Here is a 144,179-nt window from a genome sequence, read left to right on the forward strand (position 1 = left end):
GAGCCACACCTCATACTATTCAACCTATGAGAACCAAAACCTTGTTGATATTGTTCTCCACAGTTCCTCAAATCATGTATGAACTTGGAGTCAAATTCTCTCACATCTACTTTTCCTTTACTGCCTCCTTTCTGTGTTGTGAGGAGATAGGGCATCATAGCCTAAATTATTTCTGCATCATAGCCTAAATTATTTCTGCCATCTTCTCTATCCCCTGTTGTTTTTAATTTTTAAAAAAAATCTCAAATTCTTTATTTTTGTAAAAATTTCTGTATTTCACTTAAATTTGGGCAGGGACTTACATCTATAAATATCCTACTGAGTATTGCCTGAACTTCATCTCTTAAGATTTGATGTTCCATTTTTATTATTGCTCATTTCTACTTATTTCCTGATTTTCCTTGTGATTGTTTAGGAGCATGTTTCTTCATTTTCACATATTTGTAAATTTTGCAGATTTTTTTCTATCATGGATCCATAGTTTCATTCCATTATGGTTGGAACAAATACCTAATATAATGAAAATCTCTCTAAATTTACTGAGACTTGTTTTTAGGGCTAATGTATATTCAGTCCTAGAAAATGTCACATATGCACTTGAGAATATTAGATTTGGGATGTATTTGTGTGGACTGTTCTAGTTTGTTTGCCTAGTTTGGTCATAGTGTTGGTAGGAGTCATCTCTTTCTTTACTAATCTTCTGTATAGGTGTTCTATCCATTATTGAAAGTGGTGTATTGAAGTCTCCAACTATTATTATAGAATTATCTATCTTTCCCATGGATTCTATCAATACTTGCTTCATGTATGTTTGGGTTGTATTGTTTGTTACACATTGTCTGATAAAAAAAATTCTGACAGAGCTGGGTGAAGCCAGCCCCATAGTCACTGCTGTCAATGCTATTGGGAAAAAAGATACATCTATCTGGAATTCAAGAGAAGAAGAGACAAAAGTCAGAGTTTGAAAGTCCTAAGCAAGGTCTTTTGAAAATTTGAAACTGGTACCAATTTGCTATACTTTAGTGCAGATTAGGTTGTTGTTACCTCTCATAGGTCTATTTTCCTCTCTGAGTTTCAGCCACCTCAAAGCAAAATGTAACTTATATTTAGTTACAGGAATCTTGGGCATTAACCAATTGAAATATTACAGCCACCTCTCCCCACATTAAGTACAAACCTAAAATCATATCTGGAAACTCCACTTAATTGCATGACCTTTGACTAATTCTTTAATTCATTAGAAACTCAGTTTTATCTATAATAAATTAGAAATAAACTTTATCACAAAATTGGTGTACTGAGAAAATATGGGCTTATTGCCTCATACCTAGTTGCCCATTAATGATCAATGTTAGTCCCCTACTAAACGTAGTGACTTGTCTATCTTTGTTTTCTGTTCTGAAAAACACCTACCTTTATAGGATCAAGGTAATGGTTAAATGAAAATATATGAAAACACTTTACATAACTTATACAAGTTATTATTTTATTATCCACTGTTCCTTAAAGTCATACTAAGTATATCTCTGCTACTAGGCTTTCTACACACAGGACAATTTCTACCTTAGTTGATTCAATATAGTAGCTAATTGTAGATGAGAAAGTAATGAATAGCTGTTTAAAAAGACAAAACCATCTTTGGGGGCAGATAATATGTCAGGCTGTATGCAAAGCACTGTTGCTGTAAAACCTTTTAAAAAATACAGTAGGGTGTGTAACTGATGTGATTCTGCAATCTGTATACAGGGTAAAAACAGGAGTTCATAACCCACTTGAATCAAAGTGCGAAATATGATATATCAAGAACTATGTAATGTTTTGAACAACCAACAATAAAAATTAGAACCACAAAAAAAAAATACAGTAGGGTATATCTTATTATTCACCCTATCCAGATGAGAAATTCAGTTAAAGGAACATAAATAAATACACTTCCCTGGAATATGCGGCTAATAGAAAAGGAGACAAAATTCCAAGCTCTTAACCAGTACGCAGGCTTTTAATGATGTTAATAAAAAATGGGAAGGATAGAGGGAAGATTTGATAATGGGGACAAGAGATAAGGCCCAATGAGTTGGGACATGCCAATGTTATACCAGTCAAAAAGCTACAGTGGTATTTTTCATAAGCAACAGGCAGGTGGAGAATGTTATCTGAACAAGTGGATGTTCCTCTCTCAACTTTAAGTGTGTATAGATAGCCTCAAATCTACTTGGTATGGCTTTGAACCAAATAATAATTTTTATGGGAACCTATCTCTAAACAAGGCTTTTATTGAGAGAAAGAGAAACTGGTGGAGAGAAAAAAAGGGAAGGAGAGAGAGGAAAGGGGAAAAACTGATACAGTATCTGGAAACAAGGCCATTTCTTAATCTTTCAGGAAAAAGACCCTGAATCCAGGGGCCTAATCATGGTTATGGGGCTTCAAGTGGTGGTCATGGTTACAGACAGTGATTCTCCATCTCATACCTGGCCCATTTCTATAAGTTCTGGGGTAGTATATAATTTCAGGCAGATGGAGCATGACATCAAACTTGTGCATAGAGAGCATCAAATTAGATGAGGCCAGGCCTGTCTTCCAGGGCTAGACACTGAGATTCCAGCCTTAGAGGGGTTAGAATTGGGTTTTAAGACTAAAAGTCAAAAAGTGTAAACCTATAAGTACAGCTTATGTGAGTCAATGTCAAGGATGTGATGCAGATAATATATTCTCTGAAATCATCACTTGATAATCTTCCCTATTTTGAAATTTTCTGTGAGAATGAAAACTCTCACTGCTTGCCAAAAGGTCTGAATAACATACACAAAAATACATTTAGAAAATCACTGGTAGAAAAATAGCCTCAATTTCCAACTCACTTTCAAAGCTTCAGATATAAGATTTTTCAAATATAACATTCCCATGTTGATCTCAAAATTGGGACTCATGAATCTGATTCTTAAACCAGACTGGTTATTGAACCCTTTGCATACAGTCTCTGCTCTACTTTGAGCCTAAAAATACATGACATTATGTAAAATTTCTCTAAACTCTATGCTTATTAAAAATCACATAATAATTTTGTATCTTCTTTTATTTGGTGAGAAACTCAAATTCTGTTTGAATTTCTCCCCTACAAGAGTAATTGAATCAACCTAGCTTTGTGTGACCACAGGTATGTTCCTGGTGGGGACTAGTTGATGATGGATCAAGAGAATTAGAAAGGAGTGAAAAGTGAAGGGAGAGACTGGTGGTATAGGTTAACTGTGGTCCATAAGACAACAGGACCCTGAAAATGAGCACATAGGACACAACGAAAAGAAAGCACAAAAGGGGCCAGAAGAAAGGTTAAGAGACAGGTAGTCTTTTAAGGAAGTGATAGTGCAATTCTGGTTCACATGACTGTTTGGTAGAATTCTACAGAGCTATGAGAAGTGGAAGAGATTTTTTATCTAAGAATGTAAATGATGGATAAAGGATGGTAAAGTCAGAGTATCCACAAGAGGAAAGAATGGTCTTAAAAATATAAAGTTTATTATACTCACAGATTCTAGAGAGGAAGTCATTACATGTCATACAGAGTCATAGGAATCACCAGTGTTGGTCAGGATGAAGAAAACAGTCTAGTCCACAGTGTTTATTGGAGTTTCCATAGAAAATGAAGGCAGAGCAGACAACATGGATTGGGACTGACTAGCTTGAATAATACCAATGAGCTGTGGGCTATCACAGTGGTCTCTAGTTTCCTGGAACCTGGACCTGGGATGATTTAGGGAAGGGTAAATATTGTCTTGATGTATGAAAGTTAGATAAAGGGGTGACTGTGACTACAGGCATAAAATCAGTTTATTTGTATATGAAAGACATAATTCCAGCCAATCTCTTTAAATCTTCAAGAAAGAGCTAACTTGGGAGATGCAGTCTTTCTCCAAGTCTATAAGAACCCCCAAATATAAGACCATCAAGAATACATAAAATAATCTGGGGGTGTAGCTCAGTGGTAGAGCACATGCTTAGCATACATGAGATCCTGGGTTCCTTCACCAGAAATACACACACATACACACAAGTATGTGTGTATGTGTGTAAGAATCAGGAAATAAGAAATATTATGATTGGCTTTGTGATGAATGGGTACCAACTAGATAAATACATCATCTAAGAAAATACAGAAGAGGGTCTAACAGCTCCCTTATAGACTGTATCTACTTGCTAGAGCTGCCATAACAAAATACAAGTACTGGTAGGCTTAAAAAAATAATTATTATATTTTCAATATTCTATAGGCAAAAAGTCTGAGATCAAGGTGTCCACAGGGTTCCCCTTAAGACTTTCCTCTTCTCTTGTAGATGTCCATCTCTCCTTGTGTCTTCACATGGTTTTCCTCTGTCTGTGTCCTAAATCTCCTCTTCTTCTAAGGACACCAGTAATATTAGATTGGGACCAACCCTAATGACCTCATTTTAATTTAATCACCTCTAAAAACCCTATCTCCCCATCCAATCACATTCTGAAGTACTGAGGTTAATGAATTTTGAGGCTGATGAATCACACATGCAGAGTTGTACCCTGTGCACCCACAAACCAGAGTTTCTGTGGAAAGATAATCCAAAGTGGGTGCTATGCAGCAGAAGAAATGAGAATCACAAGCCTGTGGAATAAATGTCAGTGCTTTCTTTTCTCAAACTCACAGAAGCAAAAAGCAGAATGGTGGTTACCAGGAGGTAGAAGAGAAAGGGATTTGGGAGATGTTGGTAAAAGAATGGAAATTTTCAGGTGTTCTGGTAGAATCAGTTTCAGAAATCTATTGTACAATATGTTGATTATACCTAATAGCAATACATTATATACTTAAAATTGATGAGAGTATATTATAAATGTTCTCATCACAAGTTAGTATGTGAGGTAATGGATATATTAAATGGCTGGCTTTAATTATCTAATAATGTATACATATATCAATACATCATGTTGTACACCATAAATATATTTTATTAGTCAATTAAAAACTCACAAAGAACTTTTAAAAATAGTGTCAGACCCTGTACATCTAAAGAGAAAGGAAGAATTAAGCAGAGGATCCTTTAAATTTAGTGGGGTAGGATTTTACTATACTTTGGCATTATAATGTGCCTCAGACATACTTAAACCTTGGTTTTAGAAAAGACTTTTGATCCTAAGGTATCAAAGGAGGACCTGGGGGGAAGTTCCACTAGCTCAGTCTTCCTTGGTAATGAAATCATTTTGGAAATTAACCTAAATAGTGGTTTTCAGAGTGTTTTCTTCAGATTATCAGCCTCAAAATCATCTGGAAACTTTTGAGAAATGCACTTCAGGCTCTATTCCTAGAACTACTGAATCATAAATTCTGATGTAGGTCCAGCAATCCATGTTTACATAAATCCTCCAGGGGATTCTAATGCAATCTATAGTTTGAGAACCATGACTGTAAGCCCTTTGTCTGATTCTGAAATTCACTTGTAAGTGCTACAAGCACTCATGTGTAGAGAAGTCCCCTTTAACAGATAAGCATTTGCTACCAGTTTTCTAAGCATGTGATAAATTATATTAAATAACTTGATTTTTTATTTGTTCTCTTTAGATATACATGACTGTAGATTGTATTTTGGGATATTATACATTCATGGAATATAACTTATTCTAATTAGGATCTCATTCTTGTGGTCGCACATGATGTGGAGTTTCACTGGTAGTGTATTCATATATGAACATAGTTTTTTTACTACAAGTTACCCTTATGACCAAAATTTGGGGCTGGGTTAGGGAGGCAATGTGAGGCTCTGATACAAAAGGACACTCACCAGCAACACCCCCCTCCAATAAAGAGCCAAACAATGCCAGTCCTGTTGACTTCTTCCACACCTCCCTAATCCCATTCCCACCAACCTACTTAAACAATGATGGCACCTCATTCAAACCAGTTCATGCACCAAATCACAATCTGGAGGTTAGGTGTGATTTTTTTGGAGTGGGATAAGAGGAATTGTTAATAAAAACTCCTCTCCTCCAACCAAGAACATATATGATTTTTTTTTTTCCCTGAGGTTTGCTTTTGTGAAGCAGCCACACATCATTTAGGAGATGGTGATTTCAGCACCATGAAAAAGTGTATTCCTGTAAGTTCCCAAAGTAAAACTATCCCTAAGTGAATACTAGTGTGACTCAGTTACAGCAGTGCTCCCAGGGAGGCTCAGGACCTACTTCACTTTGCAGGGAAGGAGACCTGTCTTTTCATTATGAGATAGTACTTTCAAAACTATCATCTGTATTTAAACAAGCTTTTTGTTCCAATAAATTGTAATTTTTCAGTTCTATAAACTGAGCATCGATAAGTTGTCATTCTGCCCTTTGTACAGCATCACCTTCAGTTTGAGAACAAGAATAGCTCTTCCATGCTCTCCTGAAATGATTCAAATATAATTTATCAGTTACTGGCCTCTGATCACCCAAGTAGCAGTCTATTTTAGCAGGACATTATGTATGCAGTTACTCACTTCATGCTTACTAGAGGCTTGCATCTGAAAATCATCTTCATGTTTAGCTACATTTTTAGATGGGTTATCATTGTGTTCCCAGGCTGGCTTCAAACTCCTGAGCTCAAACAATCCTCCCTCCTCTGCCTCTCTAGTAGCTGGGATTACATGAGTGCACCACCATGCCCAGCTTTAGCTACATTTAAAACAAACTGTTCAAGTTGCCAGATTTTATTCTCAACTATCCTGGCCTCCTGTTCCTAATCCATACCTTGTGCTAACCAGTTATGTATTTATTTATAATCTCTAGATGTTAGAGGTTTCAACATTTGTATTATTGCAAATAATTGCTGAGTCTGTAATGCAGCTTAATATAGCATTTGTATGGCATCTTGCATGTATGTATCTCCCATCCCCTTTTCAAAGTGTCTTATTTATGCTACAGAAGGCAGGGGGATGTCATAAGCACCAAGTTTTCCATATTTCAAAGAGAAAAATACACAGTTGAGACAAAATAATTTACCACAATATATATTATAAATCATTGGCTAAGACAGAAACCGAACGCAAGGCACTTCATCCAAAACTATTCAATCTTCTTCCTTTATTCTCAAAGGTCAAAACTTACCTCAATCTCCACACAAGACAGTCCTTTGAGTAATGCTAGCCATGTGAAAATCTCCACTTTTCCTTATTCTTTGCTTAGATTAAGAATGCACCTAAAGCAGTGCTCACTGGGTTTACTTCCTTTCACAAGAGTAAGCCATCCCCTGTCAAGCTACTTCTTCTAGACCCAAGACCTACTCTCAGCTCTTTTCCAAATCAGTCAATACTAACAAGTTGACTTTAACTCCAATGTGAATATATTATCATTAAAGATTTCACAGGTAGAATTTTAAAAATTAATTACATTTAAATTAAATAAAAATGATTTCCTACTAGAAAACGATTCAATGCAAACTATATTGTTTCCACATAGAGGCAAGGATCACTACCACCTGAAACAAAGACAATGCACTTTAACCTTTGTCAATAGATGATTTGCAATCAAGACATCTGATAACGGAATAATAGCTGTGGTCACATGAACTAATGAAGGATCGATCCCAGGCTAATTATTTCAATGTTTCTTTGGAGAATGAAGCTGTATTGATATGACAGATACCCTGGGAGGTGCATTTTCTCTGTCAAGTGACACAGTGTCAGCTTCTAAGTCCGTATGTCAACATCAGCACCATGAGGCACAGTAGCCTCTGACAAATGCATTCCAGTTTATTAAAATCACCAGAAAGGTAAAGTTTGTACAGTCACACAGAAAAAAAAATGGTTAACCAAGAACCAGGCAAATTGTCTATAAATAAAGGCCAGTATCACTGATTTAGACAAAAAAATAAAGAAAAAAATTACTGAGTAGCTAAGACATTCTATGAACACTGAATGTCAAAATGAGTGAAATCCCAATCATGAGGAGCACACAATGGGAATCTTTAAAAAGACAAGAAAATTCCCTAGACTCAAGATTATCTGTTGTCCCTACTGGCTTAAGCTTTGGGCCTGGGCCTCCCTAATGGGCTAGTACTACTTTTCTAAGACCTTTGCTTCAAAGAGCAAATATCCAGGACAAGACTCCATTAAATTTCCATCCCCAGGTTCTGTGTGTTTGTTGGTTTGTCAGATTGATATTTCTAGTACAAGGAAAAACATGAGAAGAATATGGTGGTGAGAGAAAATTTTTCTTAAAAAAATAAAGATGAGGAGTTGAGACATGGTTAGAAACAGAGAGATTAAAACTCTAAAAATAATATTCAAGGATCACAAACAATGTGGACAAACTGATTCTACTTGAGACAGAATTGCATCAGACACCATAGGACTTCTGTTTCTTAGTCTGATTTTTATGAATATGACTGAACAAACTTTCCTTCTGTGACTCTAATATGTACAGGTGAAAGTATTACACTGGCTTCAAAGTATAAGTTAATGGCAAAATAATGATTTGCCTTCATCTACCTTATAATTAATTACACATATACATGTTTATCCAACCGGGCAAATTTTACAACTATCTGGTTTTCCTTCAATGCCACAGAATGGGACTGAAGGGAGGTAAAGATTGCAGCCATGGTGAGTCTACGGCAGAAGATAGGACTCAGGCAAAGTATGCATGGCAAAAGACAGCTACAGCTAGCAGGATGATGCCGTTGATGTTCACTACTGTCCTCCACAAAGGCTTCTCAGAGGTGTCTGTCAGCTTCATCTTCATAGCTGCCTCTTCTTCCTTGGTCATCTTGGGTCCCTTCTGGTCCAGCCCACAGAACAGGTCATAGGCCCGCCTGAAGCACCCTTTTCTCTCCTCAGGTACTTCTGTATCAAGGGAAAGGCATAAAATAATTATTGGACATAGAAGCAGGAGAGATGAGAAGGGGCTTCCAGGAAGATGCTATACCATGAAGCATCTACATTCTGAAGAAATTTCCCAATTTTCTTGTTTTCAGGAATAAGAGTAGCATATGATTTTCAAATGAACTTATGTACAAGACGATGTTACTGAGTGGATTTTACATCATCACAATCAACTAGCCTGAACTGTATCTCTATCAGACAAATGAAATGTATTTTGATTTAGATCAAGTGATAGTTTATGAGAGAGAAATGTTAACAATTGGCTGGTAAACTGTGGTGTGAAGAACATGGAAAACCCATCTGTGAAATACATAAACTCATAGCTCTCTGCTGTGTTACTGGAAAGCAACAAGGCTGGCATGACAGGAGTGAATTGGCTACATCTGTGAATTCTAAGCTTCCACATCAGATCCACCTGGATGGCAAAGAAAGGTCTGAACTGTTCCTGATGCAAAGTAGCAGTGATCAATACTTCTGGGCCTTAAGATCTGATATTTCATATCAATACTGATGAACCAAACTATCCAACTGGCCCTTACACCCAAAGTGGATGCCTACCAAGGGAACTGATTCCCTTCTGAGCTCAGGTGTAGCACCAGAAGTAGACGGACCCAGTTTACAATCTCTCTCTTCCACTCACTAATATGATATCAAACACACTATATTTTTGGCACCATCTTCAGGGAACACCCTTTTGCACTTTCCCATTTTTATAAGTCACAGATATTTTAAAAAGAGGTACAGAATTTTAGAACTGGAAACATCTTTAGTGATCCAGTGCATAAATGTATCACAATTGGTACCAAGTCCAGTCTTGTGGCCTTTTTGTTAATTCACTTCTTTATCTTTTGGGTATCTGTAAAAGTGGATAAATACTGGCTTCTTTGCTGTATTAATGAAAATTTAATGAGATATTTAATCTAATTATTTAATTAGAGGAAACCCATTACATAGTACATCTTAATAAGTAAAAAGCTCCTCTCACTCTCTCTTTTCTCTCTATATGAGACATGCCCTTTTGTACCTCTCCCATTTGTTTCATCCCAGTTAGATGGGCTAGCTCATGTGCCAAATAAATACATGGTTATCTGAGTTAATATAAAGTTGAGTGGTCTTGGGAAAGTCTCTACATCTTATTTTTCTCATCTATAAAATTAGAAGAAGTATACTTGCATTATCTGCCTTAAATTATGATATGGATACAAAATGTATCATTAAATGAGTAAGTTATTTATAATTAAATGTTATAATCATGTCATTATCAGTCATATGATAATGGTGGTGGTGATGCATTAGATAAGGGGATGATAATGCAATTTCCAGTCTTCCTCATAATGCTGTTTCTCAGAGAATGGTCATTGTGACACTCATGGTCCATCAAGAGAGCTTAATTTACTATGCTTTAGTATGGTAGAGTGTTTCATATTATTTCACCATAATTTATCAAAGAAAAACAATTCAAGTGCTGCCATGAATCTCAGATGTTGCCAAGCTAATTGTTTTCCCATTGAGAGAGTCTCCTCTATAATATCCCTGAGAAAAAAATATCTGAAACTCATTCCTTTCCAGATCAACTCACTTAGAAAACTCTTCCTTAAAATCAATCATATGGTGATAATTATAGTCAATTCTTAAAATATCCAAAATCCAAAAATATCCTATTTCTAATATCACTATGAAGTGTGGGGCATGAGTTAGAATACTCAAAGCTAAGGAACAGGAACTTTTAAAAATTAATTAACTTGCCCAAGGTAATGAAAAATAGAATTCATGATTCAATATCAGTTCCACCTCATTATAAAAACTCCCCCTACCCTCTCTCTCAATAGGGATTGATTAGAGGGGCATTCTATAACTCAATCATAGGCCCAGTCCTTTTTATTTTCTATTTTGAGACAGCGTCTTATTTAGTTGCCCACACTGGTCTCATATTTGCAATCCTCTTGCCTCAGCCTCTTGAATCACTGTGATTACATGTATGCATCACCAAACCCAGACCCATAACCTAGATGTGCAATAGTCTACATTCTTACTCTGAGTTAAAATTAGATGGATCCTTGGGTTCATCAGTTTCATATCTCTTCTCTCATGCAAAAATTATCTCTTCTTCCATATTAAAACTTCTTGATACTCAAGGCTCCTTATCTATGTCCTTCTAAAATCTGATACTGTCACTCAGTGTGGAAACACTTTTTAAAGGAGAAAAGGAAGGGGGAATGTTCACAGGGCTAAGGTGTAGTTTTGTTGTACAGCAATGGTCTAATAGGTGCAAGTCCTTGTTTTAATTCCAAGTACCACACAAAGGAAGAGAAAAGAAAAAGAATATGGGGGCATGTCCATGCCTGGCTGCTCCAGGAAAGCAGGAAGGAACTGCCTGTTGTCAGCATCATGGACAGCTGCCTGTGGCTCCATGTTCCTCCAGTACCCACAGAGATGCTGGTTTCAGAACTAAAACGTTCTTAGAGATTAAGGGCATATTGTTTCAGGGCCAAGACCATTAACAGTCTCTCCCTCTCAGTGCTTCAATTTGTGTCTGTAAAGTGAGATAATAAGATCATAGGACCTTTATGGCCCTTTCCAGAGCTAGAATCCTATGACATTCTTAATGGCCAGATTCAAAATTTGCTCTGCTTCATCTGGTGCTCTACTTTACATGGAGTGATGAGCGCTCCAGTCCAGTACCAGCAAAAGCATCGGATCTTGAGCTCCCCTACTTCTGCACACCACACACATCCATTCTTCATGTGTGTATCTTACCCATATGGTAAGGAAAACTTCCAACATTGAAGCTAAAGAACACATTAATTTAAAGGGAAAGCTTCTAGGCACTAACTAAGCATCATCTCAGGCTTCCAGAAAAATTTGATTTTTTAAGTCAGGTATGGTAAGACATAAGATCCCAATAGTCTCTATTTTTTTTATTCTCTTTATGTTACTAGAATCAAACAAAGCTTCCTCCCCCATCTGTTCTGTTTCCAAACTATGTCAGAAGAGCCTGACCCTTCTCTTACCTATGACTATGCCCCCAAAGCATGGTCAAGTCAAGGTGGCAAATTTCTCATGCACTGATTCACTGAGCACTGTAAATTTGAGGGGTAAGGCAGCTGAAATGGCCCTGTACCTCCCTCCCTGACTTCAACCAAGCCTCATAGTAAACTTTCCAAAATACACTTATCCATCTCATCTTTCCGCATTCCTCCTAGGGAAGGGATCTGAGCTCTGATGAAGGCATTTAGTGAAAGCTTTACACAGTCTTGCTGTTGTAAGAGTATTTTTTTTTTGGTACCAGGGATTGAACTCAGGGGCACTCGACCACTAAGCCATGTCCTCATCCCTGCTTTGTATTTTATTTAGAGACAGGGTCTCACTGAGTTGCTTAGTGCCTTGCTTTTGCTGTAGCTAGCTTTGAACTCATGATTCTCCTGCCTCAGTTTCCGGAACTGCTGGGATTACAGGTGCATGCCACCACACCCAGCAAGAGTAAGTTTTTATGGCTTGGAAATCAGTTTTGACTCATAAATCACCTATTTCAATGGTATCCTTCGGTGCTTCTTGGAGGTCCTCCTCTTCTGCATCCAGGTCAATACGTTCCTCTGTGCTGTTGCGCAGACTCCAACAGAGACGATAGAGCTGTGGGAAAACAGAGAAAAAGTTAACATAAAAATCCAGTGTCTTCAGCCAAGCAGTAGGAGAGCAAAGAGATAACCATCAAGAAAGGAAAAGGAATGTGGACTCTTAGTACCAACAAAGAACATAGATTACATTTCTCACCCACAGCATAATCTCTCAATATGTTGGAAACTTAGATGTAAATCATACCCAAGTATACATGATATATGGATATTCAGAAGTTAAAGAGACTGCCTCAAGTAAAGAAATGTTTGTACAGTGATTGTTTTTACACATGATAAATGAATTGCTCCTTTTGGCACTGATACTAGAAAGCAAGACTAGACAAAACAACCATTTGTCCAGATCAGCAGTGTGAGGTCATAATTTTATACTATGTCATATTATGAGGATAAGAATATGCAGAGCGATACATCAAGTTGGTAGAATAGAGATAACCAGCACAGTTTCCTCCTCCATGGGATGGAAATAAAGAAAAACAGTGTGTAACTGCTCACGGAAGTGAGGGACTATGAGTGAACACTGGAAATTGATGGCACAGAAAATTAAACCTGGTGAATTACACAGACAACAGAGACTAGCAAAGCAAAAAGGGTAGAATACCTCAGCTCCTGGTGCCTGACACCCTGGTCAGGGGAAGGCACTGATTCCTGCAAGAAGGTAAAGTCTACATGAAGGGTCATGGCATGGCATAGAAGGATGCACCCTGCAGACTAACAGCTTAAATAAACAGATGACCTGGAGTCTGCTTAGCAAGCTAGCTTTAAAGAAGGAACTCAGCTGCATCTCTAAGCAAACCCTCAGAGTGCTATGGCCAAGATTCATCTTGAGTAGGGTCCTATTGTTAGGGACTAAACTGCTCTGGGGTCAGAAAAGAGTCCTATTAACATTCCTGTGCACTGACTGGGTAGGCAGTGGCCAAATGAGCTAGTATGACTTGGAAGAGTGTCCCTAACAAAATTTTGCTGAGAAATTTATGCAAGTGTTTATTTATGATTTATTTATTTATGATTTATTTATGCAGGGAACATAGACTGCAATATATACGAGAATGGAGGGAAGAGTAATTCAGCAGTTCTCCCTTCTGTTATTTGAAGTGACCCCAGAAGTATATTGTTTTGTGTGGGAGCCAGGTCTGAAGTCATGAGGATGGAGACTGGCAAATTGTTTTGTTCCCACAATCAAAAGTACAGAACAAAGAATATTAAATGCTACAATAGAGCAGTGCAAACTCACATGCAAACCTATCAGAACAAAAGCAGATTTCTCAGTGGAAAATATTATCACCAGGAGGATATGGACTGATGTATTTCAAATACTGAAAGAAAGTAATGCCAATCTATATTAGTATACCCAGCAAAGTTATTCTTCACATTTGAATGATAAATAAGGTCCTTCCATGATAATCACAAAGGGAGTTTATGACCATGAAGCCAGCACTGCAGAAGATACTTAAGGGACTTTTATACCTATAAGAGGAAGAATGATAACTACAATCATGAGAACACAAGAAAGAATAAATCTCACTAAAAGGGTTGATAAGCAAATGAAAATTAGGAAAAAAACAAACTAATGTGTAAAACTATCAATCTTCTAAGATTAATAAGAAAAACAAACATAGAATATCCAAAACTACCAGAAGCTAAACTAACAAAATTATATAAACCTATACACACCTTTCAACAATAATCCTAAATGTAAATAGTCTGAATCCTCCAATTAAAAAATACATACTGGCCAACTGGGTTAAAAAACAAAATGTAACAATTTGCTGCATACAAGAAACTCATGTCATCATCAAGGGCATGAACAGACTTAAAGTGAAAGTATGAAGAATGATATTTCAAGCAAATGAAATATAAAAGCAAATAGCAGTACCTGTCCGCATATCTGACATAACTGACTTTTAGCCAAAATTTGTCAGAAGAGACAAGGAAGATCACTACAGATTGATAAAGGGAACAATTCATCAAGAAGATATAATGATTATAAATATATATGCACCAAATGTCAGGGTACCTAGTTTTGTAAGACAAATACTATTGAATATAAATGGAGAGATAAGCCCCAATACAATAATAGTAGGCAACTTCAATAACACACCCTCAGCAAGTGATAGATCATCCAGACAATAAACCTTCAAAGAAACATCATAGTTAAATTATACTATAGATCAGATGGACTTAATATACAACCACAGAAATTTCACTCCAAAACTGTACAACACGTATTTTCACAAGTACATGGAAGATTTTCCAAAATAGATCACATATTAGGCCATAAATCAAGTCTTAAAAATACCAAAAAAATTGAAACAATTTCTTACATCTAATCAGATCATAATGGAGTGAAACTAGAATTAAGAGGAAGAGGAACTACAGAAATTATACAAACACATGGAGATTGAACAATATATATATATTGTTTGGTGGTATGGGGTTACTCTACCACTGAACTACATCCCCAGCTCTCTCTTTAATTTTATTTTGAGACAGGATCTTACTAAGTTGCCCAGGGTAACCTCAAACTTGTGATCCTCCATGACAAGTATCTGGGATTATAAGGTGTTCACCACCACACCAAGCTGACAATACACTTTTGAATGAACAGTGAGTCATTGAAGAAATCTTGAAAGATATTTAAAAATTTCTAGAATCAAATGAAAATGGAAATCTAACATACCATAATTTGTGGGATACAATGAAAACAGTATGGAGATGAAAATTTAGAGCTATGAGTGTTTGTATTAAAAACAACCAAAAAACCCCCACAGAGATCATATCATAAATAAATAACCTAGGCATTGCAAGAACTTAGAATGACAAAAACAAACTAAACCTCAAGTCAGTAGAAGGACAGAAATAATAAAGATTAGGGTATAAATAAATAAAGTAGAGACTAAATGAACAATACAAAAGATTGATGAAACAAAGAGTTGGTTCTTTGAAAAGATAAAATTCACAAGTCCTTGACTAAACTTACCAAAAGGAAGAGAAATAAGACCCAAATAATTAGAAAGAGATAAGAAGGGGAATATACAATAGATACCATTGAAATTCATAGGATGATTTGGGAGTATTTAAAAAAACTATATGTAAAACAAATTGGAAAATATCACAGAGATGGACAAATTTTTGGACACATATAACATTCCAAACTGAACCAAAATAGAAAATAAAATTAAAATAAAAAGCCTAAATAGATCAATAACAAGAAATGAGATTGAAATAGTCATAAAAGGTTTTCTAACAAAGAAAAGCTCAGAACAAACAGATTAACTGCTGAATTTTGCCAGACTTTTAAAGAAGAAATAATGCCAAATACCAAAGCTCCTCAAAATATTCCATAAATTAGAAAGGGAAGGTACCTTTTAAACCCATTCTACAAAGCCAGTATCACCCTACTATCATAACATGATAAGGATACAACACACATACACATAAGAAACTATAGATCAATATCCCTAATGTCATAGTCCAAAAATTCTCAAATACTTGCAACTTGAATTCAACAGCACATTAAAAAGATCATACACCATGAGAAAGTTAGTTTCATTTCAATGATGTAAGAATGGTTCCACACACACACACAAATCAATAAATGCAATACAGCACACAAATAGAACCAAAGACAAACGTCACATGGTCATCTCAATAGATTCAGAAAGAGCCTTTGATAAATTGTGTATCTCTTCATGATAAAAATTCTGATTATAATTAGATATGATAGGAAAATCAGAATTTTGTTGAACTTCCTTATACTTGTTTAGAATATAGTATTGTTTTTAGTCTGAATTACATAATGCTTTAATTAATTAGGACCATAAAATTCTTATTCTAGCCCTGTCTGTTGAGAAGGCATGTTGGAAAGTGAAAAAAAAAAAAACTGATTACATTAGGGATAGAAGTATCATATGTCAACACAGTAAAGGCTCTATATCACAAGCCCATAGCTGACATCATTCTGAATGGGAAGAATAAAAGGATTTCCTCTAAAAATCAGGAAAATATGAGAATGTCCACTCTCATCACTCTTATTCAATATATAAAATTTCATCTGGAGCAATCAGGCAAGAAAAAACAAATAAAAGAGATACAAAGAAAAAATGAGGAAGTCAAATTTCCCCTGGTAGCAGATAGTACAACTTTATACTTAGAAAGCCTTAAAGACTATACACATACACACACACACACACACACACACACACACACACACAAACCTTTTAGAACTGATAAACAAATTCAACAAAATAGCAGAATATAAAACCAAACATATAAAATCAATAACTTTTTAATACACCAAAAATGAACTTCCTGAGAAAGAAATTAGAAAAAAAAACTATTCAGAATAAGTGAAAAAAACACAAATAAATAAAATATTCAGGAATAATCTTGACCAAAAAGATGAAAAAAATTCTACAATAAAAATTTTAAAGCACTGAAGAAAGAAACTGAAGAAGACACTAGAAGGTGGAAAGAACACCAGTGGGAGAACGAATATGTTTAAATGAATACACCACCAAAAGTGATCTACAGATTCAATATAATCCTCATCAAAATACCAATGACATTCTTCACAGAACTAGGAAAAACAATACTAAAATTCATATGAAAGCACAAAAGACCCATAACAGCCAAAGTAATCCTGGGCAAAAAGAGCAACACTGTGGGGATGATAATTCCTAGTTTCAAAATATACTAAGAGCAATAATAATAAAAACAGAATTGTATTTAAATAGAATAGAGGACTCAGAAATAAATTCATGCATCTATAGCTAACTGATTCTCAACAAAAGTTCCAAATACATATGTTGGAGAAAAGACAACCTCTTTAACAAATTATGTTGGGAAAACTGAATACCCATTCGGAAAAGATTGAAACTAGGCCCCCTGTACAAAAATCAACTCTCACCCTGTACAAAAATCAACTCAAATAAATAAATAAATAAACTCAAAATGAATCAAAGATATTAATGTAAGACCTGAAGCTTTTAAATGACTAGAAGAAAGCATAGATATTGCTACAGGCAACAATTTCCTGAATAGGATTCCAATAGCCAAGGAAACAAAATAATTGAAAAACAGGATCACATCAAATTAAAAAGCTTCTGCACAGCAAGAGAAATAATCATCAGAGTAAAAAGAAAAACAACCTACAATATAGGAGAAAAAAATCTTTGCTAGCTATTCATTTGACAAAGGATTAATATCTAGAATATATAAATATTTTTTAAAAGTTAACAATAAAACAATCTAATCAAGAAATGAGCAAATGATGTGAACAGATACTTCTCAAGAGAAGAGTATGAATAGCCGATAAATATGTTTTTAAATGATGAATTTTTATTCATCAGGCAAATGCAAATCAAAACTATACTGAGATTTCATCTGACTGGGAAGTAGTCAGAATGGCTATTATAAAAATTAATAAATAAATTACAAACACAAGTAAGGATGTGGAGAAAAAAGAACCCTTATATAATCTTGGTAGGAATGTAAATTAGTTTAGTCACTATAGAAATCAATATGGAGTTTCCTCAAAAATCTAAAAATAGAACTATCATACAATCCAGCTATATCAATCCTGGGTATATATCCAAAAGAAATAAGTCAGCATAGCAAAAAGGTAACTGCACACCCATGTTTATTACAGCACTATTCAGAATTGTAAAGATACTGAATCAGCATAGGTGCTCATTAACAGATGAACAGACTTTAAAATGGTATGTATACACTATAGATATCATTCAGTCATAACAAATAATGAAATCATGTCATTTTCAGGAAAATTGATGGAATTGGAGGACGTTAAGTGAAATCAGCCATACAAAGAATAAGTGTGGCATGTTTTCTCATGCCCATTGGTACTTGCTTTCTCTACTTTAAAATGAAACAGAGAGCTAAATGTGTTTGGGGCTGCAAGACTAAGCATGGGGAAGCAGGTGATAGCTTTATCAAAGAAAAACCTGTGACAGATAGTCAATTAACATCATGGTGATTCTGCAGTTACAAAATCAGTTTTTATTTGACATACAGGTTTGTCACATCTTTTGAAAATTTGGCAATGAGGTTGAAGGTCTCTTAATAATTCTATAGATCCTTGTATTCATGTATGCATGAATAAAGTATTAATAAAAACTTTTCTCTTTTTTCTATGGGTATATATGATCTTGGGTTAGCTTTCTACCTCTGTTCCCTTGGAAAACTGAAAAAGGTGGAATACCAATTGGATTGGTTTTGCAGATTTATATTGCTTATAGTCCCATAATTACTAATTTTTCTACATTTGGAAGGATACAAGTGAACCCTAAATCAATGGAAGAATCTAGATTTAAGAAGAATGCTTTTCATTTATGAAGTCTTAAATCAATTGGACCTTGATATTATGCTATGGTTTGAATATCAGCTCCAAAACTTATTTTGAAATTTAACTGCCAATGTGACAGTATTAACAGGTGTCAGCATCCTACAGTGATACAGGAACATCACTGTTTATAGCAGTGCAATTCACAATAGTCAAGTTAAGGAACAATCCCAGGTGCCCATTAACAGATGAATCAATAAAGAAAATGAGTCATGTATACACAACAGACTTTTACTCAGCTATAAAGGAGAATGGAATAATGCCATTTGTGGTAAATGGATGTAATTAAAGAACATCAGGCTAAGTGAAATAAGTTAGATTCACAAAATCAAAGGTCAACTGTTTTCTTATACAAGCAGAAATTAGAAACAAGGGGGAAACAGGGTTGGGGAATTCCACAAAAACAGAAGAAAGATCAGTAAATTACAGAAAAGGGATTAAGGATGATAGAGGATAGATGGGAAAAGGGAGGAACTGCAGAACTGAATTGATCAAGTTATGCTATGTACATATATGAGTATACCACACTGAATTCCACCTCCATGTATATCTACAAAACACCAATTAAAAACAATGAATAAACAGAAGTAAGTTCAGTAGAGTAGAGGAAGAAAACTGGGACAGGAAGGACAGAAGAAAATATGCAACTACTGGGGATTGAAATGGACCAGATTATATTCCATATATGTATGAATATGTCAAAATGAACCCCACTATTATTTATAACCATAATGCACTAATAAGAACTTTTTTAAAAAAAAAATGGATAATTAGATCATGAGGACTCTGTCCTGATGAGTGGATTAAATCCACTATTGTGAGAGCACTTTTCTGATAAAAAGATGAAGCTTGGCCTCCATTAATTCATATCCCTCTCTCATTCTTTCTTGCCACATAATGCCTTCCATGAGATTATGATGTGGCAAGAGGGTCCTTACCAGGTGCACCCCTCAATCTTAGACTTACCAGCCTCAAGGACAGAAAATGAAATAAATTTTAGTATTTATAACCTATCCAATCTGTGGCATTCTGTTATAGCAGCAGTAAACAGACTAAGCTATATTGTTAGAAATATCTTGAATTTTATAAACAACTCTTTGGCAGCGTAAGTGGAAAAATATCAAAAGGTAAAACATACTACAGATTTCCCTGAGTTTAGAAATTTTTGTAACCAGGCCTCAGAAGCTTCAACTATGGGAAAGTTACAGGAAACACCAGTTCCTATTTTGAACATGGGTTTCTGAGCCATGGTAGCCCCATGCTTGCTCATGTGATCTAATTTCCCTTGCACATGAACTATCACTCAGGGAGCAGGATCTACAGAATACCCACTGGACTGAAGTGTGTACTGTCAAGACTCCCATTGAAAATGCATTCTCAAAACTGCTCAGCTGGCATACCATGTTTCCTGTGTCCTTCTACACAAAACTAAGGGCAAGTACAAACCACTTTATTCATGCAGGTGGGAGATGTTTCTCGTTGATCTGAGGTCAACCAAGAGTGCTGCAACATGAATGTGAAACAAGGACAGAAGAGGTCTTCTGAATGGATACTCACATGCACATCCGGAATGGGCTTGGTGAAGAGGGAGATGACCACAATGGTGATGACAGAAATGACAAAGAGGATAATGGCAAAATACAAGTAGTGGACCCCACAGATAATGGTGGGACAGTTGCTGGGCTCCATGCAGCTCCCAGTTCCATAGGCAAACTCAGTAATCATACGGGAAATCCCAATCAGAAATCCTAGGATGAGTCCCCAAAAGGCTCCCTGTGAAAGAAAACCTTGAATTAATGAGTGCTGAACCCACAAAATAGGTGGGAATTCTAACATTCCAAGAGATGGGCAGAGGCAAAGGAATAAAGCTGAGAGAAACGGTAGCTCTAGACCATCTGAAGGCAGACCATTATGGTGCAGGACAGGGCTGGGACTGTTAAGTCAGGCTTCCAGGGGGTCTCTCTATCTTGTTTCAGCAGCATGATTTCACCTGCATCATTAAACAAGGACTTATAATATAATGAGGTAAAGTGACCAATAACTCATATAGAATTTTAATCTCCCCTAAATTCCAAAAATTCCTTTTAACTTAAAAAATATTTGAACTCTCCACCTCACCTATTGTCACCACCTGCCTCCAGATTTACACCCATTCAGATATAAAGTAACTACTTGTAAAATATTTTGTCTTCCTTGAAGACACTGAAAAAAAAATTGGTATTTGTGGGGTAGAGAAAGTAAATTTTCCATATATAAATAATCCTTCCTTCTTTAGTCCCCTTTACAAATAAAAACTCACTCTTTTTAGTTTAATAACATAATATTATATAATGCATTTTATATAATATCAAATTTGGGGTTTGCATATGAGATACACAGAAACTTTCCAGAGACTAAAAGAGTTAGGGGACTATTTTTCAGAGAATTTTTTAGACTCTTCTTTCTTCTTCCCTCCCTTTCTTCCCTATCTTTTCTTTGCTTTCTTTCTCTTCTTTCTTTACCTTCCTTCACCTTTCTTTCTTTGCTTCCTCCTTTGCTTGCTTTTTTGCCTTTTGGTCTGCACTCACTTAAGGTCCATATCTATTTTTGAAAGCTACATATTAAGTGATCAAGTGGCAAATGATAATGTGCAGTTAGAACAGTAGCCAAAATGAATCTTCATGATTTTGTCAAGGGTTGATCAGTCCCTTAGCTAGCCACAGTTATTCCTACACTATAATCCAAGTGTGTTAAATTAACAGCTATTCTTTAAGTATGCCATGTATGTTTATGTCCTTTGTTCAGGTCATTCTTTCTATCTAGGAGACTTGGGATAGTTCTCTTCCTGGTAAATTTATCCTATCTTAAATACAATAAAATAGAGAGAACTGGGTGGGTTCACTCTCCTTGCTGTGGCCATAACACTGTGAACACACCTCCATGCCAGCCCAACTCTCCTGCCATGCAATCACTCATTCAATTCTCTGCCTCCTCATTTGAACTGGGAGTTTTCCCAGAAAAGGAACCAAGTTTCATTCACTTAATGTAGCTAGTGCCTGGCACCATGCCTGGTATCTGAAATTGTCTATTAAATTAATAAATGAGTAAGAAAAAGGTTTTCCATTCATCCTCCATAATGTATTCCTTCAAAAAACATTTTTTTTAATTTTAGTTAGTATGAATAATTCTGATAAAACTTACCAAGAATTTTTTCTTTTTTGGCAATTAACTTCTATTCCTTCATCATTACTCTCAAGTGGCTCTTAAAACAATTAATAGCCTTTCATATTTTCTTGTGCATTTTAGGATATCCCTGACAACTAACTGTTGGGAGTCACCCTGGCTCCAAAGACTAACTTCCCCATCCCCCAAGAAGAGCTGTCCAATGGTGAGCCCTGCTGGCTCACATGATCCTGCCATCCAATGGTGAACCCTGCTGGCTCACATGACCCTGCCATACAATGGTGAGCACTGCTGACTCATATGATCCTTACCCACCAATCAGACTAGCCCTGCTGGCTCACTTGATCCTTACCCACCAATCAGAAAGCACCCCATGCCAACTGTCAAACCACCCCCGGTTCTATAAATATGCAGAGCTGTTCCTCAATAAAGGGGCATTTTTCTCTGATGGCAAGCCTTGATGGTTCTTTCACTAACCACTAGGTATATGCAGGGTTCTCAGAAGCAAAACTATCAAAATGTTTCCAGACATTGACAAAGTCCCCCTTGAAGAGGGTGAAAAAATACTTCCAATGGAGAATAAATATGGTCTATCTCAATTCTTATCTTTATTTTTGAAAACACTGGTTTATTGCCGAATTAGATATTCTTGTGGCCTGATGTAGTACCCACCTGGGCTCTTAGACACAAGTTGACAATTTGTATTTTAGAAATATTCCAGGGAACCAGCTTTCTGCTAATCACTACTGAAATTTGTCCAAAGATATGCATCTATGTCTCTAACCTGTTGAGATTACTTTCTTGTTTAATTCTGATTTCTCCAAGGTGTCTGGAATAACTGGATTATCTTTCTCATAGCAAATGTGGAAAGAAGAGATATACCTGTTGTATTTTGTGTACCTCAAAACTGAGTTGTTCCACTGAGGTACTTCCCTGATGCAGTACATATCTGTTTCTGTCCTTTTGAGAGTGAGGAAATGTTTCCAATCAAAACTATGTTATCAATTTTATTTTATTCTTTCAGATAGTAAGCCCATGGTCAGCACTGCTGCTCTTTCTCAGTCCTTCCCAGGTAGACAGATGGTTGGAAATAGAGACAGCTGAGCCACACCCCAGACATACAACATATCCAAATGCATCTTTCTCATTGTGTTTTAAAAACAGTAATGGCATCCCACTGTTGGCTTAAATTCTTTAACCTGGCTTTCAAAGTGATCATTCCTATTCTATCTTTGACCTTCTTTTCCAGCTGCATCTTCCATTATTCACAAACTCTCTCTCCAGCCAGGTAAGATTCCTTGCAAGTCCCTTGTCTTCCCCTTATCCTTTCTTTTCCACATTGGGAAAATCTCTTCTCTCTGCTTAAATTCCTTCTCTTTCTTTTTCAATTTTTAAATCCCTCCAGACCCACTTTTCCAAGATATCTTCTCAAATGATTTCAGCACATGTTGATTGGTACAGCCTTTCCTGAATCTCTTCCTACTTACATTTTGAATCAAACTTTTAAAAATGCCTCAATTCTTATCTATCTTACATTGTTTTTCAGATAAAATGTTTGAGCAACAGGACCTTTTTCTTCACGGGTCCTGAATAGTGCTGGCTGAAAAACCAAGTTCATACCATAGCCTCTGGAAGTAATTATGCTAGGATTTCCTGTGGAGTTGCTCACCCAGAGACTACAAACTTCATAGGAGGCTCCATGAGGTCAGGTCAGAATCACCAAGGTTGGATAGAAAATGTACAATATGAGTTGGGACCCTGTACCAAGAAGAACAGGGTACTTATAGAGAAAGCAGACCCAGTATTAACTCCTGAGGAGTTTATTCCAACTCTTAGAGAGTTCCCATGGTCCATAGAGACTTTCTCATATAAACCTTTAGAGGTACATCCATTTCTTATTAAGATCTCTGGGAAACAGAATCCCTTCCACAGAGAATATACCCATAGAAAATTCTGTGGCAGACTGGCTTTTCTGAATATGTCAAAGCAATACCTACAGGTTCAGTGATTCTCTTCCAGAAAACAGCAAGCAGGAAGACAGCTGCAATGGGTGGTCCCAAGTAACTGGTAATGGACTGGATATAATCGAAGAGCTGCCCACTTTGTGCTGACTGCACAATGGGCACCCAGGCAATACTGATGGCAATCAGAAAGAGAATGAACAACCTGAAATCAAATTCCCCATGACAGAATGTTAATAAATAATCCTACATAAATGTATATATATATATATATATATATATATATATATATATATATATATATTACTGTGTGTCCCACACATATATACACATGTCACTTTCAAACATATATATATATATATATATATATATATATATATATATATATATATATATATACACACACACACACACACACACACACACACATATGTGTCTGTTCAAATACATACATAATATGACCACAGAAAGGAAAAGTAATAAGCAAATTCATTCTTGAGTCTTTTTTCCTCCCTATTCATCTGTGGCTATGGGTAAGTGAAACACACTTGGTTTTCGATAGTCATTTAGGCTAAATCATTCCCACATAAAAATCCCACTTTGGGAGGCAGAAGTGTACAGGGACAAGGCTATATACTTAGGAGCAAAACAGTTCTGAATTAAATTTCTTTCTATCTTTGTGTGATACAGGACACATTGTTTAGCCTCTCCCTGAATCTCAAATTCTCCAACTCTAAACAGAGAAATATATGACTGACCAAAAAAAAAAACCAACAACAAACTGAAATAAGCATTAGTGAGATTAAAATGCCTCACAAACAGTAGGAATTCAATAAATAGTAAAAACACTATTGTTTTATTTAAAAATCTATTGTTATTATTTTCTTCTCCTTCTTCATAATAAAATTTAAAACAAGCCAATGAAAGTTTATAAAGGAACAGTCTAGATAGGAAGGGACACAATTAGGTATTTCCAGTTCTCTCCCTCTTGAGCTTTACCATGTCCTAAAAAGATTGGTGAGTCTCACACAAGTTCTTATTACTTGGCTCTTGATTTAACTATAAATTAAGGGGATCCTTGTGAAAATAGAAGAAAGAACAGCAGAATAGAGGAATGGGATTGAGGAGAGGGAGGAGGGATGGAAAAGGGGAGGAACAGCAGAATGAAATTAACCAAATTATGAATATATCACAATGAATTTCATTTTTTTATATAACTATAATGCTCCTCTTTAAAAATAAAAACCAACAGGGGCTATAGTTGTAACTCAGTGGTAGAGCATTTGCCTGTCATGTATGGGGCCCTGGGTTTGATCCTCAGTATCACATGTATATAAATAAGGGAATAAAATAAAAGATCCATTGCAACAAAAAAAATACATTTTAAACAACAACAACAAATGAATGCAAGGAAGAGCACTAGAATAGAAGAGAATCAGGAAGAGGGAGAAGAGGAGGGAAAGGGGAAGAACTGGGGATTTAAATGCAGCAAATTATGTTATATGCCTCCAAGAATATGTACCACTATTAAAACTATAATACACTAATGGAAGCACTTAAAAAAGGCTTTGATTCACTTACTTCACATGTATTTAAGGCAAAAGAGTCTTAAACTGACCTTCTTAAAGATGTGTTTTTAAATATTTCTCACTCTGAAATTCCCTCCCACTGCCCCCCATTTACCCAAATTCTACGTACCACTTTGAACGCAGTTAAGGTTCTTCCTCCTCCAGGACCCTTTCCCAAGTATGCCACACTACGCTCACCTCTCCCTTATCTGAGTCCCTAATTGCCCTTACAATCCACATAGCAGAGTTTGAAACTGTTTCACCTCACTCTGAGCTTTTATAGGAGACTGAGATAAGCCACAAGATAAGTAGTTATGGTATGTAAGGAAGTGTGAGACCCAACACAATTTTAGGATTAGGGAATCCAGACCTGTCCAAAGCAACAAAGTAGTCTTCTTTCCCATTTTGTACTTGAGTCTTAAAAATAACAAGGAGAGTTAGTAAGTGCCTTTTTAAGGTAAAGCCAGTCAAGGTAGTAATACTATTTTCTATGATACAAAGTAGTAGATTCTGGGCTGGTCAGATCTCCCTTGGCTGCCTTTCTTTATCCCAAAGACCTGTGGATTGGCAGCCCATATTCCTCCTGAACTCATTGGGAATCTTTTCTTTAACTAACATCCCAGGGTTTGTTCCACCTGACCTGAGAAGAGTGCTTTAGCCCCCTGAAGAGACATATCAGCAGTCAGACACACACTATAAACCCAGTAACTCAAGAAGTTGATTTAAGAGAATCGCATTTGAGGCCAGCCTGGACAATAGAGCAAGACACTGTCTCAAAATTTAAAAAAATTAAAGGGTTGAGATTGCAAGTCACTGGTAGAGTATCCCTTGGTCACATTCCCAGTACCAGGGAGATCGAGGAGAGAGGGAGGTGGGGAGAAAGAGAGAAGAGACACATAAGCATATCTATCAATCCTGTATCCAGGGCACCTGTTTAATGGCTAATGATGATAATGAGCACACCTGATCCATTTGACAATGTTTTGATATTTTCAGAATTCTGTTGATAAATTCATTTATGACAGTCAAAAATGTCGAGCATTGATGACTTCCAATTCTCCAGTTTAAAGTTAAACATTACTGAAGGGTAAATATAACAAACCACCAATGTCACTCTACCAGCACTGTCCAATCTTGCCTAGCTGATCATTTTCTGATCATTCAAGTTTTTGCATGATAGATAACTGTATTTACCTTCCTGCAATCATGAGCTCTTTCTCAGATGCTTGCTTCCGGATCTTTGTGTAGATGTCCATGGTGAAGAGGGTGCTGGCACTGTTGAAGATGGAAGTTAGGGAGCTCATGAGAGAAGCCATCATAACCGACAGCATCAGGCCTCGCAATCCTGGAAGACAAGGAAGTTCTGAGTGGCACATCTAGTACTTTAGCAGGACTCAACTTTTGTTTGCTTCTGAAACTGTGCCATCTTCTCTAGTTTTTCCAGATAAAATAAATGTTTTAATTTGGGCATAGTGGTGCACACCTGTAATCCCACTGGATCAGGAGGCTGAAGCAAGAGGATCACAAGTTCAAAGCCAGTCTCAGAAATTTAGCAAGGCCCTAAGCAACCTAGTGAGATCCTGTCTCTAAATAAAATATTTTTTTAAAAGGGGTGGGTTGTGGCTTATTGGTTAAACAGCCCTGGATTAAACCTGCTACCAAAAGCAAAATAAACAAAAAATAAATAAATGTTTTAAGGAATGGGCCATGGCTTTAAATTATAATTCCATGACAACCAACAAAGCTCTAGATAAAAAAAAAAAACATATATGAGGTAAATATTTCACAATTGAATTATAATGATGATGATGGTGGTGGTGGTGGTGATGTTTCCAGTTGAGGGATTTTTTATATGATCTTTCACTCAAAAGATTCATGATATAGCTCAAAGATATTTAAATGTGGGTTCAAAAAATAAGATTATCAAGAAAATAAAAAGACAGCTATAGAATGGGAATAAAGGTGTACAATTCATATATCTGGTAAGGACTTACTATACAGACCATATAAAGAACTATCATACCTCAATAATAAAAATACAAATAACCCAATTAAAATGGCAGATGATCTGAATAGTCATTTCTCCAAAGACATACAAATGGTCAATAATGACATGAAAAGATGCTTGACATCAAGAAAATTCAAACCAAAGTCACAATAATTATTATTTCACACCAATTAGGATGGTATTTGAAACATATAACAAAAAGAGAAATGTGGGCTTTCTATTGCTGGTAGAATTGTAAAATGGCAAAGTTACTATGCAAAATTGGAAGTTCAGCAATCAGTTAAACATAGTTACCATATGATTCATCAGTTTCACTCCTAAGTGTCTACTCAAGGGAAATAAAAACATACATCCACACAAACATATAAGCATAAATGTTCATGGCGCCATTATTTATAACATCTGAATAATAAAAACAACTCAAATGTCCATCAAGTGATCAAAGGTTAAAGAAAGTAAACAATTGATAAATGGATTATCATGCAATGGAATATTATCCATTAATAAAAAGAAATAAAGTGCAAATACATGCCACAACACAGATCAACCTTGAAAACATACTCTGTTAAAGTAGACAGTCACAAAGGACCATATATTATTATATTATTCCTTTTATATGAAAGATCTGGAACAGGCAAATATATAGAGACAGAAAGTGTATCTCTGGTTATTTAGGACTGAGAGTTTGGGTTGAAACAAGGAAGGGCTGCTAATTTCTTTAACAGGTGCAGAATTTCTTTATTAGGTGAATAAAAATTTTCTAAAATGGATTAGGCACTACTCTATGAACACACTAAAAATCATTGAGTTGGACACCTTGAATAGGCAAATTATATGGAATGTCAGTTAAAGCTCAATGAAGTTTTTATTGAAAGAAGACAAAGCTCTATTTCAAACTCTGACCTAAGCAAGTTATGAAAAATTGTAGGCCTCATTTCTTGAGGCCTAATATGACATCCACTCATGTCAGAATAAGAGGTGTTGTTTTAAAAGTTTTCCCAATCACAGCAAGCATGGTTGGCTATAAATCTCTGTCATTCTTTCAATACCTCTGTGGGCACACAATTGCACCTGCTGAGGCCAGAAGGCCAGGGCAAGCTGAAGGCCCACCATCACTGCACAGATTTACAGTCTCAGTAGCAAAGTGACTTTAAGGATCACCTAGGCTTAATATCTACTTGCTACAATGGGTCCCTTCCACAACTCTTGGTATGCCCAAACCCTCAGTAATAGGAAATCTGCTACACCACAGGAAGCCTATTCCCTCTTGGACAGTTCTGACCAGGCTAAAATATGCCTCTTTATAGCTTCAGTCCTTATGCAACTCAGTGGGAGAGATCTTACCTTTCCCTTCTTTACCTCTTTCATAGGTTTAAAGATAACTTGTGATGGGAGGGGAGGGGAGAGGATGTGGGGATAGGAAAGATGGTAGAATGAAACAGACATTATTACTATATGTCTATATGTGACTGCATGACCAATATGACTCTGCGACATGTATACTCAAAAAATAAGAAATTATATCCCATCTATGTATGATATATCAAAGTGCATAAATGCATTCTACTGTCATGTATAATTAATTTTAAAAAAGTATAAAAAAGATAACTCATGTCTCCTTGAGTTCTGTATTCTCTAAGCTAAATATCTTCAGTTTCTTTCAATATTCCTACATAATTTAGGAATCCAACTATATAGAACTTGACTCCTATTTCCATTAACTTCAATAGATTTATTGAGTCAACATTCATGCCTGTTATGATTTGGATCTGAAATGTTCCCAAAAGGCTCATGTGTTGAAGGCTCAGTCCCTAATGCACCTTTGTTCAGATGTGGGGCTTTTGGGAAGTGATTGGATCATTAAGGCTCAAACCTCATTAGTGGATTCATCCATTGATGGATGCATAATTTGATAGCACTATTGGGAAGTGGTAGAAACTATAGGAGGTGGGTCCTCATTAAAGAGAGTGGGTCCTTGAGGCAATGCCCTTATGTACTTAAGTTCCTGTTGTCTGTCTCCTTGTCTGTCTGTGAGTACACACTCACCACAAGAATTAAGTAATTCATACTTCTCTCTCCTTCTGGCTGTATGAGGTAACTTTCCTCTGCCACACCTTCCCCACCATTAAGTTCTGCCTCACCAAGGCCTAGAATCAAATGGAATGAAACCTCTAGTGACTAGAATCTCTGAAACCATAAGCCAAAACAAATCTTTCCTCCCTTAGGTTGATTTTTTTCTCAGGTGTTAGGCCACAGACACAAAGCTAATAAACACAACGTAGCAGTTGTCTTACTCATGCTTTAAATATAGCCTGCACTGCTCTGCAATTGTGACTTATTTTTAAATGGACATGTTTTTTCTCTTCTCCCCATGCCTAATCTCTCCACTTTTCTAATCTTGGGGGAAACAGGATTACCCTTCTTCCCCCATACTAAGCCTAGTTGTCTGTCTGTGAGTATACACTCACCACAGGAATGAAGTAATTCATACTTCAGAGATGGTACCATATCTTAGAAATCTTACAAATGAGCAAATGAATTCTGACCCCCATCAGGGCACACCTGGAATGTAGCCTTTCAGAGCTCTCTGTTCTTCCTGATAGGCAGAATCATAGACTCTGGTGTAGTGTCACCCCCTCCTCAACAGAAAATCTTAATTAAGCTTCTCCAGATATCCTCACCATAACTGATCTTAAAATATCAGCAAAAGAATCTCTGCAAAACAGTTCACTATAGTTAAGCTTCCTATTTCCTGTTGCTCTATCTTACAATAACTAAAATTGGCCACGGCCTGAAGGAGATCAGCACTCCAGGAGGCTGATTCATAGTGGAATAGGGAGCGTGAGCATGGGAGGAATAGAGGAACTCTATTCCTAGATAGGGCAGAGGGGTTGGAGGGGAAGGGAGGGGGCATGGGGTTATTAATGATGGTGGAATGTTATGGACATGATTATACAAAGAACAGGCATGAAGACACGAATTGGTGTGAATATACTATGTATATAACCAGAGATATGAAAAATTGTACTCTATATGTGTAATAAGAATTGTAATGCATTCCACTGACATATATAAATTTAAAAAAATTAAAATAAAAATAAATAATATTGTCTAGTAATAACAAATTTCAAATTCTGAAAAACCTCTTTCCTGAGGGCCCAAACTGACATGCTCTGTCAATAATTAAGTCATCACTCAGTGTAGCATATATAAACACAGACTTCCCCTTGGCCATTGGCTTATTTTCCATCAGGAAAGTTGGTCCACCAGATGCATGATTTCATTACTGAATAAAGGCTGTGCTGATCCATGAAGCTTGCACCCAGCTCAGTCATTTTGTGCTAACACTCCTAATCTAACCAGCTTTTCAGCCCTTGAACCATAATTAAGAGATTTTTTTTCTCCAACGTGAAACATGAATTACAAATTCACAGGTCAGTCCCAAAACTCTAGTTATTCTAAACTCAGGATTCAGTCTTCTAGGATAACATATTCTTTCTTTCTTTCTTTCTTTCTTTTTTTTTTTTTTTTTTTTTTGGTACTGGGGATTAAACTCTTGGGGATGCCTAACTACTTATCCACATCACAAGCTCTTTTTAATTCTTTTCATATTGAGATAGGGTCTCATTAATTTGCATAGGGCCTTACCAAATTGCTAAGGCTGGCCTTAAACTTGTGATCCTCCTGCCTCAGCCTCCCCTCCAGACTTGCTGGGATTTCAGGCATGTGCCACCATGCCTAGAAGGGTGGGGTTCACCTATAATTCCAGCAATTTGGGATAACATACCTTGTATGGTAAGAAGCCACACTGAATTTTATTCTTCTACAACTTATCTACAACTTCAAACTCCTTCCTTCTAGAACTAAAATCTGTACTTTTTCCTCCATATATGTCCATGAAATTATCTAAAAGTTAATTCATTCTCCAGGTAACTAGGAGGCTTAGTTCAAGCCTTCATATTAATTTGTTGGAATGTTTTATTTATTTTTAATGGATAGAAAAATTGTTTATATTTATCATGTACACCATGACATTTTGAAATATGTATAGATTGTGGAATGGCTAAATCTAGCTAATTAACATATCGATGACCTCACATACTTATTGTTTTTTGTGGTAATCTGCTCTCAGCAATTTTCAAGCACATACACTATATTGTTAATGGCCATAGTCACCACATTGTACAATAGATCTCTTGAACTTATTCCTCCTATCTGAAATTTTGTATTCTTTTACCAATATTTCTCCAAATCATGCCACCCTTTGTCTCACTCCCAGGTAATCACCATTCTCTCTATTGCTATAATCTTGACTTTTTACATTCTGTGTTTATCATGCAGTATTCATCTTCCTGAGTCTGGCTTAATTCACTTAATATAATGTCCTCCAAGCTCATCCAAGCTGTCATAATGACAGAATTTCCTTCTCTTTTAAGGTGAAACAATATTCCTTTGTGTATATATTCCATTTTTCTTTATCCATTCAAATATTGAGTTCATGGATTGATTTCATATCTTGACTGTTGTGAACCATGTTGCAATGAACATGGGGGTGCTGCTATCTCTTCAACATACTGATTTCATTTCCTTCAGATATATATACCCAATAATGAGATTATTAGGTCATATCGTAGTTCTGTCTTTTTTTCAGGAACCTCCATAGTGTCTTCCACAATGATTATACTAATTTGTATTGCCTGTGTTGAAGATCTTCTAAAGATTTTCTAGATGATCATGGAAGAGCCATGGTTTTCCCTAATAAGTTTTTAGATCATTTATTTTCCAAGCCTGACTGATGGACAAGTCCCAGGACTCAGAGAGCCTAACCAAGTCATATTCTTACAGACATGTGCAAAACCTGAAAATACTTAGAATGAAACTTCCCTTATTGACCCACGAGATTCATAAACTTTTTAGTTTCAGAAGGCACCCAGGAATTTAGAGGGAGTCTAAACCCAATCAGCCTCTCAAGAAAGACTCACCATCAGGCATGAGCTCCACCACCAAGGTGGGGTAGGCGATATTGGTACAGCCAACTGGGGTGCCACAATATTTTTTACATTCTGAAGGAAGGACACAGGCAATTTTTTCTGGGGAGAGACAAAGAATCATATCAGCAAACACACATTGGGGGAATACTTCTAAAATTCACCTTCTTAAAACAAGGTGTCAAATATAACGTTTCTGCCCAGGGCCCTGAAATGGTTCCACATGAGTATAGATTGCAGTGAGCATCTCCATCCCATGCCCCTACACATTTTGTCCTGATACACCCCCAACCTCTGACTAGGGAGGAAGGATGGCTCCTAAATAGAGGAAGATGGGGAAAAAAGATATGCTTAAGGTGAGATGGTGGGGAACACTTTCTTTAGACTTTAGCTAACTACTCTTCAGCTCAACAGTGATAATTACCTTGTTTTCTCCTGAAAAAGCACAGTGGTCTGTGGTTCCTAACCACAAAGATATGCATAAGTTATGCAAATTCTAGACCATGTTATATAAGGCACATGAGCACCTGCAGAGTTTTGTCCTCCAGATTTATTTTAAGCAGCTCTTAGAAGTAGAGTCACATGTCTAAATAACAGGAGATTTCCTCCGTGACAGGATTGTTGGATACCACCTCCGAGATATGGGAAATCTGAGATTAAAAAGTAAATAGCCTCACAGGGAAACGAACATGGTCTAGAGTCTTAGAGAGAATTCTAGAAATGTGTATAGGATTCAGATCAACAAATATTTGTTCAACACTTGCTACAAGAATATCTCATTTAGTGCTGCCCTATATTCAACCATAGCATATTTGTAAACAAGTATGTATAACATGCATTAGAATATAAACCATTCAGTTAGTTATACAGTCTTCCCTCAGTGTCCTTGGAGGGAATTGGTTCCAGGACACTACCGGACACCCAGTGGATACAAAACTCTGCAGGTGCTCAACTAACTTGTATAATATAGAATTTATAGTATTCTATATTATATATAGTATAGAATTTGCATAACATATGTATATATTTCTGCATACTTTAAATCATCTCTAGATTATTTATAATACCTAATATAATATAAATGCTATGTAAACATTTGTTGTACCATGTTGAACAATAACAAGGCAAAAAAGTCTATACATGCTCAGTATAGATAAAATTTTTTCTGTATATTTTCGATCCATCCATAGTTGGTTGAAAACATGGACATGCAAATCATGAATATAAAAGACCGACTGAATTTTTTTTTTCATGACAGACAAGCCTGGGGTGGGTGTAGGAGCTATAATTGAACACATATTATTAAATGGAAGAGGTAAATTGGATGCATATTGTGACTTTAGAAGATTTGAAAAATAAAATGAGAAAACAATTGCCAGTGTAAGAAAATCCAGGGAAGACAACCCCAAACGTCTTTGCCCTCAAGTTGCTCATTGTTGATCAGAGGGGAAAATGATGCTTGGGAATCATGGCAAGAAGAGGGCAGACTACACGCAGCAGGAAGTTAGGGATTTTAGAAGTGATCCAGAGGTAGAGAAATGAGTATGGTCTGTGAGTCTACCAGAAGGTATTACCTGTGTAGAGAATGCGACTGATCATCCCTGGCATCACCATGAGGAACATGGGCAGCAGCTTCATGTACCCACACAGGGTACAACCAGCCTTCACATGAGACATATTCTTGGCTGAGAGGCAGCGCTGCACAATCACCTGCCATGGAAAGCCCAGTGAGAGAGGGGTGCAGCCCTGAGATCCCATGATATCCGACAGGTAGGTTCCCCATCCTGAGTCCTTGGCCTAAGACTCAAGACCATGTGAGGCCTCCCCTATGTTTCCCAGCCCCACAAGCCACAGGTAGGCAGGAATCTCTGCAGTGCCCTGGGGATATTTTATTTACCCTGCCTATCCAGCTTGAGTACCTGATCTGTGCACCAGTACCAGAAGGCGAGGATGGCCAGCCCAAAGATGAGCCCAGGCCATGGGAGGTCTCCCTTCAGGGGATCTCGGAAGATGTGGAAGGAGTCTTCCCTTGGGGTGTAGCATTCTTCCTTGATGGTGGTGTTTCCATCAGAAATTAAGGTTGGAATGGCTTTCATATACTTTTCCATGAAGGCTTCATACCCTCCCACTTCACTGAAAGCTGGAAAACATTGGTACAAAAACAGTCTGAAATTTCCAACTCTTCATAGAGATTTCATCTCTGGGGCCTGAGAATTTGAGAGGACACCACCACCAGAGACAGCCCTTACTGTGTGGTCTTGGGCAAGTTATTTTCCCATTCTGTGCGTCAGCTTTCTCAACCGTAGAATGGAATTACTAACCCTGCCCAGCCCCCTTGGGGGCTACTATGAGGATCCAAAGCAAAAACTGTGAGAGTGTTCTAAACACAAACTTCTTTACAAAATGGAAGGTATCTCAGTGATTTAAAGGAAGTTCTTTGTATGGAATCACATGCAAAGACTTCTTTCCTCACTCCCTATTGTCAGCCATGGTCTTTGGAACTCAAATCACAGGCTTAGAGACCCTCAGTGACCAGTAAGAACCTGGACAGAAACCTACCACCTCTGGTCCTAGCAGTGGAATTTGATAACCAAGAAGATGAAGAATCTGGAACCCTGCTACCTCTCAGGTATGGGCCCTTGACAAGTCGTTTCTTGTTGACCCACAGGGCTTACTAGGGAGCTTTCATACCAAATGAAAGTTCTTGGAAAACTGAACACTACGGAGAACATAAGAAACCTTCCAGGACAGATAGAAGTTCTTGTGCACCTAAAAATGAAGTGCATTTTACATCCTCTCTTAACAACTATCCCTAGACATAGCTTTTCAATGTTGTCTTTTTTTCTGTCTGTTTTTTTATTTTTTTCTCATTTGTTATATATGACAGCAGAATGCATTACAATTCATATTACACATACAGAGCACAATTTTTCATATCTCTGGTTTTATACAAAGTATATTCACACCATTCGTGTCTTCATACATGTACTTTGGATAATGATGTCCATCTCATTCCATCATGATTTCTAACCTCATGCCCCTTCCCTTTCCCTCCCACCCCTTTGCCCTATCTAGACTTTGTGTATTCCTCCCATGCTCCCCCTCTCTACCCCACTATGAATCAGCCTCCTTATATCAGAGAAAACATTTGGCATTTGGTTTTGGGGGATTGGCTAACTTCACTTAGCATTATCTTCTCCAACTCCATCCATTTACCTGCAGATTCCATAATTTTATTCTCTTTCCTTCTTGAGTAATATTTAATTGTGTATATATACTACTTTTTTAATCCATTCATCTACTGAAGGACATCTAGGTTGGTTCCACAATTTAGCAATTGTGAATTGTGCTGCTATAAATATTGATGTGGCTGTGTCCCTGAAATATGCTAGACCGAGGAGAGGAATAGATGGGTCAAATGGTGGTTCCATTCCCAGTTTTCCAAGGAATCTCCATACTGCTTTCTATATTGGCTGCACCAATTTGCAGTGCCACCAGCAATGTATGAATGTGCCTTTTTCCCCACATCCTCGCCAACACTTATTGTTTGTCTTCGTAATAGCTGCCATTCTGACTGGAGTGAGATGAAATCTTAGTTTTGATTTGCATTTCTCTAATTGCTAGAGATGATGAACATTTTTTTCATATATTTGTTGATTGATTGTACATCATATTCTTAGAAGTGTCTGTTCAGAGCCTTTGCTGATTTATTGATTGGGTTATTTGTTTTTTTGGTATTTAGCTTTCTGAGTTCTTTACATACCCTAGTGATTAGTGCTCTATCTGATGTGTGAGAGGTAAAGATTTGCTCCCAAAATGTAGGCTCTCTATTCACCTCACAGATTGTTTCTTTTTCTGAGAAGAAACTTTAGTTTCAATCCATCCCATTTATTGATTCTTGATTTTAATTCTTATACTATAGGAGTCTTATTAAGAAAGTTGGAGCCTAAACCTACGTGATGGAGATTAGGGCCTACTTTTTCTTCTATTAGATGCAGAGTCTCTGGTTGTATTCCTAGGTTATTGATCCACTTTGAATTGAGTTTTGTACATGGTGAGAGATAGGGGTTTAATTTCATTTTGCTGCATATGGATTTCCAGTTTTCCTAAGAAGAGTGAAGCAGGTGGCATCAACTATACCAGACCTTAAACTATACTACAGCGCAAGAGTATCAAAAACATCATGGTATTGGCAACAAAATAGACCAGTAGACCAATGGTACAGAATAGAGGACACAGAGACTAACCCACAAAATAACAATTATTTTATATTAGACAAAGGTGCCAAAAACATACAATGGAGAAAAGATAGACTCTCCAATGTTGTCTTTAGGATTTTCTAGGCAAGTAAAACTTCAAGAAATGAGGGGGTGGGAGGCAACATTAAGTGGCCAATTTAATTTTTTTCAAAGAAGGACATTGAAAGGAAAATTATGACATACTGTCAATAACTCATGAGTGTGGACATTTAACTTCAAAATGTAAGGATATATTTAGCTTTAATGGTTATTGAGCCTCATCTATCACCTTTTTCCCCCTCAATTTCTCCACAGACAGAGAGGCCCACACTGGGGTCAACTGACTGAAGCTATCAAGGGAGAACAGGAGCCCCAACCTGAGTCCTCCCAAGATGAGGAAGCTGCCTCTGCCCCCAGGGTAATGGCCAAAGTGGGTTGGACCACTGCCCTTCAATGTACACAGACTGCCCAAGTTCACAGCCTGGCAGGAAGCAAGGAGAGAAGCCAAACTTTCTTTGCCTGGCTCTGTACATCTTCCCCCACCCCCTCCTCAGCCTGCCCTTCCTCCACTTACCAAACCCAGTCAGGATAAAAGACCCCACCAGCATAATTGCTGTCTGCAAGGTGTCCGTGTAGATCACAGCTGCCAGGCCCCCTAAGCAGGCAAGAAGACAACATAGGTGACCTCATGTGGAAGACTGCCTCCTATTACCCATCCCAACCTCTACTTCTTGTACACAAATCTGAGAAACCTCCCCATCCCCGGTCACCAACCTGCCTTTCCTCCTCACCCTTTACAGTATTCTGCTATTTAAAAGTGTGTTCTCAACCTCCGCTTTTCACAGAAATATTCTCAAGGCCTTAGGGAAAGGAGAATGTTTCTGAAGAATCTGATTTGACCATGTTAAGCCAAGGGATGGGTCAAAGGAGATGGCTGCTCTATAGTAAGAGAAAGTAGCTTCCAAATGAAGGCAAAGAAGAGCAAAGAGCTGACTAGGGAGATGCCTGGGAACATTACCAAATTGCCACATTTCAGAGGGCCACTTCTATGTCCATTCACTGTTTCTCAGACTATCTGAGTAACTTTAGTCCTCAAAGATATGGAGCCCCAATTCAGCTGTAAGTTTCATTGCTGGTCTTGACTTTCCCAAACTAGGCAAAGTGACACCTCTGCATCCCTTTCTCCCTCCTACAGTAGCTCCCAGTCCCCATGATATCAAATCCAAGGCCTCTGTACCTCATTTGAATTATCAAGCCTATGGCCCACACTCGCTCCCATTACTCCTCAGTGGCCACTCTCCTTCAGCCAAGTGCATCCTCTTGCTTACCTTGCCTCCACCTCATGGCCTACCATTCCTACCTCCATTCTCAGTTCTCACATTCTTGCACCTGAAACTCCTCTGATCTTCCCAATTTAGTCACATTGTTTCTACAGTCTGCAGGGTCAAGCTCTCCCTGAGGTCCTGGAAGAAGTTGCCCTATCCTTGCCACTACTGGAGATTTCTGAGACCACTCAGGTAACTACTAGTAGATACCCAGAAAATGCCCATTCTCAAACTGTTTCCTGGGAAATGCCTAATACTGGGCTGAACTTGAGATGCTGGTTCACTTGAACAGACTCACCTGTGATTGTGTAAAGCCCAGTGATTGCTAATAAGAGAAAAATGGCCAGGTATATATCCAGGCCCAAAGCCAGATTGATGAATATGGCTCCAGAGAAGATGTCTGCCTGGAAGAAAAGGAGAGGCAGGTTAGAAGTGGCAGAAGCCTGTTAGCCACAGGGTGCATATTGTATTCTCAAGCTTTATTCAGGAGGATAATTTGTATCCAGAAAAAGGATTTCATGGTTAAAAAGGTGGAAAATGCTAAATTTAAAATTTAAGGCATTTTTTTTGCCACACACCTTCTCTGAACCTTTAGTATACGTCATTTTCTGTGAATCCATAGAAGGGAAACATGAGCACAGTATACAACTTCACCAACTTATTTAACTTTTGCCAAGGAGTAACTATTAACTATTGATGTTCCTCCTAACTCACCTGTAGACTGCTGCTCTTGGCTATTATCCATAATTTACACCTCAATGTACACAAGTCTGTCAGATCTATTCCCAAACACAAGTTTTTGTGCCAAAGAATCCATGAGTGGGGATCCCAACCCCAACTGAAGAATGGAGAGAACTTTAGAAAGATTATAATTTCATCTTCCTGACCCAGAAGGAGTTCATCTTGACTCAAACTTTCAGGGAAATTGTTCCATTTATTTCTCCTGAACTCAATATATTCTTGGTGAAGTTCTTCCATGACCTCTTTCTCCTTGTGTCTCTCAGCCCTCTCATAATTAGCCTTCTACCTGGCTGGATGATGTAGTTGCTAATATACAACAGCAGAGGGCGTAAGGATCAACAAAAATCAATTTTCATGTCATCTCCAAAATACTGCACTACCAGGAAAGATTAATATTAAGGAATGATCATGGTGAATCTTTTCAAACATTTAGACAAAGAATAAGGTTGTCTTCCCCTAGATGGAGATGACTGAGATGTTTTATTGCACAGAATCATTTCAGGGCATGCAAAAATTGCCGAGCCAGAGTCCTGGGGAACAGGTCAATAGAGTTGGACTCACCCTCTCTCAGTCTCATCTCCTCTCTCCCCCTCTACTGCAGCTCCTCAGTTCTCCCTAGTGGCTGAGATGCCCCACAACACCCTCCTGTCCTGCTGCTAGATTTGAATGTGTCCTCCAAATGTTCACTTGTTGAAAACTTAACCCCCAAATCCTTATGTTGATGATATTTAAAGATGGGACATTTGAGAGGTAATTAGGATTAGAAAACACCACAAGGACAGGAGCTCCATAATAGTGTTGACTTTATAAGGACAAGAAGAGAGACTGTACTTTCCAGGCTCCTTATCACCCTGTGATCCACATGTTAGGAACAGCAAGGAAGCCCTCACCAGATGCCAGTGCTGTGCCCTTGAACTTCCCAGTTTCCAAAACTATAAGAAATTGATCTTTATAAATTATGCAATCTCAGGTATCCTGTTATAGTAACTTAAAACATACTAAGACACCCTCCCAATGGAATCTCCTCACTACTGTCTCTCTTATTTGCCTCTATTATTTGGTATAATGTAATTTCATACTTATGTGCTAATGTTTGAGCCTGGGAGAATGAATCAACCCCCCACTCCCAAGATGGGCTTCTGAGGAACCCATGACTTAGTTCCAGTCATCCAGATCTTCCCTGAAGATTCTCATTCAAGAGACTTAATGCTATCATCATTCTTGGTGAAGGAGGATAGGCAGAGCTAGGAGGTGGGAAGAGAGAGGATGATTTAGAAATTCACCCTCTCACTGGAAGCTGGTGGTCAGAGGACCTGAGTTTTAGGTACATCACTGAGTAACCCTAGGCAAAACATTTTGCTTCTCTACTTCTCAGTGCCTTTAAAGCAGGAAGTCTTGCCTCCAGATGGTTGTCTCAGTGGCTGGAAATGGGAAAGGACTGCAGCCAAGGAAAACATTCCCCAACAAGATCCTGGATGGATGCATCCTGCCCTCTGTAGCAGCCCGAGAGGAGGAAAGAACCCCTGCTCTACTCTTTGCTTGCTAAATGTAAATAACCACTTTTTTCTCATTGCACATTTGAAATTGTGATGAATACTCATAATACCAGTTCCTCCCATCCCATGCCTCCAAACAGTTACATGAAATTATGTAAATTAAAGGGGTCCTATTCAAGATTACAGCAGGATGCTGTCAAATTCACACACTTTTGATTTGGTGGATTAGCTAACACAAATGAGCTATAAAAAGAGGCTGCTACTATTGCCTTAGAAATGCCCACAATTGGCTTATTTTCCATGGAAGGTAATTTTTAGTGCTTTAGGATAATATATCATTGTAGACTGTGATTCTCTCATTAATATTTGCCTTACCATCATTAGTCTCAGACAAGTATTACACAACCCCAAGATAATTCTATAAATGAAGTTTATAAAGACTTCTTGAAGTGTTGAACTCATAGAAATATTGTTCTATGACATTCTATTTCCATCTAGTAAAGATAAAGAATTCTAAGAAATCTTCCCTGGTGAATAAATTCTTTCTCCCATGAGTCATTCCCAACTCCAAAATAGTTTCTGCCCTTGAAACCCCAAATATCAGCAGAAACACCTGGGGTTATGATAGCTGAGTTTATGAAAGTGACTGTATTTGAGTGAACTCACTTTAGCCTGGGGTTTCTGGCATTAGTCTTTGGGTGCCTCTTGATGCCCTAATTTCATGCTTCACTACTAGGTTTCCCCCCCCCTACTTTTCCAGAGAATTTTATAGTTTACTAAGATGCCCATGTTATTTTGATCCTCAAAACAACATTGAAAAGAGGGAATCACTTTTCTGTGATATTTTCTGTAAAGTCATTTTAACCATTTTTTTAAATTGACTTTTAAAATAAAATAAAATTTTAAATAAAATAATGTGTGTGATTTTAAAACAAACAGCATGGGAAGTTATATATTGAAAAGTAAAATATTAAATGCTGAAAAATCATCACTCTGCCCAAAGGTGAACACTGTTGAGAGCTTTTTGTCTACCAGTTATTTTTAAATAGTTTGCTGAAATTTAGATATTAACAGTTATGTTCTCCATACCCTAAATGTAATAATGCTGAAGTCAAAAATTGAAAAATGTTTAAAATTTTTGCTAATATCAAGGGGAAATATAACAAAATGGTGTGAGTATTTTTTTTGTACATGTAGGAGGAATTTGCTGGAGATAAAACCCTTTGCACTAGCTAACAAGTGCTCGTCTCTGAGCTAAATCCCAGGCAGTGTGCACATTCTGATTGGATCTTTATAATAAAAGAATACACAAAATATAGAAAATATTGAAATATGAAAATGAAATGTTTGTATTATTATATGATTGTGGGTGTTTTCCCACCCTAAGATTTTCTTAAATAACTTGCAGTTTCAAAAGTGGAACAGAAATTTTTAAAATATTCTTTAAGGATAAATGGGTGTGGGGGGGGTTAGTAAAAATATAAAAATAAAGATGGTAAGAATACATATGAAGTTCAAGTTAAGGTTTACCTTTTAGGAAGGAGGGGACTGGGATCAAGAGAAAGATCAGAGAAAAGGATACATATAAGTTATGTTTTATTTCTTTTTAAAAATGATAAATTGTGTCAGGTGTGTTGGCACACACCTGTAATCTCAGTGACTCAGGAGAATTTCAAATTCAAAGACAGTTTCAGCAACTTAATGAGACTTTGTCTCAAAATGAAAAGAAGAGCTAAGAGCAGTGGAGAAGATGTAGCTCAGTGGTAAAGCTCCCTTCCATTCAATCCCCAGTACCACAATAAATTAATAATATATAGTTAGATCTATAAAATTTGAGTGGATAGATATTAAGGCGTTTGCGATATGATTATTCTTTTGCTTTTCTGTATGTTTTAAATATTTCATTAAATTATTTTTATTTAGAAAAGCAAAGGACTGCATAGGAAATACACCATAATAGTGGTATGGTAATAGCCCTGAGAACAATGGTGATATAGCCCCAGGAAATACAAACAAGGACATTCACTTATCATGTGTAATTCATAAAACTGAGGCTTTATCTCAAGTGATCATGCATATTTGAATAATACATAGCTTTGATATAAAAGGAGTATTCTATAATCCTCTGAGGTAATTTGTTTCACATGTAATCATCCCAGATTGCTCCTTTCCTACACTACTGTAAAATGCCTTAAGAAAAAGATAGAGAAAAGAGAAAAAAGAAAGGAAAGAAGGAAAAAAGGAAGGAAGCAAGCAAAGAAAAAAAGAAGAAGAAAAAATAAAAAAGGGAGAGAGAGTTGGAAATTTCCGTGATGTTGCTAAAGAAAATCAACTCAAAGTGAAATAGAAAGTATGGTCCTCTAGGTTAAGGGATTGGCAATTTTTTCCCTGTAAAGAGTCAGGTATGAAATGTTTTAAGCTTTTCAAGCCATATCATTATTCCAGCTCTGCAGGTGAAACATGATAGCATCATAGACAACATAAACAAATGGGCTTTTCTGTGTTCCAAGAAAACGTTATTTACACGAGCAAATAGTAGGTTGATTTCTCCCAAGGGCTTTGAAAGTTTAGCTGATCAGTTTCCATGGGACTCTTAGGGAACAATAAAAATTCAGACCCTAACTAGAAAATATTTGGGAGTAACTGAGTCTGATATTGGTGAGCCTTCTGTAGGTTGTTTGGCTTCAGTGAGGATGTTTTTAAGATGCTGTGATTTGTCATGTGTGTTTGCTGTCCATTCTGGTTCTAAGATATATCTGAGCACCCAATAAATCCTACCTGGCAATGAGGTTTCAGATGGAGAAGCATCATTACTCAAATTTCTCTTTCTATCTGTGAATGTGAACAGCCAAGGTAATAAGCATTCAAACCTTAAGCAAAAGCCAAAGCTTTTATTTTTACCCTAGGATCCAAAATGGACAGCAGAGTTGCAGTAAAAGTTCATTGCAGTCATGATCTGTGATAATAACTTAGGGAAATACAAACAAGGACATTCAGTTATCACATGTAATTCATAAAATCTGAGGCTTTATCTCAAGTGACTGCACATATTTGAATAAGATGCACCATGCCAAGAAACCTCCAGAACAAAATGCTTCTCAGAGCTTGATAAGGAAGGTGCTCAAAGGAACCAATAAAATGCAGAAGTTCATAAAAAGACAATCAGTTCAGGGTCTCTCAGTTGGAAAGAATATGACCTCAAGATGGCAGCCATAGCAAAGGCTCCACCACTACCCACACACCTGCAATATGCTTTGCTGTCTACCACCAATTCTATACATATTGAATTTCTGTGTCTTCTCAAAACCTTCCTGGCAAGTCTCTAGCTGTTCTTGGTTTGTATATGGATCCCACAAGGCCTTCTCTCCTCTCTTGTCATCTGTCACAAACCATCTGTACACACACACACAAACACAAATACACAAATTAGTTAATCTTTGTGTGTAATACAAACTATACCTACTACTAGTATACTCAGTTACTTTATTAACTAATAGTTCTTTTCTTTTATCCATGATCCCTGCACTCCTGTGTACTGGGCTGCTAGCAGGTACAATTGACATCAATGTATTTATTTTGTTTTCATGTCTGAATTCTGTGTATGTATTTCTCTATAAAATTTCAAATTCTACGCCCCATGGTAAACCTGAAGCCAGCCAAATGTACAGCCAAAGCCTTGTCTCTCTGCACACACCTCCCTCCTTCAGGACCTCCACACACCCAGCGTACAATTGATGTTTTCTTGTCACAGTCCTTTCAGATCCTTCTCTCACCAACTCGTTTATATTATGAGATTCATTTAACTGCTTCCCTTAATTTTTCATGCAGTCTTAAGTTTTAACCCTCTCTGTACTGGAGGAATGAAAGAAAGAAGACTCATAAGGTCAAAAGATTTAAATCAGTGTCAAGAAACCTGCTTTTCATCCTGGTTCTGCTCCTCTTTAACCCCCAAAAGTCCCTTTCCCTCCCTAAACCACATTTGCCCATCTATAAAATGATAGCTTAAGACAAAGGACTAGCTGATCTATCCCATTTCATCATTTTCCACCTTCATTTTATGCAAGCACAGTGCGAAAGTGTGAAACCACAGACTTTGAGACTAGACAGACCCAGATTCCAATCCTGTCTTTGCCTTATGCTAGATGGGGAAAATTACCTAATTTCTCTGAGGCTTCATTTTCTCTTCTATGAAGTGAAAAGTATAAAAAAAGAAATCCCTACCAATGTGGTACACATATGAGAACAAGAGATAGTGGAAGTAAAGGCCCTACTGAAGACTAAATAAAAATACTGGCACTAAAAGCAGCTATCATCCTTCTTAAGCATTTGTCAAGGGATTATGTTTGGGCAACAGATGGAACAAATATGATGTTTGTTAGCGCTTCTAGTAGGGAGCACCAGGAATTATACAGAGAGGCATCAGACAATGCCATGCCCTGATTCAAAAGCAAAATTTCGAAAAAAACTGATGCTAGGAAACATTCCTCATCAAGATCTGAGCAGAAAGAGGATGCCCCTCACCTACCTGGGGACTCTCAATCCAAGGAGGTTTAATCAGTAACCTGAAAAATAGGTGGGGTGACAGGGAAGGCAGGAAGAGAGGTTGGCCATTTATTTATATGACTACCCCTATACCAGCTCCAAGGGCAAAGAGTGCCCTTTCCATGGCAACAGCAGTCAACAGACTTTCACCAGCTTGAACTGTGGACTTGGAGAATGTTTGCCTCTGAAAAGGGGAAACCCATTACCCTTCTCTATGTGCTCAAGAGACTGGTACCACTTCACAAGCTGGACTGAGGGGCAATTCCATCACCAGCTTCCTGCTACTTTTAGAGTGACCTTTCCACCCTCCTGCTTATCTGCTTTTTTCTCATCTTAGATTAGTGCCCTCCCCTCCCTTATGAAGCTAGGGTCTGATGTCTTCAGCCCTACCAGCACTTTCCAGTCTAGGCCAGTCTGACATCCAGTGCAATAACACTGAAAAGGCCAGAGTTTTCATCTTGTAGCTAAAAACTAACCCTGAAGGAGAAGAGGAGAATGAAAAGGAGGGAGAATCCTCCTATTAGTGGAGAAAGCACAAAAGCACTAGTCAGAAGGCTGGCACAGGTCAAGGATAGTAGGAGAGCAGTCAGAAAGGAGGGAGAATGATTTCTGGTTGTCAGTCCCAACTCCTGAGACAAAACTCTATCAGCTTTATCAATGAGAGCATGTTCAAAGCCTTTCATGGAAAACAACCGTCTCTTCAACAAATGGTGCTGGGAGAACTGGATATTCACGGGCAACAGGATGGAGTTGGATGCCTATCTCACACCAAACACAACAATTAACTCCATAGAGATGAAACCTGAAGGTAAAAGCTAAAGCTATGAAACTCAGTAGAAAACGTGTAGACAAATCTCCAAAACCTTGGATTTGGCAATGGAATCTTAGAAATTATACCAAAAGGATTAAAAAAGGAAAATAGATAAATTGATCTTCACCAAGATTTAAAACATTTGTGCATCAAAGGATATTATTAATAATGTGAAAAACAACCTACAGAATAAGGGAACACATTTTCAAGTTACATATCTGATAAGGATCCAGGATATACAAAGATGTTTTTACAACTGAACAACAAAAAGGCAGGAAAAAATCTAAATTTTTAAACAAATGTACATGTAGGCCAGGACAGGAGGGTAATAATACAGAAAGCAAAAATAATTCTGGTAGATTTTCTTTAAAGAAAGAATAACCAAACACAACCTCATTTGGATTCTGAGTCAAACTAACTAATTAAGAGAGTGTTTTTGAGATAATCAGGAAATTTTGGTTATGGAATAGCTATTAAACAACCTAAATTTTGAAATCATTATAATTTTAGGTAGACATTATTATAGCACAATAGTTATGAATTTAGGAAGCCAAAGGTACATCCTGAAGAATTTACAGAGAAATGACATGATCTCTAGGATCTGTTGTAAAATATTGCTGAAAAAATGGCTAAATATTGATAATTATTAAAGCCAAATGATTAATACTAGATATATGAGTACTCATATTCTACCTCTGTTTATGTATGTTGCAAATGTTACTTAATTATGTTGTTGTCTCAGCTTTAAGTAATCAGAAAAATGAAAGCACTGGCAACTGTTTTTTTTTTTCCCCAATGCCCTGCTTAGCTACAGTAAAGACTCACTTCAAATCCAACCCACCTCAGATATTAGCAAGGGCAGATCTTTTGCAAAATGCTGAGATTGGTTTAATCTCTCCTTTGGTGCTGGATGGGGTAGGATAAGAAAAAGGAGAAAAACTAAATAGTACTCTATTGTGTGTACGTATACCACATTTTCTGTACCCATTCATTTGTTGATGGGTACTTAGGTTGATTCCATGTCTTGACTATATGAATCATGTTGCAATTAACATGGGAGTTTGTTTTTTTTTGTTTTGTTTTGTTTTTTGACATATTCAAAAATTCAAATTTGTACCAAACACGTTGACTAGGCTGGATGTGACCTTCATCATGCTCTTCACCTAGACAGTGCCAAAGATTATAGCTGTAAGTCTGCTAAATGTTCTCCCAGTTCCTTCCTGCAAATTCTAATCACATTCTGATATTACTTCCTCTGCCCTGAATTTTTTTGGCATATTAATTTCATTTCCTTTGAATATATACCTACAAATGAGATTGCTGGACCATATGGTATATCCTAATTCCTTAACTCCCTCTTAATTTTCTATTAAGAACAGCTTTCACTGAAAATTCGTAAACCAGTTATGTTCCCAACCTGTGCCACAGTGGGGAACAAGGAGTTCCACTAAACTTCACTGGCTCTTTGATGCATGAAACAGGACTTTACCCTGAGCAGCAAGAAAGCTTATGGAACCAAGTTCATAGAGACACATAGAGCTGCCTCTTGGTGAATGACAGTGGGCAGCTTCTGAGACAGCCAGGACCCAGTCCACCGTGCAGCATACTCACCGAGATCTTAGTGAATATATAGAGCAGCAGGGACAGAACAGAAAGGTAAATCTGGATCCGCTTGCCTCCAAACCTCTTCCGCAGGTACTCTGGCATTGTCACCACCTGCATGGAATGCAAGAGAGGTCATCACCAGCTAGAGTGACCAGAGAGCCCAGAGAACACAGAAAAAATGAGAGCCATCTTGGTGTTAGAGTCATAATAGTATGGTCAAGGATTCATTATCCTTGTTGGCCTGGGAAATCTGCAAAGTGGCCAGGTGACCACAGACATTCAGCCATTTGCTCATTTCAATCTCACCTGCCCTACCACTATAGAAGTAGTTAGGCATTATCCCAGAACATAGAAAGTGACAAATAAACACCTGTTTTTGAATGAATACATAACTGGACTTAACTAAGGAAGAAGATCATTGTCCTGAAGAGGAGGGCAAATGTATATATAGATATAGACATATAGAGAGGGATATATTCCTATATAGAGCACCTACTGAAAAACAAGACATCATAACATGGATGGCATCTTGCCAGTGTACCAAACTAGTCAACTAGATTGGGTGTGAACTTCACTATGCTCTTCAGATAGGCAGTGCCAAGTATTGTAGCTGTAAGTCTGCCCAAATGTTCTCCCAGTTCCTTCCTGCAAATTCTAATCACACTTTCGATATTACTTTCTTTGACCCGAGCCTCTTGTCCTCTGGAACCAAACATATCACCATCAATCTGTGAGTCTATAGAAGATATAGCACCCTCCCTGTTTTTCCCACATTGCTTTTAGCTCCTAATATGTAAATTTACATATAGGAGGTGCTTATTATATCTCACTGAACAGGTATGTAAAATGTCTGAGAGACATAGTCAGGAGACCAAGAATGCATTTGATAGTTGAGTACTAGCTGCATGCTCAGCAAATAAGAACTACTGATGTACATAAATAAAGAGGAAAAAAAACAGTTCTTTTTCTCAATCTGCTTCCTTTCTAGAGGCAGAATATTGACATAGTTGTACATCAAGAGCAAATGCATGGCCATGTAGTACAGGGACACACCCAGAGTGAGGGGACAGGATGTTTCAGAGGGGTTTGAATAGTGTGGGATTTCTTAGGAAACCTTCTCAGAGGGAAGAGTCATGAGTCTTGACAGAAAAGAGCCAGTGTCATTGTTCAGTGCCCCTAGGGAGCCAGAAACTATTTTACAACCTAGAACTAAAAGCAAACACAGGTTATCTTTACCATTTATTCCACAAAGTCTCCTCTGTCATCCAGAAGGATCAAATTCACGTGTGTGTGTGTGTGTGTGTGTGTGTGTGTGTGTGTGTGTATCAGCAGGGAATGGAACAACAGAGTGGGTACTTACCCCAGCCTTTATGTAAATGGGAACAAATATCCAGCCCAGCACAACCACCAAAAACAGGGCCTGAAACCAAAAGAAGAGGTAGATTCAAATCAGGAGGAACCTTAACCCATCCCTACTTACCTGAAGGACCCCTCAGCTACTACAGAAAAATCACCCAGCACTTTCTTTTTTGGACTGAAGAACAACTCTTAGGTGGCCATTAGAGACTGTAGGATGCCTTAGTTGCCCAATTGGCCCAAAGAAACAGAAACTGGGCAACAGCAGAGGAATCCCAGGAAGCTACTGCTATCATCACAGCCCTGGGCCCCAGCCAGAGGAATGAGATCTCCTTTGACTCTTCCTTGTATTACACAGGGGTAAAATACCATTTAGAGAATAATAATAATAATAATAATAATAATAATAATAATAATAATATCTGGTGATAAGCATTTCCAAACTTCTAACATGGCTAGAAAGGTACTGGGGCCTCATCTTTTTAACACCAAAAGGAAAGAGAAAAAATACTCTCACCATCCTTCCAGTGTATCTCCCATGCTACTCTGGTGGAAGGAAAACAGAATGCCTGGGCTCCTAAAGCCATGCTCCTCCATCTGCATCCCAGGATGGCTCTGAGGAGTCCCTTAGTATTTGAAGCTCCTCTGGACATCAGTTGACCTGGCTAAGTGCTAAGGTTCTGCTATAGTTTGGGTATTGTTTAGCATGTCCCCTAAAGGTTCTGTATTAGAGGCTTAGTCCTCAGCATAGTGGGAGGTGGTGGAACACAGTATGAGGCGGAGCATAATACGAGGTTCTTAGGTCACTGTGGGTGCTGCTCATGGAAGGGATTAAGGTAGTTCTGGAGTGACCCCTTGGTAGTTATAGAAAGTGCTATAAATGCCTGACTCTGGCCCCACCCATCTCTCTGTCTTCTTATTTTGGGTGATATTACCTCTCACACACAATGCTGCTATTGTCTTCCACCAGGAGATGCCACAGTCAAGTGGGTCCCTCACAAGGACCTGCAACAGGCTACTTGGACTTTTGACTTTCAAAACCATGAGCTAAATAAACCTCATCATCATAAGCTTAGCTGACATCTGATATTTCATAATAGTAACTCAAAACAGACAGGTACAGGTTCTTTTCCACTTCTCCAACACAGTGGCACTGATGCTACTCACATTCCATTCAAAGGCTCCAATGGCGATCCCTGAAGCTGCTCCAGTCCCAGCTAGCCCCACGAAGTGGCCACTTCCAATGTTACTGGCAAAGAGAGAGGCTCCAATCTGGAAACACAAAGATAAAGTCAGGTGAAGACTCTATACATGAATGGGACATTCCGGGTAGGCCAAAGAAAGAAGAAACATGCCAGCCAAAAGAGGACAACTGAAACTTTGACTGTGCTAGAATTTGTTGATACTACAAGCTCCCAAGGCAGACGTGGGGACTTGGGAAATAGTGGAGATGAAAGGAAAGAATTGGCAAAGGAGCAGATGATCCCCATATCAGATCATCTGTAAGTCTTTTGTGAGCCTAATGTCCACTAGTGAAGATGATGGGAAGACATACATCATGCCAGGATCCTCTAAAAGTCCCCCGCATTCAGGGCCTGTACCATTCATGTCTGTGTTCTCAGCATGCCTGGGGGCTTCGAGCCTTGTCCAACATTGGCTTTCAGTAAATATAGATAATGTTCTTAAAAGGAATTATTTAAAAGAAGCCTCTGGGTCTTGGTCACCTTGTCAAAGAACAAGGGGCATGGAGCTGATAATTTCAGAGTGATTCCTACTAAACTATGTAATTTCATGTGGTGCCAAGTAGCAAAAGATAATATTAATAATAACACCAATTTTCTAAATCCATAAAGTATTTTTATTTTTAAAAAAGGGCACAGTGGTGCACACCTGCAATCCCAGCAGCTCAGGAGGCTGAGGCAGGAGGATCACAAGTTCAAAGCCAGCCTCAGCAATAGCGAAGTGCTAAGCAACTCAGTGAGACCCTGTCTCTAAATAGAATACAAAAAATAGGGCTGGGGATGTGGCGCAGTCATTGAGTGCCCCTGAGCTCAATCTTCGGTACTGAAAAAAGGTGGGGGGGCGGGTGCTGAGATTGTACAGAAAATGCACAAAACACTGCAAAGATATATATATCTAAAGACATAGATTAGATTTCAGATTGGAAGGACATATTTAAATACCAAAGAGTGGAAATCTAAAAGGAGAAAGGAAAATGAATGTCAGTAGAGGGGGCAGAGAGAGAAGAGGGGAGGGGAGGGGAGGGGAGGGGTGATAGTAGAGGATAGGAAAGGCAGCAGAATACAACAGACACTAGTATGGCAATATGTAAATCAATGGATGTGTAACTGATGTGATTCTGCAATCTGTATATGGGGTAAAAATGGGAGCTTGAACCCACTTGAATCAAATTGTGAAATATGATATATCAAGAACTATGTAATGTTTTGAACAGCCAACAATAAAAAATTAAAAAAAAATAAAAGGAGAAAGGAGAATGTGACTGTGAATAGGAGTCACAGAAGAAAATACCAAATGAAATAGGAGGGATCTTTGCACTGACCAATCCTAATACTGTGCCACCAACTTAATTGCATCTGAGATCCAGAATAACTCCAGAGAGTTCTAGAGTCTTCCTATAAGCAGGAGCATAAGGAACAAAATCATTTGATAAGTACAAAATATGTACAGATGCTTTTCAACTTACAATGTGGTTATGTCCTAATAAAGCCATCCTAAATTGAAAATATTTTAAGTCCAAAATGCATTTATTTAATGAACCTGACCTGTTGAACATCGCAACTCAGTCTGGTATATTTTATTAAAAACTGTATTGAAAGTGAAAAACAGAATGGTTGTACTGGCACAGTTTCATACCACAATAAAGTTGAAAGCATTATTAAGTTAAGTGATCATAAGTTAGGGACCATCTGCATAATTATCCCCATCTTTGCTAAACAAATAGAAGGATATTTGTAGTTGTTTGTTTATTTTCCTTAAAAAGATCCAAATCTGGAAGAAAATATGTATTTCCCCAAAGAGAGATTACTCCAAGAAACTGTCCTAACTATACCAGCCCATTTCCCCAATATAAGGCAGATGGAACTCAGTGCCAAATGCTAAGTCATACGACAGGGATCTCTCTGAAGGCCCAGGCAAAAGGAGGCCTTAGAATGATGAGGAGGAAACAATGGTGTAAATGCATTCATTCATTGGCCCAAACAATGTTAACTTAGCAGCTATTAAATGTGTCTAGTGCTATTCTAGACACTGGAGATTGAGCCACAAATAACATAGATGAAAATATTCACAAGAAGCATAGTAAATAAATAACACAGAAAGAAAGGTCGGAGAGTGGTTAAGTGCTGCAAAGAGAATAAAGTAGGGGGAGCATGACAGAGAGGTTAAGTGTCAGAGAAAGTCCCTTGGTGGAGGCAATCTTTAAATTGAGATCTAAAGGATACAAGCTACCTGTGCAGAGGTCAGGGAGAAATCATTCCAATAAAGCAAAAACCTCCAAGTGGGAGAGGCATGCATGGTTGAGAGGCATAAAGACCAGAGGAGAGTGGAGTAAGGTAGGCCAGGAAGAAGGTGGTGTGAGATGAGCCTGAATAGTCAGGAGGCGCTGGGTAATGGAGATGCTGGTAAGCCAGGACAGGAGAAGTGGATTTTATTTTAAGTAGATGGGAAGCCAGTAGAGGGTTTTAAGCAGAGGACTGACAAGATCTGGTTTGTTTGTAAGGATATCTCTAAATTATGTGTGGAGTATAGGGTTGGAGGGGTGAGGAGAAAACTGAGAAACCAGGTGTGAGGCTATCTCTACATCTAGGTAAGGATGGATGGTGGGTTTATCTAGGTTGGTAGGAGTGAGATAAAGTCAAGCAGAGAGGTTGGGGGTAGGTTTTACAAAGTCAACAGGCTTTATTGATGAATTTGATAAGAAAAAGAGTAACTCTATGATTTAGATTTGAATAACTGAGTAGACGCCATTCATTTAGAATGAGGAAGCTGGGAAAGCAGGTAGTTTAGAGATATCAGCCTGTGTCTATTCAAAGCTTGATGGGGATAAAAGTCTACTTTTAATAAAAAGAATGTTCCTAAAATGGCCCAAATCTAGAATAAAACATGTATCTCCCAAAATACTGTTTACTCTGAGGAACTGTCCTAACGATAACCGGTCCTGATGCATTATCTTTTCATTTATCATCAATCACTTGATAAATTATTAAGCCTAATGCCATACTATTATGGACAATTTAGAACTTAATTATCAGAATGATTAACTGGATTAGATTAATCTTAAATTCAAGAGGTCCTCTCTAATATCCCTCACTTGAAGGGAGATGTTGGACTTTAAGACATGTCAGGCTGTCCTGTCCCCACCCAACAATCGGAGTGAGATAAAATGTAGATAGGAGTGCTTTGGGTGCTAGAAGGTTTTGGGACAGGTTAGTTTCACTTCTGTCAGAGACACATCCTCAGTTTTTTCTGCTCTCCTTCCTTTGACCCCAGAGCTCACAATCATTTACCAAAATGCTGACTCTACCTTCATAATGTCATTGAATCTAGCACTATCTATATCACCCTTGGCTGCCTACCATTCCCCACAACCTGACTACAAAATATTCTTCCAGATGATCTCATGGATCTCCCTCCTATCTGTCACTTCACCCACCACCCACATGGACAGTTACCTACCGATGCAAAACTTCGATCATGTCACTTCACTCTTTGTTGTTGTTGTTGTTGTTGTTGTTAAATATACATGACGATAGAGTGTAGTTTGAAATGTTACAAATACATGGAGTATAACTTATTCTAATTGAATCCCATTCTCAGATTCTCCCAGACCCTACTTCTCCCATAGACCTGCCAAGCAGTCTTACTGACAGCTTCAGGCTTAAAGACATAGTCCTAGGTATTCAGCAGGATTTCAAGGCAAAGTTCCATCCAGTGCAAAAACAGCATGAACTTAAAAATTCCAGTTGGAATGCTTTCTTTAACCCTTACTATCTGGGTGCATATAAGATCTGTGAGCCTTCCATCTTCTCTCATGACTGGCTGTACAAGAGTCAAATGAGATGCTGAATCAGTAATGACTGGCACTCAGCTGGTTCTAAACAGCTGTCCCTTCTCTCCTTTGTTCTCCCACAAGGACAATAATGTCACCCTAAAGGATATTCACAAGACCTACATTGGACACCATTAGGGACTGTCCTGTGTCCTTCCCACAAAATTTATGTGTTGAATCCTTAGACCCCAATATGACTATATCTGGAGATAGGCACATAGTGGATATAATAAGATTAAAGGAAGTCATAGGGTAGGGCCTTATGATATTATAGGACTGGTGTGCTTACAAGAACAGGAAAAGATACCAGGAATCTCTTTCCTTGCACACAGGGGGAAAAAGGCCATGAGAATACAGCAAGAAAGCAGCTGGAAAGTCAGAACGAGAGGATTTGCCAGAAAACAACCCTGAAAGTTCCTTGAAGAGTTAGCCCTCAGAGTGTTAGAAAACAAATTTCTGTGGTTTAAGCCTTCCAGCCTGTGATATTTTGTTATGGTTGCCTGAGAAGCCTAAGATAGACACCATTGCTTTATCACCTATGCGCCTCTGCCAGATTGTCATACTGTTCCTCTGCTCACAGGAGCTTATTAATGATAATTTATCACAATGATTTCCTAAACACTATCTCTCCACTCCACCCATGTTCATGCCCATTTGGGAATCACACCCCCTCTAGAGAGTAACCCAATGACATGAATCATGTTCTCTGCAATTTCCTCCGCCATCCCTTCTGAATTTGGGATTTAGACTTTATCTAAAATTTCTCCAGCTTGACCTTGCTTCTGACTAGCAAACCCTCTTCATCCCCTGATGAGGTGAGAAAGGCTGTTATAAACATTTACACAGTTTTACTGCCACTGTGCTTAAGGATCTGTGTCAGACCAAACCCAGCAGGTTTGATGGGATGGTAATTGGGAAAATAACATAATGTCATACCACAAAAGGCAAAAAGACTATGTGGTTCCTTTTGCCTTTAGGCAATTCATGATCACATTTGACTGCCTATATTTCCTGTCCAACAAGGTTGGCAAAAAAGAAGATAGAGAAATTAGAGAATCTCCCAGAATTTGATGGATCCATGCATATCAGCTTGATTCCCTCTTGCAACACCTTCCAAGTGATGGTCAGCTGCATACACATCTCTAACAAGAACTCCCCACCTTTTCAGGCAGCTGAATCTATGGTAGACCATTTAATTATTTTATTAAGACTCTCTTTACCTTGACCTGAAACTTACCCATGTCCTACTTCCACCCCAGTGATACAGAACAAGACAAATCTCTCTTCCACAAGCTCTTACTACATCTAAAGACAGAGGTAATACACTCCCCTCTTATTCTCCAATCCAAGCTTCCTCTTTCTGTATGTCTGCTTCTCCTTATCCATGGACTTGAATCTCATCACCCTGTTCTTCTCAGCTTCCCTTAGTCCCATTCCTCTCCCCAAGTGGGTCTTAAAACCAAGTAGATTAATCTAGACACGAGCTGTCCAGAATGAGACAGGGTGCCCTTCTTGCCTTTCCATCTGGCTTTAACATCCTCCAGCTCCAAATTCTTTTTTAAATCTTCACGATTCTTGGCAGCACTGAAGACTGAGCCAGTTCCTCTAATTTCTAGCACTATTGGAGGATTGGTCTCTAAATTGTTTGGAATATTTAACAAGACCAGTTCTCTTCTCATTGCAATTTAGATTCTTGATAAGACCAATTTGGTTTGCCTTAATACAGTCACTTACATTTTTTTCACTCCAATCCCTCCAGGGTTTGGCACAATTTGGATGACTTCCTGTGAGCCTTCTCTAAAGGGAAAATTAATTAAACCACAAAGGAAAATATCCCAGGCAAATCATTTCTCCCCACAAATGTTGGAAACTAGTGGGGATTGCATCTATCTTTTGAACCAAAGACATTACTCTATTTAATAATAACTCCTTTAGTGCTTAACTCAGTCCTAGAGATGTGTTCCCAGAACTTGTACTATTCACAGTGCTTGGCAAACCAGGGAAATCTGCTTCCCTTTGGAGCTTGTGAGAAATGCAAACCCTCAATTGCCTCCCAGAGACTTACTGAGTGAGAGTAATAAGCACTCCACTCCACGTGATTCTTATGCACAATTAGGCTTAAGGAACCTGCTCTAAACTGTATTAGAAGTCATCATTCTCTCCTTAATGTTGGTTTGACCTCTCTTGTGAAGCAGAAGAGCAGTCCCTAGCTAAACAATTACAATGCTAAGATCTGGAGGATAAAAAGTTGGGGATAAAAGAGGCTGTCTCCAAAGTCCCCTGCTTTACTTCCAGAATTTTAAAGGTCTGTTACCAGGGCATTTATCCTTCCCAATGGGAGATACTATTACTCAAACCACATGTCAAGATATGGCATGAGGACTGAACAAATCTTTGGCCGTCTCACTTCTAAAAATCTCAGAGTTGACAGGCTCAAATTAATACTCCCAGGATATCCTATGTCACAGTAAAGTTATTGAGATATCCAAATGGAAGAGTCAAAGACTTTGTGGGAAATACTTCCACAAAAAATTTACCTTAAGAAATAGGATTATTAGGAGTTTCCAGATGGTGATCCCAACCACCAGAAACAACAAAAATGGGCTCTGATATGGCATGGAATTCACAGGAGGAATAATAGGCACTGAAGCCTCTTCACAATCAGGACAATCCTACTTTCTCCAACCCCATCAGCCCTGCCATGTCCTGTCACATCCTCTACCTTCTGGCAAAATCACACCAACTCATGCTCTGTGTTTTCCTGACTCCTGTGTTAATGTGTTTTCTCATCCTGAAACTCCCTCTCTGTTGAGCTCTGCCTTCCAAAACACTGTGTCAGTCATCAAAATGAGGCATAGTCCCATCTCATCACTGATACCATGCAGAGCTAATCTCTTCCCCCTCTGATCTCTTGTCCCACATGCTGTCTGTTCCACTCTCCTGGTGCATTTCACACTCTATGCTGGTACAGTAGTGCCCCCTTATTCATGGTTTCACTGATAACAAATGTTTGAATGTTCCTCTTGGGAAAACAACAGGAAGCATTGCAACCAAATGCCTTGCAGTTGCAATTCTTCCTACTGACTGCACGAAATTGGGACTTTTCACAGGAATATGCCAAGGTACACTCTATCCTGAAGGAGAGGCAATAAACTTGGCCCTCCAGGCTTACACGGGGCTCATAAGGACAGCAGGGCATTCTAGAGAAATGTCTCTATGAGATGTCAATCTGGCACCCTGTTTAGCAGTAGTAAGAACAATACTACAAGTGGGGTGGGGATATATCTGATATTATGGGTTATTTTCTATCAAACAGACAAAATCTTTTTAATGATAATACTTGGTATTGGCAAGTAAATTTTCTCTTCCCTATATTTCTGGTATAATTCATCTTATACTATATAAGGACTTATACTATTTGGGGGACTCTATCTTAAGCAAATTATCTGACATGCAAAGATTTATTTAAAAAGAACTTCATTAGTATGTTCATTGCCATGCAACCAATACACCATATAATCCCTAAAATGTTTAAATTATGCATGTGAGCATATTTGTACATAAATTAATGAAAATATCCAAATTTCATAGAGGCTATCTTTGGAAGAAAAAATAATAAATACATTGTTTTACTTCTTTATACTTTTCCAATTTTTTCACGATGAGTTTCTTTTATTTTATAATCATAACACAGTCTTTAAACCTTTGACAATGAAAGACTACAATTCCAAGGCTCCTCTCTTAGACTCACTGGCAGAGTCTGAGAACTAAGAACAAAGTTATGTATTTGTTTTGGGGGATGTAGAAAAAGACATGAAATGTCACTAAATACTAACTACAATAATGTTTTGTGTGACAAGAAATAGAAGATGGACATCTTAATCTAGGTTATCTGATGTTAGAGTTGGAAATACCTTGGAAAAGACTATGGTTAACATTGCTATTTTCAAATGAAATTAAAATTATAGTTCAGAGGAAGATGGTGGTTAAAGTTTATACATTATCTTTATTTACACCCTAGGGAAAATAAGCCTGAGCATACTCAAGACCTCTCACCTAGGAATCAAGAATTACCCAAGGAAATGAACAGGATCACCTTTGTCTTCTAAGTTAAAGATTAGGAGCAGACAATGGATTTGGGAAAGTATGCTAAATGCTTCAAAATAGTGAGTAGAAAGGATTTTGAATGTTTACATACACACACACACACACACAAATAAATGTTTGAAGTGATGGATATTACAATTATTCTGTTCTGATCATTACACATTTTATATATGTATTGAAAAGTCACACTATACCCCATAAATATGTATAATTATTCCAGGTCAATTAAAAATAATAAAAATAGGGAGGGGGCATAAAGTTAGAAATGATGGTAGAATGTGATGATCATTATTATCCAAAGTACATGTATGAAGACATGAATTGGTGTTAATATACTTTGTATACAAACAGATATATGAAAAATTGTGTTCTATATGTTTAATAAAATTATAATGCATTCTGCTGTAATAAATAAATAAATAAATAAAAGAAAAAATAATAAAAATATGTATCTTTAAACTACCCTGTATCAAAAATCATGTTTGAATGCTTTAAAGACTCACACAGCCTTCCTTCCCCTCCTACTAAGCACACTGGGAACCATTCAACCAGGTTCTAATTTTGGCTCTGCCATCACAAACTATGTGACCTTAATTCAGTCACTTTCTGCTTTGAACCTTAATTTCCTCCATTATAAACCAAGAATAAGACTCCTTCTTACCCTAACCCACAAGGGTATTATCGCACTTAAATGAGATGACAAATGTAAGAGACCTTTAAGAAACATTTGCCCATAAAGTAATACTATTCTGAAAAAACACTAATAATGTTTTTACATGACCTGTGTTTTTATGAAGCTTTCATTGTGTTTTTATGGAGTGCCCTGAGTTTCATCAAAGAGCCAAAGTTATCGGTTTCTCTTTGAGGGAGAAAGATCATACATCAAATGAAATTGCACTCAACAAATTTCAAGAAACTAATTTCTTCGTTAATTAATCATGTAATTTCAAGAATATCCAGAACACTGAGATGGTACCCTGTTCCCTGCTTCTGTCCTCCTCTTTAAAGGACAGGACTTCTTCTCCATCCTTCTCTGGGCTGTGTTAGACACATCCATTGGGATGTCCTCCCAAAAGTGATTCTCAAACTTTAGCACACATCACCATATGAGATTCCCAATTAAATATGCATTTCACATAAGTAATGAATATGTTTTTAAGTATAAGTACATCCTGTGCAATATTTGGGATAACTTATCCTACAAATGTGTTTATTGTTTGACTGAAATTTGCATATAACTGAACAACCTGTATATTTATTTGTAAAATTTGGCAATCCTAATTAAAATCACCTAGAAGCTTTCATTGCTCTGCCTGATTCTCTAGAGTTTCTGATGCAGTAGGTCTAGGTTAGGGCTGGACAACTAGCAAGGCCTGGGTACCTCACTTAGAGAGCCCCACACTGGGAAAATAAGAAAAGGAAAGAGGAACACTGACTTTAACAGTGCCTCCAAGTGTTAGGTCATGAAGGTTAGTTCACTTTATCTTATTTAATGCCCACAAAGTTTGGTAAGGTGATATTATTCATCTTAATTTTACAGATGAGATTAAGGATCAGAGGAGTGGAGTGTCTTGCCCAAGGTCCCATAGCCAAAGGTTCTTAAAGTCCAGGAGGCAAAAGAAATGTTTCAGCCCTCCACTGACTTCCCCCTTTTCTGACAGTTTCTTCTAATTTCCATGCAGGGGCACCATGGGAAGAGACCCTCCTCCCCATATCTCACTGTAAACTCAGGAGCAACATGTGCTCTGCTGCATTTTATTTCCTCCTTCACCTTCTCAGGAACTGTTAATATTTCTCTCCATTTAGAAACTCTCTTTTCAACAAGGGTAATTTGAAAAGGTTTAACATTGGACAGTGGCCATCTTTCAAGAATCAAACTTCCTGGATTGAAACAGGAAAAAAAGGTGGGGTTTGTATATTCAGAATATTTTATTTCTGAGTCTCTGGTAAATATTTAGACACAAGCTTTGCTCCAGAGTCATCATAACCTCTGTTTACTCTACATCAGCTCATGTGCCCACAGACAATGGTTGTCTTTCATTCATTACATGCATGCACATCTCTCCCCTGACCAACAAAGTGATGAGAAGTCAGGAAGCCACTGCCAAAGTTGGTGTTTTCCCACCAGTTTTTGGCACAAAAGACAGGTGAGGTCTTCTGATGTCATTTAGAGGTTGAAGGGACTGGACACCAACCCACCCACCAACAGGTGGACCCATCTTCGGAATCATCAATAATTCAAAATGCCTGATTAAATGTACCATATCTCTCCCATGCTGCCCCTTTTCAGTGCCTTTGGCCATCTGTTGTTTTTTTTTTTTTCTTTCTTAGATTGCTCATCCCCCAATTTTCCTTATTTTATATTTTAAAATTTTTATTTGATTCATAAAAAGTACACATACTGATGTGGTATGTAAATGCATGTATACAATGTGTAATGATCAAAACAGTAATCATTTCAATCATTTCTTGTTTCTGGATGAGTTCTTCTGATCCTTTAGGTCTTAGCCTAAATGTCCAATCTTCAGAAAGTTCCACCCTAGGTAGGCAAAGAAGACCCTTCTCCTTCCCACCTACCCTTAACTCAAATGCTTTTCTTTCTTAACACTTAACTGTTACTTAAAATTTTATATGTATCTGGTAAAAATGTGAGTGACATACACATATATGCATGCATATAAATGGGCACCTATCACAGAATCTGGCACACAGTAATCACATGTAGTTGTGGAAAAAAGAATAGCAAAGCATAAATAGATAAATGAATAAATGACTGCATAGCTGAAGGTAGAGGATCTACAAATTAGATAAAATAATGATGATAATGATGATAGCCAACCCTTGATTAGTACTGACAGTATCCTATCATAAGTTATTCATATGCACTAACTAATTCAATCCTCACAATAACTCTACAAGATAAGTGCAATTATCTCTATTTTGCATTTGAGGAAACTGGGGCACAGAGAGAGTAACTCACCCACAGCCATGTAAATAAAAATGCATGGGGCTGAGATTTTAATCAAGGCTTCTAACTCCAGAGTCTGTGCTCTTATCTATAATTTCAAATCACCCCCTTAACATGAAGTTTGCCCAAAAAGATTGATATAGTTGCCTCTGACTTACTTTGCCACATGCCAAAATAGACAAGGAAAGCCCAGATATATTTCTTAATGCAAAATCCAAAGACTTCACTTTAGCTGATAGTTTTAGCACTCTTCTGGATTTGACCAACTGGAAACATTGATTGAAATTTAGTTTGTCCTTTATGTCTACAGAAGTGTTAATTTGTTAGAAAATACTGGGAAGGTACTGGGAAGGTAGCCAGTGGGAAAGGGAAATCTGGAAGCTTAGGTACAAACTAGATGACAGCAACTTGGCTACATGTCATTTGACTGATGCCTAGGAACACAAAGAGGTGAGTGGCACATGATGCCTAGGAACCCATGGGGAGGTGAATGGCAATACATTTCTCAAAGAAGCTCCACAGCAGAGACTAAGATAAGAAGAATGGGAGGCAAATTGCTCTTCCAAAAAAAAAAAGTGAAGAAGAATGAGACGGAGAGAAGGAAGATGAGAGGAAAAAGTAGAGGACAGCATGAAAAGGAGAAAGCAAGAGGAAGAGAAGAAAGGAGGAGAAGGAGGTAGAGGAAGAAGAAAATGAGAAGCAGCAAAAAGAGGAAGAAAGGAAGAAAAGAAGGAGGAAGAGAACAAAGGAACCAGGTTATTTAAGAGCAAAACAGGAGTTGGTAAAAATTTTCACTGAAAAGGAGATACATATTATGAGAATTTTCAAGTTTTACAAAAACTTGACTCAAACTGACAAAAAAACAGTCTTGAGATAGAGAGGAAGCATGGCCACACCAGATTTTACCAAGATGACCAATGTGGGCTGAAATTAGATACTCCACCACAGGCTCATGCCACTACATCTGGCATCAGACTGCACCTGTGGGAGACCTTGAGTGAGGTGATTGCTAGTGGCTTGGCTTGGTCCACAGTGAAGCTTATGGAGGAAGCTTCATGAAGGAAGTGGATGGACAATGGACTCTGCTGACATTTATTGTTTATTAATTATTAAGGTTCTAATGAGAAAAATAACGAACCAATGAATGGCAGAACTATCAAAATGACAAAACCATTAGATATAAGAAGGACCATTGTAGTTTCTTCATTTAGAAATGGTAATGATAATAATAATAATAATAATAATAATAATAATAATAATAAATAATATAGAAATGAATGTCTGTGAATGTACCACAAGAAGGGAAGCCTCAGCAGGAAGAGTATCATCAGGTATCAGAGGGTTTATTCTACTATTCTATTATTTCATTTAATCTGTAAAAATAGTTTCCTTTAGAAATGACTTTAAAGGAAATTATTTTGTAGATGTTCCAAGTTTTATGAATATTGGAGAAAACACTCAATTTTAAATGGTAATAGAATATAAAGGTTTCTTAGTGTGCAAATAAATTTAATCATGGCTTCAATAAAAAAATATATTTTAAGACCTATAGAAATAATTTAAATATTTTCCTGTATGTGTATTTCATGTGAATTTTTGTTTTGTTGGGTATTTTGTGTTGGAATGTTAGAGTTAAACATAAATTAGATAGTAGATACAGTATCATTTACCAGAATGCCTACCCTCCAAACCAACATTGTTTCTTTATTTCTGAATAAATACAACTTGTTTCAAGAGAGTTGTGGCTAATTAAAAGTAAATTTCAACAGTAGTCAAAAAAACAAAATTGGATACTCCAATTAAAGACAGACTTGTTTTTCCAGTTTTACTATTATGAGACTTAAAAAAATAGAGCAGCAAAAAACATTTTCTCTGTGCACAGGGACAGAAATTTGGAGCCCTGCTGGAGAAAGACTTTGAGTTGGATCCTGCATCCTCCCTATTTCCTGAATTCTTACCAATGCTTACACTAGAGAAGAGAATGCAGACTGAGCTCTCAGGTGACACCACCAAGCGGGGCCAGCATGAGGATCTGTAGACATTTCCCTCTTCTCTCTCCCTTTTCTCAAATTCAGCTCCTATTTCCAGTGCTTGCATTCATTGAAAGGTCTTGGAGCAGGTATTGTAAGGGATAAAGAAAAATTATGAAAAGTATAGGATTAGACCTCATCAGAGGGTACTGGGATAAAAAAGAACACAGATGGCTTTTTTGCTGGTGGAAAGCAATCCCAACAAGAAGACAGGGCCCAATGGACTTGGGTGGTAAAAGGAGGCAGAAATCACTTCTCTGAGTCTTTTGAAGGATAAACTACTTGTCTTTCCTTCTCATTTTGTCCTGGGGATTTCTTCCTTAGTCGGCTCTTGTCTCTCCTGTGTCCATTTGCCTAGTTCCTGGTCTTTTCTCTCTGATTCATGAAGTCCCACCTGTATTGGGCCTGCCAGGTTTTTACAAGACCCACTTTGGGTCCTTTAGTGGCATTGTAAGGGGCCAGACTTTGGTTTGATCATTAGCTTTAAGAGACTTAAAGTTAAATCTGGTATATTTTTCTCCATAGGTTTTAAAAAGTTTAAGAAGATGTCTTCTTTCTCCAGGGATAATTTTTATCAGGGTCTCTGGTCAACACTAAATGAAAGAAGTTCTTGGTTTTCAGATTAACCTTTAGACCACACCTATCGGCCTCATAAATGTTCTCAAAGGACAAAGAGAAAGAGACCTGAATAACCAGAAGAACAGAGAGAGTCCTAGCTTGGTCCTTATCTTTGAGTGAACTTGGGCCATGGAGTTAATCATCATCCTTATTATACTTTCAAATTAGATCACTGAAAAGTCAATCAGATAAGTGATGTGACAGTCTTTGGGAAAAGTTTCTACTTGAAAAAGAAAAAGTAAAAGAGCTACCATTGAGGCTCACTACCAATACTACTCTGAAACTGTACACATGTTCTCAAAACAATAAGTCTTGTCCTTTGCCTGTTTTTGTAAATAAAGTTTATTGGAATACAGCCATGCCCATTCATTAATTTCATGGATACTTTTGTGCTACAAAGCTGAGTTGAGTAGTTGTGACAAATTTCACAGCTACAAAGATGAAAGTGTTTACTATCTAGCCTTTTGCAGAAAAAGTTTGCCAACACTTTCCCTAAGGCACTGGGATACAATGCTTTCTGTAAATTCTCTAACAATAAAAGAAGAAAAGGAATTCTGGCTGTCCAGAGACACTATAATCCCCATGGTCTTCGCTGATAATTGATGAACTAGTGTGGCCATACCCATTTCCTTTACTTTCCCCTTCTCTTGGGCATACAATCTTAGAATTTCAGTCCTGGAAGAGCCTTTGAGACTCATTGAATGATTTTGCCGTGGCCATCAGGCCAAGAGAGATGCCAGCTCTGGAGAGCCTCTGGCTTCTGTAATGATGTCTTTGGGCCAGCACATTTGAGAACCGATATTTGAGACTCCTCATCTGACCCCTAAAATTAAAGAGGAAACTCTTGAAGCCTTAGAGAAGTTAATGAATTTCCCAATGTCACAAGGCTTGGTTAAGTCAGGTCCTTTGGTTCCTTGTGCAGTTCTCACTCCCTGCCCTTTGGAATGCTTACTTCTGAGTAGAAAGAGTTCCCAAGGGTTTGGCCCAGCCTTGTTGTGCCCCATGCTCCCATGGAGTCCACTCTGACAATGTATCATTATGACCAAATTCCTCTCCAAAACAAGAGTTCTCCCTAGGATGTATATCTGGGGGCCTATTTCTCTGAGTAATTTCTGCTGCTTATAACCCAGGAATAGGAAATTCCCTTTCAAAACTCAGCCCCTAAGTTTCCTGGCCTTCCTGCATTCGTATCATCCATATCCCTCAAATAATCATTATAATACAGCACACAGGGAGCTGCTAGTTAAAAGTGCCCAAAGTGCCCCCCAAAAAGGGAATCCTGAGCTACCAACCAGTCCACAATTACAGAAGTACAACTTTATGGTTTCTGTTACTCAGTTGAGTTGGCTTGGGTTGCTTTAAGAGTGATTCAGGCTCCTGCAGGGCCCCCCACCCCCTGCCTGGCTCTCTGTGGAAGCTACTCTTCTTGTAATTTCAGCACTGGAGTCTGCTGTTTCCCCACTAACTGTCCCTCACTTCTATTCGTAGGCCAAGGTACAAACTCCTTTCCTCTACCAGACTCACTAACTTTTTAGGAATGAGGCCTGTTTTAGAGTTCCCAGATTTTCACCTGGAGTACGTCATAATGACTCTTTCCAAAGCTCCCTTAGATCCTAGAAATGCACAGAACCAGCCTCTTATATCCAGTCTCCTTTCAGATTTTATGAGCTGATTTCTTCTGACTTTTCTTGTGGGTAACACTATAGCTCTCCATGCCTCAAGTATCAACCCAGGGTCTTCCCTTCCTAAAATCTCCCTGGGCCATCTTTCAGAAGCTTATCTGGATGTATTCTCTTTCTACAGCACAAAACAACTGGGCAAAAGGCAGAAGGAAGGGGCACAGGTTCCACTGTGGCACTGAAAGTTTTTGCCACAGCCAGCAGGCCAAGAGAGATATCCCCACTCTGGAGAGCCTTTGATTCTGTAATGTCTTTGGGCCAGCACATTTGAGAATTGATATTCTGGTTATGGACTTATTGAACAATGACAGGTTTGAACTGACTTCATATTATATTTCAAAGAGAAATTGAGATGTATAGTTTTGACGATGTTCTAAATTTTTCAATTTTGGAGGGAAAGTTCTTAAATGCGTATTTTCTTGATTTCCATGTTTTCCTCTAATTCCTCCTTACAGGTGTATATCGCTATGTATTTAAAAAAATGTTTTAAATTCTAGAATGAAAATCACTGTGGTTATTTATTTTTTCTAAAGTAGCAGTTTTTAAACTTTGATACGTCACTAGAATGTTGTTCTCAAACAAAATGTGAGTTGATTCCCCTTATATAAAATAAATAAAAACTGAGTTGCTGGGGAGTAAAGAGGAGAAAAACCACCACTGAAGCATTTCTTCAGAGCCCAAGTGTTTTAGTGAACATAGTATAAAAACACTTTAGATTGCAACCATATTTGGTTTTTTTATTTGTTCTTTTTAGTTATACATGACAGTAGAGTACATTTTGACATACTTAATACAAACATGAAGTACATCTAAAAGAATGTAACCATATTTGTGTTAGTCAGCTTTTACATTGCTAATACCTTAGAAAAACAACTTAGGGAGGAAGAATGTATTTTGGTTCATGGTTTCAGAAATTTCAATTTATATTCAGTTAGCTCCATTGTATGAGATGACACAGAACATCATGGCAGAAGAGCATGGTGGAGGACAGCTATTCAGTTAATGACAATGAGGAAGCAGAGACAGAGACAAGGAATACCCTTTAGGGCACACCCCCAACCATGTCCACAGCCTATAGTTTCTACCACCTCCCAGTAGTTCATTCAGTTATCAATGGATTAATCCACTGGTGAGGTCAGAGCCATCATGATCTAATCACTTCCCAAAACCACCATCTCTGAACATTGTTATACTGGGAATCAAGCCTTCAACACATGAGTCTTTGGGAGACATTTTAGATCCAGACTATAACACCATATTTTAATGCATCTAAGACACCAACTATCATAAAATGTATCATGTATCTCAAAGAGAGAACAAACATTGTCAGTTGACGTATGGAATGCTTCAGATTGGCTTTGAAAATCAGCCCAACACAAATTAACGTGATTCATGTGTGTGTGTGTGTGTATACATATTTTATTTATACTCCTGAAAATCAACAAATTCATTTTAAAATGCAGCCAATGTGTACCTGGAATTGATAATTTGCAGGAATTTAAGTAAATATGCATATAAATCATCTCAATTTATTCATACAATGAACCTAAAAGTTAAATTTAAGACATCAGCAGCAATAATTTCAGGAACACTAAGCTTCCCCTTACTGAGCACTACTAAATACCATGCACTAGATAGATGCCAACTGAGGGAGTTGCCTTGGCACTGTGAAATAGAAAAGGAGGGAACCCTTCCAAACTCATTCTATGAGGCTAGTATCACCCTGATGTCAAAACCAGACAAAGACACATCAAGGAAAGAAAACTTCAGATCAATATTCCTGATGAACATAGATGCAGAATTCTCAATAAAATTCTGGCAAATTGCATACAAAAACATATTAAAAGATTAATTTCATTTTAAATAGATTATGTGACCAGCGGTTACCACATTGGACAGGACAGCTCCAGAAAGGATACCCAAACTTTGCTTGAACTTTGGGATCAGAGCTGCCACTTTCACACCTGCTTTTAGGAAGTACCAAATTCTAAACATGAAAAGATAAAAAAGCATGGACACAGAACTGAAAGGAAGCAGTAGAATAGGTGTGCTTCTACCCACAAGGAGTTAAAAAAAAAAAAAAAAAGACTACCATGAGGGACTCATCACAAAGTCAGCATCTACCCAGTACTTTTGGCCAGCATAAAGATAAAATATAAATCACTTCGAAGTCCCACTTACATGCAGATATAATAGGGTCGAACTAATAGAAACAGAGAATATGATGGTAGTTGCCAAGTGCTGACTCATACAGTATTGGGAATGGATAGGAAGTTGTTGGTTAAAGGGTACAAAATTTCAGTTGGGTTATATTAATTCCAGAGATCTAATAAGTAGCACGGTGGCCATAGTTAATAACAATAGATTGTCTACTTAAAAACTTCTAGGAGAGGGGCTGGGATTGTAGCTCAGTGGGGGAGAGCCTGCCTTGAAAGTGTGAGGCACTGGGTTCAATCCAAAGCACCACATAAAAATAAATTAATTAAATAAAGGTATTGTTTCCATCTATAACAAAATATACATATATATATATATATATATATATATATATATATATATATATATTTAAAAATGCTAGGAGATTAGATCTTAAATACACTTATTGCAAAAAACATGAGATAATGAGTCTATTAGTAAATTTGATTTAATCATCTCACCGTGTGTGTGTGTGTGTGTGTGTGTGTGAAAACATCACATTGTATACCATAAATGTATAAAATTTTTACTTGAAAAATTTTTTTAAATAGAAATAACTTCAGGAATAACCTAAGCAACTGTAAAAATTCCAATTATTAAAATTCATTCTAAAATAGTTGGTCAAAGGCCAACTTTAGGATGTAATGATAATCTGTGAAGTCCTCTCTGGGCAATATATATTAGAACAGTGACAGTCTTTACTTTCTTGCTTCTCTTTCTCCAATCAACTTACCACTGTCATCCCTTCTCATTGTATATATGTGCCATTACGCCCATTTTTCACCAGCCAATCTCACTTGTATTTTAATCCCAAGGAATTGCAACATTTGGACAAATTGTTCAATCAGTTGCTTCAATGAGAACTCTGGATCAAAATGGTCAGTGGGTTAAATTGATAACCCAGCCAGAACCCTGTGCTGATATGATGGGATGAATATCGTAGACTCTCTCACACCCATGCACCTGTCCTTTGATTGAGCTAGTTCTGTCTGTGTGAAAGTATCATAGAAAAAAAACCACTTAAATATGCAAAATATAAAATTCACCAAAGGTTAAGAACTACAATTGAAAACAGTGGAATTCTCCTCTTCCATTTATTCAGTGAGTGTCTCTATGTATCAGATACCACAAATAGCTCCAGAAAAGGGAGGACAATAAAATTGCTCTTAAATGAGAGAAAGTAGGAAAGAGGTAGCAAAAGAGCTTCTATTTACAGATTTTCCACCATAGAAGAGGTCCCCACTTCTCATAACACTTCTGGAAAGTAAATATAATCAATTCCATTTTATAAATAGAGAAATGGAAACTCAGATTTGTCCAAGAATACTTTGATCTGTGTGTTCTTGTTTCTCCACACTGCCCACCTTGTGAAGTTTTTTCCTTTATTTATCCCTTGATGAATTCCAACCATTACTTATTTAAATGCTATTCCATTAAAATAAGAGATTATAAATGCTCAGGAGACCTGGTGAGCATGTGACCCATATCCAGAATTTAGGGAAGAAGGAAGAATATGGGTTCCTAAAGGTAATACCCCAACACATAGAATTTCAGAAAAAAACTCACCGGCCACCACACCATACTTCGGCCTGCCAGGAAAAAACCTCCAACTGTCCCACGATTGGTGGAAAACATAGCCTAAGGAAGAAAGGGTCCAAAATTTAATAGAAAACTAGAAGAAAGACCTTACCAGCCAAAGGACATACCTCCTCATTCTGGCATTTTCTTTAACCACTCCACTTTTTGACCTTCTTTCACTTTCCTATTCCCCTGGACCCTCACGATACTTAGATGATGGAGGCAGGGCCCTACAGTTAACAGACAAGGAAACTGAGGCTCAGAAGGCTTAAACAATTCCCCTAGTGCCAGTGAAACAAACTGAAATTAAGGACAACTTCCTGATAAGTATTTTTCTGCATTGTGTCTTTCCTCATACTGGGAATAAAATCGTTAGCCTGGGGGATGCCAAAGAAACTGAGAATGGCAATCGCTCCCTGCCCCAGTCTGTCTAGTGCAGGTAACTAAATATACATATGTATGCCATCTGGCTTTTGTTTCTACAAATTATAACCACTTCTATGGGTCCTGTAGATAAACAAACTCACTGCTTCTTCCTAGTTTGACCAAACTGCAAAAAATTCATTTTTATTTTCCATATTTTGCCTTTTGTGTGGGTGGGTGGCCAGATCCAGCCAGTCAGGATCCAGGCAGGATCTCTGGGCTAGGCTGCTGGTAACACCAGCTCACTCTGCAATTGGCTCTGAACAAGCCCCTCCACCTGAATCTGTTTGTTTTCATATTAAATTGGAGGAAATGCAACTCTTAAATTTTTATTGGTGCATTATAATTATACATAATAGATTTACCATTATATGTGCATATTTACATACATGTACACACACACACACATATATACACAAAAAAAGATATAACAATACAATTCGGTTGATTTTGTTCCCCAGTACCTCTCTTTCCTCCTCTCCTCTAATACCTTTTGGAAATAGAAATTTTTACCTCTTTCTTACAAGAATATCAATGTACCAAATGAAAAATCATACTTTTGAAAAGTACTGTATGGTATGTGCATTGTATCTCAATAAAGCTATTGTCAAAAAGGAAAATACTGTAAGATTGCAAGATGTTGATACTAACTATTACATTAAAAAACAGACATTCAAACTCAATACAAATTTATCCCTCCCTGAAGATGTAAGTAGGAGCTTGCTGGAATCGTTCTTTGGCGATATATTGTGACTAATGTGGTAAATACAGAGAAAGGGGACAATTTCTTCTAAAAAGGGGATAAAAGGAAAGGCTTCCAGGAGTGGGCAGCATTTCAGCAAATGTTAAAGGAAAAGGGAGGGAGATTTCAGGAGTTCAGTGATCCAGAAGTGGAACTACACCAGGCTGGGGAGGGAAGTGGCAAATAATGTTAGTTGTTGAAACTGACTACGGCATATGAATAGGTAGAGTGGTAAGAGGTGAGCCAAGATCTCAAATGCCAGGCTAAAAGTTACAGGCTGTATTCATAAGCAATAAGCAGTCACTGAAGGCTTAGGAGGAGAAATATGACATGTATGTTTAATGCATGATGACCAGCTCTTCTCAAGCCTTCTTTGTTTCTGAGACTGCAGCTTATTTCTGTTTGAGCTCAGGCCCAGGCCCAGGTCCAGGCTTTCTACACAAAATGGGCAGTGTTTCTGCTCTTGTCCCTGGTCCTCCTCTCCCTTCCTCTTTTCTGTCATTGGCTTTCTCTCAGCAGACACTTGTTAATCTCCCTGAAAATATTAATGACTGATAGGGACTTAGCCCCACCAGACTCATGTTAAAGGAAAAGGGAGGGAGATTTCAGGAGTTCAGTGATCAAGAGGTGGAACTACACCCAGGCTGGGGAGGGAAGGAATGGCAAATAGTATTAGTTGTTGAACCTGAGACTGCAGCTTATTTCTGTTTGAGCTCAGAAATAAGCTCAAACAGAAATAGTTTGTTTCTTACAAGAATATCAATGTACCAAATGAAAAATCATACTTTTGAAAGGTTTGTGTTTTCATAGTTGACCATGATGCTAAAAGGCACCACTGGTCTAAAGAAATTCACCTCTGGTGGTGACAATTCAGGCATTTAGGAACTTTCCATTCATTTAGCAAACAAGTGTATAGCAGACGATATATTGCTTGGTGCTCACACTGGAGTGAAGTATTAGACATAGATAGTCCTTTAAGAAGCAGGATCATTTATGCATCTAATCTAATAACAGATTTGTTGAGCCTCCCTGGGTGTTAGGCAGTACTAGGCAGAGCACATCAGGGCTTTCTGGACTCCTAGCAGGGTCTTCCATCCCACTGAACATACTCTGAGGGCTCTATAGTGGATGTTTTGAGAATAACAGGAGAGCCAACAGATCTAAAAGCACATAAAAAGGTCACTAGGGCTGAAATAGAAATAAATCCCAATGACTTAGCCTCCAATGGTGGACTAGGGAAAATTCATTCTGAAGTCAAAGAAGGTGATACTCTCCAGCCTGATTAGGGAGACAGGAAAAGTAGGTTGAGGTCCAGACACAAAGTAGGTTGAGGTCCAGATACAAAGATTTCCAAGTTCTTCAGAAATGAAGAGACTAGAGGAAGAATGTAAGGGCAGGGTCTAGAATGGGGAGCTGGAGTAATTCAGAAAAGATATTGGAGATGTACCAAAGGTAAAGAGAGGTGCACCTCCGCAAGGCCTTTCCTCTCCAGCATGGTTATCCCCTCCTCATCTCTGCCTACCCATCCCTCAAGGCCTCTCACCTTTCACCTTCCCTGTGAAACCTTACCTGACACTCCCCCCATGGAAATATCTTCTATGAACTCTTTCCTTCCCCAGGCAAAAATAATCTCCCTCCTCTGAACACCTAGAGAACTCCATTGTTACCTTGTTCAAAGTTCTTACATGTTCTTTTACTTTGTGTTACCATATTTCAAATTTTTAATCCCTATAGAACTCAGTAAATGCCTTATGCATGGAAAGGCACTGTCTCATGATTAGGATAGGCACAAAAAGCTTCAAGGTCCTAGGGTTCACTTTGTAAACCATAGTATTAAATTCGCCGCTCTATCCTACAACTAGAAGAGAATAAACTCACAATGGCAAGCTGTGAGAGCAAAAGAAGAACAATTAACTCAGAATTTTTTTTGTTTGTTTGGTTGGTTTGGTTTTCTCAATGGAATACAAACATCATTGAGCAAAAGGAAGGAAATTTAGACTTCAGTTTAAATGAGGAACAGATTAAGAAACTGGAGATGTTGGGCCTGGAGAGAAGACTCAGGTGTGGCCTATTACCTTCTGATATGTAAAACAGGACAGTCACACTCAGTGCATCCTGCATATGGCATAACAAAAAATGGGAGAAGCCCCAGGATGTCAGGTTGAAGCTGGGTTCCAGCTCCTTTTTGTCAGAGCTGTTCAGAGATGGCCATGGGGCCACTGGGAAGATTTTCTTCTGAAAGTATTCAAGTCAAGGCTGTTGACAACTAGCCAAAGTAACTTTGACAAATGGGTTAAAGAAGAGATGTAAGCATAAGATGAAGAGGATTGAAGTCAATAAATTTAGGTCTCATCTTTATGAAGATATACACAGAAAAAAGAAACTCAGAACCATTTAGACACTGTCACTGTAATGCAGTGGCTGAAAGGTCAAAGGAGAGAGTATTCCAAAAAAGAATAGTGTCTTAGAGGGGGCAAGAAAGAATATTGAGAGAACATTGGGTTTGGTATCTATGACCTGGGTCCTAATTCCAGCTCTGTATTGATTCATCTGATTGACTTCTAGCCACCCTCTCTGATCCTAATCTGTAAAATAAAAAAAGTTAGGGTTCACCCAGACACCATTCCAGCTCAGGCATTAGACAGCATTCCAGCTCAGTACATAAGACAGGGGTCATTAAATTTATTCTGTAAGGAAAAAGAGCCTGATAGTAAATACTTAGTAGTTTGTGGGATACATGCTGCCCCATTTTTTGTTTTGTTTTAGTTTGGTTTTTGTTTATGACACTTTAAAAGTATGAAAAGCAGCTGGGTGTGGTAGTACACACTTGTAATCCCAGTGACTCTGGAGGCTGAGGAAGGAGGATCACAGGTTCAAAGCCAGCCTCAGAAACTTAGTGAGGCTGTAATCAACCTAGTAAGACTCTGTCTCAAAATTTAAAAAAAATAAAAATAAAAAGGGCTAGGGTGTTGCTCAGTAGTTAAATGCCTATGGATTCAATCCCTAGTACCAAAATAGAGATAGATAGATAGATAGATAGATAGATAGATAGATAGATAGATAGATAGACAGACAAAAAGAGAGAGAGATAAATGTGTAAAAAGTATTTTTAGTTTGTGTATCATACAAAAACAGGGTGTGGATCAGATTTGGCTCATGGACTATAATTTTAACAAACCCTAGCCAGTGAGAGTTAGAGGATAGTTGAAATGTTCCAGCATGACAAGGATAGAGATTCATTTTCAGAAGATATAAAGTCCCCCAAGAAGTCACCTGAGAGGAAATAGAAGTGGAAATAAATACCAAAGAAGCCACAATCCAAAGCTCAAATATGATCGAAAGAGACACAGACGGAAGAATATGAAACTACTGAAGAATATTGGAAGTGACAGGATAGTGACAGAGGGATGTTGCTAAAATGGGCCTGGACCCTTGTATCTGTGCAATCCAGGGATTAGGCATGAGTCAGAAGCCTATCCCAAAGTCACTCTTAACCCTTTCATAGCAAAAAGGGGAGTCTTGACTGGAAAAAATTCAGCATGTTAAATAATCAGGGTCCAGGGGCACTGCTAATGGGGGAAGATTAAATGTGCCGACAAATACTAGTAGGCTCATTAACCAGCATTTAAAAGGACAAGTGGTACTGATTCACAGATATTTCAGAAGTGCAAATACCATAAAAAATGTAAACATCTGTAGTACTGGCAGGGCTAAAGAGATTGGTTTACAAAACTGAGATTATCGGGATTGTCAGGGAAATGGGCAGTATAGCATGGCTACCAAATGATAGATTCACATCTTGGCTCCAGTGAATATAAGCTGGGGAGGAGTGGGAAGTATTAAGACAGACACAGTGACAGTGTGCCTGATACCTTGAGAAACCAGGAGTCATGATAACCTGAGTTCCAGGAACAACCCCATGTATTGCAAAATCTTAGGCAAATCACAACCACATGGGGTTTCAACTTCCTCTTTTGTTAACTGGGGATTAGCATTTATTTCTGTCGTGTGGCTTTTTGTATAGATGTTCTACCCAGCTAACCATTTTGCCCATTTTCCTTAACAGACCAGATTATTCAGAGTTTGGGTGACACCCTGTAGGGCAAATGAGATTCCAAAAAAAATTCCCAAAGTCTATAAAAGTTTGCAGATTCATCTCTGCAGATCCTCACAATATCTTTGAGAAGTCATAAGATTAGATGCAACTGTACCTATGTTATTCCTGGGTAAACTGGGGCTATAGGAAGCTATCTTACCTGGTCATTTTGTTTCAACGCTGAGAAAGCCAATATTCTGGCTCTTGCTTGAATATTTCCTACTGTTTTGGGGGAAGCTGAGAATATTGAGGAAGAATAAGCCACACCAACCCTATAATTTCTTTTAAAAAAATAAAAAATCCACACTTCCTTTTACTCCTGAAAGTTTCAGTGCCCATAGAAGGGTTAGTGCCCATCCTTCCCTCTAAGTCTGAAGGGTTCAACACAAATAGGTCTGACTGGCACAGCAGCCCCCTCTATCTGTCACCCCCATCCAGGACAACCCTTGAAAGTGGCTGAAATATTTGCATGCTTTTAAAACACCTTCTCTTTTAGTGTTAGGTGTGCCAGAGTCTGTCATAAATGAACTTTCCAAGTTCCAGGATGCAGAGAACAAGTTTCTCTGGTTTGGTGTGTCCCCAGAGTCCCAAGGGGAGACACATGCACTTCCCTCTCTGCAGCACCAGGGCACTCTCTGGTCTTCCTCCTACTACTCCATATAACTTCCCCATTCCTAATTAGCTCCAGCCCCTGGGATTCCCTGGCAAAGGCCTCTTGTTTAACCTTCCCCAGGAGCAGTGACATGGGTCAGCCTCCCCCACAGACTGCCCCAAGCACCTGAGCCTGACAGGGGCTGTGACTTTCTGGCTTGACACCATTTCTTTCCCATTTGAAGCTGGTTAACTAACATAAGGCAGTAGTCACCTGGTTGACCCTCTTTGCCTCCTGGCACTTTCCTGCCCTTTATACTCTCTCCTTGTCTCAGCAATCCTCCACCTTCCTTCTTTGCTCACAGGCCCCAGGAATCTCTTGGCTTTCCTGATGCTCCCCTGGGAACCCCTCTAACTGAAGTTCATGCTTGCTTGCCATCCACACATTGCACCCCTCAACACCTCTCAAGGGTTTCTAATGCTTTCCCACTTGCCTGCATCCATCTCCTGGCAGCTCAGGGACACCAGCCCTTCGTGCGCCCCCCTTCAGCTCTGGTCCAGGGTCCCTACATACCCATAGCCCGACGGCCATCACAACCACAAAGTAGATGACAATGACAGAGATGTCTGCAGCATTTCGGATGCGCTCATAGGATTCCAAAGGAGCAGCAGTGGTGGTGGGCGATGGGCTCCAGGTGCTACTGTCCATGGCGGTGGCGGCAAATCCCTCCCCCACGCCCGGACTGCTCACTTCTTATTCAGCCTCCGAGTTAATTATCAGCCCTGGGGGAGGGGATCCGCGATGGAGGGGCAGCCGGCAGTGAATCAAAGCTCCTGCACTGCTGTTGCTGCTGCTGCTGTTGCAGGTGCTCTGCACTGTCGGCCAGCAGCACCGGGATTGGAGTGCTGAATGAGGAGTCAGCCGAGCTGTTGGCGGGGCGGTGTCGTCCAGGACAGGTAAAGGCTGTCCCTCGAGCAGGGAGGGGCCGGCCAGGAGGTGGTGCCCGCGTGGCACAAAGGCCGAGGTCCTTTAGCAGCGGGAAACCACCAGGCTGCCACGCCTGGCCTGCCATGGGATTCCACCTGGGACAGAGCAGGAGTGGCTTAATAGAGGGATCACCGCCTGGGGCCAGGGACCTAGAGACTGTTGAGAGCACCTGCCAACTGCTGCTCTTGGACAAGTCCCAGCCCCTCTCTGGACCTGGCTTCTCCATGTGTAAAATGGGCACAGAGCTCTTCTAAGAAACTCAGCCAAATTCTTGGTCTTGGTGGAGAACATTCTGGGAAAATGGGAACTTGCTGGATGCATAATCATAATCCCTGGCCACAGGCATAGCCAGTCATTCACATTCCTGATTCCACCTCCACAGCCCCCAAGGACACTGTTACCCTCCTATAGGAGGAAGACACTGAGACTGGAAGAAAGGAAGCATTTCCTTACTCTGTGTCTCACCAGGTACAGTCAGCCCTGTATATCCCAGGATTTGGCATCCAGAGTACAGAATTTTTGCTTAAATTTTCCCTAAACAATACAGTATAAGAACTGTTTACATAAAACTTACATTTTATTAGATATTATAAGTAATATAGTATTTAATACATATGTGAGGATATACATAGGTTATGTGCAAATTCCATGTCATTTTATATAAGGGAATTGGAAACAGCCCACCACCCAGATACTCAGGGACAACTGCCATGTGTTTTGTGCCCCTTCTGAATCACTCACAAGGGACAATACGAAAGAATCCCTTCCAAGGAACTCATCAGATCCTGAGACTTCCTGGGTACTCAGCCTGCTCATTAGGAGACACATGTCTAAGCCACACCCTGGGCTCAGAAAAGAGATGGTTGAGAAAGGAAGCATGACTTATCCAAGGTCACACAGTAAGGGAGTGGCAGAGTTGGCCCTGCAACCTAGGTCAGGCCAGGGACTCTTTCAGAGGGATACTTGGAAACATTCTCAAGGGCTGACCCTGAAGGCCTCAGAGCAACCAAAAGTGGCTGTTTTGGGAGAGGAGAGCCTTGCTCTGATGAGAAAATATAGGGAGGAGAAAGGACCACATAAATCCTACTAGGACTCTGTTCTGCCCTGGGTCCTCCCTGCTCCCCCACTAACAACCATTCACTGCCCAAATGTAAATGGACTTTTCCTTTGCACCTTGCTGTCTCCAAGTTCTGCTTCCTCTCCTCCCTCATCAGCACTTTTTCTTCCCACCTTAGTTGCAATCAGAAAATCATTATTTAGACAGCATCCATGTAGCTCATCTCATTTTCCCCAGGACTGTAAACTGAATAAGGCTATGTCCAGGGCCCTGCTTAGTGCCAGTTCAGAAAGATCAGGAATTCCTCTTCTAAGAAATTTGCAAGTAGAAACTTTCTCCATGGATGCCTCCAACACTTAGAGTTTAGCTGTCAACCACAGCAAGAAGCAACACTCCTTTCATCCACATTCCTTTGTTAATTCATTCACACATTTAGCAAAGCTTTTCCACTTGGCTCTGTGCCAGGCAAAGTCCCTGCCTTCTCCTGACAGCCTAGGAGCTCCTCCTCAGCAGTCCTCAAATATTCAGTGTCTGGGGCTGGAGTTGTAGCTTAGCAGTAGAGTGCTTGCCTAACATGTGTGATGCACTAGGTTCAATCCTCAGCACCACATAAAAGTAATAAACAAGTCCATCTACAACTAAAAAATTTTTAAAATATGCAATATCTACCTTTCACTCTAAATTGTGCTTCTGGGTAAGGCACACAAGGGTGGAATAATCATGAAACATTGAACTCTTAGGACACAATAAAATCAATAGCATAAGTGCAGAGACAGTGGATTTAGGGAAGTAGGGGTGGAGGAGGGACTTACATAGTCAGTTTGAATCTGAGCTCAGCCACCAACCAGTAGACCATGGAAAGCTCACTGGACATCTGTGACCCTCAACTGAATGTCTATACTATGGCATAGAAAGTAATGACTGTTTCAAACAATGGGTCTCACTGACACAGAGACACCAACAAAGGTGAGGGGAATAGAAGGACACTATGATATTTTTTCTCCCTTTCCTTTTCCTTCTTCTGAGTTCAGATATGGAAAGTCCAGGGAAGCAGGGTGTTGATCAGCATATAATTTTCCTGTGGCTGCTGTAACACATTACCACAAATTTGGTAGCTGGAAACAACCGATTTCTTTTTTCTTTGAAGTTCTGGAATGCAGAGTCCAAAATCGGTTTCACTGAGCTAAAAATCAAAGAGTCAGGAGGATCAGACATCTGAGATTATAGGGCAGAATTCTTCTTTTTCTTTTCCAGCTTCTAATGGCCATGGCATTCCTTGACTTGTATCATATCACTCTAATTCATAGAGGTAATTTGTTGTATTAAAATATACATAGCATAAAATTTACCACCATAACCATTTTTAAGTGTGCAGCTCAGAAGCATTAAATACAATCGCATTGTTGGGCAACCATCACCAGCATCCAACTCCACCAGCATACCGCCTCCGGCTCCCACTTCCTCCATTGTCCCCTCCTCCTCCTCCTCCTCCTCCTCCTCCTCCTCCTCCTCCTCCTCCTCCTCCTCCTCCTTCTTCCTCTCTCTCTCTCTCTCTCTCTCTCTCTCTCTCTCTTTCTACCTGATGTTTTCCAGAGGAAGCAGCATTCAAGATTATTTTGGAGGGTGGGGTAGGGAGAAGGTGCTGCTGAAGGTGAGTCAACGCATAAGGATAAAAACCAAAATATTGCCAGGAAAAGAGGAAGTAAAGAAGAGTGAGAAAGGTCAGGATAGAAGACTATTGAGTTCACCTCAGGCTATCCCTAGACTGTGGGTGGAGGAGGTGAAGTAGAAGGGAAGATGAAAAGCAAGAAAGGTAAAGTGTCCCTGACCTTCCCTCTAAAACTGTAATCAGAGAAGGATTGACCCCTGGTGGGCTTCATCTAAGGATCTGAGCATCAGTTCAGCCCTTGACTTGCTGGGTTAGCTTGGGCAAATCCTCTAAATTCTCTGAATATCACCTCTAAAGTAGAGAAAGACCCAATTCTTTTTCTAAAATCTTTTATTGGTGCATTATAGTTATGTATAATGGTAGGATTCATTGTTACATATTAGTTCATGTACACAATAACAATATAATTTAACCAATATCCTTCCCCAGCATTTTCCCCCTTCTTCCCCTCCTCCCACCCCCTAGTCCCTTTCCTTTGTTGTACTGATCTCCCTTTGCTTTTCATGAGATACCTCCCTTTCTTTTCCTTTCTACTCTCTTGCTTCCACATATGAGAAAAACATGACCTTCTGCATTTGGCTTATTTTACTTAACATCATGGTCTAGACAAGACCCAATTTGATCTAACAGAGGTTTGCTGAGTGCCCACCATTCATGCCAGCTTCAGGTTGAGACCAGAACTCAGGTTGCTTGATAGTAGGCTGTAGCTCTTTCTTCTGGATACTAAACATCTGACTGGCTTCAGAGAGGAGCTACAGAACAAAGAAGGAGCTGCAAGACACCCAGCCTGCCTTCCCCAGAGCTCTTCACAGGACATTGCCTCTCAACTTTGACCTCAGCCTGGTGTAGCAGGAAGAGTGCATGGCTGGGAGTCAGGACCCTCACTTCAGATACCAGTTCCTCTGCCAAGTGACCTTACAAATCACTTCCCCATCTGAATTTTTTTCCTCTCCAGTCTTCTTGCCAGAATTTGACTAGTTGGTCTCTTAAGAAGGCTCCTGGTGCCTATTCTAACTCTAGCCAGGCTCCTGAAGCTCCTTGGGCCTCCAACTCTTCTCCATTCCATGGTTACAAGCCCTGAATAGTTGCATGACAGATGTGTGTCACCCTCACTTCATCCTGAGTTTCATCCCCTGCTACATCTGCCAGCTCCAGAGATGATTTTTTTTTATTGCTCACCAGCATTTCTAAAAGTAGAGTGGGGAACATGGTTTATAAAGCATCTAGCTACTCCCTGGATGTTCCTCACACAGTGAGCTCAGAAGTGGCTATGTAGTCAGGCATACCTGATTGGAATTCTAGCTCCTTCTTTTGTAAGTGAGGAAACCTCAGAACAAGTTTTCCAACTTTGGGGTGGGGGCTTGTTTTCCTCACTTGCAAAATGTGGATAATAAGATTTAAGATACAGCAAAGAACATACGGAAAACACTTCAGCATACTGCGACATGTATATTTAGTGTTCAATAAAACAACTGACTTTGAGGTTAATAAGGGTGTAGGTGAATGATAGAATACTTGCCTTCCATGCACAAGGTCCTGGGTTCAATCCCAAGCATGGCAAAAAGGCAGGAGGGTAGGGGGTATAACTTTCATTTTCTTAATACTGGCCACCTTAATACTTACCTGGACTCAAAGATGAGGGGTCTTCATGAGGCCTCTACCCTCACAGAACAGGAGAAGATATGAAAAAGAATATAAGGCCTACAAGTTTTACAACTTCAATTTTCACAATGATTCTATTATTTTCCCCATTTTATGGGCAAGTGCACTGAGACTCAAAAGGGTTAAGTAACTTGCCTCAAGGTCCATCAGCTGGCAGATGGCCAAACTGGCACTCAGCCCCATGGACCCAGTGGTACAGAGAGGAGGGGATGAAGCAAGGAGAAGTGAAGCCCTAGTCCTGATTCTGAGGTTATCTGAGCGAGCCACTCTCTACCCCTCCTTCTAGTTTGGCACTGGGCCCCAGTTGCCCACAGACAGAGGCATTTAAATGAGTCATTAGTTATAACAAATGCAGGCAAAAGTCAGCCCTCTTCTAGGCACCAAATTCTACCAAATACCTTGGTTTGCTAAAAAGTCAGAGCCTAAGAATAGGAGCAGGTTAACTGCCTGTTGGATCCTGAAGAAGTCAACTCTCTGAGACAAAAGCTTCAGTATTACTGGCACCCCACGTGTCCCAATTTCCTCTATGAGATGAGACAAAGCAGCTCTGGGAAGGAGGTGGCTCAGAGACCTGCAGGCCCTGGTTGAAGAACTCACGAAAACTCTCATCTGTTAGTCTTACCCCACCCTACCAATTCACCACCCATCAATCAACCTGCCACTGAAACTGGGATTCTAGGACCACAAAACCCAGGCTCAAAAATCCCTGGGCAATTCCATTTCTATTAGGTAGTTCAAGAAGTCAAAAAATGGAGACAGAAAATCGTACAATATTTGCCAGGAGTCAGAGAGAGGGAAAAAATGGGGAGTTATCAATGCTTTCTTTTCTCAGTGCAGAGGATCTAACCCAGGACCTTGTACATATGAGGCAAACACTCTACCACTGATCTAAACCCCCAGCCTAGGAGTTATTATTTAATGAGTACTGAGTTTCAGTTTTACAAGACAAAATGTTGTGTAGGTATGTGGTGCTAATGGTTGTACAACACTGTCAATGTACAGGTTTAAATAGTCAGAATGGTAAATTTGTTGTTATACGTATTGTTCCACATTAAAATAATAAATTTCTAGTGATGTGTAAATATGTTATAAATAACATAAGAAAAATCTGAGGGCTACAGATGTAGCTTAATGGTAGAGGGCTTGCCTAGCATAATTGATGCCCTGGGTTTAATCTTACTACCAGAAAAAAAGAGAGAGAAAAAAATATTTGAACAACTAAAAGACCCATGAAGATAACAGTGGAGTTGGGAAGTTATTTGTGTGTTCAATAAACACTGGTTGAGCATTGGTCTAAAAACTAGGAGTACAAAGTGAACAAGGCATCTAGTACCTGCTTTCCAGGGCTTAAAATCTATGCACATGCTTATGAGCACTGGAGAGAGGAAGCCATTTGGGAAAGATAAAAATGTATGGGAATTAGGTAGAGATGGTAGTTGCACAACTGTGTAAATGTGCCAGACACCTCTGAACTGTTCACTTTACAATGGTTAATTATATCTCATGTGAATTTCACCTCATTTGAATGAATAAATCAATAAACAAATAATAAACAAGGTATACCTGGCCTGGAGATAATAAAAATCAAATTCCCTACCCAGATAATTTTTCCTTGATTTGTTGATTGGTTCTATAGTTTTTGCATATCTTATTCTTTTGTTAATACATTATTTGACAAGAATAAATGAAAAGAATCATAAAAAACATGACTCTTTATGTCATCTAGTGGCCCATCTTGATAATTCTAAACTGAGAAACTCATTCATTCATTCATTCATTCATTCATTCATTCATTCATAATATTCACTCTATGTAAACACTGGTGTTACAAACTCAGTAAAACATGTCTGTGCCTCAGACCCTCCTGGTCCATATAGGGAAGTTTGCACATGATATGTCCTTGCTGTTCCCTGTGCAAGGATGCTTTCCCCTCACCTCTTCTCCAGGCTAATTCTCACCAACTTTTACACTCAATTCAAACTTATTCCAAGAGGCTTTCTGACCTGCACTCCACCCCTAGCCTAAAGCCATCCTCAGAAATTCCTGTTCTTCCTACATTTGTCTCAATTTTTAAATTATAATTACTTGTATAATTATTTGTTTAATGTCTACAATCCCCCCCCACTAAGCTATAGTCTTCATGAAGATAGCACCAGGATCTCTTTGCCTTCACCGTGCCTAAGCCTGGGGCTGGCATATACTAGATGCTCAATAAATATTAACTAGATGAATAAAAATAATGAACATAAGCAATTATAATATGATAGATGTTCTGATAGTGAGGCAGGACATATTTGTCTTTCCAAGGGAGAGAGTGGCAAAGGAAGCAATCATGAAGTGGGGATAGTTGTACTGAGTCGTAAGGGAGAAGTAGGAACCCCTAATGTAGCACAGCTGGAGAAAGTTAGGGAGGTGTGAGAGCACATGGTGTGCACATTCAAGGAACTGGAAGCACTTGTGTTCTGCATGACTGGGAAGAACAGTAGACAATAACACAAGAATGTGGACAGGACTTGGACCACAGAAGAGCACATGCAGTATACGCAGCCTGCTGTAATTCACTCCATAGAATAATGGGGAGCATGTAAAGCAGGGATTCCTGTTGTTAGACTCATGGACCACTCAGAGGTGAGTTTCAGACATCCATTAACTCCCTAAAATTGTATGCATAGTTGTGGTCAGATTTGTATTTCTTTGGGAAGAAGGCTCACAATTTTCATAAGATTCACAGAAAGATCAGTGACCCCCAAACTGGTTAAGAACTACCACCTACTTTAACCACCCAAATTAAAATAATCCCACTCCCACCCCAGTGGACTTTTATAGCACTCCTCAGAAATAACAAAATATAAATGTCTTGTCTCTCTGTTTATTGCTTGTCTCCTCCGCAAGAAGGCAAGCTCTGTGAAGGCAAAGACTTTGTTGTTCCTATTCACTGCTCATTCACTAGTGTCAAGCACACATGAACTCAATAAATACTTCCTGACTAAATAAGTATTATCATAGGTATTTTTCAGTGTGATAAATGTAATTTAAAGTTTGCAATCTTACAATTTTAAGTATATACATCAGTGGTATTAAATAAATGCATATTGTTGTGCTACCATCACCACCATCCACCCACAGAATTCCTTTTATCTCATAAAACTGATGCTCTTTACCTAAAGCAATTACTATTAAAATCCATTAAAGCAATACCTCCCACCCAGCCCTAGTTACTCCTGACAACCATCTTTTACTTTCTGTCTCTATGAATTTCATTCTACTTTTTGTCTCTACTCTAGGTACCTCACATAAATAGAATTATATGAATAGAAGCATACTGGTTTATTTCACTTAGCATGATGTCGTCAATATTCATCCATATTGTAATATCTGTCAAATTTTCTTCATATTTGTGTGCATATATATGTATATATAATGTATATGCCACATTTGTTTATTTCTTTATTCATTTATGGACATTTGGTTTGCTTTTATCTTTTGATATTGCAAATAATGCTATGTGAACATGGGTATGTAAGTTTTTTTAATCTTTTTTTTTCAGATAAAGAATAAGCAAAGGGGCTGGGCATTTTGCTCAGTGGTATAGCACATAATTAGCATGTGTGAGATTCTGAGTTCAATCCCAGGCACCAAAACAAACAAACAAGCATAGGCATACAATTGTGGGTGAATGAATGGGGACATGGATAGACTTTGGATGGATAGAAGAGTGATTGATGAATATACAATTGAGGGATGGAGGGATGAATGAATAATGGAAGGATAGATAGATCGATGAAAGCACTATGAATTAAACATTAGGAGAGCTGTTCCCTATCTTAGCATGACACTTTCCAGCTGACACACCAGGTATCAGAGATACTGTGAGATAACAGTGATCCCATAGTAACAATGGCAGTAGTATTGTATTCAATGGAGTTTCAAAATATTTATAAAGATGAGTAACTCTGTGCTAGTCCATGATCACAATCAGCATTAGTCAATGAAAGGATTGTGTCCTAGAAGTTAAGGTGTTGCTGACTAGGGACAGTGAAGTTTCCCAGAATGTTATCCCTGGGAAAGAAGGAAATAACTGAAGTTGAGTAAAACCACACTCAGTATCAAATATGGAACAACCAGAACATTAGTCAAAAATAGCAAAACTCAGGAACATGAGCGACAGAGGATGCTGGCAGTGCATGGGTTCAAATGCCAAGGAAACATAAATGTAGAGTGCTCAGGGAGGGGATTTTGAGGATATTGAGCCCTGCTTTGGCCCACAGGATTTGCTGATCCATAGTCTCATTACTTATGGTGATTGTCAGTGCTAACCCCAATGGTAAAAGGGACAAAAAATGTAAAGTTAGTTCATATAAATGGAAATATAAATGGCACATATTAAAAGCTATCAAAAGTTCTCTAATAACATAAATGCAAATTAAAACTACAGCGAGATAATATGTTTATCATACTGGAAAACATTATAAATAAATGAAAAACACATTATTTTTTGAAAGGAAGTATGTACTCTTTCACATTGGTGATGGGGGACATAAATTTACATCACTCTAGCAGTAATTAGAGACCATGTGTGAACATTATATCATGAGAATAAGATAAATCACAGATTTGGAGAAAATTTTTGCAAAAGACATATCTGTTAAACTACTGTACCAATATATAAAGAACTTTAAAACTCACAAATAAAATTAACAGTCTGGTTTTAAAATGGGCAAAAGAAGCCAAGTGTGGTGCTGTAGCACATGCCTATAATCTTAGCTACTCAGGAGGCTGAGGCAGACCAAACACAAGCTCAATCAAGGACAGCCCTGGCAACTTAATAAGACCCTGACTTAAAAATAAAATTAAAGCCATTCTTGGGATCCATCTCTAGACCCATTTTCCTGTGTTCAGAAGGCCCATTTTGCTCTTCTGAGCAAGCGTTGGAAAACCTATAGGGAGAAAGCAAGACATCTTAAAAGGTAGAAAATGTAACTGTCGACATTCAGGGATGTGGATGTTGATTTCTCTGAAAGGGAATGAGAATGCCTGGAGCCGGCTCAATAGAATTTATATAGACATGTTATTTTAGAGAACTACTAAAACCTGGTCTTCCTGGTGAGGATAACTTCCCTTCAGACTTCCTAATTTGCTATTAATATTTAATTCCCTTATATTATTTCTTTATTTCTAATCGGCACAGCACTAGGATAGAAACATCAATAGTTACAGGAAAGATCCCAATGAAGAGTCATTGCATTTTCTTATAAGCAAGTCTAAGCTATCCTTAGCCACCTTTCTGGAGCAAAGGAAAGAGCTCTGGAGAGAAAAGAAACAGTAGCCATATACTCAGATGTGCAGAAATGGGTAAAACCGAAAACACAGATGAGAGGCCCAAAGGCCAAGGAGGAAACCAGATCTCAGAATGTTAGTTGAAAATTTATAATCCAATACAAATGACTATTCAGAGCCTAGACTTATTTCTCTTGATATCATAGAAGATATTTCCTGCCTTATGTTTATCATTCTTTCAAATTCTTTAAAGTTTCCTCCTTCCCCTTCATGATCTCCGAGTACCATCAAAGAAATAGCAAAAACACTCCCCTTTGCCTGTGACGGTCTGCATGATCTGACAACTCTTCTTTTGCTTTAGATGGTCTCTAGAAAATCTGCACACATATCTGAAGACCTTTAGATTAAATAACTTATATATTAATATCATAAAGAAATTTCTCAAATATTTACTTATTTATTGAGTAATTTTTTCTGTGAAATTTTTCTGCTATATAATTAATGTAAATGATTCACAATGACTACTCTTTGTGGGTACAAAGTCACATATGAAAATTATAGAGAAGAGTTTTAAAAGTAATAATTTTAAAAGTAATACATCTATGGTTATTAAGGGTTTTAAAGTTTTTCTTTTTCTTGATTCCTTTTCTGTTTCATTTATGGAGTGGGTTTTATGTTGGAAAGTAGGCTCCTTCATATCACTTAATAATGTTTGTATATTTTTACCTACATATTATAATTGGAGAGCAATTATTATTACTTCACATATTAGAACAATGTAAGTTGAAACTAAAATGTGGACAATTCTGTGAATACTGATAAAAAAAAGTATATTTGCCCTTACTCACTCATAAATATCACCCCTGGTTTGCATATGACTTGTATATTTTGCCTCAATTGGTTCTGTCTAGGTGCATATGAAAAACTATGAAAATTTTCTTATTTTTTATCACATATGTGTGTGTGTATATATATATATATATATATATATATATATATATATATATATATATATATATATATCCATGAAGGAATTAAAACCAGGGGGTACTCTAATTCTGAGCTATATTCCTAGCCCCTTTTAATTTATTTGGAGAGATGTTCTTGCTAAGTTTTTGAGGATGTCCTCAAACTTCTAATCCTCCTGCCTCACTCCTGCCTCAGCCTTCCTAGTAGCTAGGTTTACATGCATGTCCATCATCTATATATTGATGAGTCTGTTCTTATGTCCAAAAGAAAGATTTTAGGATTTTAAAGACAACTTTACATGATTTTTTGATTCTGTTTGTTTTTTTTTTTAGGATTTTAAAGATAACTTTACATGATTTTTTTATTCTGTTTGCAAAATCATGTAAAGTTATCTTTAAAATCCTAAAATCTTTCTTTTTTTTTTTTTTTGGTCTTTTATGTTTGCCTTTTTTTGAAATTTTGTGATCAGAATCATTCAAAATAAACTTACTGTCTTGGTATTTTTAAAAAATTAAATAAAAGATTGGGTTGTAGCTCAGGGGTAGAGTACTTGCCTGGCATGAGCTAGGACCTAGATTTAACCCCTCTAAAGTAATAATAATAATAATAATAGACAAAAGAGCTGAACAGGCACCTTATGAAAGAAAATAAACAGATGGCAAATAAGCATATGAAAATATTTGCAACATCGTGCCATTAGAAAATTGCAAATTGAAACAGCAATGAGATATCACTATGCAACTATTAGAATAGCCAGTAGGTGGCCTAAGTACTGAAAACACCAAATGCTGGTGAGCATGGGGAACAATAGGAACTCATTCATGGCTAGTGGGAATGCAAAATAGTACAACCACTTTGGACAAAACTAAGACAGTTTCTTACAAAACTAAGAGATTTACATAGTCTTATCATAAATTCTATCAATCACCCTCCTTGGTACCGACTCAAATAAGTTGAAAACATGTCCACACAACTGGCACAGAGGGGTTTACAGCAGCTTTATTCATGATTGCCAAAAACTGGAAGCAACCAAAATGTCATCCTTCAATAGATGAAAGGATAAACAACTGTAGTACACCCATACAATGGAGTATTATTCAGAAGTGAAAGAAATGAGTTATCAAGCCATAATAAAACATGAAGGATATCGAAAAGCATGTAACTAAGTGAAAGAAATCAATCTAAAAAGACCACATACTGTATGTTTTAAACTATATGATATTCTGATAAAAGTACAACTACAAAGATCTGTAGTTGCAGATTTGTAGTCCAGTAGAAGGAATAAATAGATTAAACAAAGAAGATTTTTAGGGCAGTGTATCTGTATGATACTATAATGGATTTGTATCATTACACATTAGTCAAAACCCACAGAATATACAACACCAAGAGTGAACCCCAATGTGAACTATGCACTTTGGTAGCTGATAAGATGAGAGTGTAGGATTATAGATTATAACAAATATTCCACTCTGGTGTGGGATGTTGATAGTGCTGTTTGGGTCATGAGTATATGGGAACTTTCTGTACTTCCCACTCCATTTGGCTATGAATCTAAAACTACCCTAAAAATAATTAAGTCCACTTTTTAAAATTATACATGAATGTTTCCTTTGAACCCAAAATTTACTTCTAATTTATGCTATAAATAATCACATAAAGGCGAAGTAACCTATGTAAAATTTTTCTTATTGCAGCATTGTTTGTAATTGAAAAAGATTAAAAGCAATATAAGCACCCATCCATTCATGTATATGGTTAAATATATTATGGTGTATACATTTAATGAAGTAATGCTATGCAGCTCTTTTTAAAAAGAAAGATTTTGTGTGTTTTTATAGACTTATCTCAAAGATATTTTGTTAGATTCAAAATGCAAAGCATGTAGAACATCATATAGTTTGTTAACATTAACTTAAAATATTAGGGATGAGGGAAGAATATAGATATATATTTGCTCATTTATATATTAAATCACTTGGATATACAAGACACTGATTAAATTAAATAATATAATATTACAAATTATACTCTATTACCTGTAGGAAGAAAATTTGAATTATTGTGAGATTTTTCTCATTACCTTGATTAAAAAGGGGCAATAATTAAGAGCCTGAGATTCAGCCTAATGTTCTAAGTTAATATTGATCAAAACATTATATAACACAAAATGGAACCACATACACACAAATATATAAATATCCCCATAAGTATACACCCACATAGACAAATATACAAATATCAACCCTAAAGCACAGAATCAAAGTCTGAGTTGAAAAACAATCAATTCTAAACTAGCTTCTCCTAGATAATGTGACCCACAATGATGATCCAAAATGCAAAATCCTAAAATCTCTGACTTTGGAGCAGTTTTATTGTTGGAGAAGGGCCAAATGATTGACTCTTCAGCTTTAATTTGGTTTTGATGGATGTGCATAAAAGGAGTTTCTCCTTGCTGAGATAGAAATGCTGACTGGAGAGAAAAAAAATCATTCAAAGTTGTGCTTGGAGAAAGCAAAGAGGTCAATTTTTAATATGGGCTTGGACTGTGGATACAACCATAGGGCCTCATTTTTCATGGAAGACCACTACAAGGCCCATTTGCTCTATTCTCCAACCACCAGTTATGCCAGGTCCCAGTTTCATCCCTTATTTTGAATCATCCTGAGTCACTCACTGTTTGCTTCTCAGTTTCATTACTTGAGAAAGCATTTGGGCTGGAAGAGTGCAAAGTATACCCCAGAGTCATTGTTCTATGGAAAGAGCTGTGATCTCTTTGGGGCAAAGGCCTGTTTAATCTACAGCTGTTGGATTACCCTTATATGACCTTGATTCAGGAGGGCTGCCAGTGCCACCTTCTTCTCCCTGAACACAGGAAAGTACAGGTGAGTGGCTTGGGAGCCAATTTCTTCAATGTCTGAATAAGTCATGTGTCAGGTTTTGGATTTCCAAAACCTCTAAGAATGATGGACTCTTCACGTGGAAAATATATTTATATATTAAATCACTTGGATATACAAGAAAAACATTGAACCAACCTACCCCATCCTTCATTCTATGGTGTGGAAATTGAGATCCAAAGGGTAGGAATGAGAAGTCCACAGTCATGGTCTGATCTCTGAAAAACTAACGCAATGCTCTTTCACCTTCAAAAATATTGTCCAACGCAAATTCTTGGAATGTCTTGTAAAGTTTAATCTATATCTACCCTATGACCTACCAATTCCACTCCAAAGTGCATACTCAAGAGAAATGAAAACATATCTGCACACACACACACACACACACACATACACACACACAAATGTTCATAGCAACTCGGTTTATTATAGCCAGAAGCTAGATAAGCACCCAAATGTCCATTGCTAGGTAAATGGATAAACAAATTGTGGTCTATTCACTCAATGGAATACTACACATTAATAGAAAGAAACAAGTTACTGATACATACAATATGGATGAACCTCATAGACATTGAATTAAGAAAATAATATACACCATAATATGTGACATTACCATAAGCAAAAGTAATTCGTGTGTGGAGATTTAAAAAAAAGAAGAAGAAGAAGATAGTGAACCAGCCCACAGAATGAGACACTTACAGCGGAATCGGGAAGCCACATTACCTCCTGCCCTGCACACGCTTGGGCCAGTGTCTGGGGCCCAGGCCGGTGCCTTTCTGTACACTCTGGTTGAGGTGCACATCGCCCTCCCCCTGTGCCAAGGCTGGAGAGCGCCCCACAGGCTACAACTGGTCACTAGTGTAGTCTCTATTCCCCTTGGGCTTGAAAATTTGGCTAAGGGGCATGGACATTTGCCAATGTCCCCCTTGAGCAAAAGAAGTTAGTAGTTAATTCTGTCATGGATGTTCTTGTCAATGTAGTCATTAGGGAGGATTCCTTTGTTTAGCTGTCAACAAAAGCAAGCTCCTAGAGCTACAGCCATAGTCTAAGCTGGTCTCTGCTGGACGCCTGCCTGGTGGCCCCCTCCTAGAAGTTTCAGTCCTTCCTGCTTTCCTTCATGCCACACAGTGCATTGTTTTTTCTACCTGCTTGTCTTATTTTTAGAAAAATTTAGAAAAATAACAAAGGCTGTTTCCATGATTTTGGCATGAACCCCTTGTTCCAAATGGAGATGGCATGTCGGCTTGTCAAAGCAATTCAAAGAAAGAGGCCAGCTGACTTCTGTCCCTGCAGCTGACTTCTGGGTCCTGGGGGAGGAGATCTCAAAGTCCCGCCCTCCCTAGTGCTTTCCTGCATGTGGTAGGTTAGCAATATTTTGGTTAAAATCATGTTTGTGACTGTAACCATTTGTATGAATTATTTTAAAGAAATAAAAGCTCCCCCCCCCCAAAAAAAAATAGAAGATATTTGTCTGGGGCAGAAGAGGGATAATTGACTGAAAGGACATAAGTAAGAACTTTTGGGGGTAAACATTTGTCAAAACTTATTAAACCATACATGTTAAATCTATGTATTTTAATGTAAATTATCTTAATAAGGTTGATTTAAAAAAAAAAAAAAAAGATAAGCCCTCCAGGCACAGTGGCACGCACCTATAATCTGATACTCAGGAGGCTAAGGCAGGAGGATTACAAGTTCAAAGCCATCCTGGGCAACTTAGTGAGATCATTGCCTCAAAATAAAAAGTAAAAAGGATTGAGGAAGTAGCTCAGTGCTAGAGCGTTGCTAGGTTCAACCCCTAGTATCCCCCCAACACACACACACACACACACACAGACACAAAAGATAAGCCTTTATATTTGCATTGCTCTTTTTTGTAAAGTACTTTCTTACATTTCATCTGTAGGGAGAGGAGAAAATCCCTCTTTCTCCTAGTTTTTATGTGGGATCTTTGAATCTAGGAACACAATTAGGGATCCAGGAGTCAAATAAACACAAAACAGACTAATAAGAGAGAAGCTTACAAGTTTCTTTTATATTTTTTAGACAAAGAACAAAAAATTATGAAGAAATCACAGGACAAAGGATCTCTGAGCTATGAGTAATTAATTCTAAGGAAGTCACTAGGAGATATATGAAGGGTGGACTGTAAAGCTACAGGTAGATAAGGGTTACTTTAATGAGCTTATTTATGCAGGTGCATTGCAGTACCAATCCCAAGTCTCCAGTGATAAGGACTCTTTTGTCAGGGTTATGGAGAAGAAATCCCTCCCCAAAAGAACCTTTATTATGACTTGCTGCAAGTAGGAAAAGTCAAGGCAGGTAACCCTGTCTGCAACTACAGTTTCTCCAATGTTTTTGGCTTGAAAGAATTAATATGCAACTGGGCATATTTTGTGTTGGCTTTTCTTTAACCCCTTCACATCTTACAACCATCTGGCAACAGCCCTGTTAAATTAGTGAGTCAGAGCATACTATCTTCATTTTACAGTGGAGAAACTGAGGTTGACAGGCAAGACCTCAACTTTCTAGGATAGGTACTGGGAGGGCCTCTCTGGCCACTGGACCTGGAAGGCATGAAGTCTACCCCTCATCTGTCAGACAGACACACTGTGGCTCAAAGAATTGTGAATCCCACAGTGAATCAGTGGCAGGATTGGGACTAGGGCTCTGAACCCTGGCTCCTGGTCCGGTGTACTCCTCCAGTGCATGGGGCTGCCTTTAGCTTCCCCACTGTGCCTTCCCCTCCTCTTTCCTTTCTCTGCCCATGACCTGTTCCTGATGCCCTGGGATGCTCTCAGATCCCTCTTAGAGGCTCCAGAATTGACTTCCTGAAGCAAAGCCACAAATCCCCATTCTATGCTCTTCCTTCCCCATGTAAACTCTGGATGAGCTCCTCAGGCCCTCTCTCAGCTTGTTCTTAAGGGCGCCAGAGTTCTTACAAATAGTTCTATAGAATGGTTTCTTATAAAACAGTTCCTAGCTGGTTCCATAACAGATATTGTGAATTGCACTGTTATAAACATTGATGTGACTCTATCACTATAGTAGGCTGACTTTAAGTCTTTTGGATAGGAGTGGAATAGCTGGGTCAAGCTAGTCAAAAATAAGGAAACAAAGGGGTCAGGGAATACCATGAAAATAGAAGAGAGATCAGTGGAGTAGGGGACAGGGATTGAGGGGGAGAGAGAAGGGATGCGAAATGGGAAGAATGGTGGAATGAAATTGGCCTAACTATTCTACGTACATATATAAATATACCACAATGAATTTCACCTTATGCATATCTATAAAGCATTAATCTTAGAAAACTATAGAAGGAAGACCAGTAGATAAAAGGAAACAGTGGACAGGATGGAGAGAGGGAAAGGGGAACTATTGGGGAGTGAATTGGAGCAAATTATATTCCATGCTAGTATAATTATGTTAAAATGAACCCCAACATTATGCATAACTATAGTACACTAATAAAAAAATAGTTCCTAGCATTATTCCACCCAAGGACATCTGCTATCTCCAAAAGAATAAGACCTTAGTAATCACAGAAAAAAATTAAGATTTCATTTTTACACCTATGATTATCAGATGTCTAGAAACTTTTTAATATCTAGTGTTGACCAAGGTAAGAGAAAATGGACATACTCATACACTGTTAGCAGGTGTGGACATTATATGGTAATTTAGAAGTATCTATTAAATTTTTAAATATTTACTCTCAGATCCAGGAATTTTAACATCTACGTGTCTATCCTGTAGAAATATTCATACCATTGAGCCAACATATCCAATATGCATTATTTGTTTCAGTGAAAAACTAAACAATTTAAATGTCCACTATGGGAGATTGGTTAAAATATGGAATCCAATGTTACTTTTTTCATATTACAACATATTGAGGAAAACTTTCTTTGATAAGTGCCTCATAGTTTCTAGTAGTCACTAGTGTTCTGTACTACATATGTGCAATAATTGAACCATTCATCTACAAATGGGCATCCTGGTTATCCCCAGGTGTCTTTGTTTTATGCAAGTGACAGCTCTCTAGGAAAAGAGTGAAAATAAATTTAAATTAAATCTCAGTGAACTGAACTGAACTAAACTGATAAATGGATAGTACCAGATTGGCAGTGTTAAAATTATTCTAATGATCACACAAAAAGTTGCCAGTACCACTAATCATTAGGGAAGTATAAATTGTAACCACAATGGTATATATAGTCTTTCACACTCTTAGATGACTATTATTTAAAAAAAAAATAACTGCTCGTGAGAACGTGGAGAGATTAAAATTCTTGTATACTGCTGGGAAGATTGTAAAATGGTGCAGTGCAACCACTCTGGAAAATAGTATGGCAGTTCCTCAAAAAATTAAAAGTAGAATTATGCTATGATCCAGCAATTATAGTTCTGAGTATATATACAAAAGAACTAAAAACAGGGACTTCAACAGACACTTGTAATACCTATGTTCATAGCAAAATTATTTACAATAGCCAAGAAGTAGCAACAACCCAAATGCCCACTGACAGATGAATGGGTAAACAAAATGTGGTAAAGACGGTCCCCAACTTACAGTGTTCCACTTACCATTTCTCAACTTTACCATGGTACAAAAGTGATTCACATTTCATAGAAAGAATCCTTCTAATTTTAAATTTATCTTTCCCCAACCTTTTCTATATGATATGATGCTCTCTTGTGATGCTGGGTTATAGCTGGAAGCAACAGCTCTCATCAGCTATGTGACCGCAAGTGTAAACAACTGGTCATCTATAGTGTACTGTATTGTCATAATTTTTGGATACAAATATTCAATAAATTATATGATGTGTTCAATGATTTATTATAAAATAGGGTTTGTGTTAGATTATTTTGCCCAATCCTAGGCTAATGTAAGTATTCTGAGTACCTTTAAGTTAAGGAAGGCTAAGATATGATATTTGGCAGATTAGGTATACCCAATACATTTCAAATTTGCAATATTTTCAAGCTACAATGGTTATATAAGAACAAATAAGCTAGGCACAGTGGCTCACACCTGTAATCCCAGCAGTTCAGGAGGCTGAGGCAGGAGGATCAAAGCCAGCCTCAGCAACATAGTGATGCCCTCAGCAACTCATTGAGACCCTATCTGTAAATAAAATATAAAAAAGGACTGGAGATGTTGCTCAGTGGTTAAGCACTGGGTTCAATCCCCTGTACTTAAATAAATAAATAAATAAAAATAAAACAATTGTTAGTTGAGAAACATCTGTATATATACACAATAGAATGTTAACCAGCCTAAAAAGGAAGGAAATTCTGATACAGAGTATAATATGGGTGAAACTTGAAGGCCCAATGCTAAGTGAAATAATCCAGACACAAAAGAACAAATATTGTATGATTTTGCTTATATGAGAGAGGATTGAGGAGTTATTGTTGAATGAGTGTAGAGTTTAAGTTTGGAGAAGTGAAAGTTCTGGAGTTGTATGGTAGTTGATGATAGTTGCATAATAATGTGAATGCACTAATGCCACAGAACTATAAAAACAGTAAATCTTATGTTATATATAATCTACTATAATAAAAAAGAAAAGTTTCATCACAATTAATTCTAAATTCCACTGTAGTGAGGATATGGGTGAACTCACAGTTTTATACTCTGTTAAAGAGAGTGTCATCTGAGATAGACATTCTGTAGGGCAGCTTGGTGACACATATCAAAGTCTTAAAAATAATCCAGCCCTTTGAGTAGCAGAGCTTACACTAGTAATTTACCCAAGAAAATAATCAGATAAGTATTATCTCAGTAATTCCTACAATGAGTGTTCAAAGATAAGGATTTGTTAAGTAAACATAAATATATTAATGTACTAATAACTTTTGGTCATTAAAAAGAATATTGAAGATCTACAAAATGTTGTGCATAGTGCAATCAAGTTTTGTAAATATGTGATGCTTATTTATAGATAATTATGTGTAACATTTTAGACATAACTTCATTATATTTAATGTCTGAAAGAATATATATGCCAAATGTTAACAGCAACAATTTACAGAATATGATTTAGGAATAAAACGTTTTTTTCTTTTAGCCTTTTTATAGTGCCTTCTTTTCCCCCAAATAGAGGATTTGTTTCAGAACAGACTCCCCCATGGATACCAAAACCCTCCAGTGTTCAAGTTCCTTATACAAAATTTATTCATAATTAGAAAAAATGAATATGAGCAGGACTGACATCTAACCTGTGAATGTCAAAGAGGCTGTTTTCAAAGAGTAAGTGACTCTTCTGCCAAGTGGGTTTTTCTTTTTCCTTTTCTGCAATCAACAAAAACATAACCTGAAATCTTGGCTTTTGTATTCAAGTTGTAGTTTTTATAATTTATTACATAAAGAAAGATGTCCATAATATAAACTTACATAGTACAGGTATAGGTAGAAGACAATCTCAGCAGGTGATTTTCTATTTTAACTTTAACACATATTTATTAGGATCTCCAAAGAACCAAGGTAGACTTTATGAAGGAGGTGATATAAAAATGCTATCTGAGGGGCTGGGGCTGTAGCTCAGTGGCAGAGTGCTTTTCTAGCATGTGTGAGGCACTGGGTTCCATCCTTAGCATCACATAAAAATAAATAAAATAAAGGCATACTGTCCATCTGCAACTACAAATTTTTTTATTTTCTGGCATGACAGAGTAACTTGCATGGGCAGTGACAGGGAAACATGAATAGTCCAGTTTAGATGAATATTTACTATATATTTTCTTATAATTCCTTAGTTACTGAACACCTCCCCTGTGTCACACACATGGCTTTAGGCACTTTCAGATATCGCAGTGTGGAAAAATTAGTCCCTATTCCAATTCCAGTTGTAGTTGTAGGGGACTTGTTTCAGAACATACTCCCCCATGGATATCAAAACCCTGAAGTCCCTTATACAAAATGGCATGGTAAACATGGCCTGTGTATATCTTCTTGTATGCTTTAGGTCATCTCTAGATTAGTTATAATATCTAATATAATTTAAAAGCTGTATAGTTTTTATATGGTATTGTTTAGGGAATAGGTAACAAAAATATATACATGTTTGCTACAGATGAAAATTTTTAAATATCTTTGATCCATGGTTGGTTGAATCTGAAGATAGAGAACCTGCAGATGTACACAATGTGTTTAGAAGGAAAACAAATCATAATAAAGAGATAAAAGGACCAGGAAGAGGAAGGGTGATCACGAGATCCTTTCCTGTTGGTGTCAATGACAGAGGGACCCAGCCACATGATGTTTGAGGGAAGGGCCTCCCAGGTATAGAGAACAGCAAGCAAAAAATCTCCTGATAGAGAAGCATGAAGAGAATGAGAACAAGGACCCAGGACTATGTAAACACCACTGAATCCAGCAGCAGGAATGCTTCTAATTTACCATAAAAGTAAGAACACTGGACTAGGAATCAGGATATCTACATTTAAGGCTCAAGTCTGCTACAATTAGCTTTGTTTCCTTGGGCAAGTCACTTTGACTTTCTAGAACTCAATTGCCTGTGTGTCAAATGCAAGTAATAATCTTTATCCATCCCTACAGGTGAATCTTAAAAGGAAATAGAAAATGTAAAATTGTTTAGAGCAACTACAGTTGTATTGGAAGGAGGGTGTGACTATGAAGGCCACCAATGGTTGGGGAAATAATTAATTGACATCTCCCTAATTTTTGGCCTTTTTCATCATTTTGGGTTTCCTGGCTTCATGTGACTAGCTCCTCTTCCATACTACCAGCTGTTCCACACATAGGATACAACTGGAGCACAAAGTCTTAATGGTCTCTGAGGGGAGGGACTGAGAGGAGATTCTGGGGAGCTCTGCTCATCTCAGGTCCTTGGCTCCTTCTATGACCTTTAGTGAAACCCATAACATGAGCCTTATCAATAGTGAGTTTGGTACATTCAGAGGTCACTATTTGGAAAGAAGCACTCAAATGAAAGTATTAAACAAGGAATTTTGTTGTCCCCAAAGTAGGTAATACATGAGGTGGCTTGTGTACCCTTAAAGTCAATTTGGAGCCCCCTCTGAAAGCCCAATTGCAGAAAACATGATGTATAAGAATTGTCTGTAGAAACCCCTATAAAATGTCCATATGACCTGGAGGTGGCTGTATATTTCACTTTTTAATTATTATTATTTTTTATTTTTTTAGTTGTAAATGGATCTTTTATTTTATTTATTTATATGTGGTGCTGAGGATCGAACCCAGGGCCTCACACATGCCAGGCAAGTGCTCTACCACTGAGCCACAACTCCATCTCCCCATTTATATTTCTGACTGGTGTGTGTATGTGTGTGTGTGTGTGTGTGTGTGTACACGTGCATTTTAAGGGATGGACTCAGCCAGGCAAGTCCAAACTTCTGGGGCCAGGAGAGAATGTATACAGAGAAGTGGAGAGGGTCCAAGGGAGAGGGTCCAAGAAAGAGGGTGAAGTTCAGGGACTTGTACATACCTGCCCTCCCTCAAGGTGCCAGAGAACAAGGCAATGGTTCTCTGAGGCCTCTATTAGAGGAACAGTGAGAGAAACTTCCATTTATCTATCATTTGCTGTGATTTAATGAACACAGCAGTAAGTGCTTGACAAATATCTCCCTTAATCCTCGTAACACTCCTATGACGTACGTGCTATTATTTCCAGTTCATAGATAAGGAAACAGAGATATTAAAAGAAATCCCCAGGTTACACCCAGCTAATGAAAGCAGAACTAGAATTTGAACCCATTGCTCTTAACCACACATTAAAAATATGTGCCAAATGGGGAGCATGTCCCAAAGGGGAAAATAAAAGAGTGAAGAACCTCTAGAAAGAAGCTTGAGACCCTGGCTTCTAACCCCTGCTTCACCCCAACTCACTGTACCACACTGACAATTCCCCTTTCCCCTCTATCTACTGCTCATTTGTGGAACCTTGTGCTTCCCAGCAACCCACCTCTACTTGCATCTTCTTGATTCCTTGGTCTATCGGCTTCCATCATCCTTTCTGTGATTCCAGCATCATGCAACTGGCCCCTTTTCTTACATTTCCAGCTGTGCCAGATTCAAGTTTTGACTGGAACCCAAAGTCCCTGTGGGTGGAACGACTGAGAGGAGATTCCAGGAAGCTCTGCTCAGCTCAAGCTCCTTGGCTCTTTCTATGTGATCTTTAGCAAGGACCATATTGCACAATGAGCTTGGTACTTTCGGAAGTCAAGAAAACATATACTTCCCTCTCAGAAGGTACATAATTTAGGTAATAGCCTAAATCATGCCAAGACATTCCTCCTGTTAAAAAAAATGTTAAAGGGAACAAGCTATCTGAGTGTACACATTAAAACTATAATCATAGCTTCACAGTAGAACCTAGAGATGAAATCTCAGTGCCTCTGAGGAAGCCAATTGGTCTGCAATACCAAATCTGCTCACTTCAATTGCAACATTTTCGGCTTTTTTGAAGATCTGAATTAAAAAGTAGCTTGAACATGAACCCTGGAAACTCCACTATATATTAAATAACTCACCCCCTGCCTTTTACAAATCAGACACTGATGTTAAGTAAAGTCTCATTACTTAACTAAAACCAGAACTCTAGGCCTCTGACCTAAAGTTGCTTCTTTGACACTTGCCCCCATTTTATCCCTTCAGTTTCCGAACCCTGTGGAATTTTACTTTAAAATATCTGTCCTAGCATTTTCCTAATCACTATCCACAGCAGCTGCCCCCAGATCAGGCCACCTCATTTCTCCCTGGCTTATTATAACGGACTCTGTGGTCTTTCTCCTTTAAGTCTCCCCCTCCTCCAATCCATCCTACTGGATGTGCCATGCCACTCTTTGATCCAGAGAGCTGACAGGCACTCCCCAAATATTACCAAAGAAAACCCAAAGGTCCTCCACCATCTGGTACTAACCTGTTTTCCAGTCCCCCTTCTCACTCTGCCTCTTTTCCTGACATATCTTAAGTCTAGCTCAACTGGTTTGTTTTCTGCTCCTAGTATCACCTTTCTATTTCTACAACTGAACAGTATTGTTTCTTCCACCACGTCTTCAGGACCTCCCTATTTATTGCCCCATCTGCCACCTCCACCTATCTGAATTCTACTATCTTGCTATGCCCTATGACCTTGAGGAACATCTTTATACTCCACTCCCAGTGGAAGTAATTGCTCCCCTCTGGACCCCACCTCCCATTTTTCTGTGATCCTATGCTGGGTGGATCTACCTTAGGTCTAAGTACTTATGCACCTGCTTTCTATCCTAGCAAGATACACACCTTGTCAAAAATACAAGGCATAATATATTGGTCTGTTTGTGTCCTACACACCCAGTATAGTGCTTTTTGCATTAATTCATTTGTTCATTCATACATTAATAATTGATTGAAGAGAGCTTGGGAGTCCAACAGATTTTAGTGTGTATTTATATCCTATCACAGGCCTGTATTATGATCTTGAGCAAATGACTTAATAATTCTGAGACTTAGTTTTTCTTCTTTGTAAAATAGAGATAACAACACCTATTTATAATACCTGATTAGTAATATGCAGTATATGTTTAGCACAAAGCCTTGAGTGTTCATTAATTCAATACTGTTCATGATGACAAACATAGCTCATATTACATGCCTGGAATTGTGAAGAATGCTGGGCATACAGAAATAAATAAAACTAGGCATACCTTTGAAGACTCAGAGATTAGCAGGGAGACAAACAACAAGGAAACAGCTCACCCCATATCCACACAGAGTGATAAGTACTATGACAAAGAGATGCACATGTTCCTCTGGAGCTTCCAGAAATGGCATTAAATGGGAACTGTGCCTTGGAAAGAAGGTCAGAGAGATAGAGGTCCCCAGAATAGCAATGTGAACACCATTTGAAAAGACCAGTGATAAAGATCTAGGGGAAAGAGGTAAACTAGGACATCAGGACAGAAGGAACTGCATAGGACAAACAGCAGAGTCAAGTTAGAGCATGTCTGCATCTGCAAACAGCTGGGGCTCAATGAGGGTTTGCCAAAGGGGAGACAGCTGAGAATAGAGAGGAAAGCCCTGGGATTCTTTGCCACAGTCATGCTGTATGAGTTGGAGTGTCACCCCAGCACTGGGCTCAGTGTCATCAGATGATCCATGGGATTGGACCCTAGGATTCTGAGATACAGAAAATAACACCGAGTTTTTGGGTTGTCCTCCTTCATTCCTCCAGCTCAATCATGGGTGGGCATGTTTTTACCTGCTCTATTTGGGAGGAGTTTGGCCTGCAGAAGCTGGCACCACCCTCTTTGAATCACACCTATCTCTGAAACAAGAAACACTAATTGCCTTGTGAGAACTGTCACACCCTCTTCCTGGGAAATGTGAGACTTGTCCCCTTTTCATAGCTTGGGGATTGGGGGCAGCTCAGAGACTCCAGGGAGCTACCTAGTCTTCCACAGGACCCCTGGGATATAACATGGGTAATGCCTGAATTCAGAGAAAAAGTAAGAATTACAGTGAGTATGAATTTTTTTCAGTGACTATACATTTGATTCATCTGATAAGAAATAGATAAATTAGATTTAGAAATAATCATTTTGAAGGTAAAAATGCTACATTATATAAACTAACCAACTTTGTCAATTCAGTCTTAAGTTAGCTACTTAGTTTTAAGAAAAAAAATCATTCTATATTTGATGGGAAAAAAATCCACTTGAATTATATTTATCATTTAAACTGAAATCTTATAATAAAAAATCTAGTTCATCGTTTACATTTTTTGATGCCCTAGTGTTGTGTATAATATTAGAGAGGCAGAAATATGCCAGGTCTCAACTGCAGTGATCCACAGATGTGGGGGCAGCATCTCAAACATTCAGTGTTCCAAGAAGGAAGTGAAGTCAAGATAGGAGGAGGGCATGTGTATTAGTTTCCTATGCTACTGTAGCAAATTACCACAAATTCTATGGCTTAAAATAACACACAATTAGATGGACAAAATTACCCTAAGTACAAGTATGAAAATACGAATGGGGTGACTCTACTTCGTGTTCAGCCAGAGACCTGAGAATCTGTGCTCTATTTGTTAATATGAATTGAATTGTATTCTGTCATATATAACAAATTAAAATAAATAAAATAAAATTTAAAACAACACAATTGATTCATGTGATAGAAACTCAGCTTATAAAGAAAACTATAGACCAATACTCCTGATGAACATAGAAGCAAAAATCTTTAATATTAGCAATCCACATTCAAAAACACATTAAGAAAATTGTGCACAATGATCACAATGTGCACAATGAAAATTGTGCCCTCCCCCTAGCTTGACTTCACTTCCTTCTTGGAACACTGAATGTTTGAGATGCTGCCCCCACATCTGTGGATCACTGCAGTTGAGACCTGGCATATTTCTGCCTCTCTAATACTATACACAACACTAGGGCAGCAAAAAATGTAAACGATGAACTAGATTTTTTTATTATAAGATTTCAGTTTAAATGATAAATATAATTCAAGTGGATTTTTTCCCATCAAATATAGAATGATTTTTTTCTTAAAACTAATTAGCTAACTTAAGACTGAATGCAAGATGGGCTCAACATATGTAAATCAATAAATGTAATTCATCATATAATTAGAATTAAGGACAAAAATCAAGTGATCATTTCAACAGATACAAAAAAAGCCACCTATAGTAAGCCAGACCCAGAAAGCCGAGGGTTGAAAGTTTTCTCTCATATGTGGAAGCTAGACCAAAATAAGGAAAGAAAAAGCATGGGTGGGAATCCCATGAAAATAGAAAAAAAGATTAGTGGAGCAGAAGAAGGGGATGGGGGGAGAGAGGAAGGAAGGGAAAAGGGAGGAACAGTGGAATGAAATTGACCAAACTATGCTATGTACATGTCACAATGAATTTCATCTTTATGTATACCCTATAAGTCACCAATTAAAAATAAGAAACTATAGATAAATAGAAGGAAGACCAATGGAGTACTAGAAAGGGAACAGAGGGAAGGAAGAGGAGAGGGAAAATGGAACCACTAGGGTCTGTATTGTATAATTATGTCAAAATGAATGACAATGATCTGTGTAATTATAATGCAGTAATAAAAATTAAAAAGAAAAAGCCTTCAACAAAATACAGCACCCATTCATGTCAAAAATGCTGGAGAAAATAGGAATAGAAGGTCTTTACCTCAACATCATAAAGGCTACATATCACAAACCCAAAGCCAACATCATGCTAAATGGGGGAAAAACTGAAAGCATTTCCTCTATAATCAGAAACAAGACAAAGATGCCCATTCTTACCACTCCTATACAATATGGTTCTTGAAACTGTAGCCAGAACAATCAGGCAAGAGAAGAAAATTAAAGGGATACAAATTGGAATGAAAGAAGTCAAACTATCTCTGTTTGCTGTGACATGATTCTATGCTTAGAAGACTCAAAAACTCTACCTGAAGACTTCTAGCACTGATAAGAAAATTTGGCAAAGTAGCAGGATACAAGATCAACATACAAATATCAATAATATTTCTATATTTTAATAATAAATCTGCTAAGAAATCAGAAAAGCGGTTCCATCTCAACATCAAAAAATATCCTTTGGAATAAACTTAAACAAAGGAGGTTAAAGCCCTCTATTAAAAACAATTACAGAACACTGAAGAAAAAAATTGAAGAACACCTTAGAAGATGGGAAGACATCCTGTGTTCCTAATTAGGCAGAATTAATATTGTTGAAATGACCATACTGCCAAAATCAATATACAGATTCAATGTAATGCCATCAAATACCAATGCCATTCTTCACAGAACTAGAATAAAAAATTCTAAAATCATATAGAATAAAAAACCCAGAATAGCCAAAGTAATGCCAAACAGTAAAAGTGATGCTGGAGGCATCACAACATCTCATCTCAAATTATATTACAGAGACATAGTAAGAAAAACAGCATAGTACAATAGCTAAAACAATTATAAAATAGAATACCAAAGTTTGAAAACTTGCACCATCTGATTTTGAGACATCATTAAGCTAAAGTAATCAAGACAATAGGATATTGGTGAAAGGATATATACACAAAAATATGACCAACTTATTTTTAATGAATACTTTATTTCTCAGAACAGTTTTAGGTTTACAAAGAAATTGAACAAACTACAAAGAGTTCCCATACACTCCTTGTACTTTCCCTTATTATTAGCATCTTGCATTAGTGTGATGTTTGTTACAATTGATGAACTAGCATTCATACATTACTGTTGAAGCACACTACACTATAGCATTTTTTGTGTTATACGTTTTTATGGGTTTTGCCAAATTATAATGTTATACATCAAACACAACAGTATCTACAGAATAGTTTCACTACCTTAGAAATAACCTATGTTTCACCTATTTATCCCTTCACCCTCCAACCTTGGTAATCACTCACCCTTTTTATTGTCAATAGGGACAGTGAAAGTTGTGCTTTTTCCAGAATACTGTGCAGTTGAAATCATAGACTATGTAGATTTTTCAGATTCACTTTCTTTTCTTTTCTTTTTTTTTTTTTTTTGAGAGAGAGAGAGAGAGAGAGAGAGAGAGAGAGAGAGAGAGAATCTTTTTTGTAGATGGACACAACACAATGCCTTTATATTTTTTTAATGTGGTGCTGAGAATCGAACCCGGGTCTTGCCCGTGCTAGGCGAGTGCTCTACCGCTGAGCCACAATCCCAGCCCAGATTCACTTTCTTTCACTTAGCAATATGCATTTAAGTTTCCTCCATGTCTTTTCTTAATTTGATAGCTCGTTTCTTCTTATTACTGGATAATATTCTATTGTATGGATACACTACAGTGTATTTATCCATATACCTGTTAAAGGATGTATCTTAGTAGTTTACAATTTTGCAATTATGAATCAAGCTGCTATAGATATTCACATCAGGTTTTTCAACTTGTTTAGGTAAATATTTAGGAACATAATTGCTGGATATTATAGTAGGATTATGTTTAGTTTTATAAGAAACTGTTAAACTGTCATCCCAAAGTGGCTATTCCATTTTGCATTCCCACCAGCAATGCGAGAGTTCCTTGTTGCTCCACCTCCTCACTAGCATCAGTATCCAATTAATTTTTTTAAGTTTTAAATTTTTTTGGATTTTTAAAATTTTTTGATTGATACATTTGTACATATTTATGATGTTCCATATGATGTTTTGATTCATGTATACATTGGGTAGTGATCAACTCAGGAAAATTAGTGTTATATATTATCTTAAACTTCTATCACTTCTCTATGATGAGTGCATCAAATTCCTCTTTTGTAGCTATTTCAAGATATATGTTGTATTATTATTCCATATATTCACCTTCCTATGCCATAGAACACCAGAACTTAATGCCTTCTATCAAACAATACTATTATATCTGCAGACTAACCTCTCTCAACCCCACCCTTGTATTCTCCTCAGTCTTTGGAAACCAGTATTCTACTTTCAAATTCTGTGAAATCAACTTTTTAAAATTCTATTTTGTGTAAAATCATACATGTAGTGGTTGTCTTTCTGTACCTGATTTACTTCACTTAACATAGTGCTCTCACGTCTGTCCACATTGTCATAAATTACAGGATTTCATGCTTTTGTGGTTGAATAATAGTCCATTGTGTGTATACAACACAAAGATGCAAAGACAATTCTCTGGGGAAAAAACATAGTATTTTCAATAAATGGTGCTGCAAAAGAATGGATTTCTACTGATAACACACTTCTGACACAAAAAAATTCTAAATGGATCATAGAACTAAATAAAAAAAATTAGGGCTGGGAATATAGCCCAGTTGGTAGAGTGTTTGCCTTGCATGCACAAAGCCCTGGGTTCGATCCCCAGAACCACATGCACACACATACACAACAACAACAAAAAATTAAAAACTACACAACCTTTAAAAGAAAATATAAGAGAATATCTTTGTGATCTTATGCTAGGCAAAGACTTCATATATATAACACCAAAAGTGTGATCCACAAAATAAAAAATGAAGGAATTTATTAAAATTTGGTTTTTTGCTCTCTAAAGACACTGTTATGAGCATGAGAAGATGAGAGAATGTGGGAAAAAATCACATTATCTGACAAAGGACTCAGTTATTTACAGAATATATAACTGCCTAAATCCAAGAATAATAGAACAAACAATTCAATTTAAAAAACAAAAAGTGAAGGATTTCAATAGATATTTCACCAAAGAAGATATGTGGATAATAATTATGCACATGAAAATATGCTCAACATCACTAGTCATTGGGAAGATGCAAAACCAAACCACAATGAGATTACAGCTACAAAACTTTAGAATGATAAAAAAAAAAAATACTGACAGAACCAAGTGTTGGAGAGGATGTGAAGCAAAAGGAACTCTCATACAATGCTGCTGAGAATATAAAATGATATAGCCACACTGAAGAACAATTTGGCAGTTTCTTATAATTAGCATGTGACCCAGCAATAACATTCATGGATATTTACCCAAATGAAATGAAAACCTATATTCTCACGAAAACCTATATATACCAAAACTGGGAAGCAATGTTGCTCAACTGGAGAATAGATTTTTTAAAAGAGCAGTATATTCATGAAATGTATCATTATTTATCAATAAATATAACAAATTACAGGCACATGCAATAACACAGATGAATCTCATGCACTATAATAAGTGAAAAAAGAGTCAAAAGGGTAACTATTGTACTATTTCATTTTTATGACATTCAAGAAAACATAAAACTAGCTTTGGAGAACAGATCAGAAGTTGCCATTGGCTGGGCAGGGGTTGGGGGGGGGGGGATACTATAAACTGCAGCAAGGGGATTTGGGAAATGAGGGAGACTTTCTGTATTTTGATTGTGGTGGTGGTTTCATGGCTCTGTGTTTGTCAAAACTCATAGAACTAGAAGCTGGGGTTGTGGCTCAGTGGTAGAGTGCTTGCTTAGCACATGTGAGGCACTGGGTTCAAACCTCAGCACCACATAAAAATGAAATAAAGATATTATGTACACCTACAACTAAAAAATAAATATTTAAAAATAAAACTCATAGAACACTAAAAAGGAGTGCATTTTATTGTATGTAAATTAAAATAACTTTTTAAACTGTAGTGAAGGATCTGTGATTTATAATAAAGTATGAATTAAGAAACTTCCATTTCTTTATAGCTTATTAAAAGAGAAACTCCCCAGGTGGTTTTAGCATTCAACATTAAGAGTCATAGCCAAGGGAGTTACATTCCCACATGTGGAGATGATAGATCGATCCCTAGAGCTTCCTTTTCTTCCCAGGCTCCTCTAGAGAAAACACCAAGTCTCTCCTTCCGAATTTTCAAGATAAAAACTAAAAGCAAAGGAAGCTACAGCTCCACCTTGTGGTGAGACCCAGCACAACACTAAGATGCCCTTCAGTCATAGTCTGCCTTGTCCGGGTCTGAAGTCATTGGATGAGAAGGGGTCAGCAGAAGCTAAGCTAAAAGCTAAACAACAAGCAGTTGTTCTGGGAGCTCCCTTGAAGTACTAGAAGCCTCTCTTTTTCCTAACATACCTAAGGCAAGGTTGGGACAGCCAAGATCAAAAAGCATGAAAGTTAAGTTAAATGAGGGAATATAGGAAGATGGATATAATAACAGTGCAAGTGTGAGAACCTAATTCAATGGGCTGTGGATTTGTAAGAGGAGGAGAAACCTGAGCTTGGACACTCTGTCTTTCCATGCAATATCTTGCACTGCCTAAACACTATAGAGAGATCTCACCAGACACAACTGCCCAGTCATGAACTTCTCAATCTTCAGAACTGTGAGCCAGTTACTGTGATACTTAATTATAGCAACAGAAAATAGTCTAATACATGGCTATATACTTGAAAGAACTGAAAGCAAGATCTCAAAGAGGTACTGTAGCTTGTGTTCATAACAACATTATTCACAATAGCTAAAATATGGTAACCCAAGTGTCCATCAACAGATGTGGAATATGCATATAATGGAATACTATTTGGCCTTAAAAAGAAAAGAAATTCTGACATACTTCATAACACCTTGAGGACATTATGCTAAGTCCTCAAGAAACAAGCCAATTACAATAAGACAAATACTGTTTGATTCCACTTAGATGAACTAGTGAGAGTGGTCAAAATCATAGAAAAAGCGGAATGGTGGTTGCCATAGGCTGGGGACACAGAGAAGAGGGAGTTAGTGCTTAATGGGTACAGAGTTTCAGCTTTACAAGATAAAAAATAGTTATGGAAACAGATGATGGTGATAGTTGCACAGTATTTTGAATGTGTTTAACATGATGACTAAGCTGTAAAAATAGTCCAGGTAGTAATTTTTGTTGTACGTATTTGCAACAATTAAAAAAAAACTTTTAAAAGTATTTGAATAGTATCAGTAAAACATGCCCTCTCCAATTTTCCATAATCCCCACCATATTGTATTCTACTCAGTATTCTCTTCCAAGTAGGTAGCCTGGACCCTTAAGGATATGCCATGAAGGAGTGAGCCTGGTGAGCAGGGTGACAGAGTGTCCCAGTTAAACAAATGTCCAGTGCAGAGAGAAATTATGATGTATTGGAGCAATAGGAAGATTCAAGTGGCCAAAGTGTGCAGGGAGACCATAAGATTCAAATCCCTTATATAACAGATGGGGAACTTGTCCCCAGAGAGAAAAGACTTCCTCAAGTCACACAATTAATAAATAGTAGTCTGAGGACAAAACCCAATCTTCCTCCCTCTCCAATGACCAACCCTTCCCTGAAGCCCTTTCCTTTTATCCAAAAGTCCTACTTATCCCAAGTGAAGTCCCAGGGAATGTCCAGGAATCTAGGCCTATTCACACCCCTACTCCAGGGATTCAGACAAATCAGGCAAGAGGCTCTGCTCCCAGGGATTGCTCCACAGCGTACTCTGTGACTTCCCTGAACATGAGTCAGGGCTGAATTTAATAGCTGGCAAGTTTCGAGGGCTGAGTTCAGAATTCATCTGTCTGTACTTTCCTGGAGGGTGTGACAGATAAATACCTTACCCAGCCACTCAGGATGCCCAGAATTTCACCACTAGCTCTTCTTTCCTCTGGACTGTGTTTAAATGCAAATATCTTTGTTACTAAGGTAACATCATCACCTTAGTCCGTGTGTTGCCTAAAATCTGGGAAATCAGAATCAAAACAAAACTGAATGTCGTTTCGCTACATTAATAATGAGAAGCACGAGTCCAGAGAGAAGGGACAGGGCCATGATTATCGAATGTCAAAGCCAGGGTAAAACCAAACCTGTTGTGTTAGTGAGTTTTCTATTGCTGTGACAAAACACCAAAAGATGAACAACTTACAAAGAGGAAAATTTTATTTTGGATTATGGTTTCAGAGGTTTCAGTCCAGGGTCACTTGCCCTGTTGCTTTTGGACCTGTGGAGAGGCAGTACCTCATGGCAGAAGCACATGGTAGAAGAAACCCATTCATCTCATTGCAGAGAAGAAGCAAAAAGAGAGAGGGGAAGGGGCTAGAGTCCCAATATCTCCTTCAATATGTCCCCAGTGATCTAACTTCCTTCCACTAGACCCCACCTCCTCAAGGTTCTACCGTCTCCCAACAGCACCACAGGCTGGCGACTAGGCCTTTTGCCTGTGGGTACATGGGGGACATTGAAAAGCTAAACCACAACACCTGGTCTCCTGATTTCTGATCAAGGACTCTTTCTATCACTCTCTACTGTTTCTCATTAAGTAGTGTCCTCCTAATGTTTTCTGGGAAGAGCAGAGGTGGGAAAGAAAAGGGGACCTCACAGATACAGGGAAAAACATCAGGAAAAAAAACCAATAACTTGGCTTTACTATAATTTTTCAAGTCTGGTTAGTTCATTCTTTGATTCAACATGTATTTATTGAGAATCTTCTATGTTTCAGATACTGTGGGGCATGGTGAGGGTAAGACAGTTGTATTCCCTTTCCGAAGAAAACTTCCAGGGTAGTACCTCCAGCTGACAGGATGAATAATTTCTCCCCCTACCTCATATCTCCTTTTCTAAGTCAATCAACAAGCTCAAAATCCTTAACTCGGTGCCTTTTTCTACTATGGGACACTGTTCCCTTATCTCATTAATTCTCTCATACACACAAATAAAAAAGATGAAGACATCATCACCCATTTTACAAATGAGGATATTAGAGCTTCCATGGTTCAAGCATCCTTGTTTCTCTCTCACTTGAACCACCTTCTTCTCAGACTCTTGGGTAGTTTGAGAAAGGATCTCACAACCTCCTCTCTTGAACCTCTCTCCTCGTCCAGTCTACAAACAAGTCTGAGGTAAGAGGGGTAACTTCTTATCTCATAGAGTTTCTCGGAAAATTTGGAGCCTGGTGCCTGAGTCTGGTTACCCTCAGTTAAATTCTGCCGGATGGTAGGAGTAAAAAGTATCCACTACTTAATCAGAAGACTCAGTCCCTATAGAAACCCGGTAAGTTCCGTGAGTACAGAGAAAGCTCCTTTCACATCTCTAATTTCACCTTGATCCTCACAACAACACTCTGTGGTTGTGTTCTCTGTAGATGCAGAAAACAGGGGTCAAAGACAGAAAGTGTCTTGTAAAAATCTCCGTGATGAACAAGAGAGCCAGACTGAAGCTCTCCCTTTCTAAAGCTGTTTCCATTACATCGTACTGACTTCTTTGGGGCCTCAGGGCAACCTGAGAGAAGATGAATTCTTGACTAGAGCCTCCTAACTCCTAAAAGGAGCCTGCCAGGATTAGAGCAAGGAACAGCATCTGATTAAGGTTGTCTCAGGTAAAGATGCTGAGTCAAGGACCAGGGAAAATCCTGGCTGTCCTTATTTGTGAACATCTTTCCCAAATCTCCTGAATTTTTAATTTCTAACCTGTTCAAAAATTCTCATCTAGACTATGTCAAAACCTGCACTGAACCTGTTTGATTTTCTGATTACAGAGCCACTTTGGGATATTTTCCATGTGAACTCTTTGCTTGGAAAAAGGACATGGCTTTCTGGCTTTTTAACTTAAAGGTGGTAATTCTGATACATGCTACAATGTAGTTGAATCTTGAAAACATTCAACATTATATTAGTTACTTAAGACAGTCAAATTCATAGAGATAGGAAGTAGAGTCGTAGATGCTAGGTGCTAGAAAAAGGGCAAGTAATGTGGAGTTGAATTGTTTCATGGATACCGAGTTTCTGTTTGGAATGATGAAAATATTCTGGAAATAGGAATGATAGTTGCACAACATTGTGAGTGTACTTTAATACTACTGGTCAATACATTTAAAAATGATTTGGGCTACAGCTGAGGATATAGCTCAGTGATAGATCTCTTGCTTAGTATGCATGGGTTCAATCCCCAGCACCACAAAACACAATAACAAAGATCTAATCAGGTCTATTTGTAAATTAAAAATGGTTTGGGTTAAGGCACTAATTTAAAAAAAAACTAAAAATAGCCATGCAAGGCAGCACACTTTTGTAATCCTGGCGAATCAGGAGGCTAAGGCAGGCAGATTGTGAGTTTGAGGCCAGCCTAGACAATTTAGTGATGCCCTAAGCAACTTAGTGAGACCCTGATTTAAAATTAAAAAATAAAATGGGCTGGGGATGTGGCTTAGTGGTGAAGCACCTCTGGGTTGAATCCCCAGTAACAACAAACAAACAAAAACTAAACAAATGTAAGAAAGACCAATAGAATAGACTAAGAGAAACAGGGGTAGTGAGGAGGAAATGGAAAGGGGAAGAACTGGGGACTGAAGCATAGCAAACTATATTCCATTTTTGTATGATTATGTCAAAATGAACATATATATATATATATATATATATATATATATATATATATATATATATAAAATGCACTAATAATAAATGAAAATAGAATAACTAACTAACTGCAAATTGGTACAACCACTCTGGAAAGCAGTATGATATTCCTTAGAAAACTTGGAATGGAATCACCATTTGTCTCAGTTATCCCACTCCTAGGTTTATACCCAAAGGACTTAAAATGAGCATACAGTTATGCAGACACATCAATGTTTATAGCAGCTCAATTCACAATAGCCAAGCTATGGATGAATGGATAAAGAAAATGTGGTATATATACACAGTGGACTATTACTCAACTCAGCCATAAAGAAGAATGAAATTATGGCATTTTCCAGCAAATGGATGGAACTGGAGACAATCATGCTAAGTGAAATAAACCAATCCCCAAAAAACAAAGGCCGAATGTTTTCTCTGATATGTGGATGCGAACCCACAACAAAGGAGGATGGGGAGGGGAAGAGTAGAAGTCCATTAGATTAGACATAAGGGAAACAAAGGGAAAGGAGGGGGAGAGGAATAGGAAGGACAGGAGAATTAATCAGACATAACTTTTTTAGACTTGTATTTGAATACATGACCAGGGTAACTCCACATCATGTACAACTGCAAGAATAGGATCCTAATTAGAATAAGTTATACTCCACATATGTATAATATGTCAAAATACATTCTACTGTCATGTGTAACTAAAAAGAAAAAAAGATAAGGGATAAAAAGTATAAAAAAACAAAAACCAGGGCTGGGGTTGTGGCTAAGTGGAAGAGCACTCACCTAGCATATATGAGGCCCTGGATTCAATTCTCAGCACCACATAAAAATAAATAAAATAAAGGTATTATGTCCAACTACAACTAAAAAATAATTATTAAAAAAACATGATAATAATATATATCATTCATTAATTTGTATATTGGTAGAATTGGAAGAAATTTACTGTTATAATGTAAATTAAACCCATATTTATTAGAAACAATATTTCATCCTGAATGTAGATGACTCAATCAACAATTCTCTGTATAAAGGGGTGGAATCAGCAGTTTGTCAAATCTGGGCCTCCCAGCTGTCGGGAACTGAGAGAAGAACATCACTTGTCTCCCAACAGGCCAGAAGATTTTTAGATATTGTGGAATGTTGTAGATGGTATGACATTTACATTTTAAAGTATAGATTGTCTTTTCTCCATCGAGTCACTGAACTGGAATTTTGCAAAGGAAAATATCTGCTGTCTCAGGAAGATTCAGTCCCAAACTCCCAACTCAAATAACATTTGAGTCCTGTTAAAAAAAAGAAAAATTAAAAAGTGGTTAATATAAAAAATAGCTTAAATAAATTTTATTTTGTATTTACTTTACCACAATGTTTTTTTAAAAAATAGCTGCATCTTCTAAGCTGAGAATGATAATGTTTGGCAAAAAATAAATTCATGTTTCATCCCTCTGTCTCTGCCATGGAAATTGATAAAGATTCTTCACATGTGTAAACTTTATTCAGGTTCCTGAAACTTTTTCTAAGTCCACCTGTGTACTTCCTTATAAAATCCAGTTTTAGCAAAGAATTCTGCTAAGTCAGTTTAGCAAGAATTCCTCACCCTTGCTCTATCTGATCATTTTCTGCTGTGATCAGGTTCCTCATCCTCGTCATTTCCTAGATAATGTCTGATCCTCAGGCCTATCTTCAACACAAATCCATTAGATTAGGTTAGCCAGTATCCACCTTACCGCTGATGTTTCTTAGTAATGTTCCTTCTATTGAGCCCTATCCTGTTCCTTGGCTATAAATTCTCACTTGCCCATGCTGCATTCAGAGTTGAGTCCAATCTCCTGCTGAAAACCCCTTTGCAGTGTTCCCTGTATCTACCACCATGAGCTGGAAAAAAAAGTCTTCCTTACCTTGCTTTAAAAAGTGTCATTGAAGAATGTTTTTCTTTAACAAAATGCAAATGGAAAAGATCTTAGCGTTTAAGATGGGAACACTCTGCATTCAATGTCTGCTTTGGTGATTTACCAGTTGTGTGACCTTTAGCAAACTCTGTTGTTTATACACATTGGGCCACCAGGGTTTTACCATGCTTGCTGTGGGAAATAATTGGGGTGCTACTATTTGTTTCATAGGGTTGTCATGAAGATTAAGTGAGACAGTATATGTAAAGTGTTTAACACAATTCTGAGCATTTGGTAAGCATTCCATGAATGGAAACTACTATTCTTGCTTTTTGCTTAGTCTCTGTCTTTCCAAATTTAAGAGTCACCTGAAAGTCTGGCAGGTTTTCTTTTTCAATTTTTTGTTGTTTTTCTGTGTGTGTGATTTTTTGTTGTTTGTTTTTCTGTGTGAGCATAGTTGGGTAGACAAGAGTCCTTGCACATGGGGCCACTTCCTCGCAAGGTCATTATGTTCCCCAAGAGTATATAGCCAGGTGCCATGGGAGGCACGTGTTTGCAATTGAGAGGGAGTGTGCAAGTTTATCTATGTACATACAAAATACTGTTTCCTTAGGAGACTTCATTGTCAACCAATTAAGTCAAGAGTTATTTCCTCTTATCGTAGTATCAACCAAGGTTGCTGAGTGGGAAGATAATTAACGATTAATTGTCCAAAGGGATAATTTGTGTTCTAATTGAAGTCTCTTATCCCACTCAAAGGTTGTAGATATCAGAAGAAAATGTGATGACTGATTATAAAAATTCTGGTCTATAGGTTGGTGTGGATCACCAGGCTCTTGGGTCACAAGGTCTCCCAGGTCTCCTGCTCCATCTTCACAGTCAGAGGTACAGAGACTAATCTTAGGTGCCCTTCACCTGGAGATACCATTTCTGTTGCCTTTTCAGAAAGGCCCTCTGCAGACTCAGGGGAGCTAAAAAGACTTTGGGCAGGACCCCTGGGTTCTGACCAGCCTCTGCCACCAGTTTTCTTTATCTTGCTAGGACTCCAAGACATGGAATAGGGTTCAGTGTGGTGCAATTGTTAAGAGCACAGGCATTAAAATCTGGCAAACTTGTGCTTAATTCCTAGTGTTTCCACCTCCCTTTGGGTCAATGTATGATTCTATGATTTCATTCTGAGCCTGTTTCCTCAGCCATGAAACATGAGTTTTGGGGAAATAAAATTCCTTTTTCACCAGATTATTTATTGTGAAGATTACTCAAGAACTTGGCATTTGAAAGCCCTTTGCATGATGCCTGGCATAAAGTAATATTTAATTAAAAATAATAGCTAATATTTATTAAACACTTATTCTGTGCCAGCCTATACAGGCATCAATCATCTCATTGAATTCTCACAACAACACAGAGTGGTAGATACTATTATTAGCCCCTTTACAGATAAGGAACCTGAGATATTTACCCATGGTCACACAATTAAAAAGGGGACAATTTGAGCCCAGGTACTCTGACTCTTACACTGTCATTATTGATATCACTATAAGCAAGAAAAATCATGAGTGCCTCCCTCCAACTGTGGAATGAACTGCTCTGTCCTCTGATTCTCTCCAGATCCCTCTAATGTTAATGTACCTCATTTCCCCCAGGTTCACTCCTGAATTTTAGCCACTGTTAATTTATTCATCCGACAGACATGCATTGAGCAGCTACTTTGTGTAAGGCTCTGTGGTTGGCCTAGATTAATCAAGGTCCTTCCCTTAACATTGCTGAGTATTGAAGAATAAAAAGAACCAGTCATACGAGAAGCCAGAGGAAGAGTGACATCTGGGGCCTAAGGGGGCATAAATTGGAGGAAACAGAAAGGCAGAGCAGATGAAAAAGGAGAAGGAAGAAGGATGGCATGAGATGACCCCTTTCCTTGCTGGAACTCAGACTTATAATTCACAATCTGACCCCCTTAAATATAATATGTTCAAATTAAGACACATTATTTTTTCAAACTAAATTCCTTCCTCTTCCCTGATCAGCGGCTGCACAATCAAATACTTGCCCAAGCTAAAGACCTGCTAAACATATTCTTGAATTTGTCCTCTCCTCTCTACTGGCCTTGACCTTTACCTTGGTTCAAACCATATCATCAGTCACATGAGCTGATGGGTTGCAAATGTGCACATCTGACTGACCCTCTAACTGCCTCCCTGCTTCCAGTTACTTCACCTGCTGCCAGATACTCTCAAAATTAACACATGAACATATAATCCCCTGGTGTGAAAATCCTTATGATTTGTTTAGTCTCAGAATGACATCTAAACTCTAGTCATCCACATGCTTCAGAGTACCAGCCATACCTGATTATTCCTTCCTACTCAACAAGAACAGGGCAAGCTATTTCTTCTACTTGAAATTCATTTGTGGCTCAGTGGTAGAGCACACTTGGTTCAATACCCAGGACTGCAAACAAATAAAAAAATTAAAAATGAACATAAAGTACTAGAGTTCTATCAACCTAATGAACTCTCAAAAAAAAAATTAACAGCAGCTAAACTTCTCATCAAATGTATTTCTGCTTGTTTGATTATATGTCTATCTCCCCAAGAGACTGCTCAGTGGATTTGAGATTCTGTCCTGTTGAGCACAATGCCCGCTACACCACAGGTGCTCAGTAATTATTTGTTGAATGGATGCATGCATGAATGAAAATTGATAAAGAAAGCACAGAAAAAAATCAATGAGTCCAGCAAGGACCAAAGACTGATCCAGCAAAGGACCATCCTTAGTCTTATTAACACAAATTTAGGGTCTACAAGGCAGCTTGGATGCCAAGAACTAACAAAAAGTTAACCTTGCCTTGCCACATGGGAATCCCAGATTGTCAGAGCTAACTAAAACCCAGGGTGATACTAAGACCTTGAGACAAATGATTTATCAAGGTCCCCTAACAGGTGTCAACAGACCAGGAATAGAAGCTAAGACTCCTGCCTACAGATCCCAGAAATTTTCATCTAGGCCAACATTCATCCAAAGTTCAAAAGCAAGAGAATGAAGATCTTCTTGTACATAGGGGCTCAAAAAGAAGGTACCCCTTGCCTCAAATTTCCAAATGCATAGCAGTCTCTGTTATACTTTGGATTGTGCCTCCCATTGCCCATCCCATAACAAATTAAAATATTAAAATCCTAACCCTCAGTTGCTCAGAATGTGACAATTGGACATAGAGTCATTACAGGAGTGACCAAGTTAAAATAGGTCATTAGGGTAGTATCTAACCCCATGTGGATGGTGTTTTTATAAAAAGAAGAAATTTGGATATGGAGATACACATATATGAAGAATACCAAGCCTAGAGAACAGAGCCTTCCATCACAGCCCTTAGAAGGAACCAATCCTGACAAGACTTTGATTGCAGACTTGCAGCTTCCAGAACTGGGAGACAATCATTTTCTATTGTTTGAAACACTCAGTTTGTGGTACTTTGTTATGATAAGCCTAGAAAACTAATGCAAGCTCTCTATAGTAGTTGTTCTTAAAATTAGCATCACCTGGGATTTGTTAGAAAAACAAGATCTCACACATGTGAGGCAAGCGCTCTATCACTGAGTTAGATACCCTGCTTCATACTGCTTTTTAATAAGGAAAGGTAGGCAGGGGGTTAGGTGTGTGCTCAGTGGTAGAACACCTGCCTAGCAAGTGCAAGACCCTGAACTCAATCCACAGCACTTTCCAGAAAAAAAAAAAAAAAAGAAACAAATCTGCCTGGTTTTAAAACTAAACTCCAAACCTCCACATGAGATTGTAAAGGTTGTGTCTCCCTGCTCACTCTTATCGTTTTGTAGCATTAAATAACTTCATGCTTTCTTTCCCTTTCAAAACTGGCTCTCAGAAGAAGATCTGCTCACCCTGTTTATAATGAATTTTCATCAGTTGATTACAGTTTACTATGAATGCTCCTCCTTCTAAGTCAGAACAGCTTTAGGATAAAGACAAGGCCTATAGCTATAAGTACAAAAGTCTTCCAGTGGCTATCCATTACCAGGTAGGAATACAAAGGGCTTTCTTATGACCCCTGAAATGCCTAGGCCCAGGAACTACTTACCTTGGTTATTTGCAGAAACTTAGCATGTTTGCAAACCTCAGCTCTGTACCCCCAAAACAATCAACAAGTTCACATAACTACACTAATAAGGCAGGATTCAAATTTTAACATTAGCCAATCCTACATAAAAGCCCCCCAAACCAATCCACTTTCCAGACCTAGATAAGGATCTAGAAAATGTCCAAGACTCTGGTCCCCAGATATCTGAGTTCAAGTTCCTGTTTTGCCAATTAACTCTCTTTGATACCTCAGTCAATCTGTTTGTCCTTTCCTGGTCTCCATTTTGCCTCTGAAACAGGATCAGTCTTGGTCAGGGTGACCTCCAAGGTCCTCCCTTGCTCTGCTCTGGACTGCTCTGGATTCTCAGATTGTGTTGCATACACCTGGGATGGGGTCCAAGAATTCCTAAAGGGGTCAAACAGATTAACCATTGGGCTGGGTAAGTTCCAGGAAGGACTCAAAAATTAACCTGGTTACTCTTGTTTTCTCCTTTTTATTAATCTTTACCACGTATAACTCTGGTGAGGCATCATTCCTCTCCTGTCTCCATTGTCCAGGTACCATCCCCCTACCCTCCCACAAAGAGTGCTGCATTCCCCACCCCTAGAACTTTCCCTTCCCCCTATCATATTCTGCCAATCCTCACTCCCTCTATGAAACCCTCTCTGATTCCCCAAGGCCCTTTAATCACAGCTTCCTCAGATCACCTTGGTATATAGTCCTATACCCATTATATAGCTGACCTCTTAGGGTCATAGAGACCATCTCCTGTTAGCATCTTCTGCTTGGCTACTCCCCTTGGGATTTGAAACCATTCTGTGTTCTATCCTTTGTCCTATGAGCCTGGCTGGGCCTGACACAGTTTCATTGTGGAGGATATCTGAACATTTGAAATGCTTTTCACTGAACTGAAAACTAATAATAATAAGCCCTGGCTACTAGGAAATGTTCTTAAGTATTCAAAGCAATACCTCTCTTGTTACTCCTTGGATCCTCCTGGAATCACTTGAAACAGGCTGACAGCTTAACAAATGAGAATCCAGAGCTCATGGAGGTGAAGTAATTTGCTTAAGACTGGATTGGCAAATTGACAGTAGAACCTGAAACACATTCCAGAGTTCTTCCCTCCCCATCCAGGGCATTAGAGTGTACGCCATGTGGTGAAATCATAACTTTACCCTCCTTTAAGAAACTGCAGCTTGGGTCTGCCTCCCTATGAACATATAAAAACACATATACACCTGCACATATGCATGCATACACACAAGTTATACAAATCTTTACACTGGCTCCAGCCTGATTGAGGCTTCATCCTTTCAGAATCTAAGACTATTTTTCTCCCTCTATTAGTATCTTTCTTTTAAAAAATATTTATTAGTGCATTATAGTTATACATAATAGTGGGATACATTTTGGCATAATCATATATGCGTAGAATATAATTTGTTTCATTTTAATCCCCAGTACTTTCTCTTTCCCGCTTCCTGTTTCTCTTCCTTTACTCCTTCTATTTATTTATTATTCTTTTTAATTGGTATTCTTTAGATATACATAAATGTGGAATTCACTGTGGTATATTTATATATGCATATAGCATAATTTGATCAGTTTCATCCCACAGTTCCTCCCTGTTCCCACCCCTCCTCCCTCCCCCCCCCCATTCCCTTCCTCCACTCCACTGATCTCCCTTCTTGGGAAGAATAACCCAGGGCAGTTCCCAATGAGCTCACAATGCATTTTCTCAAAGATTTTACAAGGAGCCAGGAAATCCTGCACTTGGCCCTCTGTGCTCTAATGAGCTCCCCTCAGAACCTTCCCTCTTCTCCCTCTGCAATGACTTGCCTATCAGGGAGAAAAGAAGGATGAAGGCTCTGGAGTGTGCATTAGTTTGCTAGTATGAACTCAACAAAATACTACAGGCTAGGTACTTTAAACAACAGATTTATTTTCAGATAGTTCTGGACTCTAGAAGTCCAAGATCAAGGCATTGGCAGGTTTGGAGTCTCCTTCATCCTCTCTCCTTGGCCACTTCCTCACTTGTCCTCATGTGATCTCTCTTCTTCGTGCTTGTATCTTTGATATCATTATGTGTGTCCAAATCTGTAATCTTCTAATCTTCTAAAGACATCAGTCAGATTGGATTCGGTCCCATCCACATATTTCATTTAACCTTAATGATTTCTTTGAAGGCTCTTTTTCAAGTACAGTTATGTTCTAAGATAGTGAATGTTAGGATTTCAACATATGAATTTTAGCAAACATTCCAACACATAGTGAGAAGTGGACTTCCCAGTAGAAATATTGCTTTTTCCCCTGTCCAGCATTCAAGAAACCATATTATCTCATCATAGCCACCACCTATGCCATTCAATAGGATCATGCAGGAATCAATACATTTACATGCTTATTCATATGCACATAACTATTAGGTGCAGGTGTGTATGAACAAATGCATTTATCCTAGTGTGTTTGGTTTGAGTGTGTGTGTGTGTGTGTGTTGTGTGGCTATAATGTGAACATGCATGTGTATTTTCAGGTACCCTCCTGCAAATATGTACATGTGTGGATGACTACATGGGTGGGCATAAATATTTTCTCATTCACCATTCACTCATCAATTCAACAAAGATGTACTTATGCTACAGTCACTGTAGAAGATTCTAGGAATAAATAAAACAAAGTGTGTGGATAGTGCACACCAGAATACATGAAGGTTAGACTTGTTTGTCAATACTGTGTAGGTGTCTCTGAAGTCTCTGAACATATGTATGTATGCATCAGTGCCCAAATCAAGCTTGGAGAGTTCCTGACTGCATAAGTAAAGATACATCTTCTGTCAAACTAAAAGATCCTGCTGTGGGTTCTTTCCCCCAACTCTAAGGATCAGATTCAAGCAGCCTTCCTGGAAGCCTGAGGCAATTGAAGCATCCTCTGTCCACTGCTCTCTTATGTTGGAGGCCTAGAATGCTGGGTCCCAGCCACTCTGCCCTCCCCACCCATAGGGTGGTGAGGCATTTCCCGATAACAGGGGACCCAGAGTCCAGGCCACTGGGAGCCACCACCTGAGCTTCACGTGGTTTTATGGTTTCACAGTTAATGTTTTGCCTTGGGTTATTTCTGCTTTAAGAGTTCAGCCAGAAAAGGCAGGAGAGAGACGGGGGCAGGGGAGATAAGGTGCCAGGTCACCTGCAGGAGGCACTTGCCTTAGCAGTCACCTCTGGCACCACAATACTTGTAGGGTTCCAGGTATACCAAAGGAGGGAGCCGCCCAAACAGGGAGAGAACAAGGGCTTCTGGGAACATGAGTGGAAAAGACAATCATTTGCAGATTGATCCGGGAGCCCAGTATCCCCTCTGCCACTTCCTAAAGGGCCTAGGAATACCCTCTACCAATAGCCAGCCAGCCTGTGCTTGGTCTCCCAGGATGAGTAGCTTACTACCTCCAAGATGCTCTCCTAAAAGTTCTCCTTTATACTGAGTACTTCTATTCATTGATTCTGCTTTCCCTCTCAAAGAAATTAAATATCCCTAGGAATAACTGTCCTTAAATTAATGTGTCTAGAAGATTCCTGTTTTAAATGTTAATAAATAACCTGGGAAAACATTATTACTTGATAATTTGAGTGCTCCTTCTTCCCATTTTAAGGCTTTTAAATCCCTAGGAACTCCTGTTGAAAGATAGGTAAATATAAAAATATTATGCTATGTATATATACATATATATGTATACTATGTTTATATATACATGTATAAATGTACTTTATACATATTTATGTATCAATATCATAAAATATATATTTTACATGTATATATATATATATATATATATATATATATTATATATGTACTATATAAATTTTATATGCCACCAGTTATTATTTACTATACTAGGCACCATGTGCAATATTTATACACAAACTCTTTCTTAATCTCCCCTATACTACAGAGCATTAGTATCTCTATTTTATAGAGGAAAAAAGTAAGGGATTAAGTACTTTGAGTGAGACCTCCCAGTTAATGAATAAAATTCAAACCAAACCAAGGTCATTCTGATTTTAGGCCTGTCTTCTTAAGTGCTGTTCTACAATCTTTCCTATGCCTTGAATATAGTAAGTCTAAAAAATGCTTAATAAATTAATGTACTAACTTATCCATTCCCAATAACACACAGCATGAATGAGTTTATCACATCAGTCAGCTGTATCTGGAGTGAAAGATGAATTTTCATGTGAAGAAAAGAAACAGTCTGGGGCCTGGTCCACTTCCCAGAAGACAAGGTCTTTCAACTTCAAGGCATTCTCAGAGTAGTTGTGTCAGGAGATGAATGAAAATAAATGCAGTAGGCTTCTGAGTTTCTCCTCTGAGTCCATAGAAGAATCTGAGTCTTTAACCTAGAAATCTTTTATCCTCCATGTCCTCTCTTCCATCAATATCTGCTCAAATGTCACCTTGTCCCTACAGCTTATGCTCCCATTTATTCCCTCAAGGCAGAATTATTTCTCCTTCATTTGTGTTCCTGTTGCCTTTCATAAATACCTTGAGCACAACACACCACACTTCATACTGCATTTATGTGTTTAACTATCTAGCTCCTAGGCTATGAGATCCTCAAATGCTGAGCTATTTAGTCTTTGAGCCTAGCACAGTGCCTTGCAGAGTCAGCATTCAGCAAATATATGCTGTGAGTGAGTCAGGGAGTGAGTGAGAGAGAGAGACTAGAGAAAGTGAGAGTCATCTTGCAAAAAGGAGGAACCCCTGAACCCAAAACATACGGTGGTTTGTTAGTATCTTACAAATGATATACAGGTTGTTATCACCATTGTGCTCCTGCCACAATGGTTGGCATGGCAATTCTCTCTTTTTGCCAGAGTCCTCCAGAGACCTCCCCACAATTCCTAGTGAAAACTGAGTCATGAATCATCTGCCAGGTACCTTCACCAATCCAGCAGCCACTAAGGTAGAGGATTCCTTCATCACATCCCTCTTCTCCACCTCAACAACTCTCTCACTCTGCCTAGTGAACCCAGAGGCACCCCTAGCACCCTCTGAGGTGTCAGAGCAGGAAATCAGGGCCGTGGGGCAACTCCTTAGTGCTGACCTTCCCGTGATCTCATAAGTGCTTCCTTCATGGGTTTAAACAGTCAATAATTCACCAGCCTGTAAAAGATAATAATGGAGTAGAAAACCTCTCTTTTATTATTTTTCCTACCATTTGCTGTTAACCTACTATGGGCCAGAACAGCACATGGTATCTGATAAGATTATCACACTGAATTCTCAAGATAATAATTCCCTATGAGATAGATATTATCAGGGCCATAATAGGAATTTGGTGGACCCTAGGCACTGTTGCCTTCAAAGGCCCCTTCCTCCATTAAAAATACTAAAAATTCTATTTTACAACTTCACTGGCATAAAAATACTAAGATTGTCGTAATATTGTATATGAAGACATTGTCTTTGATGTAAAAGTTCACTTTTTATTCTTCTTTGAAATTGATACCTTGCACAAGCTCCTAAAAATATCACATGACCTAGATGGGCCTCCTATGCCCATCATTTTACAGATGAAAAAAAACAAAGCTTAAAATACAGAGCTAAGAATGGTAGAAATATACTTATGATCAATTGTTTTTAGGCAAGAATGCCAAGACAATTCAATGGAAAAAGAATAGTATCTTCAACAAATGGTACCAGGATAGCTAAATATCTACATACAAAAGAATAAAGTTGAACACCTACCTCACACCATATACAAAAATTAGAAAGGTGTCAAAGATTTAAATGTAAAAGCTCAACTATAAGCCTTTAGAATAAAACATAGATATAAATCTTCATGATCATCCAGTGTCTTATATGACATCAAAAGCAAAAGCAACCATAGGAAAAAAAATGGCTAATTGGACTTCATAAAAAAAATTGTTTAACTTGTGCTTAAAAGAACACTAGAAAGTGAATAGAAGGACTGGGAGTATAAATTAGTGGTGGATCATGTGCTTTGCATGCACAACACTCTGACTTCACATTCCAAGGAGGTGGTGGGGGGAAGAGAAGAAAAAGGTAGGGGAAGATAATCCTCAGAATAGCAGAAAATATTTTCAAATCTTATATCTGATAAGGGTCTTGTACACAGAATATATTAAGAACTCTTGCAACTAAAAAGACCACAAATAACCTAATGTAAAAATGGCCAAAGGGGGCTGGGAGTGTAGCTCATTGGCAGAGCGCTTGCCTAGCATATGCAAGGCCCTGGGTTCAATCCCCAGCTCTGGAAACAAAAAAAGTTGGGTGAAGTACTTGAATAAATATTTCTACAAAAAAAAAAAAAAGATATTCACAAGTCGCTCACAAACACATGAAATGATGTTCAATGTTATTTGAAAAATGCAAACCAAAGCCACAATAAGATACAATTGCATATACACTAGGATGGACTATGTTTTTTAATGGAAATAATAAGTGTTAATGATGTGGAGAAATCAGAATCCTTAACACATTGTTGGTGAGAATGTAAAAGGATGCAGCCTCTTTGGGAAACAATTTGGCAGTTCCTCAAAAAGTTAAACATAGGGTATGAACAAACAATTCTACTCTCAAGTATATGCCCAAAGAAGAAAGAGCATGTGACCACACAAAAAAACCTGTACATCAATGTTCATAGTAGCATTATTCATAAAAGCCCAAAAATGAAAAGCATCCATATGCCCATCAACTGATGAATGGATAAACAAATGTGGTATATCCATATAATGCAATATTATTCAGACATAAAAAGAAATGATGGTACCATGGCACACATCTGTAATCCAAGGTACTCAGGAGGCTGAGGTAGGAGGATTGCAAGTTCAAGCCCAACCTGGGCAATTTAGCAAGACCTTGTCTCAAAATAAAATTTCCAGAGGTACAGTGCTTGCCTAGCCTGTGTGAGGCCCTGAATTCAGTCCCCAGTACCACAAAAAGCAGAAGGAAAAGGAGGCGAAGGAGAAGAAATAATGACGTACGATACTTTGTACAACAGATGCATCTTGGAAACATTATGCATACTGAAAGGTACCAGACACAAAAGTCTACATATTATATTAGTCCATTTACAGAAAATTTCCAGAATAGAATAATTCATAGAGACAGAAAATAAATTAGTGGTTGTCCAGGACTAGGGAAATGGGGAGTGATAATGGATATAGGCTTCTTCTGGGTCTGATAAAAAAAAAAAATGGTCTGGAATTGGATAGTGGCAATGGTTGCACAATAATGTTGTGAATATACTAAAGCCCACTGGATTGTACATTTCTAAATCACGAGTTTTATGATATGTGGGCTGTATCTCAATTTTTTAAATGCAAAATTGATCACAGCAATGGTCAAATATTTGTGAACATACCAAATACTGTGAAATTTCACACTTTTAATGGATGAATTGTATGGTACATGAGTTATATACCAATAAAACTATTACCCTCTTCCCCCTGCCCGCCATAAAACTGTAGGACTAATGTTCAAGTCCAGGTCTTTCCACTTCCAAAATGAATACATTTAAACTTCATACCACTCTGTTGTTTGCAGGTTGACTAATCCCATAAGGGCTCTTTACCTCCCTCCTTTCTTCATACAAGTTTCTTTTCCTCTCCTGCCTGGCTGACTGATCACCAAAATTTCTAGTCAAATGGTTCCTTCTTTCTATGCATGGTGTTGTCCAGATCAGTCTCTCCCTAAAAACTCTCAAGTGCTTACAATCTAAAATCCACTCTCTCAGGGACAGGGCATATAACTTAGTGGTAGCTCTCTTACCTAGCATGCATGAGTCCCTGGATTCCATTCCCAGCCCTACAAATTAAGAAATAAAAATTAACAAATAAAATCCAATCTCTTTAAACCAGAAATCTAAGTCTCTTAAGATCTGGCACCAACTTCGTTTTCCAGGACTCTGCTCCTCATGGCCAACATTCTAGCCAAACCCCTCCCTGCCCTTCCCTGAATCATGTCCTTTCCTCCTGTTTCATGTGCCTGGAATACCACTCCCCACTGCATAGCCAAATCCTGTCTCTCTGCTCTGATGCTACCTGACACCTTCTCCAAGTTAAAAGTTATACAAACAGGCATTAAAGTTATACGTACTTCCCCTGAGCTCTCATGGGTCTCTGTACACCTTTCCCTGTATCAAAGTATTTGGGTGTATAATCCTTAAGGATAGCACAATAAACAGCCCAAAGCAGGAAGCACAGAGTCTGGCACACAGTGGGGCTCAGGAAAGTCACACCATACCAACTGAAGTAAATTCAATCTCACTGCTCTTTTTTCCCTAATGGCAGTTTTCCTGCCAACTAGCAACACTACAAGCAGTTTGAACAAAGCACTTAGAATGTTAATGGATGAAAATGGGCTATAGCTACATTTATTTCAAAGAAATTAACCTCTGTGAGCTTTATTGCCTTGTTTACCTTGACTACACAGCTGTTGGTTGTTGACTACACTTCTGGGTCCCAAGGGGTGGAAATGTTCCCGCGGCAAGATGATGTCAGCCAGAGGTGATATGAAGAGGATAAGAAAACGTAGCAACTGAGTTACCAACAACTTCCTGTGTTGCTAACACTGTCACCTCACAGGGACCCCTCCTGTGTCTTCCTCAACTCCAACTGTGTCAGCCAAAGAATTGGGAAATCCAGAGGATGTGCCACAGCTGTGCTCTGATAAGTTCCCAGGCAGGAGGAGAGCCAACAATTCCCCCTCTGGGATTTAGGGGAAGTGTCCTTAGATTTCCTAACTGCTATTGCCCCCTGGTGTCCTAACTATGCCCTACAATGTCAGCTCTAAAAATAAAAATACAAATGTAATACCCACCCCCCAACACACATACCAGGGGATTGAATTTAGAGCCTCATGTATGACAGGCAAACACTATACCACTGACCTATGCCCCCAGCAGTCTTTCAAATTTTTATTTGGAGACAGGATCTTACTAAGTTGCTAAACCTGGTATCAAACTCGAAATGACTCCTGACTCAGCTTCACAAGGAGCTGGGATTACAAATTGTGCACCACCACACCAGGCTCCACAAATGTGATTTGTTGGAGAGGGGTGCTGAGGATGTAACTCAGACCCTCACACATGCACTTTACCTATTACACCTCCAGCCCTCCACAAATGTAATTTTTAATTTTATACTAACCACATTTAAAAGGATACAGAAGGCCCCAAGTTCTATCTATGGAACCCAAAAAATGGTACAATTAAGCAGATGAAGTTAACTTTAATAATATTTTTATTTAAACCAACATACCCAAACTATTAGCATTTTATATGTAATCGATATATAAAATTATTCAGATATTCTACATTTTTCTTTTCTCCTTGCCAAATCTTCAAAATATGCTACATATGCGATACCTCAAGCACCTCAATTTAAACAAGCTATGTGTCAAGTGCCCAATAGCCCCACATGGCTAGTAGCTACTGTACTGGATAGGTCAAAGAGCTTAACCAGAGCTTCACTGCACCCTGAGCCAAATAGCATCTCTAGACCAGCTTTCTATCCTAGGCTACATGCTTATAGAGGAAGCTTCCTGATTGTCATCTCCACTTGTCTGTATAATAGGAATCGCTACAAGCTCTCCAAAACTGTATTCTCATTTTCCTCCCCCAAAACTATCTTCCACAACCCACTCCAACTCAACCAATGTGATTTGTTGGGAAGGAGTGGCCACCAGTTGCTGGAACTAAATCCAGAGTTATGCTTTTCCTACACTCCTGCCATACATCCACACCATGATCCAATTCTATGAACTTGGCCTTTAGACATATAGGTAGAACACCCCGTATCTGAAATACTTGAGACAAGAAATGTTTTAGATTTCAGATTTTTGGAATTTTGGAATATTTGCATGTTCATATTGATATATCTTGGGGATGGAAGCCCGATCTAAAAATGAAATTCAATGTATATTTCTCATACATAGAAGTCTAAAGATAATGTTTTACAATATTTTTAGTGTTCCTACATTTTTTACCATGACCCATTATATGAAGTCAGGTAAAGAATTTTCCACTTCTGGCATCATGTCAGCATTCCAAAAGTTTCAGATTTTCAGATTAGGAATGCACAACCTGTATCTGTTCACTTGCCTCCAACTGCACTGCTATTGTGCCAGTCCAAGCCAACATCATCTTGCCTCAACTGTTGAATGATTCCTAATTGTTTCCATTCCTACCTTTCCACTTTTTAACTCCCCATCTACACAGAATGCAGAGAAGGGTCAGATCACTACTCTCCCACATCCCTCACCAGCTTCCTGATGCCTTCTAATAAGACCCAAACGTCTCACCTAGCTTTGCCACACCCTTTATTACCTGCTTCCTGAACTTCATTGCCCATCATCTCCTGCCAGCCATGTGCCTCATAACTAATAAACTCATTTTCTCTTCCTGCGCTTCTCCCTCTGTCTAGAACATTCTTCCTCCAGACATTTGCATGGCTAGCTCCTTCTCATCATTCAGGTTTCTGAATAACCTTCCCTCAACACCTTCTTAGTCATTTTCTACCCAGGAACCTTGGTTTTATTTTCTTCATAGCATTCATTACTCCCTGAAATTGGTTGGTTGGTTATTTTCTGTCTCCTTTCACTGGAACATGAACTCCATGAAAAAAAAAAGAATTTTTCTTATTTGTTTCTGTTTTTCTAGCAAATAGAACAATATCTTGCAGCCACATAATAACATGTAAATGAGTGAATGCTACTTCCTTCTGATCCCTGGCTCCTTCTCCTTTAAGTTTTAGGATAAGTGTCACCCATTCAGCCTTTCCAGATGCCATGCTTTATTCTCTAGCACAGCTTCCTCTTTGCTACATACCACAGTCTTGACTTTGGCCAATTCATTTCTTTTTTGGCTTCTCCCACTGCCCTTTATTACCACTTCTAGACTCTGCACTCCATAAATAGGGGCAATGACTGAGCAGCACAAAACATAGCATGCAGTAAATATCCAATAAATATTTGTTGAATGAATAACCAACTCCTGCTGATATCTCCCAGCCCTGCCTGGGGAAATGATTCCCTGGCAGGTATCCTGCCAGTCCCCTAGAAGAAGCTTTGCCCTAGTCTTCTCTGGCTTCCAGGAGCTTCAGCTGTCACCTCACAGACCACTGAGGTTTCCTGAACATGTATATCTGGCTTTGAAGAAAGGAAAGAGACTGAAGTAGAAAGAGAGAGGACTGTTGTCTCCCAGGCTATACTTATCCATTCTCCTACCTCTTGCACCCAAGGTCATCAGAGCCCTCCTCCTCACAAGGGTCTCAAGAACCCACCCAGGTTGGAGTGAGGGAGGGTTTCTGAACCCTGAGGTCCAACCACCCACTTTCTTCAGCACCCTTCAACCTCCACTAGTTTGGGCATACAATGTCAAAAAGCAAGAGTCTGTTCCCATCCCCACTCTGTGGCTGAACAGAGTTCCACAGCATCTTTATGGGGGGTTTCAGATAAAGGGTGTGCCACCTTTTCATCTCTAGGCCAATTTTCCTTTCATTCAAGTCTAAGGCCTCAGAGATTATGAAATACAAGCTCCTCATTTTCTAATGAGGAGAAGCCAGAAAGAAATAAGAACTTGTGCAGGGCCACACAGTCAAATGCAGAAACCCAGGCTCCTGTGGGTGAAGGGAACAGGCCACAGTCTCCCCTGAAGCTCAGGGATTCAAGTCAATCCTACTTTTTTTTCTTCCATTCTCCTTCCCTCACCTTAGTAAAAACCATCCAGTTATTAACTCTACACCTGGGCTTTCAACTCCTTGATCTCATTTCCAACCCATAGTATAGGGCAACATAGGGGAGAAGGTAAAAGATTACAGACATTGTTTCCCCCACTTGAAAAAGGTACATGGAAATACCCAGATCAGTTGTACTTTGCATGAAGTTATACAGAGAAGCAGAAACTGAGAATCTTGTCTCCAGCTCAGATCCAGACCCCACTGTGCCTGAATGTCACAGGGAGGGTGTGGAGGGCAAGCATATCAGAACACAGGTGACAAGGACATGAATGACCAGCTGACCACCTAGCAAGAAACTCAATCACTAAAGGACTGATGGAGAAACTATGTGACCAACGGGTTGATGTACTGACTGGCTGACAGAATGGTTGTACTTACTGGCAGGATAGCTGACAAGATTGACTGACAGGCTGGCTAGATTTTCTCACAGGGCCAACTGGCAATATGACTAGATCAGCTGACAGAATGAGGGTCAGGCTTGGTTAGCAGATTGGTTGCTGCAGGCATTCCAGAGACTGCCAGCCGCTCAACCTCAGTCCCCTCCTTCTCCCACTTCAAGCCAAGTCATCATGAGGCCCCTCCCACCGCCAAAAGGTTCCAGAACCAACAGGTGCAAAGTTGGGGAAGGGAACCATGGCTCGCTCCAGAGGCTAGCTGTTTCAGCCCCTCCGCAGCTTCAAGGTGTCACTCTGTGGCCAAGCCAGGAAGATAGGGGTTGGACAATAGGCAACGCTAAGCGTGGGCATAGTTGCGTATGGGCGGGGATAGTGGTGGGAAGTTGGCAGGAGCAAAGGGGAAGGGTGGAGCCCTCCAGTCGACCCTTCCGCTGGACATCGCCTGTATTCCCTCCCTCTTTTGCTTTCACCCTTCACCTCCTTCATCCTCCCCTATCCTCTTGGGATCATGAGTTGCCCTGCAGACCTGTCCGGTCACTTGATAGGGTGAAAGAAGTTTCTGACTTTCATCAGTAACCTCAGCCTGGGTATCCTGACCGCTCCAGGGACCTGATAGGTCAAGGGACCCTGGGACCCTTTGGGCGCCAGGTGGGTGGCAGAGTATTACAGGGGTGAAAAGCCCCTCACCCCCTCAGAAGTCCTTGAGGACTCTTCAAAAGCCAGGGGTCCTAAGTGAGCAGGTGGGGACGGGAGCCAGAGGAATGTTTTTTTTTTACTGTTTCTATAAATGAGTCTCAAATTACGCCTCACCCTCACTTGCTCCCTCCCGATGTACCGCTATTCCTCAGCAGCGCTCCTGCAAACTCACCGGCCTTCCTGATAGCCAGTCTGGAGTATGGCGGACAATACTTAGCCCGCTAGGTGGCATCAGAGGCCTGCAAAAGTGGGGCAGATTGGTGCATTGCCCTGTGAACCCAGAAAGGTCAAAAAGGATGTAGAACCCCTTCCCAAAGGAGAGAACTTAGGTCCAAAATGGCAGGGACATCCTCACAGGAAGTGACTTCCTGCCCCTGGAGAAAAGGAGGCAAGCCAGAGAAGGAAGAGGCCAAGAGGATATGATACCACATTTCAGAGCACAGGTATATTCATAGGGCCATCTAGATAGTGGGAGTCTCCTAGTATGTGAGGCTGAGTTTCTTTTCCTATAAAATTAGGGACAGGAAGGATACCTGCTTAGCCCAATGTCTGACATGCTGTGACCCAGTAGTCACATTAATAAATGTAAAACAACATTCCATAAGCCAAGACCATGCCTGGCTGGCATCTGAGTGTGATACCTCTTGACATTAATGTCAACTTGAGTAGGTACAAGCCCCAGTTATTCCATCAAATACCTCCAGTGAAGTTCTTTTGTAGATTTATTTTTTTTTCTGCTCACGCCCCTGAAAATCAAAGTCAAACGCTTTTTATTTTATTTTTTATTTATTTTATTTATTTTTTTTAATTATTGGTTGTTCAAAACATTACAAAGCTCTTGACATATCATATTTCATACATTAGATTCAAGTTGGTTATGAACTCCCCATTTTTACCCCAAATACAGATTGCAGAATCACATCGGTTAGATTTAAATAATGTCCATAATCAGCTGACTTTAAGTAAGGAGGTGTATCCTAAGTAATCTGGGTGGGCCTCATGTAATCAGTTGAAAAGCCTTAAAATCAGTGAGTTTCCCCTGTAGAAGGTAAATTTCTGCCTGTGCACAGCAGAAAATTTCTGCCTGTGCACAGTCTTAGCAAGAGTTCCAGACTGCACTTATTAATTTCAGACCTGTCTAGCCAGTCCCCAAATCACTCAAATCAACTTGCAACAAATCTCTTATTATGTATATCCTACTGGTGCCGTTTCTCTGGTTGAACCCTGAATAATACATTGAGGTATAGTGTGTGTGTGTCTGTGCGTGTGGGGGGGGATATGCTGGGGGAGGGAGGGACTGGGCCCATAATCTTCATGTTATTCATCCCCTTTTAAGCCCCAGGAAAAATTGTGCCTTTGGGGGGGGTCCAGTAGTTGGAAGATATAACAAAACCATGATTGTTTATTGTCAGGGCTGGACATAGGGCTTTGAGGTAGATAGGGGCCTAGAGCCCCTTCTACCACCCCTATCCCCAGGCCTCAGCCTCACAAATGTAACCTGTTAGTTTCCAGGGCTTTCTTTATAGTCAGCTCATCCCAAGGGAGGCAAGGCTCATCCTCTTTCTCCAGTAATAGATATAGGATTGGGAATGAGGGCTATGAACCATGCTGTATCCCTGAGAGCCAGCTGGTGAGGAGGAGGCTTCTCCCACAGCGACCAGCTTGCCTGCATGTCTCTGTACCATGCCTCCCCCACCTCCATCCCACAAGTCCATGTGTCATGCACAAACCTACACCTCTTGCCCTCCCATCTTACTTCTAATAGTCACTCACATTCATCAATTACATTTTATGTTGGAGCACAATGCCACACTCTTTACTCATTTCATTTAGTCTCACTACAACCTGTGGGATGGGAATTATTACTGTCATCATCCCATTTTACAGATGAGGAAGCTGAAGCATCAAACTATTCCTTTAGCCTTCCACCTCTTTTACCTGCCCCTGGTAGAACCTTCCAGGTGGTCTGAGGACATCTGTGGCAGAGAAAAAGCAGCTCTGGTGTGAAGCTCTGTTAAGCTGAAGGGTTTCATTGCTTCTCAAGCCCTCTGTTTGCTCCTCACCTCATACAGTGACAGTGAAGAATGAGAAGATGGCTGGTCTAAGAGTGCTTGGGGCTTTTTAGGTACCTGGCTTCCCTTCCTTCCTTTTCCCAGAAAACTGGGGTGGCTGATGAAAAGTCATCTTGTGAGAAAACAGTAGGCTCGAGTCAGCCTGAGTTTGAGACCTGCTGCTACTGCCTGAAAGTATGGAACCTTCAGCAAATTATAGAATTTATCTAGGCATTGGTTTACTCACATGCAAGATAGGCAAATGAGGGCTTATGGACACAGTGAATCAGCATGTATTTGCATGCATTCATCTCTTCACCTTGATTAGGGGGTTGATGACAGTGAAGACCTTAAGCTACAAATACAAGAGATTACCATTGTTACTGCTGAATGATCATGCCTCACCATCTACACCCTGCCCCCAAAAAAACAAAAAACTTGCTCTTCCCAAAGTACAGCATTTGGGGGCGGGGAAGGGTACTCCTTTCTAAGCCTGACCCTGAAGATGTAAGCCTCTGTAAATATTCCTAAGGCAACTCTCTTGCTTTGGATTAGTCCCAGGCCTGGCCCACCACCCTCATCTATCTGAATCAGTATCTCTCCTCTACCCAAAGTCACTCAATATCAGGAGCCTGAATATCAGCCTGAATATCCTTGCCCTCACCCTTATTCATTCCTTCAGCAAATCCTGTCAGCTCCCAAATATACCTATGTCACTCCATCTCACAGTCAAATCACCACCCCAAATCCCTCCTAAACAAACTGCTCTCCCAAACTGCTCCACACAACAGACCTCCAGGGTGAGATTTTTTTTTTAACACAATGCAAACAAGATCCTGTCGCCTGCTGCTCAAAATCCTCCCACAGGGCTTTCCAGTGCTAGGAAAATGAAGGCCAAAGTTCAAACCTCCAAGGTCTTATGAGGCTTGGTTCCTGCTGCCCTGCCCTCTCAACCTTCAGCTCTCTCCTGGTTTTTGCTTGGCCTCCCCATCTACCTTTCCATTCTGGATATTCTACATGATTTCTCTGTACATGCTGTTTCTTCTGCCAGTCTTCTCCCCAACTCATCCCCATCCTACTGCCTTCGGCAGAGCTTTTGGACCCTCCTGCCCAAGCTGCTTCTAGTATAGTAGCTTGTTAGATGTTCCTGGAGTTTGACACTTTCCCTTTTGAACATTATGCTCAGTCTACACCATAGCATGCATTCGGGTGACTATGGGATTACCCTCACCCTAAAACATATACAACATACACAATTGTGTGCTTCACTAGAAGCTGGGTTTTGTTCACTATGGTATCCCCAATATCCCTACACAGGAAATACTGAATCACCACTTGTGGGATGAGTCATGGATAAGGGAGAGAAGCTAGGCATCTGCCTGATTATGGGCAGGGGGCCACAAATCCTGATTTGCTTGGGGAGACCCAGTGTTCTTTTGTTATCCATGAAAAATAATAATGGTGCCCTTGTTCACTCTAAAGTATTCCAATATGGTGACAAGTTACAGAATCAGCCCAGTTATTAGAAAGGGAAGGGTTCTGCTTTTTTTTGAGCCCCACAGTGATTCCACTTTTCCCCCAAAAGACCAGAGCTTCTTGCTCCTGAGATATTTTCTTCTTTTAATATTCTTCCTGTATTGCTCCCAACCCTAAGAAATACATAAGAATTCTGTTTGCCCATTTCACTTCAGAAGTGTCTTCCTGGAGTGTTGCCATGGTGATTGGATGATGTCACTGCCTTGGAAATGGTTGCCTAGGAAATGACTGATGTCACTTCTAGAAGATGATTTCCATGGTAACCATCTGGGTAGAATGTGGAGTAGCTAGGAAAGTGAAGAGTATGGAGGGCAGATGCAGAAGGAACAAATGTGAAGAGTGGAAGGAAAAGGGGAAGAGAAAAGTACAGGGGGAAAAGACCAAGAATAGGATTCAGACTACCCCCAGAGCAGTTGAAAATAATACAGAATCTCAGAAATGAAAGTTCCCAGAGACCACCAAAAGCAACAATCTCTTTTTTACAGATACATCCAAGAGGCGAGGACTTGCTCTAGATCACACTACTAATTTGCAAGTGTAAAGAGAAAAGACTTCAGTTGTTTTGTAGGGCTCATCAGCAGATTGGGTGGGGAAATGAAGGATTCTTGTTGTTCTTTTAAAAAAATTCTGACCTCAAATTAGTCAAATTATGAATAATTGATTGAATAAGAAATTCTTATTGTTCATTGTGTGTTAGGCCTGGAGAGGAACTTAAGTGACAATTTTACTCTTTGCTTTTTATTTTTTTTATTCCCCACTAGAGTGTTAACCCTAGGAGAACAAGACTCCTGTCTGTGTCAATTCACCAAATATCTCCAGCCCCCCATCCAATATGTACCATGTAGTAGCAGCTCAATGGGATTATTGAATAAACAAAGAAGTGATAAATGCCATTGTGTGGTACAGACCCATAGAACCAGTTCAGGGTCACACAGAAACTGACAGGTGGGATTTCATAGATTGAATTTGGATAGAGCAAGAGAAGAAACCCCTTCCAGAGGGAGAGTAAGAACTTGAGCAAAACACAAGAGCAGTTTGAACAAGTTGGATGCAGCTGGAGAGAGATTTCAACTAGCGGTACTTCAGTCCATATCAAGCTACAACTGTTATTGTATTACTACAAGTAATGCACTTTCTGAAGTGAAGGAGCTCCAAGTCTTAGGAGAAAGAATGGCATTAAGGTCCCCATTACAGGGTATGCCTGGGAGTAGGAGTAGTACAATAAAAAAGACCCATCCAGCTGGAGCCAATGTAAAGGAGAAAGTAATCTCTCCCCTTTGAACTACTATGTGACTTGGTCAGGCTTTGCATTATTCTTCTAAATTGCTATCCAGATCTGCAAGCGACATGGTATCAAAAACAACAAGAATCCTAAGCCAGGCATGGTGGTGGTACATTCCTATAATCCCAGCTACTCAGGAGGCTCAGGATTACAAGCCTTAGCAATTTAGTGAGACCCTGCCTCAATTTTTTTTTTTTTAAAGGTGGGCAAGTTGGTCACCAGGCACGGTGGCACACGCCTGTAATCCCAGCAGCTCAGGAGACTGAGACAGGAGGTTCATGAATTCAAAGCCAGCCTTGGCAATAGTGAGGCCATAAGCAACTCAGTGAGACTCTGTCTCTAAATAAAATACAAAATAGGGCTGGGGATGTGGCTCAGTGGTTGAGTGCCCCTGAATTCAATCCCTGGCACTCCCCGCCCCCCCCACCAAAAAAGTGGGGATGTTGGAGATGTAGTTCAGAGGTAGAGCCCCTGGATTCAATCTTCAGTTCCATTAATAAAATAATAATAATAAAGGACTTTTAAGTCCTGCACAAAAATATATTCTTCCATTTCCTGTTTGACCTCATGAAAGTCACTTTTTCTGAGCCTTGTAATTGGAGCTACAACCCAGATCACAAGAGTATTAGTTTGTAATTTAAACATATATTTAAAGCCTCACTCAGCAAGGTGATCAGCCCACAGAGGACAGAAAATGTTATTTACTCTTCCCTTTCTGATATAGTTTCTGTACTCCAGAATGACAACGAGTTGTGCTTTAGGAAATGACTTTGACAATAGATTCCTTCAACCTTTAGCTCATCCAACCTTGCTAGGTGCCATAAGGCTTATACTCCAGTGGAGGTGATAACATGCTGAAAAACTTAGAATAACAACAAAGACTGACCCCAAGTCACCTAGCAGTTCAAAGGAAAGAGGAAGCTTCCAGCCAGATCAGAGGATTGTAAATGAAAGTATTTCATTAGGTCTTGAAGGAAAGAATTCCTAGGACTAATTTTTTCCAGATGGGGATCAAAATAACTATGGCATAGTTGAAATAGTCTTGAAGTAGGACATCCCATCTTTTTTTTTTTTTTTTTTAATTGCTCAGGCTGGCCTTGAACTCCTGAGCTCAAGTATTTCTCCTGTTTTACAGTTATATATCAGCGTACCTAGCATAATAGCCCATTTTGAGCTCAGCTTTACCTTTTAATAGCCATGTACCATAAGCCGCATCTGGTATGTGGTTTCCTGTTAAAAAAATATTAACATTCCTATCTCCTAGGGTCATTGTACAGATTCAGAGACCATAAAAATAAGTACTCAGAACATAGTTTGCAATGGTGGTTTTCATCAGCTAACCTAACTATGGGGCTATATAACAGGAAATGATTTAAGTCCCACTATTGGGCTATATTACAGAAGATGATTTAAGTCCCACTATAGTATTGATGCTTGAAATCCTAAGTGTTGGAGCTTGCCTGATAGTTGGGATTCCTAACTGAGGAATCAGTTCAAATTCTATAAGACATAAATACTCTAAGGGTGGATTGCAAGTAATGCATGGAGGACCTAACAAATCGAACACAGCCTACTTTATCATAGCGCCAAAAGGACTTGGGAGGGGCTAGGGTTGTAGCTCAATGGTAGAGCACTCGTCTCACATTGTGAGGCACTGGGTTTAATCCTCAGCACCACATAAAAATAAAATAAAGGCATTGTATCCATCTACAACTAATTTTTTTTTTTTAAAAGGACTTGGGCCTCCCCATCTCAAGTAATTTGACTAAGTGATTTATTTGACAAAAGTTCCATAACTAAGAATGCTATTCATTCCCCAAACTCAAGGAAATGGATATTTGAGCAAGGCTTGAGGAGCTACTGGAAACATGAAGTCATCAATTTAAACAATTTAAAGTACAACTTTGTTTCTAAGTGAAAATATTAAAAGGCTAATAAGTAAGCTGCCACATAGCTTAAGTGATGAATGCCTGACTAACATGCCCAAGGCCCTGGGTTCCCCATATAGCACCAGAAAAACAAACAAAAAAACAAAGCATTGAAATCATCCCCAGAATGAACATCACATCCTTTTTTTTCCTAGTCTCAACCCAAAGGGCATAGCACAGTAAAAAGCATGCAAGAATTTAGGGTATCTGAATGCTATTCTAGGTTGTCCCTAATTTTGCTGTGACCTAGAAAAACTATTTTATTTCTTTAGACATTAGTTTACCCTGACCTCTTTATCATGCAGTAGAAAAGCCTTCCAGATTTAGGCCAAATGCAATTTATATTGCTCCCTCCTAAATTCTCTCAAGAACTCCATTTGTCACTGATGGGGCTACACTTTAATTATGCATAGTCCTACTTCTCTATACCCAATTTTCAGACCAAAGAAAGTGTCTGCATTACAGAGTAGTTGGAGTTGAAACATAATCCAAACCCTAGCCTTGACTCAGAAGTAGCATGGCTTGCCAAGGCTACCCAAAGCCTTGAGGTCATGGCTGTACAGGGATTCTTAGGCTCATTTACAAACATCAATTATTGGTTAGAGTGGATCACAGAGGCTAATAGCTGGGTTCACAGAAGACTATTTAAAAAACTCACAACCCTTAAATGTGTGCTACAAAATATGTAATGGAATCAATTAGATGGCAGGAAAGCTTGGATACTGTACTGCTGATACTTCAATACTTTGAGAGCCTCAAAATGAATCCAAAATGATGACTGGTTAAAGAGCTCCTTGGGAGAGGGAAAAAAAATCAAGACCACACACAGAGATAGTATCCCCAAAGCAGCATTTATTTACCCTTTGAATTTCAAAACATTTATTTTATAAGTCTGGCATTTCATAATCACCTGTCTTGATTGACATGGGCTGACACACATGGTGCTGTCAAGATACACAAGGACAACTGCCAAAGAGTTACAAAAAATAAATCCATGATTCTTAAACAATTGCAACCCAAAAAAAAAGAAAGAAAAAGTTACACATATCAAAACTTTAGATGCATTGCGTTTAAAAGGTTTGTGTACATCATAATTTAAAGAGGCAAAACAAGGTGCTACTGAAACCTCACATCAAAGTTTATTATAAAGCTGATGGAAAGGAGCAAGTTGTCTCTCTGTATCAGCTTTCCTTAACAGTTTTCCATTAGCTGAAGAAAGAGGTGAAAGGGCTGAATTCATTTTTGCATGCACAAGATGTACTGCTTAACAAAACACTATCAGCTTGTTTTAAATATCAACCATAGCCTGTGTTGGCTAATTCTCCTCTCTAAACTCCCCAATCACTTTTGCCTAGATTTGCCATAGATTAATAGGCATAGTTAAATGCCTCATTCAGAACACACTTCTTTGCACAATTCAAAAAGGGAGCTCCTGTAGGCTCAAAGCAACCATCAGTCCAGCAATGCCCATGATGATTTATCTGAAACTGCTTCCCAAGAGACAGGAGAGCAGATCTGAGTAGCTGTGCTGCCAATACAGATAGGTTTAGCACTAGATATTTAGTGACTGTGGCAAGGAAGAATTGGTGATGATGGGAATGGTGGGTGAAGGAAGGGCCAGGGATCTGAAGGATCTTCAGTTGCCTTCTCCTGCTTCTTCATCCTGCTGGTCGCTCGTCCAGAGGGTAAGGTTGTCTCGAAGCAACTGCATGATGAGTGTGGAGTCCTTATAGGAATCCTCATTTAATGTGTCCAGCTCAGCTATGGCATCATCGAAGGCTTGTTTAGCTAAGAGGCAGGCCTGCTCAGGTGCATTTTGGATCTCGTAGTAGAACACAGAGAAGTTGAGGGCCAGGCCCAGCCGAATGGGATGTGTTGGCTGCATGTGCTCTTTGCTGATTTCAAAGGCCTCCTTGTAGGCTGCCTCGGAAGCTTCTACCACACTGTTTTTCTTCTCTCCAGAAGCCACTTCTGCTAAATAGCGGTAGTAATCACCTTTCATTTTCAGGTAAAACACCTTGCTCTCATACTGGAAATCATTGCAGTTCTTGATGAGGAACTTGTCAAGCAGAGCCAAGACATCATTGCACACTGTCTCCAGCTCCTTCTCAATCTTCTCCCGGTAAGCTTTAACTTTCTCCAATTTCTTTTCATTTCCATCAGACATGGTTTTCTGCTCAATGCTGCTAATGACCCTCCAAGAAGATCGCCGGGCACCAACCACATTCTTATAGGCCACTGAGAGGAGATTTCGATCTTCATTGGAGAGAGGTTCATTCAGCTCTGTCACCTGTAAAACCCCAAAGAGACAAACATTTGAGAGCTAAACCCAAAAATCTTGGAAAATTCTTTCTCCAACATAATTAACAATCCTTCTCAAGAAAGGACTTATGGACAAGCCAACTTTGGGGAAAAAAACATTCATGGGCAAAATCAATATACATCCCATCCAATGGAAGACTATAGTACAAAGTTAAATACTTGGAAACTCAAAATAGGAATAGGGAAGTCATATCAAGTCTTGAATGTAAGATGTTGCTTTCATCTTGGAAGGAATGGTGACAAGGATGATTATGGAAAGGGATAATCATGAGGAAGAAAACACTGAGACTTTATCCTGTTTGATTATTTTCCTACAGATTCTCCCAGCCCTCCCTCAAGCCAAAATAAATGATGCATTAGTGACAGTGAATGTCCCCATCTCTGCTCAAAGGAAACAAAGCTACATAGCTGCCCTATTTACTAATCCAAAATCCATGCTCCCTTCAAATTCAGTTGAAGACCAGTGATACTCCCCACCCCAGTTTTCTCCTCTAGTAAGCCTTTAAACATTCACTTTTGCATTTGTTAGTAGAAATACAAAGAGACTTTGTAAATATTTCTAAGTGTTTTAAGGAAGCAACCATTCTAAATCTAAATCAAAATTCCATCTCATTTTGACAAACACAGAATGCTTGAGTCCTATAGGCAAGAGTCAATAAAATAAAATATAAAGAACAGAATTTGAAGAGCTCCTTGGATTCTGCAGTAACAAAATCCAGGTAAGGCCACTACACATTAAAATGCAAATAATATCCAAGAGTCGCAATATATTTCATCCTGTGACTAATGAAGCTGTTTCTCTTAGACTGCTCTAAAGATTCACCAAGGTAACTTCCCAGAGTATATCATCAAGATAGAGTGCATATCTGAAATACATATATTATACAATGTAATTATCAATTACTGAAACCTAAGACATCTGGGCTAATCTAGCTAGTCGCATGTGACCTCAAACACAATCTTTCTAGGCATCGAAAGTAAAATGAGGATTAGAACAAATGATCTCCAAGGCCCATTTCAGCTTCACCATTTTTCCTAATAAGCACCAATAAAAGGTGTGGTAAGGCAAGAGGTTGACGATATTAATATAAGTGAAGTTTAGATATAATCTATAAGTTTTAGAAATTCATGCAAAAAATATCCCTTTTCCATTGTGGATAAATTGCTAAAAAATAAGTATTGGGTAATATTTATGATACCTTCACAAGAAAATAATTTACTAGAAGCATCAGTGTTTATGTAACAATCATCTGGTTGCCAGCCAGTCTCAATGAATCACTATCTGCATCAGCTGAGCGTGACTAACATAACTAAGTAAGCACTGTTCTTAGAACCCAAGCCAGATCTAACTAGGAATTAACTGGGTATGTTTAAATATATTATTTTTTAATACTGCCAGGTCAAAACTCAGCTAGTAAAAAGAAAATTTATCACTTGATCAGTTACTAAAAAAAACCCTGAAATTTCCACAGATTGGAAATGAGACCCAAAACAGATTTGCAACTAAGCTTGACTGACAATACATACTTAAATAACCTCCACTGATGTTAGTTAGCACTAGTTGCCAACACTTCAAATACCAAAATATAGCAGCCAGAACAAAAGTTCAGTCCTAGGGGCTGGAGATATAATATAGTTCAGTGGTAGAGCATTTACCTAGCATGTTGAGGGTCCTAGCATCATCCCTGCTCCCTCCCCACAAAAAAGCTCAAGGAGAAGCAGATACCTTACATACTAAATCAGCTGAATGATCATCTGCAGAACCTATGGAAATGAGATTTTGCACCTCTGCAATCACAGAGATATTTTCGAATTAGGAATACAAAGCAAAGACAAAACAAAGAATTTTAGGTAGAAGAGATTTAAGAACAGGGCTTTCAATCTTCTTTCCCCTCCAATACCAGTGTAATACTCATTTCCATCACTTAATCAGCTGCCCTCAGAGCAGCCTCCTTGGCCACTAAGTCTTCATGTGGTTCCCAGTCACCTAAGAGGTTGTCCCACTTCTGCTTGGAATCTCTGCTTTCTTTACAACTCCCCAATTTATTTTGTCCTATTTACATCCTTACTGAAAACTTTAAATTGACTAAGCCTTCCCATTTTATAAAGATCCTCCTTTCTATTTAAGAACTACCAGCCATTTTCCTGATGTCTTTACCACAGCCTTTAGCTATACCAACTCTCAACCCTGGGGGAACTTTTACCCAGCTTCTCTGTGCTGCGACTACACAGCATTACTGAAAGTCATAAATAACCCAGCCTGCTGCTAATTCATTTATCTTCCCATGACACCATTCGCTTACTCAAACATCCCCAGGGGCCTCCTCCAGCAACTCATAAGGCAAAAAACTATGTGTTTTTGAGTAAAAATAGATCCATGCCAAAAATAGAACAGTGACTATTTAGGAAAATTTTAAGCTATTAATCTGGGAAACATTCAACATCAAAAGTAATACTTACCAAACAAAAATGCCACCCAGACTGCCAGGCCATACTTCCAGTTAGGGGTAATTTTACTTGTTCTGAACACCTCTCCCATCCTTCACAGCTACACCTACCTACACACACACATTATTGTGCCATCATTTATAGTTACCTTGCCCACATTTTATTGTCCAGCTCCATTTTGATGTTGAGTTTATAACAGAAGAAAACAATTCTCCTGAGCAATTATGTTAACAAAATCATATAATGAAATCTTTAAGCTTCTTTGACAGAACACTATGTATTTAAAAAAAAAAAAAAAAAAAAAAGCAAGCCAGAAAGATGGCTTTTTTTTTTTTTGGGGGGGGGGGGGGGCTCTTTCCCAAGTTAATTCCCAGGAAGTGAGGCTCCCACTTGGACCCAAAGTAGCAGACTACTCCCTACAGGCCACTGTACAAAACCATCACCAGCCAAGGCCAGGCTGAGCCCAGTATTCTCACTAGAGTAAGGCTGCAAGTTCTGTCAGGCTACAAGATAGGCTAAATTTCAAGCTCAGATAATCAACTTCCACTCTAAGCTAATGTTATAAAATATTTACCCTCATTATCACTGAGTCGGTCTCTGACTTGCTTTTGACATCATCAAACATTTTCACAGGGATCTACAGGGGTTAAATGCAACCCCTTTTGAAATGCATTACTGAATGCTACCACCCCTGGAGGAACCAGGATAGGCAGCTTCAGAAGTTGTGCCAGGTTCTGACTGCAGGAAGTGTCAACACCAAGGAAATGCCACTGTAGCAAGGAGTAGAAGAAGCACCAAAATGCTGGAGTGGAAGACCACTAGGGAGAATTTTACCTGCAATCAAGAAAATGTTATTTAGGGACCTTATAGGCTTACAAAATACTATTTAAAAAAAAAAAAAAAAGATGGAGAAACAACTAGACAACTAGTGCCAAGTATATGAAACAATTTCTTGAAGTACAAGCTAATACAGTCCTATACTCATTTCATAGCAGGAACTCAAATCCAACTAACATTTGACTTATTAAACTAAAAAAATACTCCTGACCTTCAGAAGAATAAGCCAAATCTAGATCTGAGTTTTCCCTCTTATGCTTCTCTGGTATAGCTAAGACCCTTATATGACAGATTGTCTATAATTAAATTGGGTTAAAATTACCTATATTGAATAAATAAAACTGTTTCAAAAGCCCACTTGTATAAAGTAACTGGAATGTGTTTGTGAATGATGAAAAACGTTAATATACCTGAATATATACAGGAAACATTATCCCTTAGCCTCCTGTGGTAGTATCATACAGTGGTTACCATCAGAGCTATGAATTCCAAGTTCAAATCATGGTTTGACAACTTAAGTTTGTGAGAAAATCAAACTGAGTGTTATTTGCACAATGGAGTCAATATCTATCCATAATTGTTCAAAAAATTAAATCAGAATTTGCACATGAAATAACAGCTACCTAATAAACAAAATGATAAATTCCATAAACTTGCTAAATGTAATACAGAAAACATTGGGTATACTTCCACCCAAAACTATGTAACATTACAGAGGCTATCACTAATATAAAATCCCAAAGATAAGGAAAACACATTTTTTGTTTCTTCAAGGAAATGAGTAGTGGAGGTCTTGGCTATTTGGAAGTTCTTCTGAGGATAATTCAGGAACCCAAACCCAGATGGTCATGATTTCCACTTCAGGAAAACAAAGCCCAGAATTAAAAGTACCTTTTAATTCTGACTATTACAAAAAATCATCCAAGGCTTTCTTCCTTTTTCAGCTCTATACATGATAAGAGATAATTACATTTCAAGTGACCAGATGATAGGAAACAGAGCTCCCCTGGTTTTTATATATTTTAACAATAATGGATTTAAGCTTTCATACCACAATTTTGGTATACCTCAAAATTACCCTTAATATCTGCAACATGGATTATGTCTTACCCAGGGCCACTCAGTGGTGCTCTCCTTTTACACACCACCTGCTTATTTCCCTACTTCCCACAATCTCACAGCTGTTGGAATAAGAGCCTTTTGCCACTGGTTGGGCCAAGTGCTTCTCCCTGTCAGACTCTTGTTTCCCTAGCTGCGGATATGTTTCCTGCACTAAAGATTTCTGTAGATATTCTTCAAATCCTTTGAACACATTTCTTCCTGTCCTCAATCAACACTATGATCACGTCAGTATTAAAACATGCCACATCATTTCATACTTACTAATTACGTTTCAAAAGAAAAATAGATGAATTAGAGCATTAAGAGGTATGACTGGATTGTGGCCACCAATGCATACTCCCTAGAAATCTATCTGGTTACTTTCCTTCTTTTCTTAAATCACTTATTCTTAAATGTTAACATTTTAATCCCATTTATATTTCATAGTTCTCATAACACACAGTATTTCAGATATTTTACATAAGTTATAAATTGTGTAAAATCAGTCAATGCCTGATCTAGGAAGGATTTGGTTTCTAAAATCTTTCACAATGTTTCTTCCCACTATTACACTGTATAGGTATGAGATAAGGCAAGCTTGGAGATACTCCTTTATTAACTTCTCTTTAACATTTCTTGCCTCTTCAAATTATGGGGTAAGGCAGGGAATTTTAGTTCTCAAATGATTTGAGGCAGCATCATAGCTTCCAATATGTGTGA

The 144,179-nt window shown here is 38.6% G+C and overlaps 2 protein-coding genes across 7 annotated transcripts in view; both read right to left on the reverse strand.

The window, feature by feature from the left end:
* Positions 1-8,622: 8,622 nt before the first annotated feature.
* On the reverse strand, positions 8,623-75,478 carry LOC114106471 (sodium/glucose cotransporter 1). 3 transcript variants are annotated; one of them, XM_027953421.2, is made up of 15 exons: positions 75,344-75,478; positions 68,906-68,977; positions 49,838-49,942; positions 48,675-48,734; positions 47,321-47,425; positions 38,418-38,523; positions 37,369-37,449; positions 34,476-34,696; positions 34,131-34,266; positions 32,551-32,658; positions 26,755-26,905; positions 24,029-24,197; positions 20,427-20,642; positions 12,404-12,506; positions 8,623-8,846 (listed from the first exon to the last, which is right to left on the reverse strand). In XM_027953421.2, exons 1-15 carry the CDS (start codon positions 75,476-75,478, stop codon positions 8,623-8,625), a joined length of 1,992 nt encoding a protein of 663 aa, XP_027809222.1. The 3 variants fall into 3 exon arrangements, with proteins under 3 accessions (XP_027809222.1, XP_027809223.1, XP_027809224.2); XM_027953422.2 differs by having other exon boundaries at positions 8,623-8,837; positions 12,401-12,506; XM_027953423.2 differs by lacking the exons at positions 48,675-48,734; positions 49,838-49,942; positions 68,906-68,977; positions 75,344-75,478 and having other exon boundaries at positions 8,623-8,834; positions 12,401-12,506.
* A 62,105-nt stretch (positions 75,479-137,583) lies between these two features.
* The window catches only part of Ywhah (tyrosine 3-monooxygenase/tryptophan 5-monooxygenase activation protein eta), a 10,001-nt gene continuing 3,405 nt past the window's right edge, over positions 137,584-144,179 (reverse strand). For 2 of the 4 annotated variants that reach the window (XM_027953395.2, XM_027953396.2), the window contains 2 exons: positions 142,096-142,355; positions 137,584-139,041 (listed from right to left, as the gene is read on the reverse strand). In XM_027953395.2, coding sequence (XP_027809196.2) covers positions 138,388-139,041; positions 142,096-142,146 — 705 coding nt within the window. In that variant the 5' untranslated portion in view covers positions 142,147-142,355 and the 3' untranslated portion in view covers positions 137,584-138,387. The remainder of the gene's footprint in view (positions 139,042-142,095; positions 142,356-144,179) is intronic. The other 2 variants (XM_027953394.2, XM_027953397.2) reach the window with 1 other exon arrangement.

This window comes from Marmota flaviventris, chromosome 1 (assembly GCF_047511675.1).
Source record: "Marmota flaviventris isolate mMarFla1 chromosome 1, mMarFla1.hap1, whole genome shotgun sequence".
NCBI lineage: Eukaryota > Metazoa > Chordata > Mammalia > Rodentia > Sciuridae > Marmota > Marmota flaviventris.

Coding starts and splice junctions, on each gene's coding strand:
- LOC114106471 (XM_027953421.2), bottom strand. CDS start 75,478: ATGGACAGTAGCACCTGGAGCCCATCGCCCACCACCACTGCTGCTCCT. Junction 68,978..75,343: donor TGATGGCCGTCGGGCTATGG/GTATGTAGGGAC, acceptor TTTCTTCCTTAG/GCTATGTTTTCCACCAATCG. Junction 49,943..68,905: donor GAAGTATGGTGTGGTGGCCG/GTGAGTTTTTTT, acceptor TTGTGTTTCCAG/ATTGGAGCCTCTCTCTTTGC.